Source organism: Rissa tridactyla, chromosome 14 (genome assembly GCF_028500815.1).
Source record: "Rissa tridactyla isolate bRisTri1 chromosome 14, bRisTri1.patW.cur.20221130, whole genome shotgun sequence".
Taxonomy (NCBI): Eukaryota; Metazoa; Chordata; class Aves; order Charadriiformes; family Laridae; genus Rissa; species Rissa tridactyla.
In genome coordinates, this window is record NC_071479.1 from 432,284 (window position 1) to 568,626 (window position 136,343).

Sequence of the window (136,343 nt, forward strand, 5' to 3'; positions counted from 1 at the left end):
CTCTGCTCCCCCCTGCCGTGCTTTGGCAGGGTTTCCCCGCAGGCGCTCAGCTGTGAGCACCCGTGTCCTCCCCTAACCCCCGCCTCCCCCTGGCAGAGTGGGGGCTCTCTGAGCCGGGGAAGGGGGGGTCAGATCCGGGGTGGGGGCCTGGGCAGTGTTTCTGACAATCCTGTGGGCTGCAGGACCTGCTTCCCAATCCCTGCATCCCCATCCCGGCTCCCTCCAGCTCCCACCCACCACCCCCCCATGCCGCTGGCTCCAAAATTCCTGTTCTCCCTCCCTCCTTCCCTCCCTCCCAGAAGCTGAGCGCTGGAGGAGCAGGTCTGCAGCTGCAGTGGCTGGGCGTCCCCTGGCTGGGGTCCCTGCTCTGTCCCCACCACCTGTGGCCCCCTGCACCCTGAGTCCCTCCCTGGTGTGGGGACGGTGCCCTGGGGGTCTGGGGGAAGGACCCTGGGACAAAAGGGGTGTCCCCAGCACCCGAGGGTCTCCCCCCATGATGCCACCCCACGGAGGGGTGTTTGTGAGTCTCTGGCTGCTGCTGGCCCCCAGTCTCGCCGAGCTGCCCCCCGGCACAGGGGGGGCCACCTTAGCCTTTGTCTTCGATGTCACCGGCTCCATGTATGACGACCTGGTGCAGGTGATGGACGGGGCCTCGCGCATCCTGGAGCGGACGCTCAGCAGGAGCACGAAGCCCATCAGCAACTACGTGCTGGTCCCCTTCCACGACCCAGGTAAGGCTGGGACAGGGTGAGGGCATGCATCCCATGGGGAGATGGGGCTGCGGGGACCTGGGGTGTGGTTCTGGCTGGGTTTGGGGCTGAAACATGCACTTTCCAAGTGCTGCACTGTCCCTCTTCCCTATTTTTAATGACTACTGCAATGGGGATGGTACTGTGGGATGAGCCGCAGCTCAAGGGCACAGTGCTGGGCAGGGGCTCCCATCTCCAAGCTGCCCTGCGGGCACAGGGCAAGCCGTTTCTCACCGGATTAATCACAGTGATGCTGGCACCCACTTGTGGGTGGCTTTCCTATTTCCAGTCTATTCAAATTTCCCAGGTATAGTCGTGGGGGGGCATTTCTGTGCAAGTCCACAGCTCATTTTCAGGTTGGCTCAATAAAAGCACCACTCCCTGAGAGGTTTCGGTAGCGTACTGCAGCACCAGAATCATTTCTTTCTGTCCAAGTCTTTGCCTTGGGATTTTTGTGCACACCCATAAATAGCAGCTGCTCTCCAAAAGAGCCCCTAGCCCCTACAAGGAGAGTGGGACCGAGCCTTTATTTTCAGCAGAAAGACTGACTTTGAATGAAAATCACTGGAGCCAGACAGGGAAGAAGGCAGAGGCAGTAAAAGGGTTTCTGCATCGGTTTGCAGCTCATTCTGGCTGAGAGCTTTCCTAGGGTGGGCTGTAGCCCTGGGCATGGGGTCAGTGTGCCCAAAGCCACGTCTCCCCTGGTGAAAAGCCAGGGTAGATGCTTAACCCTGAGTCTCACAGATCCCATAAGGGTGTTTAAGCCAGGGCGGGTGGCTGGGAGCACTGGCAACGTGGCACTGCAGGAGGCCGGTGCCGTTGGTCGGGGAGGCTGAGGTGCCGGTGTCCTTGCAGAGGTGGGACCTGCCACCCTCACCGCAGACCCCCGGCTCTTCCAGCGGCGCCTGCAGGAGCTCCATGTCCAGGTAGGCGTCCTCAGCCCTGCGTGCTGCCCCACGTGTGGCTTGGTGCATGGCCCTTGGTGGGAAGCCTGGCCCTGCGTTCCTGCATGGCGGTGGGTCCCAGGAGCAATCCCTGCTCCCTGGTGTCCCCTGGGAATGAGGTGGGGGCTTGGAGCTGAGCTGGGCTTGCTGGGGGCTGACTGCTCTGGAGTGGGAGTGGAGAAGGTGGGCAATGCTGCACTGAGCCCCGAGCTCCTGCGGTGGGGCAGAGAGTTCTCAGTTCACAGTTCTTGTCCCAAAGTGGGAATGCTTTCCCTGGGAGAGTTTGCACAAACTCTCCATGGAACCAAAAAAAATCTCTTCTTCTGGAAGTGGTGCTTGAAAATTGTTTGAGTTTTTAAATTTTTTTAAACAATTTCAGCTGCGTTCTGCCAGCTGAAATCCTCTCTGGAAGTTTAATCATGCTTTATGCATCCCCGCTCCTGCCCTGCCTCCCGTGCATTGCTAAAATCCCTGTGGTGTTTCCCTTTGGATGCAGCTGTGTTTTGGTGGGAGGTGTAAAGCTGCGGCTGCAAATTGTTTCACAGCCCTTCGGGGTGCAAATCCCTGTGGAAGCGGGAGCTGGTCCTCGCTGTGCCTCTGCGCTTGCCTGTGGTGGATGCTTCTGCTGCTGTGTGGGGGGTGACGGGCTGGGGTGGGCACGAATGTGCCCAGTGAAGGTGTGGTGGGAAGCCAGGGGCTTCTGTGATTCTGGGTCCCCAAATGGGTTGTTTAATCCTCGTTAGCAGTGAGATGGGGACGGGTCCTTGTGATCCTGCCTGTCCCTGCGGTGCCATCGCGCTGCTCTGTCTGTGCTTGGGCTGATTCCAGCAATGGAGGTGCCATTCCTCCCCACGAGCAGACCCTGGGTGGGATCCTGCCGGGAGACCAGCAGGGAAGGGCTGAGCACCGGGTGGCTCGGTGCCTGTGCCACATCCCTCCCTGTGCGCCGCAGGGTGGAGGGGACTGCCCAGAGATGAGTGTCGGAGCCATCAGGCTGGCCGTGGAGGTCTCACGCCCTGGCTCCTTTGTCTACGTCTTCTCGGATGCTCGGGCCAAGGACTATGAGCAGCAGGAGGAGCTGCTGCGGCTGCTGCAGCACAAGCAGACCCAGGTGAGCCACAGCAATAAACCCCCTGTTAGTGGGGTGAATTTTGCATCCCCCAGGCTGGCTTGATGTACTGGGGACACTTCGATGCTGGCTGTGCCCCCTCCCTGGGATGGACAGACCCCCGTGGCTGTGGGTGATGCTATGGGCAGCATTGCTGTGGCAGGTGGTGTTTGTGCTGACGGGGGACTGCGGGGACAGGAGCCACCCCGGGTACCGTGTGTACGAGCGCATCGCTGCCACCAGCTCCGGGCAGATCTTCCACCTGGACAAGCAGCAGGTGACAGAGGTCAGTGGGAAGACCTTCGGGAGCAGGGACAGGGTCATGGAAGTGTGTGTGGTCCAGCCCAGCTTGGCTGCTCTTACATTTTCCTAGGGTTAATCCTTGTGCCCAGGGCACCCCCAGATTGCTCCAGGAGCCCTGCTTCAGCCTGAAACCAAAGGGAGGGCTGGAGAAGGCTCTTTGCTCTTGAGCTTGCTGCTGGGCTGCGTGTGTGACCCTTGGGATGAGCTGGCTCGCCTGTCCTCGCAGAGGGGAGGCGTCTGCCTGGGGCTGAGGATGAAGCTGGGGGGCTCCTGTTGCTCTCAGCATCCCGGCAATCGGGCGCATGGCCTGGCCGCAGGGAGCGGAGCCCATCTGCCTGCCCCTGTCCTTGAAGATCTTGACCGGCATGAAATTGCGGAGATCTGAGGAAGATCAAAGTGCTTTTCTGCTCAGTACCGGGCAGCAGACCCCCAGAACACCCCCTGCCCAGCCTCCAGCAGCTGTGTATTTGAATGGTTTCTATTCCTATGAGTGAGCTGGGGGGTAATAATGTGCCCGCTCCGAGCGGCTGAGCAGGAGCCACCTGGCAATAACAATTACACCAAATTACTCAACTGCTTTTGGCAAGGGGGACTCAGCCAGGGCCACCACCTCCTGCCCATCCATCCCAGTGCCACCCTCGTGCTGGCACCCGCTGGTCCCTCGCCTGGGCACTGTTTGGCAGCCGTGTCTGAGATTTTGGCCTGGTGCGATACAGGTCCCAGAATGGCCATACCTGACAGCAAGGGGGGATCCGGGTTAATCCTCCCCCATGTGTCCCCCAGGTGCTGAAGTGGGTGGAAGAGGCCATCCAGGCCTCCAAAGTCCACTTGCTGTCCATGGACCATGAGGATGGTGGGGAGCACACGTGGCCTGTTCCCTTCGACCCTAGCCTGAAGGAGGTCACCATCTCCTTGAGTGGTCCTGCCCCGGGGATCGAGGTCCGGGATCCAGCAGGTAGGAGCCCAGGGGAGGGGAGCATGTGGGGGGTGATGCTTTGCCTCCTGGAGAGCCCTCAGGTCAGGGCTGCAGGCGTGGGGATCGCCAAACCCTGCACTGAAAACTTAAAACAGAAAAGCAGTGAGCTGCAAAGCTCCCATTAAGTACAAAGTGTCTCTGCTCCCCTGCCGGGTTGGCTTTGCCTCTGGTTTTAGGAGGGTTTTCTCTGCTGCCCTGGCTGTGAGAGCTGTGTGAGGCTCTGCACCGTGGTGAGCCCTGGGATGGCTGCTGGGACCAGGGGATGGACCCGGGCTGCCCATCCCAGAGGGTCATTCACTGTTGCAGGAAAGGTCCTCGAGAAAGGCCAAGGTCTGAAGGAACTGCTCAGCATCCCCAACTCGGCCATGGTGCTGGGCATGGAGCCCCACGAGCCAGGGATGTGGTCGGTCACGGTAGGCTGGTGGTGGACCCTGCACAGCCCCTACCCATCCCCTGATTGATATTTAGCTTTGCCAGGCGTGGGCTTTCCCCCATCCACCTCCAGCCAGGCAGAGGATGCCTGAGTGGGCTGGAAGGGGCCAACTGCTGCCTCCTCCCTTCCCCATCGCCTCTCCCTTCCCCTGCCCTTGGCATGTGCCTCTTGCTCTGCTTCTAGACCCAGAGCAGCGGCCGGCACTCACTGAGGATCACGGGCATCAGCAACATTAATTTTCAAGCCAGCTTTTCCACCCAGCTGGACTCCGATGTTGACCAGCCCTGGGAGCAGCCGGTGCAGGGTGAGGCTGGTGCTCCCTGGGGGCATGGATGCTGTGTTGGGGCTTGTTGCAGCCAGGAACATGGCTGGATTGTTTTTTTTCCCTTCCCTCCCTCCAGGTCTGCCCATCTCCGTGGTGGTGAACTGCACCAGTCTCCAGCCACCTGGGCACTTGCAGGAGATCGAGCTCTTCAACACCTCTGGCCATGCCCTGCTCTCGCTGCCCATGCGGCCCCTCTCCAACACCTCCTCCGGGCAGCTCTGGGTGGGCTCACTGCTCCGTGTCCCCCCAGGTGACTTTCTGCTGAAAGTGAAGGGCGAAGACGCCCAGGGCCACCCCCTGCACCGCCTCTCCGGGGTCACCTACACCAGCGTGCTCCCCGGTGAGTGGTCCCCATGCTCCCCAAAGGTGCCAGAGGCTCCAGCACTGCCTCTGCTTTGGTTTCTGCTTGGATATTTTTTTACCCTGCTTCCCAGTGCAGCCCTTGGTGAGCTCCCCAGGAGTGTTTACACGCGTGCGTGTCCCCACCTGCTTCCAGGTCTACCCAAAGTGAACATCTCCAGTAAGATCCAGGCTTACAGCCACGAGCCACTGCTGATCTCCTGCTCTGCACAGAGTGAGGTCGCTTTCCATCTGCATCTCAGCCGCGGGAGGAGGAAGCTCGGGGAAGAGCAGCGTTTCAGGTGAGCCTCTGGTTTGGCCCAGTGGGCTCCATGGTGGACCCATGATGGATGTGGACAGTAACATCAGCTGTGCCCCCCTGGTGGGGGGATGCTGTGTTCTAGCTGGGAGCCTGCAAGTCCGGAGCATCCCAAGGAAGCAGGGGGAAATCCCGAGGGATGTGCCCGAGTGATGCTGTGGGAGATGGGGTTGCATCCATTTGCCTGGCTTGGATGGAAAAGAGTCCTAGGGATTTGGAGCAGGGTGGTGGCATGGCAGCCCCAGCTCCAGAGCTCTGGGGTGGGGGTGACCCTGTAATCTCCCTTTTTGTAGGAGTTGGGGGAATGTCAGCTGGTTGATCCCTGTGGTGTCCAAGAGTGACGAAGGGTTCTATGAGTGCACGGCCACGAGCAAGGTCGGGGTGACGCGGGCTCGTGCCTACGTCTCTGTCTCAGGTGGGGATCGCTCCTGCCAAGCCTCGGTCCCTGTGGGTCTCCAGGGCTGCAGCTGGGCATGGGCTTGTTTCACCGCGGCGTGTCGTGTTTGCAGAGCCACCACCACGTCTCAAAGCCCTGGGCAACATCACAGCTTCACCGGGCCAAGATGTGGTCATGTCCTGCCCGGTTCTGAGCAACGTGCCCTACAACCTGACATGGAGCTGGGACGGGAAGGTGGCACAGCCGGGGGACGGCCGGGCCAGGCTGCTGCAGAACCACTCGCTGGAGATCAGCCGTGTGCAGCCGGAGGACGGGGGCTTGTATGAGTGCGTGGCACGCAGTGCCCATGGCACTGCCACCGCCTCCCTCTGGCTCTTCATCCAGGGTAGGCTCTGCCCTGCACGGGACCCTGGCCCGGGTGATGCCTTGCCCCGGGGGTGGATGGCGGATGGCACCTGGGAGCTGAGCTTTTCTCCAACCCTTTGCCATGCAGAGGCGCCGTGGGTGAAGGTCGACGCCAGCCCCCAGCGTTTCAGCAGGGGCCAGGAGCTGGGGCTGAACTGCGTGGCTGGGGGCTACCCCCCGCCCCGCACCACCTGGAGGCGCTGGGGCTGGGCGCTGGAGCAGGACGAGAGGTAACCCCTGGGGACCGCGGTGCCTTCGTCCTCCCTGTCCCACCGGAGATGGTGCTCCCCTCGCAGGGATGCACAGGCTGAGGGAGAGGGGCTTGGGGTTGCCCATAGCTCTGGAAAGAGGAAGGCACTGCAATATCCCCAGCCCGTGCACTGAGACGTTTGGCATAGTGCTAGCCTTCATTTCATATATTTATTCTTAAGCCATCCTGCCTTATCCAGGTCACCGTGCCCACTGAGGGGGACTTGAGATGCTTTGCACGCCTGGTGTGCACTCAAGCCTCAAATTACTCCTTGTGCTTCCCCTTAATTTCTTCTGCTTTTTGGCTTCCACCTCCCTGTCTGTGTCAGGCTGTGAGTGCTGGAGTGGACTCTGGGGAAGGTTTGTTTGTTTTTTGTTTTTTTTTTTTTTTTTACTTTGGAGGTGAAAAAGCCCAATTCTCAATGATTTTCCCTGGTTCATAGCAATGTCCTTCCCTGCAGCAGCTGATGGAACTGACGTTAAGTGCTAACCCACATCTATCCAATGCCCAGCGCTTACCACATGTGCAGGGTGGTTTTAAGCCCACTCACTTATTTCAATTCACTTTTCATCAGCTTATTTTTACAGGACTCGTTTTTCCCTCTCTCCCCATTTGCCGCAGGGTTTTCACAGATGCTCAGGGTACCCTGCACATCACGGCTGCCGTCCCGGAGGATGCGGGGAATTACAGCTGCTACGCCATCAGTGCGCTGGGCTGGGATGAACAAGTCATCACCCTGGAGTTCACCGGTACCTGCTCCCTGACGGCCAGCAGCGTCCCAGGAAGGGCCCGGGCTTGGAGCCACCGCGGGAGGGATTTATTGTCCCCCCTTGCTGTCCCTTGTCGGCCAGCTGGGACCTTGCGGCATGCGAGCTATGGGATGGGGCTGTCTGTGATGGAGGGTGTTGGGGGGCAGCTCCCAGGGCTCCAGGGTCCCCTCGGGATAAATGGCACTGCACCCAGCACTGCAGGGAGTCGCTGAAGCCGTGTCTCTCCCCGCGGCGCAGAGCCTCCTGCCATCCTGGCGGTGACACCCAGCCTGAAGGCACTGGTGGGAGAAGACGTGACCCTGGAGTGCTGGGTTTCGGGGGTGCCCCCACCACATGTTGTGTGGTACAAAGGTGAGCCTGGGACAGACCTGGGGAGCAAACCCCCTCCGTGTACCGGGCGCCTCCGCTGCCCTGCAGGGACATCACACGCGGAGTCCCCTGGACCGACGGCAGGAGGGAGCCCCGGGGCTGCTCGAGGCGCTGATGCGGGGGGTCTTGGGGCAGGCGAGCAGGCGGTGGCGGTGCTCCCACGTGGCACCCAGCGTGCCGTCCTGCGGCTGCAGGCGGTGCGGGAGGAGGATGCAGGGCAGTACGTCTGTGAGGCTCTCGGCGAGGCTGGCGTTGCCTTCAACAACACCGTGCTGGATGTAGGGTGTAAGTCTCTGCCTCTCCTTTTCGATGCCACTGAGCACTCAAGCCTATCTCCACTACGCTCCCTCCCAGCTCAGCTCCCACTCACTGCTTTCCAAGGCTCCTCTCTCGCTCCCAGCTCTCAGATTTCCCAACGTGGGGGTGTCAGTGCTCAGTACAAGCTGAAGCCTGGTGGGATTTCCAAGGGTCAGGAGGAGAGAAGAGGCTCAAGAATTGGCAGAAGGCTGGTGTAGATGCTCTTGCATGAGACACAATGGCTTGGGGCAAGACTGGGCGTGCAAAGTGTAATTAGTGGGATGCGGTGGAGGCTGGTTTCTGTCTGTCTGGAAATCCAGATACCCCAACTGATGGTCAGGGCTTCCCACCAGAGGCAGAAGGGATGGAAGAGCCTGGGGAGGAGGCGGAGAGGAGGTTCTGAGTTGGGGGCAGTGAGGCTTGAAGCAGTTAAAAGTGGAGAAGTGCAAGAGGTTTTGCTGAGCCAGGGGGGTGCTGAGTGTAACTGGAAGGGATGGGAACTGCAATGGCTATAACAGCTTTGGAAGAGCACCAACCGCTTTAAGTCAATCTCACGACTCTTCAGGGTTACCTGGCTTGTGGGTTTTGCAGCCCCATCTCTTTGGGCTGTGCAGAGCATGGAGCCTGCTATGGGGAAGGGGGTGTTGGACCTGCCTGATCCCTGGCTCCGCTGCTCTCTCCTCCAGCTGCCCCTCACTTTCCCGAGCCCTTGGGGGACATGGCGGTGGAGGTCGGGGACAGCGTGAGCCTGCTGTGCCGCGTTGAGGGCTCTCCCCTGCCACAGGTCACCTGGTCCCGGCAGGACGGGAAGCCTGTGACGGGCTGGCATGGGCCACCCGGTGTTTCCAGACAGCTGGAGGCTGCTGAGCTCCTCATCGACAGTAAGAGCGCTGAGCGTGTGTTGGCATGGCGGAGAGCACGCACGGGCATCCCCCCCGGGAGCATGCTTACAGTGTCACCCTTGGGTGCTCTCCCCCTGCCCCGCTGCAGGCTGGTGTCCCAGCAGTGGGGTTACCCGCTGTGCCCACTCTTTTTGCGGTAGTAAAGCATTGACATAGTGGGTTTATTTGCACTTTTTACTTGTGTGAGCTTAGCTGTGCTGTAACAGCCTGCAAGTCTCCAGCCCTGCAGGGTCTGTCCCCCATCAGAGGCGGTGGTGGGGCTGGGGAGGGCAGTGTCACCCTGTCCCGGAGCTTGCTCAGGGCTTTCCAGCCCCACCAAGCTCAGGTTTCTCCCTGCTGTGCTCCAGGCGCCTCGCTGGATGACCAAGCCATCTACATCTGCGAAGCCCAGAACGAGTTTGGGAAAATCCGAGCGGAGGTCAAGCTCGTGGTCACCGGACACGGTTTGCTTTTACGTGCTTTTGTTGGTGTATTGATCCTGGCTGCTGCCAGCACCGGCTGTGAGAGCGCAGCAGCCACGTCGCCTCCCAAGCCGGCTGCAGTGAACGCTCAGCAAAACCCATCCCAGCGCAGGGTTTGGATAATGCCCTTCCAAGCCAAGCTTTCTCTGGCTTAATGCACTGACACAGGCTTGAGCCCAAACTGTAGATGAATATCCCCAAATTATTGGGGGAGCTGAATGTCAGAGCTGGCCGGTGCCGGGCCAATATCTGGACCTTGGAAGAAAGGCGATCCAGATCTGTTCTCCTGAGCATTCCTGGCCAGTTAATCTCCAATTAATATTGTTTCCCTTTCCCTTCTTTCAAGCAGCCCCAGAAATAGCTCTCGCATCCCCTGTGGTCCGTGCGCTCCCAGGCCAGCCTGTGTCGCTGCCCTGCGTGATCCTGGCCGGGAGGCCGTTCCCAGCCCGCCGATGGCTGAAGGATGGGCAGCCGGTGAGGCTTCTGTGCCCCCCGCCACCCCGGGATGGTGGGGGGTGGGGTGGGTGGGCAGCTGCGAGTATGGCCCTGCAGCAGGGGCTTTGCTGCAGGACCAGTTATTCAACCTCCTGGGGCTGAAGCTGCTGGTGGAAGATGCCAGGGAAGCATTTGGGTTGGGAGGGTAACGTGGATTTATCACTGCATCAAGGCATTCCCGCTGATTTCTAGATAAGGCCCAAAGACAGGGTCATACGGTGATGTTTGACCCCTCTGTCTGTCCTGCTTTCTGCTCTCTCCCTGCGCCCAGGTTGCCCCAAGTGGCCGCTACTCCGTGCTGGCTGATGGGAGCCTGCACATGGACCAGGCGTCGCAGGGGGATGCAGGGAGGTACACCTGTGAGGTGACCAATGCCCTCGGCTCACACAGGCAGGACGTGTCCCTGGTGATCCACGGTGAGTGGCAGGGTGCCGGGCGTCCCCGCTCTGCAATGAACAGGGAGCGGGTGCCCTCTACACTTCTTCAGCAGCAAAGCACCGCACTCTTTGCTGGACATCCCTGGCCACGCAGGATGAGGTGCTCCTCTTCCTTCCCAGTTCCACCCAGCATTGAGTTTGGCCCTGTCCTTGTCACCACCACCGAGGGAGAGGCTGTCAGTCTGCAGTGCAATGCCACCGGTGTGCCCCCCCCTACTGTCACCTGGGCAAAGGTAGGTGACGAGGGCAGACAGCCAGGCTCTGGGTCACCCTCCAGTGTGGGGTAACGTGTTTGGAGGGGATGTAGGTCTCCAGTATGGCTGTGGCTGCCCAGGGAGGTGGCACCAAGTGCCCTGGTAAGCTGGAACTGGGAGGTAGCCCTCTCTGATGGATCTAGAGTCCTCTTCTTGCCCTTGGGATGCTCAGCTCATGGGAGAGGCACTGCTGTCTTCCTTCCTCCCTTCCCATTCCTCTGCAGGGCACAGAGCCCATCTCGCTGAGCCCACGCTACCACCTTGACCCCAATGGGACCCTCCTGATCTCTTCATCCTCCCCTGGGGATGCTGGAACCTACTTCTGCACAGCTACCAACGCAGCAGGCTTCTCCAGCCGGGAGATGCAGCTCTTCGTCAGCAGTGAGTGCCCGGGACTGGCACCAGCTCCAGAGGGTGACTGGTTGGGAGAGCATGACCTCAGAACTCTCCTAGCTCCCCTGGGCCACCTAGCCAGGTTCCAGGGTTTGTGGGATGGGAAGAGCAGCAATGAGGGCTGTGGAACACTTGAAATATTCCTGCCTCATCCATGCTCCCTCTCCACCCAGCGAAGCCCAGGATCAGCGTGAACGGATCGCAAGCAGCAGACCTCATAACCATCCTGGCTGTGCTTGGGCAGGAGACCACTCTGCCCTGCGAGGCTCAAGGCTATCCCCCTCCCCTGGTGGTGTGGACCCAGGACTCCCAGCCACTGCCTCTTGCCACTGCGAGGTAAGGAGAGTTGTGGGTGGCAGAGCCATGATCTCTTGGGATTGTGTCCCCTCAGGGGGATGTCGGGTCCATGAAGGGACTCGGCTGCTTGGTAGGGACATGTGGAGGGCATCCCTGGCATTGAGTGGCCAATGCTCAGTGCTCTGTCAGGAGCTGAGGCAGCCAATTGGTATGGCATTAGCTCTGCTCCCCAAGGAGAGCAGAGAAAGAACCACCAGGCTTTTTTTCCATCATACAAACATCTGCTGTGATGGAGCAGCTGCTCCCGACCCTTTGTGTGCCTGCCCTGGACGCAGGGCTGAGGTTGGGAAGAGAAGGCGGCTCCAGCACAGCTCCTCAGCCCCGCTCACCCATCCGCCTTCATGCACATTCCTGCCTTGTGCTGTCACCGTGCCTGGGGATGGCGGATCCCTGCGGGAGGTGTTGGACTGAGGCTTGATGCTGCTCCGCACCCAGGTGGCTGCAGGGCACCAAGGAGGAGTTTTGAGGTCTGGAGGAGGAGGTGAGCAGTGTGGAGAGGAGGAGAGGCGGCTGGGGAGGCTGGGGGTGCTGCAGCCTCTGCTGCCTCACAACCCGCATGTCAGCAAGATTTCATGGGCTTTAGGCATTGAAATGCTCCTGGTGGCTTTGTCTGTACTGGGGTGTGGGTTTAAAGGCCAGTTCTGTTCCAGTAGGTGACTTCTGGAGGGCCAAATTAACTTGTTGATGGTGTTGAGGCTGATGGCAGGCATGGGACAGTCATCTAATGCAACTCGATGAGAGAAGATAACCTGGAGAGTGGTTGGATATGTGTTTATTGAGTGTCTTGGTCTTCCCCCTTGGAAGCAGGACATTCTTTCTCAGTATGTTAGCACTGTGCTGGAAGTGGCTACATAGAATTGTGGGCCCTGATCTTGAGGTTAATCACTTCTTTCCCTGCATCTGAGGATTGCTATGGCCTGGGGAAGCAGGAAGGTGTCTTGGTTTTGCTTTTCTTGAGGGACTGTGTTGCCTTGTCATTCTTGTCTGGTTTCCTGTGGCTGCTCCTGGTTGACTTGTGCTGCTCCCCACATCTCACATGCTTGTCCTCACGTGCCCGGGTGATTTATGGGAGCACACAAGGAGGAATCTGCAGCCGTGGGCTGAGATGATGTTATGTCTGCGGAGCACAGACAGTGCTGGGAGCAAGAGCCCGGCCAGCTGCAGGGGCTGTGCTCCATGGGGAGCCCTGTCCCCTTTTGTCCCCCCGGGTGGGTGGCTCACACTGCTGCCTCGTGCTGAGCTCATGCAGGAGCTGGTCAAAGGGGGTTTGCATCCGTGGACAGTTCTGCCACCCTCCTTGGGCAGGAGGTGGCCCTGAGGACCTTCTCTTGGCTGTCTCAAGGTGGTGGTGATCTCTCAGCCTTTAGCTGAGATGGATGATGGGTGGTAGGTGATGGATTCCTCCCACCCAGCTTTTATGTTCCCTCTGCCCCAAGCTACAGTGTCCTCCCTTCGGGGTCCCTCCGGCTGGCCAAGCCCCAGGTGACGGATACCGGTCTCTACACCTGCACGGCCACAAATGCCGCGGGGAACGCCTCGCTCAGCTACAGCCTGCATGTCCAAGGTTCACGTCTGCGATTTAAAATGCTCCTCCTGTGGGTCTTAATGTACCACTGGGGTCCTGCACCCTCCAAGCCCTTGGCTGCTCCCACATCCCTGTGCCAGGTCCAAGGGTGGTCCCAGCCTGAGGTCTCCTTTCCCCTCAGTTCCCCCCCAGCTGCTGATCGGCGATGGGGAAAGCCCCATGACGGCCGTCGCCAACGACTCCCTGAGGATTCACTGTCGTGCCATGGGCATCCCCACACCCCGGATCCAGTGAGTACTGCAGGGTGGTGGGTCCTGAGCTCCCTCGGGCGCTGTGTAACTCCCTCGGGGTGCTCTGCAGCCCAGCACGTAAAGCTGTGGCAGAGATTGGGATGGGACCTCAGGATGGGTGATGGGGACCTCTGGCTTGGGGTCTCCCTTAGTATGGGAGGCATCCATTCCTGCTCCTTGCCCCTGGCATCCTGCTCTGCCCAATGATCTGGGCACTGCCAGCCCCTTTCCAGGTGAGAAGGGGACAGTCCTTGCTGCCAGCACCCCACTGTTCACTCCTTTGGTGGGCAGAAACGGGGGGTGGGTGATGTCAGGACAGACCAAGGACTTGCCACCTGTCTCCTTCCTCGCAGGTGGCTGAAGGATGGGCATCCGCTGGGCGAGCAGGATGGTGCGGTGGTGTCCGAGGATGGTAGGACTCTGCTGATTGCCCGCGTGGGGCTTGGTCACGAAGGACTCTACGTCTGCCAGGGCAGTAACTGGGCAGGGGTGGCCCAAGCAGAGGTGCAGGTTTTGGTGCAAGGTGAGCACAGCACCTGGGATGAGATCCGCTATTCATCCTGCATGTCAGGGAGAATGTGGCTGACCAAAGGAGTGGGTGCTCTTGGCCATGTTTTTTGGGAGGTGTAGGGTCACTGGCTTGGTCTGTTGTGATCTTGCCTCTTGCTAATAAGGCTGAGAGCTGACGGCCACTGATATTGCGGTAAACCATAGCATCCATCTTTGATGGCTGCCTCCCAGTGGAGGGTCTACCCCCAGCCCCATTTCCCCTCTGGCCAGAACACCCCTTGGTCAGCATCGCAGGATGCGGCGCTGAAGGTGCTGGGTGAGAAACCAGGCAGGGAGCCTGGGAAGGATGAATATCTCATTGGGGCAGAGAATAAATTTGCGGGCTGACTCGGGGAGCAGCAGTGGCACCATGTGGCGATGTGGTCCCCTCCCAGAGCGGGGAGTGAGCCCTGGCCCCCAGCCACTGCTCTCCCAGGGCTCGGTGGGTGCCAAGAGTCCCTGGTGAGCCCGGCTGTGCCCCACGGCACCGCATGGTGTGGCTGCCGCTGGCTCGGGCTGCGCAGAGCCGATGACCGTGCGTGCTGGGTTGCAGTACCGCCAAACATTGAACCCAGCGCAGTGGAGCTGGACATCCTGGAGAACGGCACAGCATCCCTGCAGTGCCTGGCCTCAGGGCTGCCTGCTCCCGGTGAGTCGATCCTCTCCCTCAGCTCTTGCTTGTGTGTCCTTGGGACTTTCCCTGAGTCCCCTTGGTGATTGGGGCAGCAGCATCACTCCTCACAGCTCGACTCCCTGCTTCCCTCCAGACATCACCTGGTACAAGGGGCGTGAGCAGCTGTTGGCTGGACCGGGACGGACACTGTCCAGGGATGGGATGCACCTGGAGATCCATCGTGCCCAGCTCTCTGATGCTGGCAGCTACCGCTGCGTGGCCTCCAACGTGGCTGGTGTCACCGAGTTCTGGTACAGCCTGCAGGTGACTGGTGAGTCCATGGTGAGCAGGGGAAGGACTTGTGGCTACCTGAGAGCCGGGTGCTTCCCTCCCGGCATCTTGTGTGTGCATGGGACCAACGGGGCTGTCCCAGCCCTTGGGACACATCCCTGGAAGATGGCTTTAGCAGAGCCCCTGTCGTCTGCCCCGTTTGAAATTCCAGCCATGCAATCCCCTGTGTTCATCCCAAATAACTTCCTAGAAAACCATGGCCCCATGCATGGGTATTGCCTGGCCCACACCGTGGTGTCTCCTGCCTGCCCTGTCCCTTTTGCACCCTGCTGCTCCCAGTGACATTTCTTTGCGTCCCCAGTGCCCCCGCGGATCACAGCCGGCCCCAGCCCCCTCACAGTGGTGGTGAACGAGCCCGTGACACTGGAGTGCGATGCTATGGGGACCCCAGCTCCGGTGCTGCTGTGGCTGAAGGACGGCAACCTGGTGCCCAGTATGGTGGCAGGTGGCCCCGAGGTGAGACAAGTCCTGATGAAGGGGGGGCTCACTGGGGACATCCCTCCAGGATGATGCTCCTTTTTCCTTATTCTGGCTTTTAAAAAAACAATTGCTGGAGCTGAGCAGGTGCAATGTTGCCCAGACCTGCCCCATGTTTGGTCCATGGGAGCATGGACCTGCTCAGCTCCGTGCTGAGCTTTCCTGCCACGAGGGGCATGGGTGGGCAGAGGGTTCATGGGATGTGACAAGGACAGGCTCAAGGCAGGCTTGTGCTCCCCACCCCTGTTCCTGCGTCCTGGCTTGCAGCCCAGCTGCCTGCAAGTTTCTCTGGTTTCGTGCTCATCTGGGCTCTTTCTGCTTCTTGGGGAAGCACAGATCCTCTCCGACGGGCGCGTGCTGTCCCTGCCCACTGCTCGCCTCCAGGACTCGGGGACATACACGTGTGTAGCCAGCAGTGCCGTGGGGGAGGACAGACGTGAGGCCACCCTCGAGGTGTGGTGTAAGTACGCCTGTGCATCCCCAGCCCCTTCCGCAGAGCGGCTGTGGGGTTGGATGCGATGCTTGGGACTATGGGGCTGCTCTCTTGTCCCCTTGCAAGTGCGTGGGGTCGTGGGGGACCAGCCCTGGGGAGGGAGGGTACCAGAGGGGTGGCTCAGGGAAGGTGTTACCCTGTCGATCTGTTTTCCAGTGCCACTCGCTGCCATGGGCGAGGAGGAGAATGTCTCTGTCATCATCAACAAGTCGGTGACGCTGGAGTGCACAGCCCCTGGGGTGTCCCCTCAGGGGTCTCGATGGCTGAAGGATGGGATCTTGCTCACACCAAAGCCAGGCATGCAGCTGTCTGTGGAGGGGACTGTGCTCCAGGTGATGTTTCAGAGCATTGCAGAGGATGGGAGGGGAAACGGGGCTGTGAAGAACTCCTGTCTCCACCTGCCCACTCCTGGGAGGTGTCCCAGCTCCCACCTCTCATCCTGACCCTGTCCCCGTGGCTTCTGTCAGCACAAAATCCCCCCACTAAGTGGCTGCGTGCGTCCAGCATCTTAGTGCCTCTGCTTGCTCCGGCAGATCAGGCAAGCCACTGTGCAGGATGCGGGCAGGTACACGTGCCAGGGACCTGGCCGCCCGGAGAGACACTACAACCTCAACGTGTGGGGTAAGGGCCGCGGTGGCTGAAATAGCCCCTTGGAGCAAATATATCTATATCTGTCTATCAAGATAGATATATAGTGTGTGTGTATACACACGTACATATATACTATATTTTATACCACTTGTTTATATGTACCCGGGGTTGTTGACTGGCTTGGAAAACATTAAGCCCAAAGTATTAAAGCTCTACAGGGGAGCTGGAGGTGGTAGGGAATCCCCACCAGAATGGGTGTCAGAGGGGAAAAAGCCAAGGTTTTCATGAGTCTTGGGGCGAGATCTCGGTGACAATGCAGAAAAGGTGTCTTCCCAAAATGTGGGCAGGAGAGCAAAGGGATTTCCTTGCTATTGCCAGGGCTTCTCTGTCCTTTCTCTGCACTTAGTCAGCATGGCAGTTGCTGCAGGCACTGTCCCCCTGGCTCTGCCCCTGCCCAAGGCACACAGGAGGATGCCAGGGGGGTTCCTGGGCTGCTGCCAGGATGGGCACCGGCTGCTTTCGCTCACTTGATTCGAGCACCCTTGCATCCTCCCGGCCCGTTCAGCACGTCCGCAGCGCCGGGGGCTGAGCCAGGGCCTGGCTTTTCTCGGGAATGCTCTGGGCCAGTTGGTGGAGGTCCTGCAGGCAGGTAGCCAGGGAGTGGAGAAAATCCAGTTCTCCTGATCTGGGCTTGTTCCTGCAATCCCTTCCCAGGGAAACGTTTGCACGTCTGGTGTCCTGGCTCGGGTGGATTGTTTGGGTTCTGCTGTTTTTGTTTTTCAGGGGTTTCTGGGTGTTGGGTTTTTTCTTCTACAAATTGATATCCCTCATGGGAAGGAGTTACCATTTTCCAGCCAGCTGTATTTATGAGCAACTGGGAACAGCATCCGATAATGGAAAGAGTTAGGTAACTTTCCCAGTGAGCAGTGCTACCTAATAAGGCTGTGTCTGGCCAACCTGGGCTTGGCCTGCCTGTGTGGCTGGCGTGGGATGCTTGGTCATCCTCTGCTGTAGGCCACGTGCAATTAAAAGCATCACTCGCTTAATAGCTGGAGAGTCAAGATTATTGTTTCCACATGCGACAGGGGAGGCTTGCCGGTTCCCTTTGTGTGAAGCCCAGTGGGTGGTGTGTAGCCAGCAGGATCGAGTTCTGGTGGGGAACTGCCCCTCTTCTTTAGTCCGATGCCATCAGCGAGCTGCTCCTCTCCTCTCGTCCCCTGCAGTGCCACCATCCTTCTCCTCGGCAGAGCCTGCCGCTGTGTCTGTGCTGGAGGGGCAGTCCGTCAGGCTGGCCTGCGAGTGCCACGGGATCCCCTTCCCCACCCTGAGCTGGCAGAAGGACGGTAGGTTCCTGCTCCCCAGCCTCATCCTTCCCCACACATCTTTTGACCTACCAGGCAGTTGTTGGTCTCCTCAGAACAAGGAGTGCTTTATGCTGGGCAGTATCCAGCTTCTGGGTGGGAGCTGGTCCTGATGGGAATCTAAGAGAGGCTGTTGTCTCCTTCCCTGGCAGGTGAGCCCCTCTCTGCCCAACCTGGGAGTCCAAAGCTGGTGTCCGCGGGAGGGAGGATGCTCTACATCGAGAAGGTATGGCTGGTGGACAAGGGGACGTACACTTGCGAGTGTAGGAATGCTGCCGGCAGCAGCAGCAAGGAGCATCGCCTGGAGGTGCATGGTGAGCCAGTGGGGTCCAGAGACACAGAGGACCTGTTGGGGTGGCTGAAGGTGCCATGGTATCTCTCAACACACGGTCCGTCTGGCCCGAAAAGTTCACAGCCATTGCCCACTGCCTTGGGTGTTTGGGAAAGGATGCTGCTAGCTGGGTTGGCTTTGCCCCTCCAGGTTTCCAGCTGATTGCAGCTGGTTTTCACTCCAGTAGCCCAATTGCACTAGTTGCACCCCATCACATTTGCTTCGTCCTCCTGCTGCTGCCTCCATCCAGACCGATGGTGTTCGTATATCCACTTGCACATGGCCAAGGGAGTTGCGAGTGTTGCCTCCACCCTGTGTCCCTCTGCCTGCAGCACTGCCGAGGATCCAGGGCAGCAGCAAAGCCCTGAGGAAGGTTTCTGTCATCAAGGCTGGTGAGACAGTTTTGGAGTGCGAGGCCATGGGGACGCCACTGCCCACGGTGACGTGGGTGAAGGACGGGCAGCCTGTGATTGGTGGGGACGGGATCCTGCTTATGGAGCAGGGGAGGCAGCTGCGCATCCCCAAGGTGGAGGTGGCCCATGCAGGACGCTACACTTGCCTGGTGGCAAATGCGGTGGGGCAGGACCGGAGAGAGTTTGACATTACGGTGCATGGTAGGGGTGCGGGACAGGGCTGGCAGCTGGGGGGTATGGGTGCAGGCAGGCTTGGGAGGGTGGTGATGTTGCACAGCACGAGTGCGGAGAACAAGACAACCCAAAGGTCTTGGACAACCCAGTACATAGAATGTCTTAGGTCAGAAGGGGGATGTTCCAAGCAGAGCTGTAGAACTGGCTTCATCAGGCTGGAGTTTCTTTACATGGTCATCAGAGCAGACCATCTCATGCTTCATAAAGTCATCGACTTTCCAAGGGCTTGGGGAAACCTCATGGGTCAAGGTACCAAGTGCTTGAGCCGGAAAAGGCCTAAGGTGGCTCAGGGTGTGTGGCCAGCTTGGTGTCACACCCGTAAGCGTGTGCTTGGTTGTGCAGGTAGGTGGCACATACTTGCTGTAAGTCACCTGTCCTGTAACACCTTTGAAGTTGACAACTTCAGATGATGCTCACAGTCCTTCTGCGTTTGTGTCCTCAAACTGTACAAGCAGGGTGGGAACAAGCCAGGATTACTCAGTTTGCCTTACTCTGCTGTCTTTATGACTGCTTTGCAAATGGATGTCCATCCTCTTCTGCATCTCCAGTTCCTCCTGCGTTCGTTCAAGGATCAGGATTGACAACAAACGTCAGCGTGTCTTTGCATGGAGCTCTGACGCTGACCTGCGAGGCCACTGGTGTTCCTCTGCCTACAGTCACCTGGTCCCGGGACGGCTCTCCCGTCACCCCTAGCAAGCACATGCTTGTGCTTTCAGGTCAGGGATGAAGCATGGATGCTGTGAGAGATGAGAGCCTCAGGAACACATTTTGCCCCTACAGTGATGGGTGTAAATGTGGTGGAGCTCCAGCCCGGCAGGAGTACTGCTGAGATGGGCTGGTGCCTGGATCAGGGCCCTGAGACCTCTCTGCTCCGTCCTTCCAGGGGGCTGGATGCTGAGGCTCAGCCATGCACAAGCCCAGGATGGTGGCCACTATTCCTGCCTGGCCAGCAATGTAGCTGGGGAGGCCAGGAGGCATTTCTACGTGGAAGTCCTAGGTAAGGAGGGGTCCTCTGTCTGCTGCAGGATTCTTGATGGGATTTCAGAACTTCACCCTTGGTGGCACAGTCATGAGTTAAGACTGGGCATGATGGGAGCTGCAGTGCTGGAGTCCTTCATGCCTTAGTATGTGAGCTTGAAGGCTCGGTGAAGGTGGTCAGCTGCTGAGGTCCCTGGTGGCTTGTGTTCCTAGTTCCTCCCCGCATTGAGAATGCAGATGATGAAGAGACCACCAAAGTGCCTGAGGGTCACCCTGTTACCTGGTCCTGCTTGGCTGCAGGTGAGCATCATGTGGGGAGTGGAGGTGGTGTGAGGAGGTGGGAGATGGGGCTCAGGGACCCGAGTCTCCCTCTGGGGCGTGGAGCAAATGGACGGCGCCAGTCAATGACATGAAAATAGCTGAAATCGACTTAAGAGGTTTTTTGGGATAGTTCCTGGCTTTGCAGTTGGGCTGTCCGGGAAGTGCTGGACCCATGCGGGGAGCTTGTTCCATGATGTAACTTCCAATCTTTTCCAAATGGAGCTAAAATTCCTCTAATCTGGTTTCCCCTTTAGTGATGGGAATAATCAATCACCTCCTACTCAGGACAGTTTCCTTTCTTCTTGCTGGCTCATTCAGCAGCGTCTAAAAACTTGATCCAGATTGTGATAATTTTGCATTTGGGCTGATGTCCCTGCTTCCCAGAAAAGCTGCAGCGCAGCGACCCCGGTCAGGCTGTGCTCACACATGGAAAAACTTTGCATGAAGGCCAAAACTTGCTTTCCACCCCGCACAGGCAAGCCCCAACCAACGATCACCTGGCTGAAAGACAGCCACCCTCTGCCTAATGGAAACACCTTCTCCATCTCCCCTGATGGCTCTGTGTTCCACATCCCCCAAGTGTCCCTGTCTGATGCTGGCCGCTACTCCTGCGTGGCCTCTAGCTCTGTGGCAAATCAAAGCAAGCACTACCTGCTGGATGTTTCAGGTACGAGGTGCCTTTGGATGGAGGCAGAATCTCGGGTATGAGCAGGTAACGTGGGCTTAGAGGGCTTTTTAATTGCCTGCCCCGGGGAGGTGGTGACGATCCCTTAAACCTCCAGCTAGCAGCATGGGATGGTGTCCTGGACCTGCTAGAATGTCCTCATGAGACCTCCTTGAAGGAACATAAAGGGCCTACCTAGTGCAAGATCCATCTCTGACAATGGCTTGTGGGAAGGGAGAGAATGTCTTCTGTGGCCTCTCTCTGCCCTATTTTGGAGGGCAGAGGCTGAAGTTGGGCTTGTGCTGTATGCACTGAGCATTTCACATGCTGCGGTCAAGTCCAACTCCCTGAACTTGGGTTATGCTCTCTGGTGGGGGGATGAAGCATTGGGAATCCTAAGTGGGTGCTAATGCTGATCTGCCATGCAAACACGTCTCTGCAGCCAGTCCCACATTTGCTGGAGATGCCGATGCAGAAGAAGTCACAGTGATCATCAACAACCCTGTCTCCCTGGTCTGCGAGGCTCTGGCATACCCATCTCCCAACATCACCTGGCTAAAGGATGAGGTTCCCCTCAAAGTGTCTAGAAACATCCAGCTGCTCCCTGGTACTGTGGTGGTGTCCACAGGCTCTGCATGACTGCCGTGTGGCCCCTTGCTCCATGCCTGGGGGAGGGGGAGTGGGGCCCTTTCTGGGTCTGGCTGTGGTCCAGGGCAGTGGGATGGTGAGAATTCATTGTCCTGTGGGACCTGGAGGCTCAGGCCATCAGGTGGATGCTGGTCTTACATGTGCTACATCATCTGGTAATAGCTAGAGCCTCCTTGGCAGCATCAGTGAGACAGCACTGGTTTTTATAAGCCTGGAAACTGTGCTCTAAAAGAGTACTAGACCCTCTCAAGTCAGGTTTGCAGGTGATCAGCAGGTCCCTTAAGATGTCTTCTTGTGCTGCATGGGGATAGACAGCTATGGTTGTGAGTGGCAACTCTCTAAGGCAGCCCCCCACTTTGCCCAGGTGGCCATGGGCTGCAGATCCTGAATGCCCAGGAAGAGGACGCGGGCACGTACAGCTGCATTGTGGCCAACGAAGATGGGGAGGCCATGAAGAACTACTCCGTGAAGGTCCTGGGTGCGGGAGCTCTCCATGTCCTTCCTAATTCCCCACCACTGTAATGGGGCCGGTGCCCTTTCCTTCCCTTCCTGTGCCTTCACCCTGGGGAGCTGCACCTCTTGCAGCTGGTGCTCAGTCACAAATGTATCAGCATGTGGCCCCAAAAAGCCTCTTGTCTACCCTGGGGAGGGCAAAGGGGTCTATCTGAGGGTGTCAGCAGCACCCCAAGGTCCTGCCTGTCACGGATCAGGGCAGAGCAAGAGTTTGGGGACTCTTCTCTTATCCCAGATGTGTTGTCTCTCCCCACTAGTTCCTCCTTGGATTGCCAGAGATGAGCCTTTGGGGGAATTTGCCATGAAAGAGGTAAAAGCCACGGTCAACAGCACAGTGATGCTGGAGTGCGAGACCTGGGCTGTGCCGGAGCCGACCATCTGGTGGTACAAGGACAAGCAGGTGAGGTCCTAACCGCTACCAGGGAGGAGCTGCTGGTTTTGGGGACTCTCCCAGGTGGATGGAGTTGGAAGATACCATTTCTATGGCTGCCTGGGATCTGTCCCACTCCTGTGTGTGTAATCCTCCTGTTTCTTCCCTGCCTTGGGGATGGGGTTCTTGTTCAGCTCCTGGAAAGTGCCAGCCACCTCCAGATCCTCAGCGAGGGGCAGGTCCTTCAGATCAAACCAGCCAGTGTCTCTGATTCGGGGCACTACACCTGCGTGGCCACCAATGCTGTGGGTGAAGATGACAGGGACTTCATTGTGCACATCCAAGGTGAGCCCGGGGTGTCTGGCCAGTGCCTGGAGCATTGGGTGTCTCAGTAAGGGGAGAGGTCCTTAGTGGGGTCCCTTGTGGGAGCAGAGCAGGGTGAGCAGGAAGAGGGTTTGTATCTGCTGGAAAACAAACATCTCCTTGGCCCCGGTCAGGCCTGGGCAGATGCTCTGGTTGCACCTGGGGGTGCAAGTCCCCATTCCTCGCAGCTGACCACAGCCTGTCCCCGCAGTGCCACCCCTCTTCCAGCAGCAGATGAGCCCCAATGAAGCTCTTGAGATCTTCTACCGGGAGGAAGACCAGGATGGGGAGGTGACAGAGCACCGTCAGGCCATCCTTGACCAGCCCACTGTGCTCTACTGCGACACCAACGCCCTCCCACCCCCCCAGCTCACCTGGTACAAGGACGGGGAGCCCCTCTCCCCCAGCCCAGGGGTGCTGGTGCTGCTAGGTAATGGGGATGGGCACTCGGTGTGGGGTTCAGGGGGCTTCCTGCAGCAGCTTTATGGGTTGAGAGCATCTGTAGCATGGAGGAGGTTGGATCCTGTCCCCATGCTCCTGTCAGCATGCACAGCACCCGTGGGACCTGCAGGGCCACTGGGGCTGCATAGGGGTCTATGCACAGCGAGGTTGGAGGGGACACTCTGACCCCCCCGGAACCGTCCCTCTGCCCCGTGCTGCAGGGGGCCGGGTGCTGCAGCTGCCGGCGGTGCGGGAGGAGGACGCGGGCAGGTACACCTGCGAGGCAGCCAACGCGGCTGGACAGGACCGCCTGCACTACCAGCTGGAGGTGCTGAGTGAGTACAGGGCTGGGGCAGGGAGTGGATGGAGGCACGTGGCAGCCCCATAACCTCCTGCTTCCAGCTGCCCCGGCCATCTGCGGTGGCACAGAAGACCTGGCTGAGGAGGTGATAGCCACCATCAATGGCACCATCCATTTCAAGTGTGAAGCCAGCGGGCACCCGGTGCCCACGGTGTCCTGGCTCTGGAACAATATCCCCGTTGTGGTCAGCCCACAGCACCAGTTCCTGGAGGGTGGCATGGTCCTGCAGGTTGGTGTCACCCTGGGCAGGGTGGCTGTGCCACGGGGGTGACACGGGAGACACCAGGTGGAGGGCACAGGGCACTCTTCCCTCCCCAGGGAGGAGGTTGCCCTGGTCTTGCCAGGTGTCGAGGTCCCCGTGGGAGGCCCAGCAGCTCCCCGGCTCAGCACAGCCCTCAGCAGGGCTCTGTCACCCTTTGCAGGTGGCCGCAGTGGAGGCGGGTGACGCTGGCAGCTACACGTGCATAGCCGAGAACCCGGTCGGGTCAGCTGAGAAGCACTTTGCCCTCATCGTGCAGGGTAAGGCATTCCTAGCAACCCTTTCCTGGGTTGCTGATTTACTGTGTTCATCCTCCTCTACCAACTGGAGTCTCCTGTGGCTCCTGAACTGCATGGATGCCTCTGTCCCTCACGTGCTTGTCACACTTACCCTTTGCAAGGAGGTCGCGGTGCCAGCATGCTCCAAGCAGGCGAGATGCTCGGTGCTCGATTCCACCTGGGGAGATCTTGGCCTCCACGGTGATGGTTCCCCTCTGGCACTCTCTTTTGGCATGTGTTGGAGCAGAAGCACCCCAGATTGTGGGCACAAACCCCGAAAGTATTGATGGCATTGTCAATGGCAGTGTCTCACTGGCGTGTGACGTCCAATCCCACCCCGCTGCAGAGATCAACTGGTACAAGGATGGCCAAGTCCTGCAGCTCAGTGAGGAGGTGACCATCACCCCAGGTATGTTGGGATGAGCAAGGATGACAGCCTGTCCCCCACGGCTTGGCACAGCCATCAGCTCTTGATGGTGGGCTCCAACTCCCCTAACCTGCCCTTCTGGATGCCACTTGAGGGACCTGAGCTCAGACTTTCAGCTGTAACCACACGCTAACAACTTACTGCTGCGTGATCCCTTCTGGAAAGGACCAAGGTTGTATCCTGCAAACTCTGCGCTGCTGCTCCGCAGGAGCTCAGCACCCTTCTCTGCTGTGCATAGCAAGCCCTTGAACCTCAAAGAGGGACTTTGATGGCCAGACACCTCTCCATGGAGCTTGGCTGGCTGCTGAGGGATGGGTCAGCATGCCAGCACGGTGGCCCTGACTCAGCCCTGGCTCCAGCCTGCCCTGACTCCCTGCTCTCCACTTCTTACAGACTCACGGGTGCTGCAGCTCCCTCACCTGCAGATTTCCAGCTCAGGCACATACACGTGTGTAGCGCTGAATGCGGCCGGCCAGGACGAGAAGCGCTTCATCCTCACCGTCCATGGTGAGCGGCAAGGACTCAACCGGGAGCTCTGTCCCCCAAGCGCACACTGAGGAGCTGATGCCAAACCCTGGTCCATGTGTTCCTGCTCATGCACCCCATCCCTGCTCCGCCTCCCCAGGGCCCCCGGGAATCCAGGACTCACAGCGGGAGACGTTGGATGCTGATATGGGGAGCCCCCTCGTCCTGACCTGCCAAGTCACTGGAGTGACAATGCCCACTGTCACCTGGCTGAAGGATGGGAGCCCGCTGGGTATGTGCTCGGGGGAGGCTGTGACAGGCTGCCATCCCGAGCATCACTGCTGTCCTGCCTCAGTTTCTGCCTCTGTGAGAGAACTGCAGGGCCCCACAGGGCAGGAGGCAGAGCACGAAGGGGCTGGCACTTTCCCTGTGTGGTTTTGAAGAGCCCTCAAATTCATTCCTGAGGCTGAAACAATGGGATGTGGGCATGGGATGTGATGGAGAGATGAGGGGGTGAGCTCTCTGGGTACTAGCCCTTGGGTTACCCCCTGGGGCAGTGGCTTGTCCCCAGACCAGTGGCTCTTTACTCCTGCAGAGCTCCAACAATGCACAGTGCAAACACCCTGCTCTGCAGAGCCCCGACCTCCGCTTTAACCCAAGTCCCCCAGCCTGGGTCCTGGGGGTGGGAAGGTGGGAGTGTGACAACGTGCCTGAGGAGGACTCAGTGGAGGACGCTGCTGCAGCCCCCTTCGCCCTGTCTCCTCGCAGAGAGCAGCCCGGAGCGGGGCCTGGTGGCTGTCGGGGACCAGCTCCATCTCAGCCCCCTGCAGCCCTTCCACCAGGGCTGGTACACCTGCCTGGCGCGGGGCCCGGGCACCACCACACGCAAGGACTTCATGGTGCTGGTGCGAGGTAGGGCTTCTCCAGGGTGGTGGTGGGGTCCCTGTGGGCCCTTCCTCAGAGAGGAGCCGTCCTCCCCCTCCTCTTCCTTAGTCTCCTTCTCTTCTTGAGACAGTGGCACCCCGGATCGCCAGCGCGGGGGTCCCTAGCGAGCACAGCGTGCTGGAGGGCAGAGGGGTGAGGCTGGAGTGCCAGGTGGAGGGGCAGCCCCCCCCTCAGATCTCCTGGCTGAAGGACGGGCAGCCACTGGGGCTGCAGCCCCCTTCGCGTGCCCGGTGAGTCTGGGGTGGGGGGGACAACCCCACGGGCTTGCAATGGCACAGCCCCGTCTGTGCCTCAGTTTCCCCATGTGCAAAAGAGCAGTGCAAGGCAGACTGAGCTCCGTCTCCCTGCTTGGGCTGGTTTGAGCATGTCCCAGCTGTTGAGAAGAATCATCCCAGTGTCCTGGATGGTGCTGACGCCTGGCGTGGTCACTGTCACCCTGGCACGGTCCCAGCTCCTGTGCTGGCCTTTCAGCACGCCCCAAAATCTGCAGCCTGGGTTGCAACCGAGTGCAGAGTGTCTCTGCCCCGTGGGCACGCTAGGGTGGGCACAGAGGTCACTGCCCCGTCCTCCCCACGCAGGATGTCTCCAGACGGCAGCTCCCTGCTCCTGGAGGGGCTCCAAGCTGCCGACTCGGGGGCATACACCTGCCTGGCCCGGAACAGCGCAGGCGAAGATGCACGGCTGTACACGCTGAGCGTGCTGGGTGAGTGGGGTCGGGGCCTGCGGGGCAGCACCAGGGCCACCCGCCCCCAGCAGCCCCGTCAGCCCCTCTGTCCCCTCGCAGTGCCCCCCGCCATCGAGAGAGGCACCAGTGACTTGGAGGTGGTCCGTGGTGTCCTGTCTGCAGCGGTGACACTGGAGTGCCGGGCACGGGGGTCCCCTCCCCTGCATGTGAGCTGGTTGAAGAATGGGCTGTCCCTGCGCCTGTCCCCCCGTGTCACCCTGCTCTCGGCCGGGCACGTTCTCCGGTAAGAAGTGATTCCGGAGTGATGCTTGGCCACAGGCTCTGGGGCTGGTACCCGCGTTTGTGTGCCAGGATGGCCACAGCTGCACCCCGAGGTGGCTACGTGTCAACGTGGAGACCCCGGGGGGCAGTGGAGGACCTGGAGCTGATGTCTTCTCCCCGTCCCCGTGCCCCGCTCCATGGGGTAGGATCTCCCAGGCACAGGTCTCCGACGGTGGGCTCTACACCTGCATCGCCTCCAGCCAGGCAGGGGTGGCTGATCACAGCTTCGTCCTGCAGATATGGGGTACGGGGCAGCTGGGGGGTTGGGAAGAGCAGAGCAGGGGGCACCTGGGCACCAATTTTGCTGGCAGAGCACATGTTGTGATTTGCAGCCCTGTTTCCAAGCAGGGTCCTGAGCCTTCCCTTGGCCACTGAGGTGGGCTGGGAGAGGATGGAGCGAGGCAGGACCAGCCTGAAAGCGGTCCCAGAGCACTCTGCGGGAGGCTGACCTGCCTCTGGGTGCTCACAGGACACCAGGGAACTGCCAAACCCATCCCCAGTTTACTCCCATGGCCCCCCTAAAGGGAATCCCTCCCTCCCCAGTGCCCCCTGTCCTGAAGAGCCCCGAGAGCAGCAAGGAGCAGATGGTGGCTGAGGGCTCTGATGTCACCTTCACCTGCGAAGCCACTGGGTCCCCAGCACCAGCAGTGACCTGGCTGAAGGATGGCAAGCCCCTGGCACGGCAGAGCAACCATGTCTCCGGTGGCCCACGGCTGAGCCTGGTGGCCGTGGGGCCGGCTGACACGGGGGTGTACTCCTGCCTGGTGGCCAACGAGGTGGGGGAGGTCAGCAAAACCTTCCGTCTCCTGGTGATGGGTGCGTGTCTTTCCTCGGGGATTTGGGAAGAGCAGTTTGGCCAGTTTTTTGGGACCAATGAGGGGATGAGCCCACCCACCTTGCCATATGCCTTGCAGAGCCACCCTGCGTTGAGGCTGCATCCCAGCCCACTGAGATGTCCATCACTGTGGGCACCCCGCTAGAGCTGACTTGTGTGGTGACAGGCGTCCCCGTGCCCACTGTCACCTGGGAGAAGGACGGACGGCTGCTGGCAGGGCCCTGGCTCGTGTTGGGGAACGAGAGCACCCTCCACATTGAGAGCACTAAGGTAGGGGTTCCTCTTTCTTCTCCCCGCCTGTGTTTTCTTTCCATGCCACAACTTTTCATCCCTTGGCTTTGCATAGGTGGCCGACGCTGGCTTGTACACCTGCCTGGCCACTAGCCCTGCCGGGGAGGACAGCAGGAGTTTCCATGTCAGCATCCAAGGTAGCGTGGCCCCAGCGGTGCAGTGAGAAGGGTGCTAGTAGGGGGTGCTGGGGGGTTGGTCAGAGCTGTGGGGGACCAGAGAGTCGGAGCATCCCCTGCACCCATCCTTGGGATCGCTGGGGGCTGGACAGGAAGAGCAGTGGGGGATGTTAAGCCTCCATTGGGCAGAGCGGGGTGGGGGGGCTATGCATGACTTATGGGGACAGGTATGGGGGGTGCCCAACACACATGGCACCCCCTGACCCCTCTGGCATGCCTCCCGCAGCACCTCTCAGCATTGTGAGCATTGGAGAGACCTACAGCATCACTGCTGTGGCAGGGGGACAGCTCATCCTGGAGTGCCCTGAGGATGCCGTGCCACCCCCCCACATCGAGTGGCGCCGGGAGCGTTCCCCGCTGCAGGTACGTGTGATGGGACCTTAGACTGGGCACGGGCAGGGGCTGGGATGCACCTTTTCCAGCCCTGTCGTGCCTTGTGGTGGGGGCAATGTGGGGATAGCTGCTGAGGGGGGCTCCCCTGGGGTGTCAGGAGGATGCCCGCAGGCAGGTCCTGGCCGGGGGGCGCTTCCTGCAGATCCGGGCCCTGGGGGCGGCTGACGGCGGGGAATACAGCTGTAGGGCCACCAATGCACTGGGGGACACCAGCCTGCGCGTCCAGGTGGAGGTTCACGGTGAGTGGTGATGCCCTGCCACAGGGCTTTGCTGGCAGCAAGCGCCAGCTCCGTCTCTGTTAGTTCGGGGATGTGTGATATTACGGGGTGTCCTAAGGCTGGGGTAATGGGAAGCGGGGGTTGGATAATGCCCAGCCTCCGGTGCTGGTCTGGGCTGACATTCTCCATCCTCTGGGCCCCGTCTCTGACTTTCTCCGGTGCTGGCTGGGTGCTGCCGCAGTGGCCCCAGAGATCCAGCCAGGCCCCAAGGAGGCGAGGGCACTGCTGAACGGCTCGGTGGTACTGCCGTGCCAGGCGGAGGGGTGGCCGGTGCCGCAGGTGACATGGTGGAAGGATGGCCGGATCCTGCCCCTTCGCGGGAGCAACAGGTACAAGGCTCTGTGGGTTGGTGCCACCAAGAGATGGCTCTCGGATACCCACATCAATAGGCATTTTGGCGTGCCTGGAGCAGAGCTGGCACTGTCCCCTTGTGAAGGGCTGTGCTCTGTCCCCATAGCAGCTCAGTGGACATGTGCCACATCTGTCTGCAACGTCAAATGTCACCTTCCCAGACACACGTCCCCATATGTTGCAGCCCACAGGGCTCCCTCACTCTCCCTCCCCAGGTTGCAGCTCCTGCCAGGCGGCTCCCTGCAAATTGAACCCATTCAGGTCCAGGATTCGGGCTATTACTTCTGCATGGCATCTAGCCCCGCCGGCTCCGACCGGCGAGAACTGGACCTCCACATCCTGGGTAAGCAGAAGAGCCATATGGATCTCTCCTGGGCTCATCCCCTTCCAACCCACCGCTGCTGGGCTGCTCTCATGAGTGCAATGATGTGCTGCTGTGCTGTGCTCATCACCTCCATGCCCTTCCGCAGTCCCTCCTGCCATCGCCCCCGGGCCCTCCAACCTCACCCTGCTGGCTCAGCAGCCAGCCACGCTGGGCTGCGATGCCTGGGGATCCCCCGCGCCCCACATCAGGTGGGAGAAGGACAGCCACCCCCTGAATCCACACCTCCCACCTGGCACCTACAGGTACCCACAGCACCAGCCACCTCACCCACTTGAAGGGTCCTGCCATAGGGTGGGATTTGGCCCCTCTCGCTGCTCCCTGCGGGGCAGGGGCTGACCCCGATGTGTGCTCGGCCCGCACAGCTTGCAGTCCTCAGGGTCGCTGCTCATCGCCAGCCCCAGTCCCCGGGACGAGGGGTGGTACGAGTGCATCGCCACCAACGCCGCTGGAGAGGCACGCAAGGGCTTCCTCGTGTCCATCCATGGTGAGGCCCTGGGGGCTGTGGGTCTTGCCGAGAGTGGCTTTGCGGGGGTCTGTCACCACCTCAGGTGTGATGCGGGTGTGCTCTAGCCCCCCGTGGGGTTGGGTCCCCACTAGAGGACTGGATGTGGGGGTGGGCAAGGGGGGAAATAGCGATACTGTGCCCCTGTGCAGGGGGATGGGATCCCCTTCGGTGTTCCCGTGCAGCCCTGCTCACCTCCCTCCCTCCCCTCTCCAGTGCCCCCCACCATTGCCGATGACCTTATGGATGTGGCTGTCACCCGTCTGTCCCCCGCGGTCCTCACCTGCTATACCTCTGGCACACCCCCACCCACGGTGTCGTGGAGCAAAGAGGGGGCCCAGCTGGGCAGCCGAGCAGGGGGCTACCGCATCCTGCCCACAGGTATGGGCACGGGGCAGCCCAGCCCCTGCAGGGCGGTGAGTCCCTGCCAGCTCTCCCACTGCCTCCCCTCTGCCCGCTCTCTTCCCAGGGGCCCTGGAGATCAGGCAGGCGCTGCCTGCACACGCTGGCCGCTACACCTGCACGGCAAGGAATGCTGCTGGCACAGCCCGAAAACACGTCCGGCTTGTGGTGCACGGTATGCATGGCTCCTGGGGGTCCTGCTTCCTCTGCCCTGGCCCACTCTGGGGGAGCCCCAGGGGGCAACACTTCCCTGCCACTCGCAGAGCCCCCCGCCTTGAAGCCCCTGCCTGGCATGGTGATGGTGATGGTCAACACCAGCACGGTGCTGTCCTGTGAGGCGACTGGTGTCCCCTGGCCGGAGGTCACCTGGCAGAAGGATGGTGTTGGCATTGCTGGAGGTGAGTGGGGAGGCCACCGGAGGCTGGCAGAGCCTGCGCTGCTCGCCAGCCTTTGCCTGGGGGGAGATTTGTGTGCCCAGGGCTTGTCGGCATCCAGTCACTGGAGCCGTTGCCCAGGCACTCCCCAGAAAGGGGCACCCATGCAGGAGAAGCAGTCCCTGCGCACCATCCATCCGCACTCCAGCATGGCTGCACTGCCCCATCCTGCCCTTCATTCCTGCCATCCCCGCAGGACCCAGGCTGAAGGTGCTTCCCAATGGGCAGCTGCATCTCCTCCGAGCCTCCCCGGGGGATGCGGGCACCTACCTGTGCGTGGCTCGCAACCCCTCGGGCACTGCTGTGGGGAGGACCAGGCTGATCGTGCAAGGTAAGGCAGGATAGGGGCTCAGCACTAGCCCCATCCTCTGCTCAGTTCCTTCCCCAGCACCTCCCAGTAAAGCGTTGCTGTCAAGGTGTGAGCAAGTCCCTGCCCTCCTGTCCCATCCAGTGCCCCCCATCATCATGGCTGGCCCGGTGGAGCTGGCTGTCCTGGAGGGGCTGGAGGTGCTGCTGCCCTGTGCCGCCAACGGTGTCCCTGAGCCTCGTGTGTCATGGAGCCGGGAGGGAGCCCTGGTGCGGGGCAGCGGGGGGAAGGCCACCGTCCTGCCCTCTGGGGAGCTGCTGCTCCGGGGTGTCCAGGTGAGCACCATCCCCTCCTGCAGCCAAGCTAGCTGTAAGGTTCGGGAGCTGAGAAACAAACGTCTTTTGCTGTGGAAAAGAATGCTTATGTTGTTCCGCACCCTGATGCACCCCGGCTGCTTTCAAAAATATTTGGCTGAGGGAGAGCCCTGTGCAGTCCGTTGCAACAGGCTGGCGGGTCGGGGCAGTGGGGGTTTGTTAAGATGGGCTGGAAAAAGTGGTTGTGGCCAAGCCTTGGCTTTTTGGGTGCATGACAGCCAGCAGAGCCATAACCCAGTGAGCCAAGGCTGCAGCTGGACCCCAGACCCAAGCTAATCCCCTCTCATCCCCCCCTTTCCCTGTGTAGGAAGGGGATGCTGGGATCTATTCTTGCACTGCGGTCAACTCTGCGGGGAGAGCCGTCCGCCAGCTCTCCCTCACCATCCACACCCTGCCCACCTTCACCCGCCTGCCCGGAGACATCACCCTCAGCTGGGGTGAGAGGCTGGAGCTGGTGTGTGCTGCCACGGGCAGCCCCCAGCCCCGCATCTCCTGGATGGCGAATGGGCAGCTCGTCACTGGTGCGTGGCCGGGGGACCACGGGCAGGGGGGACAGAGGATGCTGAGCTTGGCGGGAGGATGTGATCTTGGCTCCATCCCATCCCCATTTCCCACCTTTCGGGGTCCCTGGGGTGCTGGCACGGCTGGCTGTGTGGATTTATAACCAGCTGGTCCCTGTCCACGCTTTTTGCGGGGTTTGCACCCCACAGACGGTGTGTTGGAGCAGGGTGGCCATAGCACCCTGCAGCGGGAGGCAGCAACCCATGCCAACAGCGGGACCTACGTCTGCTATGCCGAGAACAGCGCCGGTGTCATCAGGGCCACCGCCTTCGTCTCTGTCAGAGGTAAGTGCCAGCAGGGAAACCGGGGTGCCCAGCCAGCCCTCCGCCTCTGCCACCCCTCTCCCCTCCCCAGAGGCACCCATCATATGGGGGGACCCCAGCACCTACCAGGTGGAGCACCTCGGGGGTGATGCCCTCCTCGACTGCGACACCCAGGGCCACCCCGCGCCCCTTGTCCGCTGGAGCAAGGACGGGGTGCCGGTGCCAGTCGGCGGGCGCCTGCGCCAGCTGCGGAACGGCTCCCTGGCCATCCGCACCGTGGGGGTGAGTGGGGCCTGGGGGTGTGCCAGCGCGTTTCAGGGGGCCTTCACAGCAAAACTGAGCCCTGTGCTAATGCTTTTGATCCTGATAGAGCACTGATGCGGGGCACTACCGGTGCGTGGCAGAGAATGATGCAGGCACGGCGGCAAAGGTTGTCACCCTGGCCCTGCAGAGTGAGTGTTGCTCCCGTTTTGGACCTGCCTCTTGAGGGACTGTGAATCATGTCACCCCTCAACCTCCCCAGATTACCTCTGACGCCTGAGGAACAGCCCTAGCACCACCAGGATGCTGTGACACTGACTGCATCCCTCTCCCCACCCAGGTGCCCCCACGGTGATGGTGACACCGCGAGCGGTGGCGGTACATGCGGGGCAGCCGGTGCTGCTGCACTGCACCGTATCGGGGGAGCCCACCCCCTCCGTGGAGTGGCGGCGGGACGGGCAGCCGCTGCCCGAGGGTCCCCACACCCGCGTCCTGCCCAATGCCACGCTGCTCCTGCCTGCCGTCAGCCGCCGTGACGCCGGCACCTACTCCTGCCTCGCTCGCAACACCCTGGGGTCTGCCGTCGCCCACACCTCCCTTTCTGTCCAAGGTGGGTGCTGCCCTGGGGCTTGGGGGGCTTCTGGCTGGCTCGGGGAGGCAGGGGCTGCCCTAGTGCTGTTATACCCTGGGGTAAGATCTATGCGGTAGCTTGGAGGGATATTGCCTTTCTTTGCTTACTCTAAACCCCCTGGATTCATACCCTGGTTTGCCCTTTCTTGTCTCTTCTGCTGCTCATCTGAAGGCCAGCAGAGCCGTTACCGCAGCAGCCGCTGCATGCCAGCCCGTGACCCCGGTCGCCTCTCCCCAGCCTTCCTGCATTTGCTGCCCGTGATTGAATTCCCGTTTCCCAGGGCCTCCGCTAAATGCACAGGCACATCCTCTCCCGCTGCCCCTCGGGAAGCTGAGGGCCGTGCTGGCCGGCAGCGCGGAGGAAGTGCCGGGTGCCCTGTGTGCCCTTTGCGCGGCTGCTGGCGTTCTGCTGCCAGGCATGCTAGAGGAGAAGCAAATAAAAGCGTGGGGCTGAGGCCAGGACCGTGGTGATTGATACAGAGCAGGGTTTGGGGGATGTTGGTGGACATCAGTGTGTGAAAGGCATGGGGCCATGCTTGCAGCATCCCCTGTTAACATGTCACTGAGATGCCCAGATCCATGGGGTCTTTGGAGACTGTGCTTGCAGCCACATAGGGATGCTCCCCGCCTTGCTCTGGCCACCTTCACCTCCAGAAAATCAGATTTTCTTGAGGCACAAATTATTGAGGGGAGACGGGAAGCTGCTCTGCTTTCTCATGGGAGAGCAGTCCTAACGCCGCTGCCCCCATCCCTTTTGCCCAGGGGAGCCGCACCGGGTGCGGGGTAGCCTGGTTGGTGTCATTAATGCCCACGAGCTTGGTGTCACCACCCTCAATGCCAACGTGCTGGACGACCCACACTCCGGCACCACCGTGGTCCACAGCAGCATCAGCCGCATCCCACCCACTGTTGGTAGGTGGCCGCCCCCACCCTCACCCTCAGGAGGATTTTGTCAGGTGAAAATCTTAGGGGAAAGATCTTTATTCCCCCACCCCAAAAGCAGCACCCCCTGTCTGTGCTGTGCCCCATGGCAGAGGGGGACGGGGGTGGTTGGGGAGGGCTGGGTGCCCCCTTAGGATGGTGCTGGCTCCATGGTGACACCCTTTCTCCCCCACCCTCAGGGCCACTGATGCGGGTGCTGGTCACCATCATCTCCCCCATTTACTGGTCCTTGGCACACACTGGCAGGGGGGCCTGGAGCGGGTTCCTGCTCACCCGAGGCACCTTCCGGCAGGAGTCGCAGCTGGAGTTTGCCACAGGTGAGGGATGCCGTGGCCCCTGGCATGTGGGGTGCTGCGCAGCCTGGTCCTGCCCGGCTCAGTCTCCATCTCCCCCGTGCACCATCCCCGGGGACTCAGCCCATCACTGGGATGAGCTTCACAGCCAGAGAAGCAGCTGCGTTTGGGGGTGCCATGGGGTGCTGCTGACTGCTCTCCCCCCGACAGGGGAGCTGCTGCGGGTCACCCACCTCGCCCGGGGCGCGGATGCTGCTGGCTCTCTGCTCCTGGACAGTGTGATCAGCGGCTCCGTGCCGGAGAGCATCGCCGAGGCTGCAGTGCTGCTGCAGGTGCTGGTGCTGCCAGTCCTCCCTGTGGGGCCACAATTCTCATGCTGGGAGCCCATGGGGGGGTCCATGGCCTGACCCCCCGCTCCCTGCTTCTCCCCAGGACTTCACCGAGCGCTATGTGAAGACGGGTGCGGGGCAGTTCTCGGGGGGCTCAGTGCAGAGTTTTCTGCGGGATGGGCGCATCACCCGTGCCCGCTGCAATCACACCATCGTCTACGACCCCGCCATGGGCTCGCAGCCCCCCCCGGTGCAGCACATCCGGGCCAGCACTGTCAAAGCCTCCTACGACCCGGCCTCAGAGGAGCTCTGCTTCCAGCTCCGTGCCTCACTTGATGCGGGTAACGAGGGCATTCCCGGGGGTGGGGAGGGAGACACTGGGATCCCTTGTCAGTCCTGAGTGGCTGTGAGGGTGCAAGGGCCACGTCCCTGTGGTGACATGTCCCTTTTCATCCTCTCTGCGTGTTTCCCAGGGGCCAATGGAGACCAGTGCCCACCGGGATTCATCCTGAGCCCCGGGCAGCTGTACTGCATTGGTATGGACCCTTCCCAGGGGGGGCATGAGGATGGTGAAGGGCATCTGCTGCGTGGTGCCACTGCCCTGTCCCCCCCTGCAACCTTGTGCCTTCTCTGCTCACCAGATATTGATGAATGCGCCGAGGGGCCCCATGCCTGTCGCTACAACCAGCTCTGCCAGAACACCCCAGGGACCTACCGCTGCGCCTGCCCTCCTGGCTACCACTCGCTGGGTGTTGGCTGGCCATGCTTGGGTACGAGCTGGGGTCTTGGGGGATGTGTCTTTGAGCACAGGGCCACAGTCACTCCCCTGCCCTACTCCAGCCTCAGTTTCCCTATCCAGCTGCAACTCCTCATCTCTTTCCTCCACCAGACATAAATGAGTGCCTGCAGTTTCCTCCACCATGTGCCTTTGAGTGCCGCAACCTGCGGGGCTCCTACGAGTGCCTGTGCCCCCCCGGCAGGACCCTGCTGCCAGGCGGAGAGTGTGGCACAGCAGGGGCAGATTTAGGGGCCACAACAGGCAGCACCCCCCGGGCTCCCCCGCTGCGCTGGCTGGGGCCGAGCAACCCACAAGGACGGTCCTTCTACAGTCAGCTTGCCCTCCGCCGTGTGGCGAAGGCTGTGGGGCTGGGTGACCGCAGCCCCCCCTGCCCCACGGGCTTCATCAAGAGGAATGGCACCTGCACTGGTGAGTGGGTATCAGGGTATCAGGTTTGGCAGGGAGTTAGGGGGACACTTTGTGCCGAAAAGGCAGCTTCTGCTCCTGGTGCTGCCCTGTCTCCCGTTTTATTTGCTGGGTCGGGGTGTCCCTGGGCTTGGCTGCGCTGGGGAAGTGAGAGCCAGCCTGCCCCAGGGCACCAGAGGGGACTGGCGCTTCCCCGCTCACCTTCACCCCTCTCACCCCGCAGACCTCGACGAGTGCCAGATGCTGAACCAGTGCCAGCACAAGTGCAGAAACAGCCCAGGCACCTACCGCTGCCTCTGCCCCCCCGGCTACCGGCTCCTGCCCAACGGGAAGACCTGTCACGGTCAGTGTGGGCATGCCTGTGTCCCTCGGGGTCTGATCCCAGTCCCCATGGTGCCCTACATGTCACCTCTTTGGGGCTGCAAGTCTTTCTCTTTCCAGGGGAGGCTTGTTCCCAGGCTCAGCACCCTGCCAAGCCTGGGTGTTTTCGTCCCGCTGCCCCGGTGTCTGAGACCCCCGGGCAGGGGTGGGAAGTGGTAATTTGAATCCCCATCTCAGCCTGGGGCACAGGGGCGCCCCGGCACCCTCAGACCTGTGCCCTTTCTGCCCACAGACAAGGACGAGTGCGCGGAGGGCACGATCCAGTGTGGCTTGAGCCAGATGTGCTTCAACACCCTTGGAAGTGCCCAGTGTCTGGATGTGCCGTGCCCAGCCGGGTACCGGAGAGGCTCCAGCCCGGGGTGAGCTATGCTGTGGGGTGCTCATCCCCCACTGCTCCTGCCACTATGGACCCAGTTGTCCTGGTCACTCCTGCCACCCCGCCACATCCCGTGTCCCCCCGACTCTCCTGCAGGCTGTGTGTCGGTCACTGCACCCCAGACTGTGGCTCGGCCGGTCCCCCCACGCTGCAGTATGAGCTGCTCACCCTGCCCCTTGGCATTGCCGCCGGCCGCGACGTGGTGCACCTCGCCCCAGGCACTGCCCTCCGCCATCGCCCTGTCTTCACGCTGCTGGAGCAGGAGCCCGGCAGCCCCTTTGCCCTCCGCAGTGAGCGGGGCCGTGGCATCGTCTCCACCGTGCGCCTGCTGCGAGACCCCGGTACCCACCGCCTCAAGGTGCAGGCGCTGACCCCGGGCCAGCAGCGGGCACCCAGCACCTTCCTCCTCCTCATCTCCGTCTCGCCCTACCCCTACTGACACCACCGAGGGACAGGAGGGGACACGGTGTCACTTCTGTCCCTTGCCACCGTTCCCGTGCAGGCATGTGGCTCAGGGAGAGCTGAGCTTGCACCTTTCCTCTCCGCCCCCCTCCGACATCCCTTTGCTTTCCCCTGCCCCCAGCAGCTTCTGCCCCCATTGCTGTCACCCAGGGCCAGTCCCTGACTCAGCAGAGTGCTTGTCGGGGGACAAGATGTCCCACCACTGTCTTGCAATCGGGTTTTGTTGCAACCCTACAACTCCCACCTGCGGCCCCGGAGCAAACACTGCTCTAGACGGCCTTGACGGCGATCAGCCCCTCCCATGGCAGGGGGGGATGAGTTGGGTGACAGGGGCCAGCAATGGGTGCAGGGTGGGGTGCCCCGGGCTGGGGAGAGTACAAGGCACCCTGTCATTAACCATGTATTAAATGGAAATAGCCATGTGCTCAATTTTCTTTTTTTTTTTAACCCACTTGGTTTCTGTGCACGTTTATTTATTTTTGGTTTTGTTCCAAATAAAGGTGTCTCATGGATAAATATCAGCCACACCTGAAGAAAGCCGCTTCCTTTGGTGTGCAGGAGGGGGCCCCACTTCCCGGGGCTTTGGGCACCTCCCTGCGCGGCCTTGGACCGCAGAAGAGAGATTGTCTGGATGTGGCAATGCTGGAGGGCCAGTGTCCAGCATGTGAAGGTCCCATTCTGCCCCAGCTCAGCCCCCTCGCTCAGCAAGAGCAGGATGCGGCCTCTCTGCATGCCGTGCAGGTGGAGGCTGCTCCTAAAAAGCCATTTTCGTCCTGCTCCACAATGCTGGCTGGAGGGACAGGGGTCCTGGCCCCAAGGACCTGAGCCCACAGGTCCCCAGGTTTGGGCCATTGGGTCTGATGGTGGCTGTGCACCCAGGTGAGGATGTCACAATCAGATCCTGTCACTTGAGCTCGCTCTTCCTGTGCCTGTGTCGGGGCACTGAAATGCCCCCGAAAGGCCCTGTCCTTTGGGTGAGGGGTTTCCTGTCCCCCAAGGCCAGGTCTGCTACTGCTCTGGGGTCCCCTGGACACGTGCATGGGGGAAAGGTGGTTTTGCCCCATGCACAGCCCCCTGCCCCATCTCCTCCTTGCCCTTGGGCCCCTGATGCTTCTTCCGATGAGTTTCAAGTAAATTCAACCTTCCCCTGCCATCCTGTGCCCGGGAGGAAAGCTGGGCAGTCACAGAGCAGCCGGGCTCCGGCTCCCCTCTGCCCCCCGTTTTCCCACTCCTTGGGGCAGGTGGCTCTGTGGGGTCACCCTGGGGAGGGGGTCACCCCCTCGGTGCTCTGTGGAGACTGATGAGGAGGTCAGGAGTGGGGGGACAGGGCTGGCAGCACCTAGAGCAGCCATGCTGGGACTGGGCATGATCTCCATCCCGGCTCGGGGTGTGGGCTGTCCCCGCTTTCTGCCCCCTCACCCCGCGGCAGGCCGAGGGCAGGGCCCCGCCTGGGGACGGTGCCCGCGGAGGGGACAGCCCTACGGAGGGGACAGGCCTGCGGCAGCTCCGCCTGCCCACACCCGGCTGTAAGGGAGGAGGAAGAAGAGGAGGGTGCTCCAGGCACTGAACCGAAGCGCCGAGGGCAGCCAGGCCCCGGGGAGTGGGTGAGTGCGGACACAGCATAGGGGTGGGGGCAAGGGGAAAGGGGGCTCTTTGCCTTGGGGACCTGGCCCATGTCCCCTCTCCACCCACCCACAGGTCTCACGTACCCTTGGGTGCTGGAGAAGGGCTCGCTGGTCCCTGCAGGAGCAGGGCAAGGGGGGGTCCGAGCAGGCTGCAGTCAAGCCCCACCTAGCTCGGTTTTGGAAGGGGCAGGGGGTTGCAATGAGTCCCATCTCGCTGACAGGGATCCTAGGCTTGGCCACCCCCGGGGAGGGGAGCTGGGACCTCAGCCGGCACCACCTTGCACCCTCCCTGCTCTGCTCTGAGGATGCTGGGGGGGCAGGATGGGACGCCCACCAGGTGGAGGAATGATGCTGAGGCAAACCCCAGCACCAGCGAGCGCATCCCTGCACGCCTCAGCTGTAGGAACCCCTGGGGAGCCCCTGCCCGCGCTGCCTGCCCCATCCCAACCCGCAGGCAGCACTCACCGGAGCAGAGGCTGCTCTTCCAGCCCGGCTGGCCAAGGCAATTTCTCTCCTTACCAAAGTTTCAGGCTTTTTATTCCCCTCCCCTTTTTTATATATATATATATATTATTGTTTTTTCTTAGTTTTAAAAACAAAAGCACAGAGTTCCTGCGGAACAGAGCAGCCAGAGTCGAACTCTGCCCCAAGTCACGCGGAAATTGCTACAGAATAATAATCAGGGTTGAGAAAGTCCCGCTGCGTTCCCCTTCCCTGAGCTTTGTTTGCTCTGATTTATTACTACCCAACGCCAAAACTTCAGGCTCTCACTTCCTGGGCAGGCGGGCTTGGCACGAGCCTTATTTCCGTAGCTGGGAACACTGGTGGCCCTGCAATGTTCCCTGGATGTAGGACGTCTCCCTAGGGCAAGGTGCCCCAGGTCCCTTGGGCATCACCTGGGCGGTGTAACATGTCCGGGCAGGCAAAAATTGGAGGTGCTTCCTCTAACCCCCTGCTGGGCCACTTGTGAAACGAGCGTGCCCAGTCTCAGAGGTGCTTTGTCAGGCTGGCAGCCACCATGGCAATGCTGGTAGCCACAGCAGGGATGGGCTGTGGGGGTAAAGGAGGGCATTTGCCCAGCAAGGAGCTGCGGGTGCAGTGTCATGCTTTGGCTGGGCCCTTTCGGGAAGTGCGAGTGCCTTCCTGTAAATGCCCTGGTGAGGAAGGGAATGTCTGGGCCTCCCCGGGCAGGGGCCCAGCTCGGCACACCCACAGCGCCCCAAGGACAGGGAAATGCCGGTTGCACAAGCCCAACGGGCGCTGGCAGGCTCAGGGAGCCAAATTGCAGTTACAGCGCTGCCAGAGACCTGGGCTGGCTCCAAGCCGTGTCCCGTGGGACACTGGCCCCACACTGCACTGGCAGGAGCGGGGTGCTGGGGTACACCCCAGTGTAACTGCATCCCGCTGCAGAAGGTGCTGGGTGGGCCAGCCTTGGGGAGCTGGGCACAGCACCCTCCCCGTCTTGCACAAGCAGGAGCAGGATTTTGCTGACTTGGTAGCAGCAGCAGCAGCATGAAAGCTGCTCAGGACGGGATTTGGCCGGCTCTGCCGCCCGCCTTCCCCGGCCAAGGGTCAGCTGGCATCACCTCTTCCTGGGGCCCTGGGATTCACAGGCCAGCCGGGGACCATGGGGACAGCCCCGAGTCCCTTTCCGCAGCGGGACCCCCCGTCCCTCCCCCTGAGCTCCGGGCTGCTGCCTCCTTCACCATCTCCTGTCGCTGGCTGGAGTCCTCCATCTCCTCAGCCCAAGGGTGAGGGGCACTAAATCTCCACATAGGTGTTTCAGGCTGATAAGAAACATGCGACAGCATAATTAGGACAAAAGCCCATTAAACGTTAATTAGCTGTGGGTCCAGGCTGTGGGGAATGCTGCCGAGCGCCCCAGCCCTGCAGCTATCACACACCCACGGTGCCAGTGGGTGCTCGCTGCTGAGCCAGTGGGCAGCTGTGCCCGTCTGCCACCACAGCTCCTCCGTGCCGGCGCTGGCACAGGGCCCCAACGTGCCGGGTCATGCCTGAGCAAGGCGTCGGGCTGCATCTCTGCAGCGGCCGGGTGCCTGTGTCTGAGCCCCATCTCCCCGGCGTTGCAGAGTGCTTGCAGAGCGTGGGATAGGCTGTGCTGGGGTTGCCAGAGCAAGAGCCGCGTGGAGCAAAGGTAAGGGCAAAGCAGTCTCCATGGCTGCCCCGGTCTCCTCCATCACCCGGCTGCCGCTGGGTGCCCCAGCCGGCAGCATGCCCTCACTGGCTGGGAGCCACAGCCTGGATGTGGCCACAACGCCATGGCTTTTTCTTCTATCCCCAGCTCTCCCCTCCTCCTCCTCCTAGCCTAGGAGGGCTGTTGGTCCAGCTGATCTCTCCTGATGCCATGATGAATCCCTTCCCGCGCTCCCCGCTGCCCCCAGCCTGGCACGGCAGAGGAGGGCTCTCAGCCAGACCTGGGTGCGATGTGCTGCCCCTGACCCTGGTCCCATGGGACCACCAGCACCCGATGGCAGCAGCTTTTGTTGTCCGTGAGCAAAAGCAGTCCTGGGGGGGTCCGTGTTTTAATCAGAGAGCTTGTCCCAGCACCGGCAGCTCCATCTACCCACGCGTTCCCCCACCTACCCAAGCCGCTGCCAGCCCCGGGTGTTTAGTTTGCTGCGGGCTTTGCTTTAGCTGCCTGGTTGTTTGTCCCCTGGATAATGTTTGTTTTGCCCAGAATATCCCATCGTGGGAGAGCCCTCGCCCCTCGCTGCCCTCAGCACCCTGCGGGACCACGATGGCCCCGTGGCCAGTTCAGGGACACCAGGGAGGGTGTCATGGCTGGTGGCTGCAGCATCCCTGTGCTGAGATGGAGCAGGCTGATGTTTGGGGCAGGGGTTGGGGCTATCATGAACCCTTTTTTTCTTTGCTTTGCTAGGGCCATGGCTCAGCCCAAGGGCACAGTGGTCCTTGCTTACAGCGGGGGCCTCGACACCTCCTGCATCCTGGTGTGGCTGAAGGAGCAGGGCTACCATGTCGTCGCTTACCTGGTGAGCCCCACGTGCACCCCATCCCCGGGGGCTGGGGGTGGAGGGGGTGCTGTGCTATGGGTCTGGGGACGTGGGGCAGGTGACAAGGGGCCTGGCCTGTACGTGGCCATGGTGGTGACCCCGCTCTCGCTGGTTAACCATCGCCCAGCCCGGGTGCTGCTTTGTCAGCCCTCTGCGGCACAGCCTGTCCCTGCCAGCAAATGACCCTCCGCTAATGAGGGCAGCACATTGGGCAGAGCTATGGGGCTTGGCAGGGGGAAGTATGTCCCCAAGATATGCCATCTTGGGGGGGGGGAACCCCCTCCTGTCCATCCCGGGTGGCCTCAAGCCCAGCTAGCATGGGCCGTGCCCTGCCTTGCACGATGCCCCATGCCGAGGTCTTGTGCTGGGTTTTGTGGTCACTATTCAAACCCATTTTGTTTTTTTTTTTTCCATCCTTCCAGGCCAACATCGGGCAGAAAGAAGATTTTGAGGCAGCACAAAAGAAAGCGCTGGCTCTGGGGGCCAAGAAGGTAACAGTGTCCCTCCCTCACGGTGTCCAGGGGGCTCTGAGCTCCCCCCGCTGTGGGGCTGAGCCCTGGGGTCTCGCACACCCCATGGCTGCGGCCACCACAGGTGTGACAAAGTGCCAGTGAGGAATCCCTTTTCCAGAGGTTTTGAACTAAAGCTTTTTAGCAGCACTAGGAAATGGGAGGCAAAGAGACCCTTTGCTACACCATCCCCAAAGATGCAGAGGACTGGAATTCCCCCCAGCCACGCTCCCATCGCAGGTCTCCTTCCATCCCGGCAGGTTTACATCGAGGACATCAGCAGGGAGTTCGTGGAGGAGTTCATCTGGCTGGCAGTGCAGGCCAACGCTCTCTACGAGGACCGGTACCTGCTGGGCACGGCACTGGCACGGCCCTGCATCGCCCGCAAGCTGGTGGAGATTGCCCAGAGGGAGGGAGCCCAGTACGTCGCCCACGGGGCCACTGGCAAGGTGAGGGAGGAGGGGGGCACCAGGGGGATATTGGCACAGGGTGCTTTGGGGGGGCGACTCAGTCTGTCCATTGGCCAGGCTGTGGGTGCCGGGGGGGTGCACAGGGTGTTTTGTGGGTGCCCCGGTGGGGCTGTGCGAAGCCCGGCTGTTGTTTCGACACTTCCTTCTTGCTTCTGGGATTTCTGTGCCCAATTTCGGTTCCCTCTGGCTGCCGGGAAGGCTCGAGTCACCGCCGAACCCCCACTTTTGTTACCAGCTTTCTAAAAGCTGCCGCAGACAGGCGCTGCCCTGGCCAGGACCCGGCTGGGGCTGCGCCAGCACCACCCGGGGCGTTTCGGGGCACCCCGGGGAGGGTGTCACCGCCCCGGTCCCTGTCCCCATCCCCGGCTGTCGCCGCCGGCCGCAGGGAGGGCACTTTGCCGCTAGAGGCAGCCAGAGACCATGGAAAGGATGCCCGGGGCCAGCCGCTGCCCAGAGAGGGGGAATCCTCGGCTGGGAGCGTGGGACCTGCCTGATGTGACCGTGGGTCACCCCCTGCCACTTCCAGCCCCTGGCTGCACGCTGCCCAGCCCGGTGCGGGGACACCCAGGGCAGGGTGACACTGTCATCAGTGGTCCTTGGGTGCTGTGCATGCACCTGGGACCTGCCGGGTGCCTCCTCGTCCCCATCCCACAAGGACCTGAAGCATAGATTGCGCCTTCGTTGAGGCAGGGGCAAAGGCGAGGTGCCCACCTGGAGGGGTCTGAGTGCAAGGGGATGGGTTTGGGGGTCCCTAACTATGGCGGAGGACCCTGCCAGAAGGGGGGTGTTGGATGTAGCCAGGGGACAGCCAAGGGGCATGCTGGCACCGGGGAGACGGGCAGAGGGGCAGCTGTGGGGCTGGGAGGTTTCATGGCTGAAATAACTCTTGCTCCTGCTGCCATGGGTTCCCCCCGTCCATCTCCCCCGGTCTCTCCTGAAAGCCCATGCTCAAGGGTGCCCTGGCGCAATGCACCCCCAATGCGATGATGTACCCTCTGCTCCTGGGTACCACCAGCATCCCTCCCGCTCGCGGGGGCACCCTCGGCTGCTCCCCAGGCCATTAAGCCACGGGCGCAGGCAGGGTCGGACCGCGGGTAACTCGACCCGGCTGCGCCCGTCCCCGGTCCCCGGCTGCGACGTCTTAAATGCGGGCCATCTGCGGTGTCTCCGCTGCCGGAGCAGATGGACTTGTTTTGGGCCTGTAAGGGAAATGAGTGCTTTGGTGGATGTTCTCGCCTGCGTGTAATAGTCCTCAGGGATTTCCGAGCCCAGCTGTAAATGTATCCTCCAGGCCGGGGCCAAGAGCAGGGGAGGGGGGGGTCCTTACGCCCCTTGGTGCTGGTGGAAAATAGGCTTTGGTGAGTGCTATTCCCTGGGAAGTGCTAATAACTCCCAGGCTCACACCTCACCCCCTCCTGACTACCTGGCCTCATTAGTAGTATCTCATCAGCACGGGCCAATTAAGATAAAGGGAGGTTCAACTATTTAATTATGAGCTCCTGAATCCTCCTGGACACTGTGGTCTTCCTCCCCCCTCACCCTCTCCCTCCATGTATCCTCTGATGCCTGCAGGGGGAAAAAATACCCAAATCTGGGTTTCCACTAGTTCCGCTTTCAGGAGCGCCAGCCCAGGGGAGAGCACGGCTCTTGGGTGACTTTGGGGTGAGCCAGGCTCCCTCGGAGTCAGCTGGATGAGCCGCATTGGGGCTTTGATCTCTTGGTGTCCAATTCTCTCAGAAGCACCAGGAAAGGTGGGTTTGGGTTCAAAATAGCCACGGAGAGGGACCAGGAGTGACCCCATGGAACAGATCTGGCTCAGGTCCTGGCATCCATTACCCCCTCCCACTGCGCTGGGGCAACGGAGGAGATAAATGGTTCCTTAGCCTCAGGCCTTGCTTTTCCAGTGAAAATAGCCAGCAATCCCATTGCAGTGTCATTTCTGGGAGAATAGGTACGATCCCCCTCTTGCACAGAGAGCCTGGGTCTACAAGTCCCTCATAGTGTCATCCGGACATCCCTCCTGGCTCTCGTGGGGATTTGCAAATGCCCCGTGCAGCTGAGGGTCTCCCGAGCCACGGGCTGGGAGGCTTTTCCCACGAAGCGACTTGTCCCGTGTGTTGGTCAGAGCTGAGATGGCGAGACGTGACCCCTCTAGCTCCCGGCTGAGGGATTTTGATCCCGTCCTTGCACAGGGACAGCAGCCACAGGCAGGGAAACAGCACATCCTCACCTGCCCCGGTGCGGGGGAGCCCTCAGCATCTCCTGTCTGTGTTTCAGGGCAACGACCAGGTTCGGTTCGAACTCACCTGCTACGCCCTGTGTCCTAATATCAAGGTAAGGCACCCAAAATTCTCCCCTGAGTCCCCACCGCCAGGCTCCTGGCTCCCTCCCCAGCTGGTGGGGAATTTTGTTTTAACACTGACGCGAACGGCCGTGCTTTGCTTTAACAAGCTGCCAGCTGCACGAAGCGACGTTTTGGCATTTGAGGGGGCTGTAATGATCTTTAATTGACCTATTTTACCCCAAACACCACGAGGCCGTGGAGAAAACTGTACCAAGGCAGCTGCTGGATAATCGATGCTGCATCCAGCGCCTTGTTTAGGATCAGGGGTTTGGGTTACTCCACCCTCCGCAGGGAGATTAAATTTCGGCTGGGGGACCAACACCCCATGGGTCACAGATCCCTAGGGATGCCAGGAGCCCTCTCCTGCTGGGAGCCCAGGGGGATGCTGAGGGGAAAAGGGGGCCCGGGGGCTGCAAGGGGGCCGGGGGCTTCTCCTCTCATGCTCCTGCCCTCCTGCCAGATTGTCGCACCATGGAGGCTGCCCGAGTTCTACCAGCGCTTCCCTGGGCGCCGCGAGCTGATGGACTACGCCAAGGTAGGGATGCTCAGGGTGGGCATGGGATGCTGAGAGCGGTGGCGGGATGCTGGGGACGGTCACGGGATGCCCACCGTGGCTTGGTGGGCAACAGCAGCACGCCCTGCACAGCCCCCCTGCAGCACCACGCTGGAAACTTCTGGTCAGCTTTTCTGCCCTCCCCCGCGCCCCCCCTTTTTTTTCCTCCTTCCTTTCTAAAAGCCCCATAATTACCTGGCTATTAATGGTAACCTGCTTTCCAAGGAAACGGGTCCCAGCTCCCTGACTTGCGTTAACAGACAAAGCAAATACGTTTGCCTTTGTTGTCCCTTCCTTTTTGAAGTACAAGTTGCAATAAAACATATTAGAACTTTTGCATCAGGTTTTTATGTGCCCACCAGGGTACCTTTATTTTTTAGCGACTTCATGGAAATGCTTGACAACTCGGCTCAATCAATCAAAAGGGAAAAGGCAGCTCTGTGCATAAACCAGAAAATTGCTTCAGTTTTTAAATAGCTGCCATCGAGGCTGCCTGGGTAATCTCTGGGAAGGCGAGGTGCAGAGCCGGAGGGATGCGGCGCGGGGCGAGGAGCCCTCTGAGCCCATTAGGGCCGCTGAGAGCGGCGTGTTGAGGATTGTGTTTGCCATCTGCCATTGTATTATGAAGGGGCGAGTTTACGAGAGCTTTCCATATGTTGCCAAACAAATTGTCAAATAGGGGAGTTATTAAGAGCGCTGCGGTTTTATTATATGGAAAATGGAACATGTGTTTTGGGTTTGGGGGTTTTGTTTGGGGTTGTGTTTGGTTTTTTTTTTTGTTTGGAAGGGGGGGAAAAGGGAAATGAAATGGGTTGGGGCCCCGTTCAAAGAGAAAAGGTTGGGGTCGAGGGTTTGTAGTGCCTCTCGGTCTCTGGTTATGTTCGGCATTTAAAAAAAACAAGAGGGGGGAGGTGTCCCTTCTTTTTCATGCTTGGGAGAGGGAGATGCGTGGCCAGGTCTTTTCAGCACCTGGATGCACTCGCTTCTGCACTTGGGGGGTTATAACGCGACGATCATAGAATCCTAGAATGGTTCAGGTTAGAAGGGACCTTAAAGATCATCCAGTAAATGTCTGGGGGTCAGTCGCTGCCGGGGAAAGCAGGGACCCATGCCACCGTGGCACAGCTCTTGCCATAGATTTGCGGCCCCGGGGGCTGGAGCCTGCCTTGCTCCGGCAGCCGCTTCATCCCTGCAACCAGCAGAGGCTGGAAGACCTTAAAAAGCAAGGTGGAGCTCTCCTGGATGCTGCTCCAGGACGAGCCATCGCAGTGGGCAGAGCCAGGTGGGATGGAGCTCGTTGTGGCTGTGCCCTGAAAACGAGATCCCTCCTCAGTCACGGCATGTTTCACCCCAGCCAAGGCTGCCTGGGCTCAGTGGACGTTGGTCCATGGGTCTGGGCTTGGAGGATCCCCTTCGAAGCAATAACATGGAAAATCGGTGTGGGGCAAGGATGGGCTGGGGAGCACGAGCTTCCCCGTCTGCCAGGAGGAGGCAGAGGGCAGAGAGCTGCCTGGAAAAGGAAATCAAGTGGGGGTCGTGGATGGCCATCGGTGGGTAGTTGGGTCTGGAAGATGCGTTTGTACATCCCAGGCGAGACGGGTGTGACCGATGGCATGGGGAGACCCAGCCCCGTGTGGCTGAGTGTGGCCCCTCAGTGTAAACAGCCCTCAGTGTTAATTGCTTGGCTTTAATTAAATAAGGTGAAATGTCCTCTGCCAACATTCACAAGGTCGCTGGGATGAGGACGAGGGGGCAGGTGCTGATGGGAGCTTGGTCTGACCCCGAGCGGGGCTGAGGTCTGTCCCCAGCCCTCGGTCTCCCCCAGCAACAATTGGGGGAGCTCTGGGGGGTTGGGAGGCACCTGCAGCTCCATCCTTCTAAGGGACGGAACAGGGAGAGGCGGCACCTCGTTCTTTCCTGGAAAAGCCAGGCGATTCCCAGCCCTTGCCACCAGCAGGCAGTGTTTTGCCCTCCCAGCAGGCCCAAGCCTGTGTTTTGAAGCCCACGTGAAGCATTGACGAGCCCTGCCTGCTCTCCCCCATGGGCAAGGTCTGCAGGCAGGAGAGAAGGAGGCGAAGGCTGCCCAGCACCCACCTCCAAAGCCTGGGACAGGGGTCCCAGTGGGTACCACACTGGAATTATGGTGTGGGATCAGCAAACCAGGACCCATGAGCTTAGGGCAACATCCCCCCCAGAGTGGGGCTGAGTTAGTCCCTCTGCAGCCGTAGGAGGTATCTCAGGACCTTGCTTCCATCTCAGGTGATGGGTTGAGGACTGTGATTTAACAACCACAAGCATTTTCTTTCCCTCTTCCTGGCAAACAAGGAGCCTCTGCTCAGCCCCTGCTCCTCTGTTGCTGGCCGAGCCCTTGACTGAAATGGCACTGTCTGGCGATGTATGGGCCATATGGATACGCCAAGGCATGGTGGGAACCCAGAGCTGCCACCTCCATCCTCGGCCATCACCGTGTCCATCCCACAGCCGGGACATCGTGGCTCAGCGTGCCAGCAGGGTGGGCGACGTCCCCGCTGGCTCCGGTTGTTAGCTCGCCACCGTCGCCTCTCCCGCTAATTCCCCCACGTATTCACCTCGTCTTCACAGGCAATTTCCCCCATTGAAATGTCAGCGGATAATTGAGCGCGCCGGTGACCTTGTTAGGGAGCTGGGCTTCACGCTGTGCGCAGCGCCAGGGAGGCAGCCGGAGCGGGGCCATGCGTCCCCAGGCATGGTGTGGTCAGGGTGTCTGTGCTCAGGAGAGTGACCACCACCTGTGTGCCATGCGTCTGCATCGCCACGTGTTTGCACGAGGATGTGGGGACACGTGTGCTCTCCCCTTACGGTAAAACATCCATCCTGTTTAGGTTGGAGCACATCCTGTGATTCTGGGGACTCCTTTCCCCATGTCACCTCCCCTTGATGAGGAGCTCAGCCAGGGGAATGCACTGCCCTGCACCTAGAAAAAGCACACAGGGTCCATGCCGACACCACCTTGGGTTCATGGCGGGCTCTGAGGCTTTGTCTCTGCTCATGGTGGGGCTGGGGTGGCCGTTCTCCTCCCAGTCGCACCGTGTCTTTGATGTCCCCATCGAGGTGGCCCTCGTGGTGAAAGCTGATATTGCCCAGGGTCAGGGACACACATGTTCGCCTCGCTCCGTGCTGCCTTACTGGTGGCCTTTGTGTGGTCAGGGCTGATCCCGGCAGGAGCTGGTGCTGGTGTGGGCTGGCTGTCCCTGCGGGCTGGCTCAGCCCCACTCCCCTTCTCTCGCCAGAAACACGGGATCCCGGTGCCTGTGACGCCCCAGACGCCCTGGAGCATGGATGAAAACCTCATGCACATCAGGTGAGAGGCTGGGTGGGCAGGGAGGTCCCGTGGGTTGATGATCCAGAGCCTGGGGCCCTGATCCTCCCGTCCTGCGTGGCCAGGACAGCCCTTCACACCTCCAGAGTCCCTGGCTGCCCCACCATGTGCTGTCCACGGGTGGTCCCAAAACCTCCAGCATCCCTTTCTTCACAGTTGTCCATGTCCCGCGTGGCAGCACCCATCCCCCGGGCTCTCCCAAGCCAAGGTGCTCTTTGCAGGGGTTCCTGCTGAAAGCCCCTGGAGATCCATAACACATATTTACCCCCATCTTCATGGCATGGTGGGAGTGGGGGGGGGGTCATCCTGGTGGGTTTTGGGGTTGCAAGTTGCAGGTGCTGCAGCGACTTTTTCACTCCTTCCCTGCCTGCCGCAGCTACGAAGCCGGGATCCTGGAGAACCCCAAGGTAATCGATCACGGCCGCCTGGCCAGCATGGCAACCACAGGGCTGAGGGCGTCTCGTGTGTTTGCAGCCTAATTGGAAATTTCACGGCGGGCCGTTTGTGGCGGGGAGGCCCTGCCACCCGCCTCTCCCGGCACGTTAATTGCCGCCGGCGTGAATAGGGGAAGGGACCGTTTCAGGGTGACACCGGAGGGGACAATGTCACGGGGCAGCAATAAAGGAGCAATTAGACAGATGAGGCGCTGGTGGGAGAGCAGGGCTGGTGGCGGGTGACGGAGTTCCAGGCTGGCCCCTGCAGCTTGGGTCCCCTGCCCGTGCCTGCCAGTCACCCACCCCTCTTCCCTTTCCCATGCCCACTGTCCGGGGGGAAATGGGGGGAAACCTCCCCTTGCATGGGGTGGTGCTTGGAGACCCTAAGGGCACCCATGGGACCATGGACCAAGAGTCCAGTGGTGGTGGGTGCTGCTGCTGGTGAGTGTGGCATGTCTCTCCGGAGGCGTGGGTCCAGCCCCGGCTACCTCCCAGTAGTGCTCGTGGTCCGGCTGCCTGCTGGCCCCTGCCTGCGCTCTTCATGCTCCAGCGGGTTGAGCATCTACTTAAACTATCCATCAGCGCTAATTAGACAATCCGGGGAGAGGAGGGGGAGGCAGGCGGAGAGGGAGAGGAGCCGGCTGGAGCTTGGCGCCCGCAGCCGGCTCGCTCCCTTGGGCTGGCGCGTGCCTCCGGCGGGGCATGAGGAAGAGGAAGGTGGAGAGGGGACCCTGCTCCTCTTCGGTGCCCTCCACAAGAGCGTCTGCGGGTCGGGCTTTGCAAAGCCAGGCCCTCGGAGGGTCTCCTCCTCCGGGAAAGCGGTTGGCACAGGGATGGGTTGTCATGCCTCCGGCCAGAGGTGGCAAGGGACAGACGCTCACCCTTCCCAGTGCACCCCTCCACACCCACCCCTCCGCACCCACCTCCCCTCGGGGATGATCCCCGGCCCAAAGCTCTGCCAAGCCAGCTTCCTTCGCAAAGCCAGCTCGGAAAATGGGGACAGTTTAGCAGGGAACAGGGACCAGTGCCCTGACCCCATCCCCGAGCATCCTCGGCTCAGGCGCCTCTCCCTCCGCCAGCGCCGGGAGGTGGTTTCCCGGAGCGCGGTGTCACTGCTGTCCCCTTCCCCAGCCCGGGAAGCAGCGCCGGACACCGGGGCGGCCGCGGCAGGATCCGGGGTGCCAGGCACAGCGGGCTCCCCTCCCCAAACCCCCGGGACCTGCCAAACGCAGGGATTTGAAAGCAGATGGTTGAGCTATTTTCTGCCTCTGTGAGGCCCGATTGAAGGGCAATGAGGCAGCTAATGTGGAGAAAGATAGAAATTTACTTGCTTTAACTTCATATGGCACTCTGAAAGAGTTCATTCAGTCCCGGGCACAACAATATCAGCCGGATGAATAAACCATTTGCGGCATCGATAGCTCTGCATCATGGTTTACTTCATGGACCATTTGCTTCCAATTTCTTCTCTTTTTGCCCCGTTTTTCTTGCTGCTTTCTTCCCCCCTCCTGCTCTCCCTTTCCACACACTCTTCCTTTTTTTTTTCCCCCCCTTTTTTTTTTTTCCCCTCTCTCCCCTTTAAAGATGACATTGCAGGACTAGCCCCCCTGCGGGGAAGGATAAATAGGAGGCATTGATACACTGCAACAAACTATTTGTCATTTGAACTGTGCTTTTAGGAGAGAGAATAAAAAGAGGACAGACTCACACCGTAATGATGGAATGCAAGCCAAATGTCACTTTTATTTCTATTTAGTTATTTTATTTAATAGGGGTTTTCATAGTTGGCTTGGAAAATTGGAAACTACCTGACTTTGACTTCCAATGTTTAGTAAAGAGTTTTTAATACTTTCCGGTATTTCTTCCCCTCCCACCCCCCAATCTTTCCTTTTGAACTCAAAGTTTTTCATCATCTCTCACAGGTTTGTCTAGTTAATAAGTGTGATCAGGGCTAGGAAAGGCCAGACGATGTAAAATTGAAATCCGCAGCCCGTGTAATTTGTGCGTGTGCGCGCACGGGGGAGGTGTGCCTGCCAGTGCCTCTTGTTTAAAACAAGGGAAAGGGGCAAAAATGAGATAAAATAGGAGCCTGATGGTGATTTCGCTGGAGCGTGCGCTAGGGTAGCTGTGTCTGTATTCCTGGGACTTGGCTGCGATTGCTGCCAGGGTGTGCCCCCCGGGGTTTGGGGTGAGGCAAAGAGGGTCCCCCTGCTGCGGCTGGGGTGGCAGGGATGCTCGCAGCTGCGCGGGCTGCCCTCAGGTGCTGGCAGTGATTGGGCTTTGCTATTTATTTAAAAAAAAAAAAAAAAAAAAGGAAATTTTCACTAAAAGGCATATTGCCCATCTTTAAAAATTTTAGATGAAAACTTTTTTTGTGGAGAAATTAATTTTCCCTTAAAAAAGCTTAAATCTTTTTTTAAAGCAATCACTTTTTTTTCCCATAACTTGCTTTCTAGTTTGTCCTTTTTTTCCTCGCTGGAGAGGAGGAGGGAGGAAAAGCGAGCAGAAGAGCTGTGCTTTAAGAAGGAGAGGAGCCACAGGGGAAGCGGGTCCAGGCTGCTGTGAATGTGCTGCAGGCAGAGCCCTGGGTGCAGGATGCCCAGAGCTCCAGCTCTCACCAGCTGGGCCTTGTGGGGAAATACCAGTCTACCGCTGCGTAAAACACTGTCAGGAGAGGCTCAGTTTGGAGAAACTCCACCTGAGATGCTTGAACAGGGGTTTTAGGTGGCTGTGACTCCTCAGCTGGAGGTTCCTTTTCAAAGTTCCCTCTGATGGCCAGGGATAGCGTTGGTCCAGCCCCGCTCTGCAGCTCGCCCTGCCTTTCCACCACCCTGTGCCTCAGTTTCCCTCCCTTCCGCCTCCTGGAGCTGCGGCTCGGTGGGGGGTCCGTTTAGAGACAGGAGTTTGCAAACACTGGTCCGCAAGTGTTTTGGCGTCAGCGTGTGCGGTTGCATCGTGCATGAGTGCTGAGGGGGAACACGAAATTTCAAAGCATTTGCTCTCTGGGATGGAAAGCTTTTTTTTTTTTTATTATATTTCCACCCTCCCTCTTCTGGTATGCACTTCAATTGCAGCAATTCGTCGCCGGCACCCGAGCCTCCGGTGGCCTGGCTCTGATGGAGATAAGATGCCTCTTTCCTATAAATCTAGAAAAAAAAAATACACATAAAGGTTGATGTGCTCTGAAATGGGTTTTTGCTTTGTTCCTCTATTTTCCCCCGTGTGTATTAACCCCGGGGACACCATGAAAGAGCCGGTGTGCCTGGAGCACCTGCTGGGGTCAGGCCTCCTCATTAGCTTTTTTCGGTCAGCACCGAATAAGCCCGGCCGCGGCGCAGGGACGTGCGGCCGCTCGCTGCCACCATCCTGCTTTTCCCTGCCTGACTTGCTTCTCCGCAGCCATCCCGCCTCCAGCTGTGGGGGCGTCGGAGGAAAAGATGAGCTCAAGTTGAGGGGAAAAATTGGCTGATTCCTCCAACCCCTTTGTTCCCGGGGCCTGGGGAAGCGCCGGTGCTGCGCCGTACTGGCCCTGTGCTTTGGGATGCGGGATGCACATCGGGGATGAGGGATGTGGGATGCACATTGGGGGGGGATGAGGGATGCACATTGGGGATGGATGAAGGATGCACACCAGGGTCGGGGCTGTTGGTGGGGTTGGCAATGCCAACACCACTGACTTTCCCTCTTCTCTCCCTCTTCCCACAGAATCAGGCCCCCCCTGGGCTCTACACGAAGACCCGCGATCCGGCCACCTCTCCCGACACCCCCGACGTGCTGGAGATCGAGTTTGAGCGGGGTAAGCGACTCCTCACAGCCATCCCCTCACGTCTCTGCCCCTCGAAGCTGAACCCTGCTCAGCCAGGACCAGGGGCCACCGGTAGCCAGGAGCATCCCTGGGGTGGTCACAGGTGTGGTGACTCCCTCCTTGTGGAGTCGGGGCTCAGGATGGTGCTTGCAGTATGTTGTGGCTCTTTGAGGTGTGCAAAGGGTCTGGGTGTGTCTTGGGGGGGCTCGCTGGGTCCCCCCTGAGAGCAGAGCGGGGTCCAAGCCCCAGACATTGAGGTGCAGCAGGCATGGGGTCCTTCTCCTGCAGGGTGGCATGCAGGTGGCCCTGGGGACACACAGGTGGCCCTGGCCAGTGTCACAGCTGGGGAGATGCTCCAGGGGGATTTGGCCAGCAGTGCTATCAGCGTGGCACAAAGGAGACAGGGATACCCCATTCCATCCCAGGGGACGCACGGCAGGGCCCAGCCCCGCAGCTGTCACCCAGAGCGGGGACATGGGGCAGCGTCTCCCACCTCCACCAGCCACGGGCATCCCTGTGCCACCATCCATCCTGGCAGCAGCAGCGAGCCCAGCCCAGGCTGGGGGGAGACCCCCTCCCCGCTGCCAGCATCCCTGCTCCATTATCATGATTCCCCTGCAAGGAGCCAGCCCCCACCCCCACCCCGGCAGCCCATTCAGCCCCTAGTTAATTTATTTGAAGTTTTAATCTAATTATTAACTATTTTAAAGGCTAAGCAGCTTTCGCCAACAACGGCCCCGACAACGTCGGCTCTCCGCCGAGCGGACCCTGGCCAATACCCCGGCGGAGGATGCGAATAGAAAGAGCCGGGACGAGGGGAGGGCACGGGGGGGGCCCCGCGCTGAGAAGCAGCTTAAGGTTCATTATTGCCGCGAGTTACATTTAATAGCAATTTACAACTGAGTTTATAAACCCCTGGAAAATAGGGGGTTTAGGGGAGGTGGTGGGGGGGAGCTGACAGCCCCCATCACTAGACAGGGCTCTTGCGGGCGCCTCCGTAATAAAGACTAGAAAGGGAGGCATTGAGGCTGATTGGCAACTGATAGTGCGTTAAATGGTAATGAGGAGGGCAGATGGAGGGGGGATTAGCCTCCAACTCCGCACTGCTTTTCTTTGTGGGCCCCGCAGCCCCCTTGTCAGCTTCCTAATACATTTATTGCTCATTTCACACCGCTAAAGAAAAATGCCTCTTTCTATTCAGCATCCCCCCCCCTCCTCCTCCTCCTGCTCCTGCCCAGCGCCCTTCCAAAAAAAAAAAAATTAAGGGAAAAAAGAAAAAAAGAAAAAAGGTGCAATAATTAATTCATGGTGGGGAGCACCCCGCCGCGGGGTGCGTGTGCGTGCGTGTGCGAGCAGCCGTGCCGTGGGGTAAGGGTGTCCCCCCAGACCCCCCCCAGGCTGGTGGAGGCGGGGGGGGACATGGACACATTTGTCAGCACCCCCCCGGCAGGGGCTGGTGGGACAGAAGGTGCTGCGCCGTAAGACAATTGCGGAGCGTGAAATTCAATTAGTTAAGGGCCTGGTTGCAATTTCACAGGCCCTAAAAAAGAGAGAAGGAGAGGAGAGGGGAAAAGCCGGGGGGGGAGACACGATGGGACGTTTTTATGGCCTTTTTTATTTATTTATTTCACTTGTCTCCTGGGGTGGGTCCCCCTCCCCTCGCCTCCTCCCGGCACCAGCTTGGATATGCCTTTTTAAGAAGTTATTTAGAGTTCATATCTGTCACATCTATTTAACGCCCACGGGGTGATGTTCCGGGGGGATCCTGACATCGGCTGATCCTGCCCGTCCTCCCTCTCCGCCTCCGCAGGTGTCCCTGTGAAGGTCACCAACGCCGGGGACGGAGCCACTCGTTGCTCGGCCCTGGAGCTCTTCATGTACCTGAACGACATTGCGTGAGTGCCACGTTGTCCCCTGTCACCGCTGCCACCCCCCCGCCAGTGGGGACGAGGGCAGGGTCCCCAGGGAGGGCTGGAAGCGGGATGCTCGGGGTGGAAGCCCCGGGATGGTGGTCAGCAGCGTGAGGATGGGGTGGTCCCAGTTGTTCCATACGTGCCAGCAAGCGGAGCTGGGCACGGAGTCCATGAGCACAGTATTCAGGGTTTATGCTCCCCGCACACAAGGAGGGCTAAAAAGCCTTATTTACACCCTCCATGTTTACCACCTGCCCCAGCCGCACGGTTGGGTGGGGGCTGCCCTGCCCGCAGCGGGGGCCTCAGCCCCCGGGCACCTCCTGTCCCCGGGGCACCCTTTGCCCTGCTCCCAGCTCAGCCCCGGACCCCCAGCTCCCACATCCCAGGGGGCATCGCCTTGCCCTGCTTGCCCGAGGGGGCTCAGTGTCCCTTTTGGGTGGAGAGTTGGCTTTTTTGGAGCTTGGGGACATGCTTGCTGGGTTCACCACCCTGTGTCCCCTCTGCCTCCGCGGCAGCAGCTCCTTTGGGGTTTTCTGCCCTGTGCCACCCCGTGCACAGTTTCTGCTGTTGCTGGGGCAGAGCCATCCCCAGGGTCTTGCCCGAAAATACAGCAGCACCCACGGGGACACCCACTCCTGTGCCAAGTGCCACCCAGTCCCTGGCCATCCTCCTTTGTGCCTCCACCTTTATTCCCCCCAGTGCTGAATGGGAATGAATTTTCCATGTAGTTCGCTTTTTAAATGTTCATTAAGTGGTTTTAAAATGACTTCGGCCATCAGGAATACAGCTGCGGTGTGTCCTGTCTCCTTCCACAGTTCATTTTGTGGTGGCCCAAGTGCCACAGCTGCCTGTGGAGCTGCCGGCCCCAATGGCGAGCGAGGATGGGGGGCGAGCGAGGATGGGGAGAGGCTGGTGGCACAGCAAAAAGGAGAAAAGGAGAGAAAATCCATCTCCTTGTCGCCTGTCTTATCTGGGGGTCACTACTGATGGTCACCAGTGCTGCTTAGGGGCTGGCCACGCTGTCATTTGGGGTTTGTCCCCCATTGCCCACCCCTCTGACCCACCTCTCACGGCCGCCCATGTCCTGCTGTGGGGCTGAGGCTGCTGCAACCTCCCTTCTCCTCCGCAGGGGCAAGCACGGCGTCGGGCGCATTGACATTGTGGAGAACCGCTTCGTGGGGATGAAGTCCAGAGGTGAGCGGCCACCTGCTAGCAGTGTCATCCCTGCCCTAAAACCAGCAAAAATAAGGGAAAACCCTGGCTGGGGGGCATGGTGGATGCTCAGCATCACTGGGGTGCTCTGGCTCAGGTCACACCAGCAGCCCTCAGCTGCTCCCTTCCCATCAGCTTCTGACCAAGGTTTCCCTGTGACAGGGAATTCTCACTTCTAACGAAGGCAGCTGCCTGCTTGCTGCCAGAGCCACTGGTCACTCCAGCCCTGGGGTCCCAGTGCCACCAGTGACCCCAGTCTTGACTGAGACTTGTCCCCAGTGGGAAAAATGCCAAGCTGTGGGGTCATGAGGGAGGATGCTCCGGCAGGTTCCAGGGGGTGCACAGCTCTATAACGCAGCTACAAAGTGCAGGAGGCCGATGCAAGTCACTGAGGATTTTTTTAAAGCTAATTCTTTGATTTATCTACATGTTTTTGAGGCTGTGACTCTAGGTATTGATCATCCATTAGGATCAGCTTCATAAGAAATCTCCGGAGGCAGTGATCTGCCCCGTGCAGAACTAAGTAATGAGAGGACTCATCACCACGTCCCATCTCCTTGTGCCCGCTCTTTTGTTTTAAATCCCATTAATACCTAATTAGAGACTCCCTTTCTTAAAACTTGCCCTTCGTGCACAGCATCAGCAAATATTTTGATAAGACTCAGCCCATGGTCTCCCTCCCCACCGTGGGGCACCGGCCCCTTTGCAAGAGCGTCAGCCACAAAAGATGAAAAACCAAAACCCCAAATCATTTGATCTGAGTTTGAATAATCAAATTAAAACGTAAAGAAGGAAGAAAAAACCCCCAAACCACAGGCACCAGCCCGCGCATTTGCATGCAGGATGCTGAGTAATTTGTCAAAATCTATTTTATTTTTTTAAGAGCCACTGACACGCTCTAGTGACCCTTCCAGCATTTAATAATTTCTCTAAACCCCATTTAACTGTCATGTCTGTCTCCGGCGTGACATTGCCAAGCGATCGCTGCCGTGTTTGTGCGCCGGCAGACGCGGGAGGACCGGGCTTTCTGGGGCCGGGGGGGGGGGATGCGCGCACCTCGGGGGGAACAAGACCTTGGTGGCAGGTTTTCCACCCTTGCTTTGAGTGGGATCCTGCCCCCAGTTTTGCTCCTTGGGATTTAGGAGCAATCCCTTAACAGAATTAATAGAAACCTCCCAGAAATTTGTGCCAAGAGATGAGAGATGGAGAGCCGGGATGGGAGGGGGCCGGAGCAGGAGGGTGCTGCTGGTACCTGCCCCCCACAAGGGTTTCGGGGTGCAGGGCAGCTCGGGGTGGCCCCACCACTGCACTGCCAGGAGCATTTTGGACCCCAGATGGGGTTAGGGTGAATGGGGCAGGAGACGGGACCCAGGCTCGCAGGCGGGAGATGATCCCTTAAATCCCAGTGGTGTGTGGTGGCCCCGATAGCTGGGGGCTCTGCAGGTTCCTGGGGGAAGCACAGGGACCCCCTCTCCCCAGGGACAACACTCTGCAGGGGAAACTGAGGCACAGGCAGTCAGCAGCACAGCCAGAGCCCTCCAGAGCCATGGAGGTGGCATCTCCCACGGTGGCAGCGAAGGTCCCGCCAGGTGCCTCCTCTCCCTCACCTCCCAGACCCGGGGAGCTGGGGGAGAGGAAAACTCATTTGCATTGATTTTTACTAAGCTCCTAATTGAACTTCGTTAAGGCCTAATGGGCGAGGGGCAAGCTGAGCATGCCCATGACAGCCTTTTTAAGCCCTATTAACTTGATTTTGCCATATTTGTTTTAGTGGGAGGAGGGTGGGTAATTATGGGGTGCCAGGGAGCGGCGCTGCAGCCGGCCGGGGGGGCCACGGCTTGGCCGGGGGCTCTTGGCTGTGAGCAGGAGCCAGGCCCTGCCTCTCCCGCCTTCTCACATCCTCATTATCGAATTATCTTTTTAACTCCGAAGGGGGGCTAATTAAGTGAAGTAAATGAAATCAGTGGGGAGGAAGCGGGAAGGAGGGGACGGCCGCTGCCAAAAGAGCCGAGCGCTGCCTTTGGCTGGGGCTTTTCCTCCTTCCTTTTCCCTTTTACTCCCCTCGATGCTCTGAGCAGATGGAAGAGGAAACTGGAAAAGCCCTTCCCTGTGATGAATCCATACCAGGTTCATCGGTCTCAGCCCTGGATCAGCGGTAGGAATTTGGGCAGCATCTTCCCATGGGCAGCATTGCCCTCCCCTTCCCCTCAGGAAGCCACCACGTCCTGTCCCATCCCGCAGATGCCGTCAGGAGTGACAGCCTGCACTCAGCGCAGCAAAATTGCTTGGATGGAGGTGAACTGACAGCCAAGGTTACAAATTAGAAAATTTTAAGCAGCGGCAGCTGTCTCCTTGGCTGCCCCCTCCATGTTCTCCCCCTGCTCCGGTCCCCCCCCTTCCCCAGCAGTAATTACGGGGTGATTGAAGCTTCGCCAGGCTGCAGTGCTGACACCTCTGTCTTTTTCCTGTAAACACGGGGAGATGAAAATAGACACTTGGAGATGCTGTGAGTGTCACTTTGAAGGTGTCTCTTGTCTCCTTGGTGGCGAGGCTGGGAGCGTGGCTGTCAGCTCCCCTCCCCGCCACCCTGGCTGTCACACTCCGGTCCCCGGTCCTCTAGCATCAGCTTGAACGGGACAGGCAGGGGTGCAGGCAAATGGGCAAGAGGTGGGGGTCAAGACATGAACTCAAACCTTCAGTCAGCCCAAATTGGCTTTAACACCTCCTAAGGGGAAGGAGAAGTATTATTAATTGTTTTAGCTTCATGGTTGGGGCAGGTGGGGGCATACAGCAGCCCTCTGTGTCCCTGTGCCACTGTCATGCCCGTGGGGATGGCTGGGTTTTGGTGTTAATTCAGCAGCCCCGTGGGGATGGGTGCTCGGTGAGCACCCCGTGACTTGCCCTTGGGGACCAGGCTGCAACACCGCTGGGGTGGCCTGGGAGAAGGGGGTGGCTCTCCTTTGGGATGGAGACCCATCCCCTGCCTGTAGGATGCCGAGATCATGGACCCTGATAGAGATGAGGTTTGATGGAAGTGGCTTGGGCTGCTGTGGTGGGTAAGAGCTCCTGCTGTGTCTGTGGGACTGTGGTCACCCCGGGACAGGTCGTGCTTGAGCCTGTGCCACTCTCCAGGGCCCTGAGTAGGCAGACCTCAGTGCTGGTTTCAGCTCCCATGACAGCCCTGTGGGCTCCCTTACCCCTCTTGGGGCTGGAGGTGGCTGGGGACACATCCCCTTTGGCAGGGACAGTTTCCTATGGGCTTTCTTTGCGTGCCAGCAACACCCAGCGTGCGGGTGTCCTTTGCCATTCCCATGGCCGTGCCATAGCATGGATGCCCAGTGTTGGGAGGGGACCGTAGCCGTTGGCGGGCAGGGGACAGGGACGTGCTGGTGGAGCCGCCCTGGCCATGGGCAGGTCACAGCCGTGCCCATCGCGTGTTCGCTGACGGAGTAGCTCAGCAGGTCCCCCACCGTCTTTCCACTCGCATCCCACCCGGAGCGGAGCACCGCATGGCCGCCCGCGTATTTAAACACCGAATAAACACGTTATGCGGCAAAATAAGTCCCGAGCGGCTGGAACAAAGGGAGCAGCTCACCCGCAGCGTTAGCTCCCGTCGCCGAAATAATTAAGCATCCCTCCATCCCCAGGCCTCGTGTAATGGTGGGGGCAGGCAGGAAGGGACCGGGGGGGCCTCCCAGCCCCAAATGAGGTTGCCCTCCCAGCCCCCAGGTAGCCTCATTGCTTCGCAGCAGACGCGCGGGGCTCTTTCTTGCCAGCCGAGGGGAGAGGAGGGTATTTCAGGCCCTCCGCTCCCCGTGCCTGTGCCCCGCGTCGTTCCTTTAATTACAGGTTTTCAGCCGCAGACCGTTGGGTACGGATCGGTGGGGGGATCGGTTCCCAAACCCTGTCATTTAGCCTCGTCAGAGTGCCTCTTCAAAGAGGGGAATCTAGAAATTTTCTCCGCAAGGTGCGGAGTGGACTGTCTCGGCCCCAGCATGAATATAATGACAGATGCATTTTACAGCAAGCTGGGACTGAATGCGCTCGACCACAGCTCCTTCTGTCAGCCAAGTCATTATTTTTTGTCATTTGCTGACAGTTTTGGTCTCATTCGTTTCTCTCTCTTTTTCTGCTTTTCCCCCTGCCTGGAAAAATGGCTAGGTATCTATGAGACCCCAGCAGGAACGATCCTATACCATGCGCATTTAGATATCGAGGCCTTCACCATGGACCGGGAAGTACGGAAAATCAAGCAGGGGCTTGCCTTGAAATTCTCCGAGCTGGTGTACAATGGTACGTACAGTCCTTCGGGCTGGCCCTGCTGCCACAGCATCCTCCCAGCCTTCCTCCTCCTCCTCCTCATTGCTACCGGAGACTGCAGGTCCCTCTGGTCCATGCGCTCAGGGTTGTAAAATTCAGGTGTGTGTTTCGAGCTGCTAAGGAGGGAAAAGGTGGGTTTGTTTATGCCAAGGGCTGAGCTCTGACCCACACCCTGCCTATCTTCGTGCCAAGGGGGCTCCACGCCTGCCTTCGGGAGGGGATGCCGCCTTCCACGAGGGCTTGCTGGTGGGAGATGCTCCCGGCATCCCTCCCAGCCCTGCGCCGCCGCTTCGTCCCATCCGACACACTGGGACGTCTCACAGGCTGTGATTCACCATCCCGTTGTCCCCCCCACACTGCCTTTCCCCGTCTCTGCCCTCCGACCCCTCCATCTCTCCGTCTCCCCTCGCCCCACAGGGCTTGAGCACACCGGGATGTGGGACACACCAGTTCCCAGCACGGCCGTCCCCACCGTGGGGTTTGAAGCTGGAGACCTCTCCCCGTGCCCTGGCAGGGGGAAGCGCAGGGGTGCGTGGTGCGGGGGGGCTCTCAGGGTGCCGTGTCCCTGGCGGGAGGGGACGGGAGGGTCCTGGCTGTGCTATGCGGTGTGCAGCCCACACAGGGGCACTGCGGGTTGGGGCTTGGCCAGGGGCTGCCGGAGGGGCTTCCACACCGCTGGGGTGGGCTGGGAGCCATAAGGGGCACCACACGCATAGTTAGGGACAGCCGTAAAGCCCTTTTCCCTTCCTCCTGTGGCTCACTGGGCAGCTCCAGCTGGGGTCTGCTCAGCCGTCCACATGGGCTGAGTTTGAGGGGTCTCAGCTCTGTCCCCAGGTGTTGCGGGGAACAGCCTGCTGTGGGCCATGATGCTGCTGTGCCTGGGGGGCCGGGAATGGCACCCCCGGGAGGGGACATCAGCACTGCCCCGGGGTCTGCTCCGTGGATCAACTCTGACTTGGTCACCGGTGCTAAGTTGAAGGAAGCAGAATTAGCCCAAAATGCCATAGGCAGGCTCAAAACCCTGCTGCCCACAGCCAGGTGCTGCTGCACGGCTCTGAGCACAGCGGTGTGTCCCCGTGCCCCGGCTCTTCCTCTGTCCCCTGCCCTGTTCAGAGCTGGCATCCTTGGAGACCCCACACCAGGGAGATTTCCTGCCCTCCGGAAAAACACCACTTCTATTTTTCATATGTTCTGATTTCTCAGCCTCCTAGTTCCTCCTCCCATCACTTTTCAGGTGTTTCTCTCTAACCACAAGGGCTGGGATGATTCCCATGGGATCTTCTATGGGAAGATGCCCTAGAAACAACCTGATTCTGTGAGCTTGGGTTTTGGGCAGCAGCAGATCCAGCGGGACTGGGTCAGGCTGTCTTCTCTCCTGCAATTCCTGATGCCTGTGCTCATCCTTGGCACCTTCCTCTCCAAGGATGTTCCCTCCTGCGCCTTCCTTGGCATTACCCTTTGCTGCTTAAGCCCTATTTTAGGGCCCTGGCAGGGCAAGGGCTTCAGGGGCTGCAGAATTCTCGGTTACCTTCCCCTCGAGCCTTACTTCACTCTCTGATGCTGCTCCTGCCTCTGGCTATGTTTATTAGACTTTGTCCTGGGCTGCCTTTATTTTGAATTTTTCTTTTTTTTTTTTTTTTTTTTAGTTTAAGCATAAACCTGTTTGTTTGTTTCTAACCACTCGCTTGTTGTGAAGCCACCAGGTTAAAGAGTCACTTGGGAAATCATGATTTTGCTTCTCCCTCCCCACCTCTGCCAGGTGGAGACTGCTGTTTCCCTGGCTCCAGATGCTGAATCCCTGGGGATTTTCAGCATGCTCCTAGATTTTCCTAGGCAAGGAATAACCCCAATGGGGTGCAAACAGCACCCGTGAGTCCCCATGCTGGAGGCCAGGCTTTCAAGCTCACCTTCTTTTAACACCTCATTATTGCAACTAGTCCCTGATTTTAGGAGAATTAGTGTTTATCTTCCCCCCGTCCCCATTGATCCCATTGTGGAGGGTGGCTTTGAAGCCAGTTCAGTCCCGGCAGGTATGGCCAGGTGCGGAAATGCCATTGTCCCCCTGCCCGCGCCGTGATTAGGGCAGGATCCTGGTTTCAAGGCGGGAAGGTCATTAAGGGGGATCACTTCCAGTGGGGAATGTGTCTGCGGTGGGGGGCGAGAGAAGGGGGAGATGTTTCCTCACACCTGGAGCTGTCAGAGTCGGGATTTAAGTAGCTGGTTATTATTTTAACATGTCTCAGGTTTATTTTTACGGGGCTGCAACAGCCCTACATCTGTCCCAATGTTTGAAGAGTTGTACCTGGAGGGTCGTTACCAAAAAAGAGGGGTGTGTTTGCCTGGAGCCGGGGTCCCTGTCGGTGTAGCAGTGCTGATTGTGGGGAAGGGGTCCCCGAGTCCCCCAGCTGTGCCATGGTGGGGTGGCCGAGGCGGGGGTCTGGCTCAGGGAGGTGGTTTTGGTGGTGAGGGGTTGCCGGGCTTTGACGCCATCCCTCAGGGAAGGGCTGTGCAGACCCCGGGGACAAGGCTGCAGGATACAGCCCCGAGCAGGACTGGTGAGGCCAAACAACAAAAGAAATTGTTTCCTTAATGGCTTCGGTCCCAGAGCCCAGCTGGGAAGGGAAAGGTGAGAGGGCACCGATGTTCCAGCGGAGCAGGAGGGCGATGGGAGAGATAAAACCTGGGGATGACCGGAGGGCGGTGAATGGGCTCTTTCTCTCTCTGCCTCTATCTCCTTCTCCATCTCCCAGGCTTTATTCCAGGTCTCCGAGGGCTCCCCGGCTAATTACCCCGCTTAGGGACAGGACGGGGCATGGGGGCAGCAGGCAGGGCCACGGCCCCTCCGTGCATCCGCGGTGGCTTCGGTGGACGGCAACTCCTTCCCCCCCCAGTTCTGTGTCCATCTGTCTGTCTCCACCTGACCCTCCCAAGATGGTATTTTTTGAGTGGCGGTTTCATAGTAACTTAACAAAGCTTTTAATTTCCACGTTCACCCCCACCCTGCGGAGCTGGAAGGAGAATGGCCCCACTGCCTCTTCTCCAACGTCCAGTTCCAGCCTCCTCTCCTGGCTGGGACCCCGAGGGCCACGAAGGGGAAGGGACACACCTGGGGTCTCCATCACTGAGAGCTGAACCCGGGTGTCCTGGCATCTCTCCCAGTCCCGTGAACACATCCCTTCCCCTGTAAAAGATTAGGGTCTGCCTTGCGGGACTTAGCCTGGGGGTCCACCCTGTATGGGCACCCTGGGCTGTCCCGGGGCACCCTGGCCTCCCCCGTGCCCCCACTGACCCTGCCTTCTGCCTGCAGGCTTCTGGCACAGCCCCGAGTGCGAGTTCCTGCGGCAGTGCATCAGGCGCTCGCAGGAGGCGGTGGTGGGCACCGTGCGCCTCTCCGTCTTCAAGGGCCAGGTCTACATCCTGGGCAGGGAGTCCCCGCGGTCGCTGTACAACGAGGAGCTGGTGAGGTGAGTGTGGCTTGGGGGGTTCAGCGTGGGCAGGGGGGGTGGCAGCAAGCATCCCATCCCACTCCATCCCATCCCATCCCATCCCATCCCGCTTCATCCCACCCCCTATCCCACTCCATCCCATCTCTGGTGACATCAGGGACAGCGTCCCCCCAGCCGAGCGCCCGGCCGAAGCACGAACCCTGTTTCAAGTCGATATTATTTTTTACCTCCGGCTTTTCCTTTTTCTTCATGTTGTTTTCTCTCTCTCTCGCTTGCTCCCCCCCATCCCTCCCTCAACCCCTTTCAATCTCTCTAAACACTTTATAAGCCATAAATACACCCGAATGAGTTTAGATCAGTCGGAGTAAATGTCAAATTATCTTCTCTCTTTCTCTTCTCTGGCTTTTTTCCCCCCCTTTCCTCCCCCTCAAAATCAACAGCTCCTAATAATCTGTCCCAACCCTTCATTATGCTTCGCACTCTCACTTGGAGAGATTAAATGAATAAAGTATTAAAAACAAAAAAAAGAAAAAAAAAAGAGGGAAGAAAAAAAAGGAGGATGGAGGGGGGTGGGACGGAGGAAAAAGAGAGAGGGAGAGAAAAGCAGGGGCACTTATTCTCCCTGCGTCTCCAACCATTTTCCTTTTCTTTTTGATTTCTACATCGCTGGTTTGAAAGCCTTTGAGTGACGGCGTCACAGGAACCCGAGAGAAAGCTGTGAGAGGCAGAGCTGTGTGGAAATGCCTCTGCACAGTAGGTAGAAAGTAACGTAATTATAGAGCAGGTCAGAACCACTCGAATGAGCAAAAATAAAAGCACAGAGGTTTTTCTGTAGCCCGTCAGGGGAGGTAAAATCATTGTAAACTCTTTCTTTTTTTTTTTTTTCTTCTTTATGTCCCCCCCTTCCTCCTTTAAGGTTTGCAGTTTCTGGGAAATGAGCCGTGTGTTTTGGGGATGTAGGAAACCATCAGAGTTGGGATGTGGTGGGTGGCTGACACCTTTGGGGAGCGGGATGCGCTTGGCGTCGTACCGAGGCACCGGCCACCGTGGCCATAAACCCCATTATGCCGGGGGCATCCTCCAGCACCACCGCCCGTCCCGGGGCAATGTCCCCTTCCCAGGGCAATGTCCCCTGCCTGGGACCTGGGGCAATGTCCCGGCCTGGCATGGGACAGCCATACCCAGGGGACGGCTCCGGGACAGGGCGAGCATTCCTGCTGGATGCAAGAGCGCAGGGAGGAGGGTGGTGATGCACACGCGGGACCACGGAGGGAAATCTGGGGCCGTGTCTCTAGCAGGGCCTGGGGAGCCTGGGGATGGCCATCGGGGTGGCCCTCCTGCTCTGGAGGCCATGTGCCCCTTCCTGGGGGTGGCAGGGACCCTGCCCCAAGCCCCCCACACCCTCCCGCAGCTGATGAGGGGTGGCAGCGGGCACCGCCCTGGGGGAGCAGCTGGCTCTGGGGTCACCCGTGTCCTCCCCCTTCCCAAAAGGCATCCACAGGCGCCCCCGGTGCCCCCCATCCCAGTGACGGTGCCTTTCTCTCCGCAGCATGAATGTGCAAGGGGACTACGAGCCCGCCGATGCCACCGGCTTCATCAACATCAACTCGCTGAGGTCTGCGGGGTCGAGGCGGGGTGGGAAAGCCCCCAGCACCCCCGGGGTTCCTTCCCTTCCCAGCTCCGGCTCTCGGGGTGCACCGAGCCCCCACCGGCCTCTGGGGTGCCACCAGCCCCTCCAGCACCAGCCCTGCCTAATTACAGCCTTCCCCAGCACAGCCGGCCTCGTCATTTTACTTATTTCTCAGACCCCACCATAATACCCACCCCCCCAACTCCAGGGCTGTAAAACACGCCACATTTACATAATGGGCTCTTAATTTTTCCATTGCCTGTTAACTGCTTTGTTCTCCCTGATCCGCCATGTCCCCCCACCCCTCTACGATAAATTAATTACATTATCTCATGGAAAAAAAAAAAAATAATTAAACTGTAGAGGCCTTAACAAACGCCTGCTCTTCACGCCCCCTCATTCTGCTTAAATTAATTGAAAGGAAATGTGTGTTATTACTGTTAATTTACAATTAATTTTTTTTTTTTAATCTGGTTTCCAGGCTGAAGGAATATCATCGTCTCCAGAGCAAGGTCACCATAAAGCAGGATGAATAGCAATCAATCGCACGCTGGCCTCCCGCTCCCCTTTCTAATTTCTCTAAGAACTAGCACTAATTGTGGTGGTAATTTGTAATTGTAACTCGTCTCCCCGAGTCACTACGGAGGTGATGGCTTTGTTACGGGCAGCAAGTGAAATGCAATCATTAAAAAAAAAAAAAGGTGGTCGGCCGGGGGAGAAGTGTGGAAAGAAATAAAAACCCAGCCACGCGCTGGGTCCGCTCATTGAGAGCCGGGCTTTATTCCTGCCTTGTTTGTTTGCTCTTCTGGCCCAGCGCTTCCCCGAGCCGGGCTTTGTGAAACTTGTAATGGATTAAGTGCCTCTGAAGGACGAGGAGGGGGGTTGTCGGTACCTTCTTGTGAAGGTGGGGAGCGGGGGACATTGCCCCGCATGCTGCCGGTCCGGAGGGGTGAGCCGGGCGGCGGGGATGGGTTAAGAGGATTTGAGCCTTCCTCTTTTGTCGTCGTTTTAGTGCATTTTAAGAGCAGACTTGGGGCTTGTTGAAAAGGAAAAAAACAGGGAAAATATCTTCCAACAGTGCTGCGGGAGGAGAGGAGCTGGGCTGGGCAGCAGGTTTCTCTCCCATCGTGCCTGCGTGGGATGTGGGTCCCTCCATCCCCGGGGCTTGGGACGCAGGTCAGCTCAGCGAGGGAGACCTGCTCGGAAATGTGTGGTGGAAGCGGGAGGAAAGAAAGAAAACACTTTCTAACCCATGGAAATGCCTAGGATGCACTGCAGCTCTGCACTGCCGAGGATGGGGAAGGACCTGGTTTGGGATGTCCCCGTGGTGGGTGTCCCCAGGCCGGGAGCCGAGACAGTCACCGCGGCTGGGAGCGATGCGCCCTCCATGCTGCATCCTGCAGTGCCTGGCATGGCCGTGGGGCACTGGGCAGCCCCATCCCGGTGGCTGGGATGTGCCGCTTCCCAACACATTTGGGGAGCAAAAGCAGAGCTGCCACCAAAAAGAACACGTTTGCAGCCCCCGGGGGGGACAGCCGGGCCCGGTGGCCATTTGGGGACGTCCAGGCATGCCCTGCCTGCCCCACTGCGGAGCCGGGGAGTGTGACAAGCTCTGACATCACAGCTGGGAAAATAACATGTTATTTTCCCAGCTTGGATGTGACTTTCCCTGCTATTACTGGCAGCAACCATCTTGGGAGGAGAAAGCAGCAGAGGGTTGTCAGGTGAGGGGGGAGAAATGGTTTTCTGGGCTGGTGGAGCCTGTCCGACCCCCGTGGGGTGCAGGGAGGGGGGATGCTGCGCGGGGCCGCCCCCTTCCCTACACCCCATTGCTTTCAGCAGCAAGTCCGCGCTGAAAGTGCAGCTTCATGTGGGGTCCCACGTGAGCAGCATCCCTTGAAACCTCACCAGGAGCCATCTCCTGGGGGGATCATCTAAAAACCAAGATGGGAACAGAGCTGCTGCCCTCCTGCATGCCGGGGAGGGATGCTGCCCCGGCCGTGGGACAACGGGCAGCCCTGTAAGCTGTGAGCGTTACCTTCCCTGCCTGTCCTTGCAGCGACGGGGCTTGGCCATGGCAGAGAGGTCCACTGGCAAAGTGGAGTTCGGAAGAGCTTGGTGCAATGAGGAGCTGACGTCTGTTTTGGGGAGGGGGGGAAAAAAAACGCAGAAAAAAGTGTCACAGCAGAAGTTTCTTGTTCCCCAATGCACGAGAAATGCCAGATGTGCTTGGGAAGGGCTCATCGGACAGGCTGGGCCACTTCTCCCCAGGGTGCTTAAATCATCAGCTGGAAAAAGCCATTTAATGCTGAGGCCTTGCATCTCCTCCAGCACTCGTCCCGCGGCGCTTCGGAGCCCAGACCCGAGGGTGCCCCGTTGCCCATGTCTTGCCGCACCCGCTGGGATGTGCGGTGAGGTTTCTGGCTGAGGGCAGGGGATGCTGCGTACCGCGACAGCTCCAGCTCCGTGAGCTGCTCTCGGGGGCGGTGGTGGACGGCGGCTGCGGACACGGCTGCTGTCAGCCGGGGAGGAGCAGTGTGTGTCGGCTTCCAGCTCCTGCTTCCAACTGGGCTGAAAGTACATCGTGCTGCTAAAGCAGAGCTCAGTGTATTCAAAAAGCCAAGTCAAACCCAATACAAGTCTTGCAGAAGGAAAATAAAACCTCTTGAGAATCCTGGGGTCGCAGGATAGAGAAGACCCAGCAAGTGCCTGCCCTTTCCCCTCGGTGCAGCTACTGGGGGCTGCAGCAATAGGATGCTCTGAGCCAAACACCACGTATTTAATTACTTTACTACTTTAATTACTGTCAGCCCTTCCAGTTCCCGTGATTTGGTGGCTTCTCATTGCCCTCCTTGCAGTTTCCCAGCACCCTGCCCCCCCCGGTGCATCTCAGGGAGGTATTTCAGGGGCTGGGGCCGCCAGCCTCGCGTCGCAGCAGGAGGGAGAAGCAGTGGGCGAGCAGAGTGTTGTGAGCAGCTCCTGAACCACCTGGTAACTCCCTGGCAGAGGTACTTTGGGGATAACTTTTGGGCTTTCAAGGTGGCAGGCTTGTTTCTACAACACCCACCTGGCTGTAAAGGCAGTGAGCGTGGGCTGGGGGCTCCCTGTCCTTGGAAAGAGCCGGGAGGGACCCCGGGAAGGGACCTGGGTCACTGCTGGGCTTCAAAGCTCTTCTGCGCATCCCCCTGCAGCGTCACCCATTGCTTGAGCTCCAGCCTACTCCAAGGCAGCCCCTCATTGCCCTGGGGCTGGGGGTCCCTGGGGATGCCTTTGGGAAGCTGCACCCCCTCTTTGTGCCATGGGGCTGCTAGGCCGCCCTCCCAGGCTCCGGGGAAGGGCTTGTCCGGGGTCACTGCAATCGATATCTCATCTGCAGGCTCTCCTAGCGGAAGTGATGGTATATTGGAACATGGTAATGGGTCTTGTCTAGTGGAAAAGGCTAATCTTCCCCAGCTGTACAGGATCTCCGCAGGTGTCCTCCGGCTCTCCCCACTGCCACGAGCCCTGCAGCCAGCCAAGGAGCAGACACGCTGCTTTAAAGCTGCAGCAGTCTAATTTATTGCTAGTCCCAGCGAGAGAGAGCTGCCTCCAGCCCATCCCCGTGGGGTGCAGAGCCATGGCCGGAGCTTCCCAGCGAAGGACCGGCACCCAGGGTGGCACCACACAGCACGGGCGGCCGCGGCAGCTCACTTCTGCTGGCTCAAAGCAGCGGAGGTGACATGTCCTCCAGCCCCGCTCACCTGGGGATGGCATTTCCCCAGGGAGAGGAGGAGGAGGATGAGGATGTGGGGACAATGCCAGGAGGGATTGGACCCCTCAGAGTGCCACCTGCAAGCGTAGGTGGGAGGCAAAAGTGTGCCGCAGGGAAAAGCAGGGGGGAAAACGCCTTGATGTTAATTTGGCTTTTTTGGCAATGCGCTCGCTGCCTGGCAGGGCTCACTGCACGGCGCTTGGCCCCTTTTGCCTGTCCCCAGGGATTTCTAGCAGGAACAGGTCTCCCCTTCCCCTGCCCTGCTGGCCATCATGCCCAGGTGGGCTTTGTACGTGCCCGGGGGGGTCCCGGTTTCTAAAAGCTGACCAACCGACGCCGACTACCGCAGCCTGCTGCATCACTATGGCAAAATCAATTTTCCCGTTTCTCTGGAGGTAGAGGTAATTACTGGGTTTAAGGTTTAATATGCATGTGGATTTTAGCGCAAGCGTTGCCAAGAACAACTCAGAACAATGCACAGGTTTGGGCAACACGTCCTGGGGGCTTGGATGTGGCCATGGAGTGAGGAGCCCCAAGATGTGGTCTGCAAAGTGGGGGGCCCAGGGGCTCGGGGGGGCCCATCGGAGGCCAAGCTACCATCAGGTCCCACAAAGGTTGTGTCAAAATCCTGCTGTTCAGGGTAGGGATTTTTTCCGGCAGAAGACAGTAAGAATAGATGGGTGTTAAGAGAAAATTCCCAGAGGGACAGAGCAGCTGTGGGGCTGCTGGGTTTTTGCTTAAACATCATTTTATTGGGTGGAGAAAGGAATCACTGGGTCCATGCAAGGAAAAGGGGTGATGGAAAACCGGGGAGGTCTTGTGTGGCTGTGCCTGTGGGACTGTCCCCACCGTGTCCCCTCCTAGGGCTCCTGTGGGGTGTGTGGGAGGGGACCCTGGCCCACTTCTCCCAAAGGAGAGGGAGAAAAATCCTCTTGTGCTATCCAGTATCGTGTAATTTTGGGCAAGCTGTGGTCCCTGGGTGCTGGTAATGGTCCAGCAGTGCCAAGGATGGGGTTCCCCCCATCAGGGACACTGCTACTGGTGGCACACTCACGGGAAAAACACAGGAACCCCCCGCGATGAGTGCTTGGTCCCCCTTTTCCTTTGGATACGTGGCTCTGAGCAGGTTTGTGGGAGCACATGGGTCACAGGCCTGCAGCACAGCACGGCTATTAACTGCTTCCATCTTTCCGAGGGAAAGCCATCCCCCCGGTGATGTTGGGAGTCGCTGGCCGCCAGCTTCCCAGGCAAGGGGGAGATGGTCGCCTTTGTAAACCCCTTAACAAGGTGGCTTTGTCTCCCCGTTTAACAAGAAGCTCCCTTGCTCCTTCCCTGGGAGTTTCCCAGCGCCAGATCCCTGAAAGCCAGCTTTATGCTCTGGCCGGGGACGCGCTGCCGTGGGGCCGGCGGGGATCAGAGGGACACAGGGGCCCTTCTGCACACCCCTGACAAAAGGCTGCCCCGGGGGGACAGAGCGTCAAAGCTCGGCCGGCTCGGGGGGGGACAAGGGACCCACAGAGGAGGCTGCGGCACGAGCCCACTGTCCATCTGGTCACTCGATCGCGGTGGGCAGCGACCCAGCGATGCTCGGGGAGGGCCAGGGGGGTCCTTCTGGTCCATCCCCCTGGAGAGGGGGCAGGGAGAGTTGCTGGGAAGGGACAGGTAGGTTTTGTTGGATGCAGGTAACCAGATCCACGGCCGTTGGTGCCTTCCTGCCCTCTCCTCTGGCTTTGGCGGGGGGTGAGAGATGGGAGGTGGGAGCGAGGAGACCAGGGCTCCAAAGCGAGACCTCCCTTCAGAGGGGACGCTTCCCCTTGGCTGGATAGAAATGGGCTTAGAGAAAGCCTTGGGGTATCTCTGCAGCACTCCCGGCTGGACCAGGGCATGCGCCGAGGCAGGAGGGACCACTCGGGAGTGATGCTTGGCTACAAGGGGCACCCTGGTCATGGCAGAGACATTGTCCATCCCCGTGTCAGTGTCTGAGCTGCCCTCTCCCACCTCCTTACCCTTCCCCGGGGGCTCTGCCGGCCTCCTCTTGGTTTGGGAGCTCTTGCCCTTCCCTCGTCCCATCAGCAAGTGCCCCGTCTCGCCTCCCCCCTCCAGCCATCTGCCTCTGAGCCCCCCACCCAGATTTACTGTCACGCGTTAAAACCGTGGCTCAGCGCCAGGGTCAGCATGTCACGGTGGCCCCTCATCGATTTGTTTTACCTCCCCTTGGTGAAAGCACTTTGGCCCCCGCTCCCTCAGCAGCGTAAGGGGCTTCCCGAGGCCCCCAGCTCTCCCCTTGCCCATCCTGGACCCCGTGGGCACAGGCCGGTGGGCGGCCAGCTGAGCCACTGGTCTCCTGACCCCCCCGGGGCACCTAATGTGTCTCCCTGGTTTATCTGGATCAATATTTCTACGAGAGTGAGGAAAACCCCTCTCAGCAGGGAAGAGAGAGGACAGGGGGTCCCGCTTGTTTGCACAGCCCCACGGCTGGTTTAGTGCTTGGCTGGGCTGGGCCTCTGCTGGGGGATGGGAGGGCAGGGAGACCCCAAACCGGGGGTGCCAGCTCAGATGGGGGGCATTTGGGGTCTCCTCCTTTCAGCAAATGTTTGTGGGTCTTGAGCTCTGTGCCGGGGAGTGACAGCCAGGATGCCTTGGGTCCAAAACCCGAGGATCTGGGGTGGCTTCAGCCCTCGAGCCCCCCACGCAGCAGGCGGGGGGGTGCCGTGGGCGGTGGGGCGGCAGTGAGGGGTGGTGCAAGGTGCTCACCGGGCTCTGGATGAACGGCGGAGGAACCGAGCGATGCTGACAGCCACGAGCAGACAGGAGAGAGCTCGGTGGGGTCTGCTTCTGGCTGCCCGGCCTTCAGGGCTGGGCCAGGGACCTTTGAACTGTTTTATTTGGGGGTGTTTTTACAGGATCCTGAAAGTGAAGGTAAAAGATGCATGTCGGTTTTATAAGCCCAAGCTTATTAAACTGTTGCCGGAGACACGACCAGGACAGCAGCCTCCAGCCATTCCCTGTGTGCTCTGGGGGATGCCCGAGGCGTGGGGGCTCTTGGTCTTATGGCTTGGCTAAGGGAATCGGGGCAGAGAAAATGGGGATGACCCTTGAACACCACGCAGGCTGCAACTGCCCCTGCTGAAGGCGCCATGCCTCCAAAACCCCTCCAGTCCCCAGCCCCGTCCCATGGCATGGCCACCGTCGTGCCTACGGGTTCCCACGCTGGTGACCAGCAGCCGAGGGCAGATGCACGGCAGCGCGGGCGGCCCGAGGAGAAAGCGGGGGCTCTTGGCAACTCTGCCTTTTGCTTTCAGCCTCACCCTCTCGCTATTTATCGGTGACTTTTGTCCTTGGCCAGCTTAGCGGCTGAAAGGGGCTGTATTATATCACACGTAGGCAGCTCCTGGGGGGAGAGGGCCGCGCTTTCTGCTGGAACAAAGCGCGGGTTGGCTAATTCCCCTCTCCTCCCGCAGCACCCGGGTCCCATCTGGTTGACAGAGTTTGCGCCAGTGTCTCCTGCTATTAAGCCCCCACTTGCCTGCTTGAATCGCTCGAGCTCCCCCCCGCCCCTGTACCCTCGGCCCCTTTTTCTTGCTTTATTTTTCATTTTCCCCAAAGCCGGGCAGAACTTGCTCCGTGGAGTGATGTCAGATGTGTGCAAAGCAGACCAATAAAACCTAATGCATCCCCCTCTTTGTCTGCCGGCCTCTCCAGCGCCTCACATTTTCCACTCAGAAAGCCACTTAAAACACATCAGCAACAATCCCTCACAAAACAGCCACTTGTTGGCTAATTGTGCTGAGGACCTGCGCACGCCGCATTGCGCTTTCCTGCCGGAGAGGGTCCAACGCTGCCAGGACCTGGGGCTCCCTGCCAAGGCAGAGGGTGACGGGGACCCTCAGCATCCACCAGGATCGGTCCTGGGGTCTCAGCTGCTTCCCAGGGGTTGGTGGGGCAGGGATGCAGGATGGGGATGTTTCAGTTCCCTGTGGCCTTGGGTAGGTCTGGAGAGGGTGGTGGCAGAGCTGGGAGCGGGCTTAGCTCAGGACCCTCCTTTGCAGAGGGATGGACAAGCAGATGGAGCCAGCAGAGATGCCTGGAGCTCTCTGTCCTACCTGCTAACTCCTGCCTGGGCAGGAAAGCAGGCAGGCACGCTGCCGGTGGGATGGGAGCTCAGGGGAGGAGACAAGGAGGATGCAGGGACCCCACCAGGCTGGTAACTTTTTGCTCGGTACCTGTGATCCCGGGGTGATGGATTTGGGTGCTGAAGGCTGAGAAGACTCAGCTGCCCCATGCCTTGCAGCTCGGAAGGATGCTGGTGGGTTTTGCCGGAGGGGATGGAGGCCCAGACACACGTTGGTGGGCAGATAGGGTCAAAGTGAGAGATGCTCCATGCGGGAAAGGAGGCAGAAGGGCTTGAACCTTTGCCTGACAGAAGCACCCAAAAATCCCTCCCCGAGGAGGGCCCATCCTGGTTGTGGGGTGGGGGGAGAAGCCATCAGCAGGTGGTTAACCTCTCCCTTTGCATCCCAGGGGCGAGAGCATCCCACTGCCCATCCCTCTGCCACAGAGAGTGCCCCAGCACGCCCGGCCTCTTCCCCCCAGCAGACAAACAAGTGCTTGGAGTAGCTCCATTTATTTTCCCGCAGGAAAACTCTGGCAGCTTTTCCTGCTGACACCCGCCGTGTCCCGGGGAGCAGGAGCCGAGCTGCATGTAGTCAGAGCCTGGTCTTGAGGGGGAAACTGTCACGCCATTTCGCTTAAGGCTGTCTAATCCTATGCTGGCTCGGGGCTAATTTGAGGCTGACGAGGAGGTTCAGTGCCAGTGCCGGCAGACAGAGGTAGCGGGGCCTCCTGGCGAGTGCTGTGCCGGGCGGGCAGCCCAGAGCCCTCCCGGCGGGCGCTGTGCCGCAGAGCACACCTGCCCGCGCTCACCTGCCCGCTGAAATGTCACACGGGCAGAGTGGCGCCGGGAACCAGCAAGAGCAGGGTCTGGCTTTTTGTTTTCCCTGCCAGGAGCCCTGTTTTTGCCTGCTCCGGCTGGGTTTGGTGACTGGGCTGAGTCTCTGCCGCGCTGCCCTGGCCAGCAGCAGCCAAGCGATGCGGAGGGAGCTGCAGGCAGCTACCTCCTCTTCCCAGCGCCTTGCTTTGCTGCCGGACCCGCAGCGGGTCGGTGGGGGACCCGGGGGCAGGTCGGACCCCACGCCAGCCACACACCTGGGCAGCGAGTGGGTGCCAGGGGAAGAAGGAGTTAAGCCGAGCCAGCACCGGCAGAAATCAGAGGACTGCAGGTTTGTTGCCGGACTGGACTGTCCCATCTGTCACCAGCACAAAGACGAGCCCTGTCTCAGGCTGGGCTGTCAGCGAAGAGCCCACCACTACATTAGGACTCCATTAAGGGGAGACTGGCGGTGGGAAATGGCAGCTGTCAGGGCACTATCATTTCTCCTGTAATTCCTCCCGCTCGCTTCTCAACTGCACTTAAATAGCAGGTCTACCCACTGGGCCAATTTTGCATTTTCTTCTTCCCGCTGCTCCTCTTCGTTCTTTAAAGCCGCAGCTCCCTGGGCCCCTTCCCTGCAGCTTGCAGCCACCTTCCCCTTGCGGCACCTCCACGGGGAAAGGGCTCACAGGCACTGCCAGCATCCCCACTGCCAGGGCGGCTACGGAGCTGCGACAATGCCAGCCTGGTCTGCACTGGTGGGCTCAGCGATGGGACTTGCTGACTCCTGACCTTGGCACAGGGAGAAGGGGAGGTGGCTCACAACCTCCAGGGATGGGTTTTCCCTGGACAGGCAGCGTCCTTCCCATCTCCTGCCATCTGTGACTCTCTCGAAGCTGGTGAACGTTTGCTGGTCCACACTGCTCTTGCCCCAAAGCCCGGCTGCCCTCTCTGTGAAGGGGGCCAGCGTGGGCAGGACAGTGGAGCTGGGGACCATGTTTGGGGACCATGGGCCATGCCGGAGCAGGGTTTCTTCCTACGGCCACCAAATCTGCCTAATCTTTCAGTGTTTGGCAGAACCTCCCGGGTTGCACTCCCTGGTACAGTCATGAACACCTTGGGGTGGGATGATCCCCTGGCGTCATGCGGTCTTTGGATCCATCTCAGCACGGCATGTGTGACCTAGGGATAAACCCACGGACAACCAGGTTTCCTGATGGGACAACATCACCTGGACGCCCTCAGGACCTGCAGAGAGCATCTGCTCCAGGAGAAGCCTTGGAGAAACATCTCAGCATGGTGGAGACCCCTCACACGAGCCACGTCTTCATTGGGGGGCTCCACGCTCACACCTCTCCCAGGAGCCCCCAGGGCTGCCCACACCCTGCCCTGCCCTCACCGTGTCCCCTGCCGGACCCAGCGCTGCTGGTGCGCCCCGCAGAGCCTCCTCTTCTGCGGGGGGATCAAAACAAACACTTCTGCGGAGAAGTGCATTGTGGTGGTGGTGCTCGAAATAAATAACTAATTTCTCCCTACATGATCTGAAGGAGCACGAGGGGCGTGAATAGCAGGGCCCGGTGTCGGGCTGACTGGACTCCCCGGTGCGGTAATTCAGAGGATGACAAACATAAGCCAAAGAAAAATGTTGAAAAATGGGCACTTCCCGCAGCCCTGAGCAAAGGAGCTATTGCAGGGTTTGGAAATAACGAAGGCAAAAAGAGGGAGAGGGGGGAATTTTCTCATTGAGACCAAGTGAAGTGCCAAACAAGCTGCTATTATGGTGGCTTTGAGAGGCACAGGGAGGGGGCGATGGGGAGGAGAGCGGGGGGAAGGAGAGGAGGGAGGTGGGGGAGAAGAGAGGGAGAGAGGGCTGGAGGGAGAAGGGTGGGGGACGAGGGGGACATGAGGAGCCAAAGGTGCGAGGTGACACGGGGGAGATGGAGAGACGACCAAGTTTTGTGATGGTAGCAGGGCCACCGCCTGCCAGCGCCCCGGCCCTCAACCCGGGTCCCCCGCATCTCCCCATCCGTCCCCCATCCTGGTCCCCGGCCACCTTCCACTCCCTGCACCCACCACCACCAAAAGGGAAAAAAAACAAAAAAAAAAGAGATGGAAAGAAGGAAAACAAAATATCTACAGTTGTCGAGACAAGGGGAGAAAAATAGAGGCAAACATCCATAATTTTCTCTGTGGGGCTTTGCAGTAATTGAGCCATTTGGATAAAAATAAAGGCAGCAGGCCCTTTAGGTACCAGGAGCTTTTGCAATCCAAGAAGCCTGAATTATGCGCCTTGTATCACTTGAAACCCCCCACCCCAACACCCCCCTCCGCCTCCCCCGTGCGACACCAAACCACTTTCCCTTTTCTTCTTCTTCTCTCTGTTTTTTTTTTCCTCCTCCTTTTTTAAGTACCCTGTCAAATGGCGTCCAACGAGAGGAGAATTTCAGCTGTCACAACTAATTTCAGCGCGCGCGTGTGTGTGTGAAGGTGTGTGTGTCTTGGATGGGGGGAGGCGGGTGATGGAGGCATAGAATCACTCCTTTCTTTTTTTTTTCCTCAAAAGGAAAATTTACATCAGAAATTTGTTTCTGGAAGTGTTTAAGGCCCGTAATTTCCTTCTTTACAATTGGTGTCTTCTTCTCACTGGGCTTCCTCCTGGTGATGGCCGGGGCTCGCTGTCACCCTCCTGGCAGCCTGATCCCTTGACCGTGGTGTTGCCCAGCACTGAGGAGGTTCCTCCGTCTCTTGCCAGGGGTTGAGACCACCCAAATTCGTCTCTCACAGCCCCAGGCTGGGTCTGGCAGCAGAGGCCACAGCTCCTCTCTGCTGGCATCCCAGCGCCGGGGGCTTTTGGCTTCAGGTTTGGTCACCTTTTTTTGCAGCCACTTTGAGGTTGGCGTTAGCTGGAGGGTCACAGGGTGAATCCTCCCACCTGGGACCTGCCTGGGGAAGAGGGCAGCTGGTGCAGAGCCTGTTGAGTCTCCCCAGCCAGGGCTAGGAAGGGGAAAAATCCCCGAATCCAGCAAATTATCCAGGTGGTTTGCAAGAGAGGAAGAAGCAAAGCCCTGGGCATGGCTGGAGAAGTGACCTCCACCATGGCCAGAAGACGGTGGGGTGCGTGTGGGGATACAGATCATCTTAAAGCCCTTCCCCATGGGCTGGGTTCCTTTCTCCTAAAATAAATGGGCGTTTTGCTTAAGAACATGATCACGACTTCTGGAAGGAGGAAAGGCTGGCGATCGGCAAGCTCACTGGTGTGATGTAGGTGACCATCAGAGCACTGTGCGTCCCAGTGAAGAAGCGTGTTCCCTGCTCTTGGAAAGCCACCAGATAATTTCATCAGCCTCAGCAATTCCTGCCTACTCATGTAGGCGCAAATGAGATGCATAAAACTGGAAAGAGCAAGAAACAGCCGAGAAGGAAAGCGGCACAACCCGGGCCGCAGGTTGAATCTTGAATTGAATACTGGGTGCCTTTGGGAGATGGGGTCTGGGATCGTGGGACTGGGACTGTCTCAGGCTTGGGGGGCAAACCCAGCCATGCTGGGCTGGCGGTGGGCTGTAGTTTGGGAGAGATCATCTCTCTCTCCTGCAGCTGCACCTGGGGGGGGTTAGGACAAGTCCCCCCATGCTGCCAGGCTGGGTGGGACAATTGCTGGACCTGGGATCCCACCACTCACCCCCTCCTTTTTGCTCCGGGGACCCAAATGGCAGCTGGTATGCCCAATGTCCCTTGTGTCCCCCCCAGTGACGTAAACTGTGCCACCATCCCACGGCAAGACGTTGCTCTCTTATCCTGGAGGACACCATGAACACTCCACTCCATAGCCAGCGTGCACCCCCACCCAAGGGAGTCTGTGCCCAGGCAGCAGGTTGGGTGGCAGCTCTCGTGGGACACCCCCAAAAGGCACCACCATTGCCCTGGTGTCCCGGATGGTGAGGGCTGGGCAGGGGCCGCGCAGCAGCGCCCTGCTCGAGGAATGAGCTTTGCATGTTCTTTGCATTACTCCTTGACTAACTGGTCCTTGCATCACCCTGGAGCATCCTGCTGCTCCGCGGCGGTGGGAGGGCTGGGACAGAGGGCTGGGTCAGAGCTGGGGGCTCCAGCCCAGAGGACACAGGGGTGCCCAGGCTCCTCCTGGAGCTCCAGTTCCCGGCGGAGCGGGGCAGAGCTCTCCGGAGCACGCTGGCACCCTGCATCCGGGAATCATAGGATCATGGAATAGTTTGGGCTGGAAGGGATCTTAAAGCCCACCCAGTCCCCCCCCTGCCCTGGGCAGGGACACCTCCCACCAGCCCAGGTTGCTCCAAGCCCCGTCCAGCCTGGCCTTGAACCCCTCCAGGGATGGGGCAGCCACAGCTTCTCTGGGCACCCTGGGCCAGGGGCTCACCACCCCCACAGCTTCATGTAATGTGTCACCACCACCATGGCAGTGCCTGGCCCATGGCGGCATGGTCAGAAGCTTGGTCCTCAAACACACGCATGAAAATAGGTGGGAAACGGGTGCCGTGGAATGATGTGTTTCCACAGAGGGTGTTGCATGGTGGTTGCTGGTGGGACGCCTCTGCCGCCACCACCGCAGCAGGGATGGAGGGGATAGCACGAGCTGGCAGGGCTTGGCACAGGCAGGGACAGGATGGCAGGAGATGGCACAGCCTGGGCAAGGTGGCAGGTGCTGGCAGGGGATGGCATAGGCAGGGACAGGATGGCATAGGCAGGGACAGGGTGGCAGGGTCTGGCAGGAGATGGCACAGGCAGGGGCTGGCAGGGGCAGGGGGTGGCAGGGGTGGCACAGGCAGGGACAGAGTGGCGGGGGCGGCAGGGGCTGGCAGGGGGCGGCAGGGGCACGGACGGGGTGGCACGGACGGGGTGGCAGGGGACGATGGCACGGGCAGGGGGTGGCACGGGCAGGGGGTGGCAGGGGCAGGGACAGGGTGCCGGGGCAGCCCGGCGGTGCCGCTGGACCATGTCCCCGTCCCGCCTGTCCCTCGCGCGCCGGGGGGTCCCGTGGGGCGGGGCGAGCCCCAGCCCCGCCCCTCCCTCCCTCCGGCACGTGAGCGGCCGTGACGTGCGGCGCGAGCCCCCTCCCAACCGCTCCCTCCCCGGCCCCGCCCCACCGCGGCGCCCCCGCCCCTCCCGGGCCCACTTCCGGCGGAAGCGGGGGGCTCTTTCCCTTTCCGGGTGCGGGTCCCCGGGCGGAGCGGCGGGACGGCGCGGCGGCGGGCGGGCGCGGGGCGCGTGTCATGGCGGAGCTGGCGCAGGGGCAGAGCGCAGCGCCCGTGGGGATCAAGTCCGAAGGGTTCGTGGACGCTCTGCACCGGGTCCGGCAGGTAGGCGCCGGCTGGCGGGCCGGGGGCGGGAGGAGGCCGCGGGGTGCCGCTAGGCCGCGGGGCTGAGGCGGGGCGCGGAGCCGCCCTAAGGGGGCAGGGCCGCGGCCTCGCTGCCCCTCTTCCGGAGGACGGAGCTGGCGGCCCCTCTCGGGAGCTCCGGGGCTGTCCCCTGCGGGCGGCGGCGGGGAGAGGGGCAGGCCGGGGGGCGGCGGCGGCCGGGCTCCCTGACAGGCCCCTACAGCGCCAGTCGCGGCCGGGGCTTGTGACACGGCAAAAACTGCTGCTCTTTGGGGAGGGAGGCGATCTGCAGCTTGCAGGAGCTCTCGTTGTGAAGCTGTCCTCCTGCACTTTGCAATGGGTGGGTGTGAGCTTAACGTTAATTCGGTTTTTAAATGAGGCCTTAATTGTGCGTTAGGCTAATCAGTAGAAGCCCTGGCAGAGGGGGAGCTTTGCATTCCCTCCTGAGAGGGGGGAGTGAAGTGCTCCCCAAAGGAATCTCTGAGCTTACGCAGCGCTGAAATAGAAACTTTCACTGGAAGCGCCCAGACCTGCAGAAATCAACACCCTCGTTTTCAGTACAGAATATTATAAATATTTGTGTGCTTCTTGGTTTGTGGAAAGTGGTTCCAGAAACAAGAAGCCGATTCTCACAGCGTAGATTTTGTGACTGTTCATCACATCTCTTTTTCTGTGTCTGTCACAGGTGTTTGTTCCATCTCTGAACAGGTTGCATTTGTATTTAGTAACTGCACCTTAACAAGGTGTAATACAGCTAAATACGAGGACCACAGCCCAGCTGGCACTTAAAGATCTTGACTTTATTCTTTCCAATGTTACAGGCCAGGTGGGAGAAATCTCCTCCTGTTGCCCAGAGTTGTTTTTCTCATTTCACTGGGAAACTTGTGAAGAAACTAAGCTGGACCCTAAGACCTTTCAAGGAATCGCTCTGTTGGAACTTAAGTCGCTTACTGTTGCTCGCAGCTCACTGGTGAATCAGAATGGCAGCAAGTCCATGTTCTGTGCAGTCTCAGCGACCTGTACAGAGGCGCTCACTGTTCTAGATGAACACTTTGCACCTTCCCACAGGAGATCACAAGCTGTTCTTCGGTCGTTGATTTCTTTCTCAGCATAAGTATTTCAGTAGGCCGGTTATGTGTTAGCTGCCTCTTGGATGAGGCCATGCATTGCTTTTTTCAGTGTCTGAGAAAGCGTTGTGGCCTTGATGGTGTGTGATGTCTGAAAGCTTTGCTGTTAGCCCAGGTGATGCAGTTAAATTGAGAGGTCTTGCAGCTGTGTTTGTCTTGACCTGATCTTCTGTTAGCAAAGGCCTCTCATTGAATATCTGGTAATATTATTGCCTGCTAGCAGTTGAATAATCTTTGAATAACCTGTTTATGTAGAAGAAAATAATTATTTGCTTGTCAGTTGCAGCCTGTTTAAACTATTTTGTGAGAATGTACCACTCATCTGATCAGTAACAGGTTAAATGTGAAAGTGAGATTTTTTGGATGGTATTAGACTAAAACATAGCACTAACTGAAAACTGATTTGAATTGCTGCTGTGTGGGTGCCATCATCATATTTGTAGGGTGAACCTGTGAGGCTCCCTAACCCACACATGAAGGAGATGGAATATTAAATAATCCTGCATCCTAGCTATACTGACTCTGATTTTGCTGTTCTTATGTTCATTATACTTGAAAGAATATGTTGGGTGTCCACGAGCCTATGACTGGAGTTAGTCTGAACTGGAAGATTTCAAAATCTTCCAAGCTGCAAACTTCAGGTCAGGCGTTGCAGCGTAGCAACCTTCCTGCTATTTTCACTCTGGAAACAAGCGTGTTGGGAAATGTGCACTCTGCATGTGTTCGTGGCAGCACAGTGGCCTACATTTTTGTGCAGTGAGTTGTATGCTGCCTGTTGAATGTGACTTTTTTGCATTAGTGTTTGTGGGACGAAAAGAATTGTTGGCAAGTGCGAAAATATGCCTCACCCCCCACCCAAAGTACTTGATTTAATCTAGTTCTGTAGAGGCTTTGTGAGGGATTAGGTGGTCTATTCCCGCACAGAATGTCGGGACCAAATCGTCACTTATTGGCAAATGTGAATGAAGATGGTCTTCATTGCTCAGTGGATCGATATTTGCCTCACCACCCAAGCAATCTGTGATGGAACCTCCTGGCTGAGAGTCAGGTGGGAGGTAAAGGCTGTTACACCTAACACTTCTCTGGAGGTGATGGCAGAGCTTTCACCAAGTGTGCTTAACGCTGTATTTGCCTGAACCATGCTGATCTGGTACGTAGATGTCAGTTTATACTTCTGGCCAATGGTGTAGCCTTTTCTGAATATTACTTTTGCTTTAAGGAGGGGAGGGAGCAGAGGAAACAAATTCAGTTGTAGTTCTTGCTTCGTGGGTTTTTATGGCATCCCTGGCTTGATGTTTGAACTCTTTCAAAGTTTAATCTTACACTTAAGACTAGTAATCAAATTTACTAAATTCAGTTCTCGTGAGAACCGTAAAACTAAAATCAGAGTGTGGAATACAGTGCTTAGTTATTAATAACCAAATAATTCAGGATGGGAAAGACTTTCCTCATCAATGACAGTAACTGCATTCTTCAAAGTCACTGGGGTGTGAGCTGACATAAGAATAAGGAATCTGGAATGCCTTTGAAGGAAATGAGTTGTACCTTGCTTTCAGTGCGTGTGCTGGACTTGCTTGGATTTTTTATGGACTCTTAAATATTTGAGATAGATGAAAAATTTCTTTTTCAACTGAATGCTGGGGCTTTGAGATGGTCTGTCCTGCGTCTACTGCACCACTCCTCAAGTGAGTTTATGGCTCATAGGTGGTGACTGATCTGTCTAGCTGCTCCTAGGCAGGGTGGCATTTGAGTGGGGGGTGGAGAGAAAGAGAGGATGTTTGCTCCCCTTTTGAGTAATGGTATGAGAAAATAAGCAGAGCTGCCTGTACTTTGGACAAAAATGGATTTCTGTTGGACTGTCCTTGAGTATTTTTCTTATTGACAAAACAGTGTCTGTCTTGGTTCTTACCCTCTGCTGTTCTCCTTGGCAGTCTCATTTTCAACAGAACACGTGCGCTTGCAGCACTTACTGATTCCTTCTTCATACGTGTGCTATTCTTCTTGTAACCTGCTGTACATACTCTCTGAATCTGAATTTCTGGGAATGCTATGAAGAGGCTGTGGCTGCGTAAGCCCGTAGCGTGCCATCTTGAGTACCCTGACAGTGGATGAATATCCTAAGAGTCAACAGGCTGTATGTTTAAAATCCCTTTCTATTATCAGGTTCTAACTTCTAATTTCAGGGGATATGGAGGATGTCTTAAGACTTATGTTTCTCTGTCTCCTTGCAGAGTACTTTTTCAGATCATCCTCAAATAGATTTAGGGCTTTGCAGTTACTCTGGTGTTTAGGAAAATCACCAGTGACATGAAACTTAAATGGTTGTTGATGGTTTCACTGTTTCCTATAGAGCTTTGGAGAAATAGCTGTCATGCAAACTTGAGTATTCTGCTTGATGACTGGGAAGAGTAGCAGAAGCACTAGAATTGTCTTGAGAGGGTCAGATAACAGTGCCTTATTGTTTTATATCCTGCTAATACCTAGAATTGGTGATTTTATTGGTTGCTGTTCTTTTGCAGGACAGCATGGAGAGATTCTTCCCAGAATCTAGGCTCTTGCTCTCAAAAGCTGAATTCTACAGATATTGGTGTTTGAGTCCTACTGTGCCCAGCAAAGAAGCTTTATATTTAAAAGTGTTTTGGTATTACACTGTTTTTAAAGGGTGTTAAAGGTATAGGAGGACAGAAGTGCAAGGTATAGGAAAACATGTATCCCTCACACAACTTTATGGGTTATTTCATTGATTTTTCTTGGCTTTACCGTTGCAGTTTGTAGCTTAGGTTTGGGCTGTGTCCTTTAAAGTGTTCGTTGGAGAGCTTTATTTCGGGGAAAGCAGATGCAGAAACAGTTCTGTGGTAGTGATGCTCTTTTCCTGTGTATTTCAGAGCTTATTAAAATAGATGTATTGGGTTTAGAAAAAGGAAAAAAAAAAAAGGAAAAAATGAATACTGACATAGAGTGGGACAAAAGCACTGACTAGCAGTACATTACTCAAGGTCATTTAGTCAGATAAGAACTAGGTCTGCTTACTTTTGCTGTGTTCTAACTTTTGTGTTTATCTCTCTGCTGAGCCTATAGTGGAAACTGAGGTTCCTGTTTTAAGTTGAACATAAGAAGTTAAAATGTGTTTTAACTGCTACATCTACTTTAAAAGCTGAGCTCTTAATTTTGCAGGGTATTTTTTCCTGCTGTAATGAGGTGGTGTGTTGTCTGCATGTAATCCGGTGGCAGCTGGGAGGCTTTAGAGATAAGGGTGCAAGTTTAAATAGAGGAGGGGAGGGGGGGGAAAAAAAAGGAAAATTTTCCAAAAGCTGATAATGTAAAAATTGTTTTGACTTTCTTATTTTGCCCTTTCCTTGGAGGATTCTGTGCCAGGGCGATACTTGTGTGCTAAGCACGAGTAGGGGTTTGCAGAGCTCTCCTGCCCTGGGAGTGGACAGCCTTAGTGCTGGTGATCTGTTCGTGCACACCTTTGTGCTTCCTGATAGCTTCCTTTTGTAGGCCACTTCTGCTATCCACAGACTACTTTTTTCTTTTCCTTGAGTGTGTGGTGTCAGCTCCAAACTATCAGCTAGCAGTTTCTGCAACTTAGAGATTTTTTTCAAGTAAATAACTACTAAGAGCAGGAGGGTTCACGAAGGGCATGTTAAAATCAAATGTTCCAAAATGTGCCAGAGTATTTTATACCTGACCCTGTTCCTTTTGGCATACGTTTGTAAGTTATTATGTGAAAGCTGTTAATAGATTGTTATAAATTTTTAAATTTATTTTTCAGCATTCAAGTAGACCGAAAACATCTGTGCTCTTTGTACCTTCATTAAAATCCTCTGCATCCCAAACATGAGGGACATGGGCAAAGGGCTGGAACCGTGGATGTAGTACAGCTTTCAACAAAAAAGCAAGATATCACCTGGCACTCCCTAGTATGGAGTGGCTGAGGGGTAGTCGATGCTAATGCTTTCAGAATCAGCTTTCTATGGGCTTATTAGTTTTCAGGGGTGGTGATATACAAGGTGCTTGTCATCAAAGCTTTGCTACATGATCACTGTGGTGGTCCCACAGGAAGACTTTTTATTCTCCAGTTCCTGACATTTCTAACACAACAAAGTTGTTGACTTACTAAAAGAGGACAGGAGGGAATGGACTATAAGAAAATGGTCAAAACTTGGAGCCTTTTTCATGCAAGGCATTGAAGAGAATGTTTTCAATTCTCTTTCTAAAAGCAGTGCCCTCAATCTTTCAAAATTATTTCAAATAGCTTTTTTTTCAGTACCCTGTGGTTCTGAATCTTGGGCAGTTGTTTATTCCACTGCAGCAGCCAGTAGTGTCAACAGAGTTACTTTAGGTGTCTTTCTGTTGCAGTAAAACTCAAATTTGAGAAACATGTTTAGTTCTGTCACTTGCCCTTGTCTTCATTTAAAACAGATCTCTGTAAAATACACTTTCATCTGTTCCTGTTGCTTATTCTCTGGTGAAATCCCAGTTATAATAGAGTGAGATCAGACTCTTAGTAGAGATCCTATTCAATGGTTTTCTTTTTGCTGGAAAAGGAAGCAAATGCTGTAGAATACTCTGTGCTTTGTATTTTTTCTGTAACTGCTTTGTTCTGCACTTACTTTTTATAGCAAAGTACTTTGGGGGGGGTGTGCTGTGAGATTGCAGTTTGCCTGTCCCTGAAGGGGGTATTAACTGGGGTGCAGCACCAAATTAAGGCACCTGTATGTTTCTAGAGTAGGTTTACATCAGTTAGCTGGGAGAACAGGCAAAAGAGCTTGCTTCTGTCACTGTCTCTCTCTACAGATGTTTCCCAAATGTCATTAAAGACAAGCTTAACTTTTCACTTTTATTAAGTGCTGCTTATGTCTCTCTCTCTCACCTAGTTTATTTGCTTAACCTGGTCCCCTTACTGTGATACCTGACTGTCTCCTCTTTCCTGTAAATATCCTCCTTGCATCCTGGCGTGGCAAGGAACGGCTGTTATCCCCTGTAAGGGGTGGAAGCAGAGGCACAAGCAGCATTGGTCGTGTTCATGCAGTACTGACCACTGCAGGAAATGCAAACTAATTCTGGGCTAACAGTTTGCCCACTGGCTTATTCTTCATACAGTAAAGACAGGGTGATCCAGTCTCTTTGAGGAGGAGTTCCCAAACCTGTCCTTGTGCTGTGTATTTTCATGTTCTTCTCCCTCCACTCCCCCCACCAATGTTTGGGTGTGTGTTTCTATGTATCTGGATATGCACAGACGCAGGAGGAAGCATGTGTCCTCCTACACGGTTACGGTGGTGGCAACCTCTCCGGGACAAAGTTGGTGAGCTAGTTTGAACTCTTCTCTTTGCAAGATTTAGCTTGTCAGCTTGTTTGAGTGAACAAACCTGAATATAATGTTCCAGGGAGTAAATACTTATAATCAGGAAGAGGAACTGGGTGAATGCATTCATAATTAAACAAATATTAAAAGCAAGCAGAAAATTGTTTACTTTACAAATGAAGCACTGATGTCTTTGTTATAAAGTCACCTATATAGTAAATAGCTGAGAGAAGACTGGGCTCGGGTAAATGCCTTATTGGAAGAAAGAGTGTTTGGCTGTGGTGGCTGAAACTTCAGGTATGCTAATCATGCTTTTATCCCCTGGTTTTATAGATTGCTGCTAAAATTGGAGATATTCCTCACTTGAATAACTCTACAACACTTGTGGACCCATCAGTCTACGGTTATGGAGTGCAGAAACGACCCCTGGATGATGGAGGTAAGCTGGCCATGATTAGTTAATCTAGTGGATGCAGCTCTTGAAATCTGTCTGTGGAGGCAGTTGTCTGCTTTAAGGAGAGAAATGAATGCATCTTTCTGTGTACAGAGAGTTCATACAAGATTCCTTGTGTTGTTTAGTCTTATCTAGAGATAGCACAGGGCTCCTAGGCATTAGTATTATTAATGTGAAGCAATTCTTTCTTAGTTCATGAACTTTGGGAATTAGCAAAGAAATTCTGTAATTTAAATCTTCTATGCTAGTTGAGGTGGGAGAGAGGAAGGAGGATGTGCTTATTGGAACTGAGCTGGAGCCCATTTATAGAGTACCAGATATACATAGTAAAGCTGTTCTTCCCTGATGATCCTTATTTTCTGAGAGCAGGCACTGTATAGGGACAGTATTACATGTGCTCCTTTCCATGTGTGGCAGTGGTTACAGCACAGTAGTTGCTGTCAAGAGTTCTGATTGCTTTGTACATGAATTTTAAGGAGAAAAGGTGTTGATGCAAGCTGGAAGGAAACTTCCCATATTAGACTTAGCCTTTTTCATAATTATTCTTTGAGAATTCTTAAATCTCTCACGCGTTTAACATTGGCCACAACCAAAGAATAATTTACTGGTAACTGTAATGAGTTAATATTGTATGGAGTGCTACAATTTTAAAATAAGTTATTAGTTTCTTATCTTTGGCAGGAACAACAAAAATGTTAGAACAGGTGTTTTCTTTTTTACAAATCTAGTGATATGCACTGTTAAAAGAAGCGTTTAAACTGTATTATCTGCTGCTGTATAGATACAAAGAGCTCACCTTTTCCTGTGGTAGGTTATTAAAAAAAAAAAAAAAATAAATGTGGTTATGTCTCCTTTTCCCATTTCCTCTAGTATTTTTACTGATGCAGGTAGCCCTGCAGGTGATTCTGTCCCCCACAGGTATGTTCAGGAGTACTGAGGAAATAAGCAAAATTGCTGCCTAGCACTTCATTTTGAAAATAATTTTTTCTGTCTGATACAAAGGCTGAAAATACTGCATGTCTGCTTCTCATTCTGAAAAAACGTGCTGGAGCACAGGGAGAAGTTTCTTTCATGTGGAGCCTCTGGCTTGCTAACATTACTGTTTTCTGAACACATGCCACAGCCTGCTTTCTTCTCTGGTGTTGGCTCTATTTGAGCAAGAGGTTGCTGCTTCTTTGGCGTTTTAGGAAAGAATGGGTTTATCTGGGTGAGCTCCTGTGCCTTGTATCTCAGACTGGAGCATCGCTATGTCTATGAGGAGCCAGAGGCCTGGTATTACTGGGATGTGTTGGTTTCTGTATGGGAAGGTGTTCGGCTGCCGCACAGGCTGGTCGGCATTGAAGAATGCTGAACAACTTTGAGCTGTGTCTGAATAGCCTAGATAAGTGGCTATATGTGAAAAATAATAAATGTAGCCTTCTAGGAACAAGTCATTCGTAACCTTAGTCCTGACTCTTTCTTTCATTGATTCATCAGACTGAACTAAGAAATCTGACCTCTTGACAAAATGTTTTTTATGAACTTTTAACATGTGAAATAGTTGTAGTGCCTAATGACAGTGCAAGTTAGACTTTGTACTTAAACTTTTACTGGTGAGCCCTATTAGTTGCTGAGCCTTGTTTGTGTTGACACAAAGCGTGTCAATACAGTTGCAGTCTAGGCTATAACGTGCAGTACTGCTGGTTTCTTGTGTTGTGATAGATAACTCCATGGATCAGGTATCGTTCCAGAGTGGCTGAGCTCCTGACTCCTTTATTAGCAGTAATCTGATGATTTACATCTGCTGATGTAAAGACCTGCGGGTGCTTGCTCACCTTGTAGTTCAGCACTGGGCCTTGTCTGTAACTGTTTTTAAAGCGTCTCCAGTGCTGTATTTGCCGTTGGGTTGTTCATATACGTCTGTAGGTTTTATAACTTTGTCCAATTCCCTTCCCAAAAATCTTATCTGTGAGATCTTAGAGGAGAAGAGAAATGATGGAAGTAATATTTTAAAGGGCTGGAATTTCGCAAAGAAACTAATTGTCAGGGTAGTAGCAAGGGTTGTATAGCTTCTTTCAGCTTTGGTCGTCTTGGGTTTTATTTCTAATGGCATTAGTAGGTCCTGTACCGAAATACAATCGTGTGATAAGTTCCCCACCTAACCACGTAATCCTCCTGTGCTGCTCTTTAACTGCATACCCAGAACTGCAGCCTGGCAAAGGAACTCCTGAAGCTGCGAGTGCTTCTTGCTCTGTGTGTGTTTGTGGTGTGATCCATACCTTACTCTTAGGCTGCCTGCTCTTGCTGCCATGACATTAAAAGTCTATCATGCAGCTTTAGCTTTAAGCATCTGGAAGATGGCAGTTCCTTTTAATAGGATGCTTAAATTAGGAAAGCGCTTTCTATTTGGATGATCTTCTGGTTCTCTGTTAGCTGCGAACAAGGGGTGTTGGGTTTGCATGCCCACACTCTTCTCCATTTTCTGCTTGCCTGCGAACCACAGTTTGGAGACATTGTGGTCAAGAAGCAATTATTTATATTGTTATGCATACTCTAGAAATTTTATAGTACGGGGGTTTGTATACACTCTGCTGCTCTGGATAGCTTAGAAACAAATCTGGTGGTAAATCTTTTGATTGTTTACCTCTGTATGCTGCCTGTTCACGGCTGGATGCAGGTCTCACTGCTTCTTTATCCCCATGTACCTGTTAGAAAATTACTTCTGTTCCTAATGCTCCTGGAAAAAAATTGGGTCCAGAGGAGGTATTTAAGGTGACAAGAAAAATGTCTTGTCTTTCAGGAAAATCTAATTCTGCCTGTCCATTTTTGTAAACAGCTGCTGGTGTGGCTGATTGATGTCAGTTTAGGAAGTGGTCTTAAGACAGGGTGACAGTGCACTGGTCAAAACAAATTCAGCTGCTTTTAGAGCATTTCCAGGAAAAATAGATTTGTCATACTATTGGAAACCAGAATGTGCAAGTGCCTTTTGCACTTCCCTTAACATAACCTTCATCTGAAACGAAGAGCTGCTGGGATTGGCCCTGGTGACCTGGCCGTTGGTATTAGATGGAGCTTGAGACTGATTATTTCTCTTTTCCCTGGCATCTTTATTTCCCCTTTCTGGAAACAACTTTAGAGTAATCTTGCAAATAGCATAGCGCAGGGAGGAGATCAGGTTTATTTGTACTGCTTGCGGGGAAGTTGTGGTCAGCATTTATATGGCCACTTGCAGCAGTTAATTTTTCTCAGCGAAGGTGAGAACTAGAGATGGGGTTGGTCTGAGCTGAGGAGAGACCTGGTGACATCTTTCCGAGGATAAATCCCAGCCCTCCTGTTAATGGCCAGCGGGTGTTCCTGGCCTCTGTTCTAATTAATGGGTCCCTCTGATTACCAGCACAATTTAATAAGTTTGTTCAATGCTAAATAATCCTTAAAGAAACAGTCTCCTTTTGTTCAAAGGAAGTAGGGATCTAGTCTGCTGGAAAGAGACTGATTGCCAGAACATTAGCCTTTGTTTGCCCTGTTTTGGGCTGCTTTGAAGAAGTTTCCAGTGATACGCATAGGGTGAAGCAGCTGAAGGCTGGGGTATCCTTTGAGACTGGGGAAACAAAGATGAGAGACCGTGGAGAAGCCTCACACCCTCCTCTCTCCACCCCCCTGCCTTCCCCCTGCTTCTGTGGTGCATCCAGATATGAAGATGGCCTGTTTTGGTGTAATAAAACTTGAACGGTAGTAGAGCCGAGGGGCTTAAACACAACATGATCCTGTTGTATAGAATACTTTATTCTTTTGCTCCAACATGTTTTCAATGAAAATAGCGATGAGGAGAAGGAAATCTTATCCCCTCTTACTGCTGGTGAAAGTTAGTGGTGATGCTCCTTGACACATCTGTAGCAGCAGTAGGACCAGGGCAAAAGTCCAGATCTCTCAGCAAAAAGTTTAGTGTAATACACGAAATGCCCTCGTTCTTCAAAATTGCAACTTTATATATTGCCGTCTTTTAAAATAAGGCAGTTTAAGGGAGGGGAAAAAAGCCTATAAAGATTTACAGTGAAGGCAGACATGACAATTGGTTTTGACCATTTAATTAAGGAAAAACCTAGCAATATTTAATGATGAAGAATTAGGGTAACTAATGTCTTCCTTGTAGCTTTCTAAAATTTATGATGATCCCATTTTGGGTCAACAGTATGAAATACAACTGTGTTCCACTTCTCTCCAGGAGCTCTGATTTTATTCTAGCCGTGAAGATATTCTTGACGAGATTGTATATTCCCATCATGCACATTAATTTAGTGGGAGGCACTGCTCTGTTTTATGGGGTGGAAACAAAATCCACATTTGTTTTGAGTGTCTGTTAGGTAGAATTCAGTTAAGGTGAAGCCTAAAGCAGAGTAAAGAGTTATCAACCAGCAGGTGCCATTAATAGGAAATTGTGCTGATTTTATTCAGTATTTTTCCTTATTTGCAGTAAAATGACTGCAGTTACAGTTAAATTGTACTCAATAGATGTAAAAGGGGGACATATGCATGTGGCTTGTCGGAGTTCAGCCCCCTCCCAGGCGTGAAGAGGGAGATGGTGGAACAACAGAACATCAGCTTTCAGTATTGCAGCGAGCGTGGTCTGCCCCAGCCCTGCCTCTCTATTAGTCCCCATCTTTCAGAGCAAAATGGGCATGTTGGAAATGGAACGGACCTTTAGGCTGTTGGAACTGGGAGCCGCGTCATTTCGTACCCACCCCCCGCCAAAACAGAGAGAAATCATAACTGACTTGAAGGAAATCACTCCCAGTTCTCTCCATCTGCCTTCTGTCTCAGCTCTTGGAGAAGTTATCTGTGAAATGTGGAAGGAACAATCTTGCGCATAAGTTATTGCAGCTTAATTTTTTTTAACTAATTTGTACAATATATATACACTACGGCCGATATCTGCGTGGGGTGGTGAATGGCTTACTATGTTTGTATAGTACTTGGAGTGGGTTGGAGACATTATGTTGCGTATGTCTAAAGCATTATTTCCCTGACTGATTTAACTTCTTGTGCTCATACAGTTCTCCCCGAAGAAGTTGTCTTTTTCAAGCGTAGGATTGTGTTACAAAATGAAGGCTCTTCTGTTCCTTGCGTGAACTTCGGGAGTTGATTATAGGATGTGTATCTGTCTCATAATTTGTGGGCAGCAGCTGCCGTGGAAGAGGCTGCTAAGAGAGCCGTTACGGTGAATTGAAATGTGAAGTGGATATTTAAATATAGCCTTGTAGTGTTAAAACCACTTTTTCTGGCATCTTGGGATAATGAGTGGCCTGGTCCGTGGCAAGGGCAATCCCGTGCTACATCAATAGGCACCAGACCCATTGCATATAGTAAAAAAATTCAGAGCGCAGTTTGGGGCAAGATGGTGAGACTCTGAATTTGTTTTGTCATATTTGCTCAGCTCTGCGGTAGTAGCTTATCAGCTGGAAAGCAAATATTCCCCATTACATCACCCACCTTTTTCAGCTGCAGTATTGATAGTTATCAAATTAGAGCTTTTTATATTCAGAGTGAGAATATGCAAAGACAAATCTAACAGAGTCAATAACGCAGCAGTTGCCTTATCACTGAGCTGGGGAGAGTAATAAAATACATATGCTGTCGATATTTTGGTCCTGAAATATTATGAAGATATTGACATGCAGCAGAAATACAGTATTGACTCTCTATGTCTATTTTATTTGAGTAAAGTGTTTGGTCACAAACTTTATGCGTTTTTCTACTGGATTTAGAGAGTGTGGGATGCATCCGCTTTCTAAACCTGCCAGCTGATTGCCAATTTATTTCAGGTCAAAGAATGTGCAGGTTGCTGCAAGGTAGTTTGAAACTGCATCTTTATTATCACAGCTCACATGTTGGCCGGTTTCATTTGTTTTGCTACTTGTGCCCTCCAGGCATGCAATATAATCTTTCAACTTGGTTGTTAGGACCAAATGGTCAGGTTTTTAGCTGGTTTGCTGCAGGCAAAGTCCAGTAGGAAGCCCAGCAGGGCATGTGTTCCCACTTTGCATGAGTTGGTCTAATAATATTTTCCCCATTAACGTTTCGAAGAAAGATCTAATCTGTGGGGGTTGAGGGGGGAGAAATGTGAGGGTTGTCAGCTGGGGAGATAACTGCTAATCATAAATGGACCCTAGGTAACATCACAGATATGCCTGGAATGTGTGTATTCAGTAAAACGTGGTGGTTTGGGGTTTTTTTTGTCTTAAATACTGTTTGGGTGCCACAAGGTTACTTAACAGACCTATTCCTTTAACAGGTCTCCGTGTAAGTGGGCTCCATGGAGCACAGATAAGAGACACAGAGAGAAGTATGTGCAAGCGCTCTGTAATGCTTTTTGCCTAGACTGAATCTCTTGAGTCTGCTTGGCTTTTTTTTTTAATACATACCAGTCTGCTTGAAATGTCTCTTCTCCCCGCGCCTTTTCCCTTTTTTTACTACTTTGGGTTTAATTTGGGAAGGAGGGGAGGTTAGTTGCAGGGATTTGGATTTCGGCAGGCAGGATTTTCTCCCATGACTCTCAGCATGGGGAGACGCAGATCAATTCCCTATCCTGTGTTCAGCTGGACACTGTGTTATGGTGTGTGTTGATCAAGAAATCCCCTCCTGTTTTATACCACATAACACATTCATTTCAGCCACTGAACCTAAATTACTGTTTTGCTTTTCTTTCTTTTTTGATGAAATGGTAAGAACTCTTTTTCTATAGGGATGAAGTTAGTTTATCCGTGCTAATGCTTTGATTTTTTTCCTTTTTTTTCTCTCTCTGCCACAGTAGGTAACCAGTTAGGGGCCCTGGTACATCAAAGGTAAGCAGTGGGTTATGTTTTATTATTTATTGATCAATTCTAATTGTTTATTGATCCACCATCTGTAGTAGTGTTAGGAAGTCAGAGGTTGAGAATGTGGAGAAACTGTCAGCTTAGGTTTTCTCCAGGCTGGGGTTTCTGCTAACCCTTTAAGGCTGTTTGTTGTGTTGAAAAAAGAAGAGTTGATGTGAAACTTGGATTTGGTTCCTGTAAATCGGCAGGATTGAGAAGAATAAATTCTTTCTCCTCTCCCTTCCCCTGCCCTGGAGGCAGAAAGAAAGAGTAAAAAAAGCTCTGGCATTTTGACAAAAGTTGAAAGTATTACATGGGCAGGTGGATTTTTTTTTTTACTATTATTATTTAGCTTTGTTGGTGTCATATGACCTGAGATGATTCCTTTGTCAAAGATTTTTTTGGAAGACTGAAGCAAGTATGAGTTGTCACGCAGCATCTCTTAGCATCTAATACCAAAGTAAAATTCTCAGGTTTTCTCGAATCCTAATCTTAAGGAGTGTCTGTCTGGTTTTGAGTAGGAAGGGGAGGACGTTTGTAAAGCTGGATTCACCTTCGGGCTAATAGTAATGTGTTTCCATCATAAGCAGCTGTTTGCTGGGGGCCTCAGCAGAAAGGACAAGTGATATATATAAAGACTGTAGAACCTTCAGTTTTTAATGGTTGGTTTAAAGCTAATGTCCTGCTGGGGCAGCACAGAGAACGATGGTCACTGTTGTCTGCTCCGCTGCTACCTGTCACCTCTCTTCTGCCAGGAGTGATGTTCATGTAAGGAATTGATTAGGCTGAAAAGCCTGAATTGGTTTTTTTTCTGGGTCTGGTGGTTGGTTTTCTTCTAGGTTAGCTTCTTTGTCCAGCTGCGACTGTTCCTTCAACACAGTGTGGTTAACAAATGACACAGGATAAGATGTTTTGGCAACAGGCTGGGTTTATTCCAGGTTAAAACAACTGCAATTCTAAACCTGCTTGTTCTGTTGTGGGTATGGATGGCGCTGTTTGGGTTTGCATCTCTGCTGGTGAGCCTCAGGACAGCAGAGAGTAATTTATCTGCAGGTTAGCTGGTGAAGTCTAATTTGTATTTTATACCTTCCCGAACTGATCTAAAGCAAAAAAGGGAAGACTTTAATATACCTCACCACAAAAACCTGCATTGGATTTATTATGCAGGTGTTTCATTGCTTTTGAGATTGCTGAACAAATTGTATATAATGCATATCTAAATATATTGAGTTTGCAAATTCCATATTCATTGTGTCATATTTTCTGTGAGACAGAAATGGCTAAGCAAAAATCCATCGAAGGTAATTCCTTTGTACTTGACGATGGTCAGGTCTTAGGAAATTGCTTTGGGTGCTGTGTTTTGAGGCAGAGACGCATTGAAAAAGTCCAAAGAGCAGTAGATATGGAAGTCTTGAGATAATACGACTTCAAAGGATAATTGAAGACAGCTTTTATAAATTCCAAGGAAAAGAATGATAAGGACAGGCAAGCAAAAAAAAAAAAAAAATCTGTGAATTTCAGGGGGGGCATTCATATCAGGGTTGGCTTTGGTTAGTGTCTCTTGGCAAGAGCATATCCAAAAGTAGTAGGCAGAGACTGTGTCTTGGAAGGTCTAGGCTAAATATTAAAGAAACTCTGCCATTATTACATTAAATCTCTCTGGAGCAAGAATGCAAAAAGAGGTTCTTCTGTCAGCTCCATTGAAGACAGTGGAGAGTCGACTGGAAATGTATCCAGCATAGGAGAAATTAAGTGACCACGAGAGGTCCCTTCCAAAACAAATGATCTTGACTGGGATGTAGTGTTTGCTTGTGTTTGCAAAAGCCTTATGCTGTGCCTGGTTTCCGTGGCAGGGATATAGTAGTCTTCTAAATTGTTCTTTGTAATGACTACTTGATTTTTTTCTATTTTTTTTTTTTAGGGCTGTAATAACAGAAGAATTCAAAGTGCCTGATAAAATGGTTGGATTTAGTAAGTACCTTGGATGCTTTTGATATGTTTTTTGATGTGTTTTCTGTGCAGGGATGCTGTTTATTCTGATATGCTTGCAAGATTTTGTGCTTACTAGCTTTGGATAAGCCGTGTCTAATGCTGTCTTCATGGGGACCAGATGATCTGTGTTTAAAATCCAGGTGCAAACTGCATGGGAAAGCTTGGTGTCCCAGCAATAAGAACAAGACTGTGTGGTACAAGTTACCGAGAGTTTTAGTGATTCTCTCCTTTAAATTACCACTAACGCATAGTGTATAACAAGTCAAAAGTGATTTTTATTTCCCCTCACTGAAACATCCTACTTCCTTTGAGTATGCAAAACTGAGAGCTGAGGGAGGAAAACAATATTTAAATGCTAACATAAGAGTTGACTCAAGGCAAGTTAAACAGAATTGTAAATCTCTCATACATTTGCTGCAGGGAAACACAACAAGCATGTATTGCTCAGATGAGAATTTTTCCTAGATTTGCATCCCTGATACTGTTCTCTTTCAAGCTCAATCCTAATTTCTTTCTTCCTCTTGATGATCACTACTCTTCCTTTCAATGGCACCTCCTGCTGATGTGTTACTACAGTGGCTGCATAGACTCTTCCACTGCTATATCGCTGTGTATCTCTTCCAATTTGATATATGGAGAGTAAAAAGGAAAATAACAGGCCGTGATAACTATCCTTAGTGTGTGAAGTTTTGTCCTGACTCTAAAGACACTATAAAACTGTAACTTGACTTCCTGCAAAGGAGCACTCACTCTTCTCCTGCCAGACCCCTTCATTTATTGGTCCTAGGACCATGCATGTGGGGGGACGTCGGAGGGATGCTGTAGCTCTGAGAGAGGAGCTTGCATGCTCTGTTGGTGCGTCCTCTGTGTGTTAAATCTACTCCTGGTTCAGGGGCAGACAGATGCAGAAAGGTGGCAAACGCACAGCCAAGAGATGCTTCTGTGGGAGCATCTTGAGCCAGGCATACCTGTTTGACTTGACAGTTTTGCTCTTTTTTGGAGTCGGGGAAGGATATAAATGGTGATTGGCACTTAGTCCCTCCCCAGTATGTCTTGTTGTGAAACAGCTATGTGCCAACTCCAAGAGTTAAGAGATGGATATTTGTTTTCACTTAAGGTTTGATAGAGCATTTCAGTATGTAGCAGTCTTGTCTGAGTGCAGACTAGCCAAATAGCATGTCCTTTGAAAAGAGGTAGTAAAATATGAATTTTAAAGAAAAAAGAGCAAACGTCCTTGCCTTTTTTAGTACAAATAACTGGTTTATTGGTTCAGGCTGAATAAGATACTCTCTTCTAGCAGTATACTCAAACTAGTGCCTTATTTGTTTCATACTGTGTATTTCCATTCCAGTACGAGACAGGCTTTTTTGTTTTGTGTGGGATTTTTTTTCCTAAGCAGGTAGAAATAACTTTCAGCAGTATCTTAATGTTTTTCTCTTATAAATTTGATCGTGCTGTGGATGCCTCTTCTGCAATCCTGGAGTCAAACTGTTCCTTTATAGATAGCTGCAGCGGAGTAAAAGGGGGAAAGTGTTCTGCAGTTACTCAGGAAAATGGTATGTTCTGACGTTTGTTGAACTCATTTCAGTAATCGGCAGGGGAGGTGAACAGATCTCACGGATTCAGGCAGAGTCTGGCTGCAAAATTCAAATTGCTCCAGGTAAGAGCATCTTTGTATGGCCAATGAACAGGTTTTAATGTTGAAGAGTGTTGCGTCCATTGCCTCAGGCGCCTTGCCATACTCATGGTGTTATCACCGTTAACAACTTCTATACTAGCCTAACATGCATGGCAGAACTGTTGTAGGACTGAGACCTCCTGACTGCCATAGAAAACAGGTTTGTCAGGTGGTTTGGGAAATGAAACAATTAAGGAACTGTCTTTAACAGATGGGTGTACAGTGCAAATGGACAAATCGTGTTGTACTTAGACCTGAAATTGTAGCTGTTGAATTTTCTTCTGGTGATACCACTTTGCTCAGCGCATGCAGTTTGTCTCTGATTAATCTGGTCAGCTCCAACTCCTGGACGAAGACATTTCAGGAGGGTGGCAGCAGCTCTTTGTACAGCTCGCCTTGCATTGAAAAAATGGGAGTACCTGTTTGCTTTGTGGTAGTGCCTGTTTGCTTTGGGGAAGACTATACTACAGTGCTGCAAAGGAAACTGTTGATGAATGTAATCTAAGTTCTTATCCCTCCCTTTAACTGGTGGGGAAGGTTTTAAAAGAATGCACACATCCAGCAAATTATTTAAAATATGTTGACCCTGGATGTCTTTGAATTCATTAACATGCTCTGTGTGCAGGAGGGGGGTGTTTCCATTAGTGCTTGACAGTTACTGAAACAACTGCTGTTTTTTTAATTCCACGCGTTAAAAGTTTCCTTCTTGTTGCCTTTGTAGACAGCGGTGGGATGCCCGAGAGGCCCTGTGTACTTACCGGGACACCAGAGAGCATTGAGTGAGTTCTGATTTGATTTCTCTCCTTTCTCCTTCTCTCTCTTCTCCCTAATGCTGTGCTCTGTCAGTGGTGCTACTTGGTTAGCCACACCAACAAACGTTGGCCTAGAGAAACTTGAGGGTCTCTGGAGCATAGAACCTCTTGGTCTGATGCTTTAAACTGTGCACCTCAAAGGCTTTTTTCCAGTTGCAGTTTGAACCCTCTGCAGAAATTTCCATGGAACTCCCCTCCGCAGGGCAAAGTCGCTCTTAGGGCACCTAGGATGCAGTTTTCTAACTGCAACTTTCAGGATACTGAGCTAAGCTGTTGAAGGGCACTTCTCTTTTCCCCTTTGCTTTCCTACTCCCATTGAGATGACCATCCTTCCAGCTGAAGAAGGGCTGCATGAGGCCTCCAAAGCCTATCGGTGCCACTCCAGAGTAGTCTGGAGGTGTTGGTGTTGTTGCAGAGCAGCATGAGGCCCATGGGTGTGCTTGCCTCTGCATCGCTGCCAACAAGAAGCAAAGGACTGAACCAAAGTCTTGAATTCTGATCCCTGCATGGTAGAGACATGTGGCCAGCCAGCAGGGGTTTCTACTCTTTAGGCATATAGAAACTTTAGGGACAGTGTTTCCTCCCTCCCCCTTCCCAGGAGCTGAGTTTGAGACTCTCACAAACCAGTTGAGGACCTCCTGCTGGAACTGGATCCAGGATCCTCAGGCTTACAGGAACACACTTAACATATGGAGCTGCTCTTTCTCTCCCCAGCCTTTGGGTAGGTGGGTTTTTTAAAATCCATCTGAAAATCTTTGAGTTGCATTTGATAGTAAAAATACATGGGCACAAAAACTGTCTCTCTAAAGAGAAGACTCTCATCATTCTTCCATTCCTAAGAGATCTAAGGGTACTTAAATCTCCTTATTCTACCATAATACTGCAAGCAGTGAGCCAGAATAAATATAATTGGCAAGCTGACATTATAGGGCAGGCAATGTATTCTTGCTGATATTGAAGTGCTTTTCCCCCTTTAGCAAATGATATTTCAGAACAAGAGCAAAATATTAAAAAGCTGGGATGCCTGATGAGATGCAGTCGGGGGAAAATGGGAGAGAGGTATAGTTAAGACTTCATGGTTCTGAAATAAGCGGTTAAGTGTAGTCATGTCCAAGGCTGTCTTTTAAATAAAATATACATTTTTAAAAAAAGAACAGTGAAAATACTCAGTTTCTGAAGCGGAGCAAGTTGTTAAGGATATGGAATTAGGCAAAATTTAATTTATTTTTGTGATAAAATTCTTGTTAAGTTTGTTGTTTGAACTGTTTTTCAGGCTACTTGTAGAAAAAGAAAATTAATTAAGGAAACTGATCTAGATGTCAGACTTTTGTAGTATCTGTGTTGTCACTAGAAGAACTTTATGCAAAATATGAAGATAGATAAATAGAACCTCCTAAGACTCTTCCAGAATATTAGAAGTGGTCTTCCAGAAATTCCACTTTTTGCCTTGCATTATGAGGAAAGTAAAGAGAAAGCAGTGCTCTGATCTGTGTGCAGCCTCAGCTCACCTGCCCATGAGCTGTCTTGGGCGATTGTCTGTTTGTGAGGGATGACTTTGTACTGTTTCTTCAAATCTCCAGAGAGAAGACAGTCCTCCTAGGGTGCCTGATATGGCTTGGGATGAAGTGGAAAGAGGGGAAGACACTGCTTTAGACTGAATAGGGAACCGGTGCCTGCCTTCTACCTACTTTGAGAAGGGTTATTGGAGAAGGGCAGGAAAGAGATGCGTTGGGACTAGGAGCCTTCAAGGCGAAGGGAACCCTTATCGGCTACCTCTGACATGCTAAAGATTTTAGAGAAGGTATCTTTAATCTCCCAAATGCTTCTTTGTGTCTGTCTCTTCTCACCAGGAGTAGAAGAACCCAGTCTTTCACTGGTTGCTGCTGCAGTATCCTTGCCTCGCTTCGCGGTGTAGCTTCAGCACCTACTGCTTGGGGCAGAGGCTGTGTTAGAACAGTGTTCTGGTGCTGCTGGTAAGAGCAGGCAGAGAAGAGCAAGGCAGTTGCCTGTGACGGATCGGAGAGTGGTTAACCAACGTGCTGTGTTAATATCGGAGCATTGTGTGTTTTTTGTCTTGACCAAGAAGAACAGAGCTTGAGTTTTTCCAAATATTGTATATATTTATTTTTTAAAAGTTCAGAAAAAGTTTAGAATGTAGAGCATCTTCGTTCAGAACAAGCACCCCAAAAGCTATAGCTCAACTGTTATCCTTAACTTCCAAAGAGCATGCTGCTGCTCTTCCTTCTCTCTTCCCCTTTCAAAAATCAGACTGCTTGTAAGTAATCATGATAGGGGAAAATATACATCAGAGTTAAAAAAAAAAAAGGCAATCATTGTGCTAACTGTGGTTTCCTTCATCTTTTCACTTCTTCTCCTCTCCCCGATCGCTTCCCATTTTGATGGTTCCTGGTCTCTTGGTCACATGGAACAATGTTGTCTAATGGTTGTTTCCCTCGATTCTTTTCCAAAGACAAGCAAAACGGCTACTGGGGCAGATTGTAGATCGCTGTCGGAACGGACCTGGTTTTCACAACGATGTTGATGGCAACAGTACGATTCAGGAGATTTTGATCCCGGCATCCAAAGTGGGTCTAGTCATCGGCAAAGGAGGTGAAACAATAAAACAGTTGCAGGTGCGCAAGATGCATTTCCTTTAGGGCTCTCTTCCCTACTGCAGCTTCTCTAGATCAACAAGAGCGTGCTGAAATGGAGAGCCTTAAATGCTCTAACCTTCTACAGCAGGGACTACTATTCTGCCTTCGGAGAGCTGGACTCAAATCCAATCCTGGGTTAAAAAAGAAATCGGTTTGGCCCTAGCTACGCATGTAGTGGAGTTGTGCCAGAACTGTGAAAGAAACTCATGTGCTTTAGATAACATTTGGTGCGTGCTGTTTAGGAGGGGATCCTTGTAGCCAAGAAAAGGCTATCTTTAGTCTGCTGCTGCAATAGTTTTTAATGCCAGCCAGGCTGTTGTAGAGTGCTGTGTTTCTCTTTTGTTGCTGATCTGTGGTAAAGCTGGCGTGTGTCTTCCTTTTTTTCTCATCCCACCGCTTTCTAATTAAGTGTTGTGTTATGTATAAATCTATGTTCATAGACATTCTTTATTCCTCTATCTGGTACAAGTTTTTTAAAGAATAGAGGGTTTCAGAAAAGCATCTAGGTCAAAAATGTAGTTTTTGGGTGCCCTGAATAAGCCTCTGTCATCCACTAGTTTTAAGGCTGGTCAGTTAACTTAATTATGTAGACAGTTTAAGTTAATATGCAGACAGCTACAGATTTTGTAAAGGGCTGGAAAACCAGTTGTTGAGGTAGGGGGGTTCTCCCTTCGCAAGGGGTTCAGCTATTTTAGAACTTCAGGAGCAGCACACTTTCTGGCAGTCCTTTGCACTCCAGGACTGTAACTGAATTTGTGCTATAAGTACCCAAGATGAGCTAAAGTAGCGTTCTGTAAAGCTGCTGATTTGACCTAATGTTTAGTAACCAAAATAGCCCCTTGTTTTAGGGACTGTGCTTAGCAAAGTGCTCTGTGCTTTTTCTTCAGGAGCGAACAGGTGTGAAAATGATTATGATCCAAGATGGTCCGCTGCCTACTGGAGCAGATAAACCTCTCCGTATTACTGGAGATGCATTTAAAGTACAGGTATGTAACTGAAGTAAGCAGTTGCCCTAGAGAACTGAGGAGAAATTTAAATTTTAACATATTTATGCTCATCTAGTGGAAGTCAGATCCAACTCAGTGTAATGATCCCTTCTGGTTTTGTTTGTTCTGTAAGGTTGAAGTTTGAGTAGAGCAAGTTAAAACACCAGACGAGCAGTTTTGGCTTTTTTACAGCGTAACCTAGGAACTCTCATTCCACATAGATATTAGATATGGGTAGGAGAAGAGCTGAGGAGGAGGGTTTGGAGAAAGTAGCTTTGAAATGCTTTCCAGTCTGTGAAGCAAAACACCATAGCTGTATGCTACTTGAGCAAATGGGTTCTTAGTGACTCACTTAACCACACATTTGAGTGAGTTTTTGTGGAAGGTTCGTTAACTCAGACAGCCAATTGACGTAGGTAATTAAAAAAAATAATCTCTTTGACAACTCCTGAAACCAAGGGGTTTGCTTAATATTGGTACCTCAGTCTCCTTGTGTCAGGGTTCTACAGATGTGTTCATACCTGCGGTTCAAAGCAAAAACCCATGATCAGCTGGAGACTGGAAGATTACAGCATGATGGGAATGCTTGAATTAAAGAATTAAAGTTTAGCTGTGGCATGTTCCACTTCTTAGCAAGGTATGAAAAGCACTTGCTGAGAACTTAAATCTAGCTTAGCATTCCTGTCTCTAATAAAAATAGTTCTGTTTCATAGGATCTCCCTAATCATAAATTGCTGCGAGTTGATGTTGCTCAGGGATAGCATGTTTGGGTTGTGTTTTTTAAACCTCTTGTTACAAATGGACTTTTAGATTTAAATGTGGTTTTTTTTCAAAATTCTTACTTATTGTGGAGGTATAGATATGCAAAAAGGAGTTTAATGGCAGTCTTGCTACTTTTAACCAGATCATGCTTTAAGTGATGCTACTTCCCAGGTGGTTTCTTCTGCCTTGCAAGATTTGCTGTTGTCATATCTTCCGTGCCGTAGATCATGCCAAACAGTTGTGGAGACTGCTTAGGCAGGAAGATCTTTGAGGCACTTAGAGAAGCTGAGCACGCTTAGAAAGCATTTAAGAAACCCAGTGAATCCTTGGGTTTGGTGGGATTCTCTGGATGCTGCAACAGTGTTTAACTCTGTCAGATCCCTATGAAATCTCTCTGTTGCCCTTATATCTGTCTTGGCACCTCTGAAATGTCGCGAGTTGTTCCCTTATGTAAAAAATACCATGGGAGCATGGAAAATAGGTAAAAATGTGAAGGGAGTCAGATTCACCAGTGTCCCTCAAACTTGGAAATAGAACCAAAATGTCAAAAGCTCAACTGGTAATAGATAGAAACAAAGGCTTTGGGTTTGACATGTAGGCTTTTTTTAATGGTGACTATTGTTGGCTTATTTCCAAGGTACACTTTTACTAGCTGGGCTACATGCAAGCTTGTGAATGGCCTTGAGGGCTGCAAGTAGGTAGGAAGAATATTCATTTGTCTCAGAAAATGTCTTGCTGGATTGCTGCAGACTTGGGCTTACCTTCTGTGAGTGTCAGTAAGCTCACTACTGTCTACCTGCCTCCTTGGGACGTGCTCTCTAGCTCTTAGTGGATGTGCTCTCTGCTATGCTACCACAGCTTCTACCTTACTGTATTGGTTTCAGTTCTATCCAGTAGGAAAGGGCCTTCCCTGCCTTTAATTTAGAAACAAAACAAAAATTGAAAAAATCAAAGATTTTAAAAGCTAAAGGGCCTTTTTGAAAGACTGAAGGAAGCAATCGCACACAAGAAACTGCCACCTTGCACACTTGGCAGGTTTTGTCAGACGTGGAAGATGCCATCAAGAACAGATCTCCATTGACTGTGGTAAAAGAAATTCTAAATCAGAATGCTGTTTCTGTTAAGCAGATGGAGATCGCTTTGCCTGAAGCCTGACCCTTAGCCACTGCTGAGGCCCCACCACCAAGATGGCAAGCAGAATAATTTTAAGCTAACTGTAACTTCTTTCCCCATGTAGCAAGCGAGGGAAATGGTACTGGAGATCATCCGAGAGAAAGATCAGGCAGACTTCCGAGGCGTACGCAATGATTTCAGTTCTAGAATGGGAGGAGGCAGCATAGAGGTATGTTTTCTTCACGAGTACTCTGCTAACCTCCCTGTGGGATGGGTAGTGGGTGGAAGTCATCAAACTGCACATGTAACCTGTAAGCTTATTTTTTAAATGCATTGTATTCTGTTGCCAGAAGAGTGAGTCTGGCGGCAAAGAGGAGGAGTTCTCATGGACTCCCAGATGGCACTTTTCTAATTGTCTTTTTAAGCTGCATTCTTGTAGTGCAGAGTTCATTTAGTGGGGAAGGAATTTGCGGCCACATGTTTGTTTTTCTTAAGGGATATGGTTCTCTAGCCTGGAGCTGCCTAATGTGGCTTGTCCTCATAGTTAAGAGCATCTCCTTGTAAAATCAGAGTAATTCAGTCTGATTCTCTGAGCTTTCATACTGCTTTGCCTTTCCCATCAGGTCTCTGTGCCCAGGTTTGCTGTTGGAATTGTGATAGGAAGAAATGGAGAAATGATCAAAAAGATTCAGAATGATGCTGGAGTTAGGATTCAATTTAAACCAGGTTTGTGAGAGGATGGAGAGCCGTTACTTTTTGACCAGTGTTCCAGTTTGGGATTGCTAAAAGGAATCTGATCTGAGGTTACAGCAACTAGGCTTTCCTAATTTAAAGGTGCATTGTCTCTTTCTGAAACCTGTTTAAATATGATGAACAGCTTCTTCATGCACCTTCTCTTTTTCAGAGAGTACAGCTCATTTGCAAACATTAGATGTCACAACAGTCATGTCTTGAGTGGTAATTATATGGATAAACAAAATAATAACAAAAAACTTTTGTATGTGTTAAAGAGTTCTCTTTCAGCACATTAAAGCCTTTGGGATCAGGAGTTGATTAATTTTAAGTAACTTTCTCTGGGTCCTTGGCTGTCTGATCACCTATCAAAGCTGCCTTTGTCCTCTTAAAATTATATCAGTCTCTTTCATGGCTTTTTGACATTTGAAGATGTTGCTTTTCGGATGTTGTTCCCTCTGCAGTGTGGGTTGAGTTTTGTCTTCTTTCAGTCCATGGAAAAGGGGGTGAAGGTGGAGGGAAGAGGTAGCTCTTGGGGTAGTTACATTATGTGAAAATGCTGCTAGCGATGATGATGCTAGAAGGAAGCTTTTGTTGGTGGGTGGATGTTTTCTCCTTTTAATTTAGTCTTTGCCACCTCTCTTCACAGATGATGGGATTAGTTCTGAAAGAGTTGCACAGGTCATGGGGCTTCCTGATAGGTGTCAGCACGCAGCACACATCATCAGTGAGCTCATTCTCACAGCACAGGTGGGTTTTGGAGGCTCTTGGAAGAAAAGTGCTTATAAGGCAATGTAGTCTGCATGCTGTGGGCATGGATGCCACCATCTGAACAACAGCAGTGTTAAATTTTCCCTCTGGTAGGCCACACATACTGCTGCCCAGGACAGAACTGCTAGGTTTAGGTTTTGTTTATTTGTATTTTTAATGTGATATGGGCTCACTGAGCCTATGGGAAGGTCTTCTGTTTTTGGGCAGTATCATGAGGCCTCATTGTAGCTCCACATTTACCCCACGTATTTAGTTGTACAGTGAGACAGTGACTGGAGGCTCTGCTTAGAAGGGCTGAGTAACGTTCAGGCAGCAGAGCATTAACAGTGCTCAGTGATGCCTCTTCTTCAGACCACCGTCCCCTGGTCTAGTGGCTGTGGGAGGCAGAGGAAGGCAGCGAATGCTCCCCTCACTGTGCTCCCAGAGAGACACCAACATATTGCATTGCCCAACAGCAAGAAGTACAAAGATGGGTAAAGCAGTAGAGCAGACTCAAGAAGGAGATTGTGTATTCCCTTTGTATTATGAGAAGTAAAGGTGTTAGACCATTCGAGACCAGATACCTGAGCATAATTTCCCATCAAGGGGTAGGTCTTAATACCTCTTCTTGCCCTGAGATCTGGTTTCAGTACTGGATCTCATAATTTTTTTAATAATCCACTTGAATTTTGAGGTCTGTCTCTGACTGCCCATGGCCTTTGCTTTTGGAGAAATCAGCTGTCCAAAATAGTTATGTCCTTTAACTGTCTTTGAACTTAGAAGCTTCCTTTGGAAGTTTTGGAAAATGTGCATTTCAGCTGAGTAGTTCCAGTATTCTTTAAAGAAAGGGTTTGGAAGCAACTTCTGTGTGTGTCAGTGCCAAGATCTATTGGTTGCTCTAAGAAAAGCCCCTATCGCAAACTAAAAGTCCTTTAGTAGTTGATGCTTGTTTATAGGTTTATTTCAGCAGATACAAAGGCATGCATTTAAAAAATATAAATATCTTCCTGAGTCAGCAAGACAACTATAACCTATGTTACTTGGCATTTCTTTGAAGTGCTTCAAAATCTCAAATATGAAACTGAAGTCCAAGAATATCTTAATTCAGTGCCATTGATTATAATGCAATTTAACTTACCTTGCTTTATATTGTTTTTAATGTGCATTGGGGCCAGAAAAAAAAAACACTGATACAAATTTTTTGCCTTCCAAGGAACGAGATGGCTTTGGAAATCTGGCTGTCGCCCGAGGAAGAGGTCGTGGCCGTGGAGACTGGAGCGTTGGAACACCTGGGGGGATGCAGGAAATAACCTACACAGTGCCAGCCGATAAGTGTGGTCTCGTTATAGGCAAAGGTGAGTCTGGTGCCACTAAATACTAGAGCTTGCAATCTTTTTCTCTTGGGATGGTTGCGTTCTTGCTGCCTGACAGTGAAGCTTTGGAGTTTTCTGTAATTGCAGGTATTTAGTGGCCGGTGAATGCAGCATAGGAATAAGCTATAAGAGCATGTGGCTGTTTTCTTTGTGGTGCTCTCACTCATAATTGTACTCTCCAGGCCCTTGTTCACAATATGTAAGAGAGACTCTTCATGCAGAGCTGTCAAGTAAGCTTGTTATAACAAGCAGCTGGCTGAGAAAAGGCAGGTTCATTTGTGGATTCTTTTTATATAGAATTCGTTTAAAGGACAGTTTATCAGGGACAAGCAGAACCGTCATTTCATCATGCTGGATTTCTGTGAGTGCCATGTGATAAAATGGAAGGTCTCTGAATGTGGTAATAACAGTAGCTGCTTCCAGCCACATATCTGAAGTGTCTGATGAATAAAGTGAAGTAGCAGGATTTGTCTGTGTCTGAGCCTGTCGCAGAGCAGGCTGGTACACCTCGTCTCACTCACATGAGTGTGTTTGCTGCCATGGAGGCCCCTTGGCTGCCTTAGCCGTTGAATCTCTCCATGCTAGGGAGATGGGCAAGCAGTCATCTGGCCTTCCTCTTAAAAACCAGTACACCCCCAAGACAGTTGGAGCATCAGCAGCAATCTCAATTTGTCATAGAGCATGAGCTACGCATTGGGTAATGGCAGTACTTAAATTAGAGCCAGGAATGGAAGAGTTCTATTGCTTTGAATTGTTGCGGAGCTTCTGAGTTAGTACACTGACCTGTCAAAGGAGTTGTATTTAATTTTTCTATCTGCTTATTTCAGAAAGAATGACATATGCCTTAACTAGTATTTAAGTAATCACAGTTGGCTTTTAGCCTCAGCAGAGCCGAGGTGGATAGAATAGGAACAGATTAGCTACAGCATTAAAGGAGCCAGAGACCTGAGGGCATTGTGCCATGTTTCAGTGACATTTAGTTTCCTGCCGACCTGTTGGACAGGAGTGAGCTTGCAATGAAATGTGTTGTGGCCTCTTTCCCCTTCTGCGCAACCCTGCTGCATCTCACTTGTTCCTTTCCGTGTGTCTGGCCCCTGTGGCAACCTGAACTGCTGCCTTATTGCATGACAAGGGACACAGATATGGGACACAGGCATGTCAGTGGTGTATCTGCAATTATTTTGAGATGTTTGTCTTTGCTGTAAACCTGTTCACAAACCTGAAAACTTTTTTCAATGTGAAAACACACCTGCTCTCCCCATTATGCAGAAATTGCAGGGCAGTTGTGCTTGATCTCACTGAACAGTCCAGTTGGGCAAAAGGTCAAGTAAAGCAAATTTTAAGCCCACAAGTGAGAGTTATATGTATGGAAAAATCAAATTATAATGAAACTTTATTGCTGTATCCAGTAGTCATCCTTAATAAAGGATCAGAAAAGGTCACTTATTGTTCAGGAGTGCACTGAAGTGGAGCATTTGTGACTCTGAGCACTGTGTGCTGAAGAGATAAATGCAGGTAGCGGAGTTGGATGTCCTAGCATTCAAGTGCAAGGCCTGGCACAGGCTCACTGTGGGGGTGGAGGGTAGCTTTTTACCTTTGTTTCCACAACAGCAAAACAGGGATTCTTACTCGGCCAGATCAGAAGCTTTCTGGAGTGATTAATTACTAGTTGTATGGTGATTTGAGTGCTTGTAGCTTTGTAATACCACCTTGTAATCGGTGTTCTTACAGTGCCTGTGCTCTTAGTCTGTTGCAGCCTTCATTTTTTGTCAAGTGAGTGATGGCTGTAGCATTGCCTTTTGGGGCCTGGACCAGGGTGGATGTACCACACTCACCATATGTTCGTGCGAGACACCTGATTCTCTGATTTCCTCTCCCCCTGCCTGTGGGGCAGTGTAGGGGAGAGGGAGGATGTTAGTGGGTTTTTTTTGTAACAGTGACCAATTGTAAAACCTTTGCTCCCCCCTTTTAGTTTCTGAGTAGTTTTCAGGGTTGGGGTTTTTTTTGCTTGCTCTTGAGCCTTCCCCACCCCCACCCCCGTGATATAGGGCTTGTCAGCTAGCCTTGTCTGTAAAATCTGGTCGAGTCCTCTAGGCATGTGTAACTCGGTCTCCGTGGTTAGTACCCAAGCAATGGGTATCTTGGCTTCCAGGTGTATGTAGTGTATGTGATGTGGCCAGGTAACTGCTGCTGTGCTTCTAGCTCCATGTAACCACTCAAGAAAGGGGAAAAGAGGGAGCTGGGAAGTTTCTCAGCTCAATTTCTGCAGCATATTTCATAGAGCATCCTGGAGCCTTTTCTCCTGGGCACCACTTCTCAGCTTGGGAGTGTGAGCCTTTATGAGCTGATAAGAAGTGCTCGGCTCCCTGCAAATCATGTGTGTAGTTTTTTCTTCTAGAGGGTGGGTAGGTGCAGCTTTTCTTTTCTGAAAGACTCGAGGAAGGGTGGAGATGAGCGCCATACACATGTCAAGCGCTTCCTCTGTTTGGTGGTGCTTGGAAACAAACCGCAGCATCTCTGGGCCCCCGCTGGATTTCCATGATAAATACAGCAATATTGACAGATAAGGTGGCTGGCCTGGCTCTTGTCAGCTCTGCCTTTTAGCAGGTTTGATTAATTGCTTTACGATTTCACGTCCAGCTGGGGGGCCACTCTTGGATCTTGGATCACTTCTGCCCCCCATCAGGTTGAAGAATGGAGCGGGCTGCTGAATGCGTCTATAGACAGCCACCATGTGCTGAGCGGGTCTCCTCATTATGGGGGAAGATGAACTCCTTCCGGCACCGTGCAGCATCATTTGACTGCGTCACTTCATTTGCATGCTCCGGAGGCTGAATTGGGATCGCTTGGATGGGAGGGAGCGCTTTGGCATGTACCAGACTGGAGGGTAAGGAAGGAGAAGGGCACCAAGTCCTGGTACAGGAGTAGGAGCTTGCAGCCCCTGGCCAAACCTGGAGAGCCAACTAACTTGATCCTGCAGTATGGTCTAGGAGAGGGCTGATGTGGAGACAGTCCCAGCAACTAGCAGATTGGTGCTGAATGCTAAATGGAGAAATTATTTCAAATGTATATTCTCCTTGCTTGCGCTTTGAGAAAGCTTTGATTTTTTTTTTTTAATCGCTTTTCGGAAGGAGAAACCTAGTCTGCTGTTCAAGTAGCACCTGTGGTTATGCCTCTGTCACCCGGTAAAGAAGTTCTTCCACCCCTTCATGATCCAAGGGTCCTGTGTTCTCATGAAGCTGATGAAATGGCTGTTGATTCAGATCTCACCTCAATATGTTAAAAGCAGAGCTTCAGATAAGTCTGCATCAGACAAAAGCATTAGATAAAAAAAAGCTTCTTGGTTTTGAAACTTCATCTTGCTGCTTTCCCATGCTTGACTGAAAATAAGTGGCTTGGCTTTTGGCTGCCCAGCACAATTGCTGTTGTCTGCCCAGGGATGTGACACGATTATCTTTTGTTAAATGCATCTTCAAAAATTCATTTAGAAAGAGTTAATTGCCCTTTGGCAACTCTTCCTCCTCCCTTTCCCAAGAAGGCTTTAAAATGTTAAAAAGGTCATGAGTCCATTACAATGAAATGAACAAGTGTCTGCAATGTCCACAGTTTGTTTTGAAGTTGTGCTGGATGTATAGGGATGGAAATGCAAGCAAAATTGAGGAGGTTATATTTTGGAAGACTCTTTTTAATTGAAACCAAACAAAAATATCCAGTTAGTTTCCTGCACTCTTTCCTGCTTGCTGTATGTCCTGTCGGCTGGTGATTCTTGGTTTGTGATTTAAAAGTTGTAAAACCCCTTCCTTCCCTGCACCCCCTAATTTCTCCAGTTGAGTGGAGCTAGTCTGTAAGTTGTGTGAGCTTCCAAAAGAATAATTGAACCATTGTAACATTGGCTGAGGCTTTTGTTAAGCAAATTTCATTAAGAGACTGGGACCTAGCAGGTCTTCAGGAAATCAGATCCACTTTGGCTCGCCCTGCTGCATCCTGCTTGAAGCATTCCTGTGCTCTAGCGTATCCAGATGGCAAACCAGCCAGCTATGTTCACTGCATGCACAACTAACTCTGAAATAGTGGAAAACTGCCTGGAATCCTGCACTGCTGCAGTTGTGTGGTGGGATGTGTACACTGCGGAGTGAATAGGAAGTGTTAAGCGGAGGTTTCTTTAAGGGAATAAGCTATTGCACAGCACGTGGTTGTGAGAAAGCTTAAGCTTAAGCTTTGTTTTTAAGTTACAAGGTATGTGGCTAGTGGAATGAAATGTCTAGTGATGGAGAGAAAAAAGCCTTATGGAAGAAAGAAAAAAGATGTTTCAATTGCAGGTGACTTCCTCTTCTTGAGGATTATGAACAGCTGTGAAAAAACACAAGAATTCAGTCAGTACAGTTTTTGCATCTGATTTGTCAAAGTGTATGTCGGTCATGCTGCATTTTGTTGGGAGCCCAGCAGTGTGCACACAGGGGGACTATGTATTCTTAAAACAGCACCATCCATGACCTGAAAGAACATTGCAGTAGCTCATGGTTTCAGGTCATGCTTATGAGGGAGTTTAAAGGAGCAACATGAGCTCAGGTACTGTGGTTTCTTGTGCTGCTGCCATCCTCAGCCCACCTCCCTTGAGGCACACAGATGGTAGTTGAATCTATATTCCATTACCAGAGCCTGATTTTGTTATGCTTTTATGGAAAAAGATTCTGAATGTTGTCTTATGTCTTTGGTTTTCTTTTCTTCAGGTGGTGAGAACATCAAGAGCATAAATCAGCAGTCAGGAGCCCATGTTGAGCTCCAGAGAAACCCGCCTCCGAACACAGACCCTGGTGTACGAATATTCACAATCAGAGGAGTTCCCCAGCAAATCGAACTCGCTAGACATCTCATAGATGAGAAAGTTGGTGTAAGTCCTGTCTCTGTTGATCTTGGTCTGTCCTTTCAGATGTGGTGGTTTCATTCTTGGGTATGTGTAGGCCTGGACTTACAGGATGGCATTACATTATTTAGCTTCAAAACCACTTGCCTGTTGGCAGCTGTCTTGTACTTTGATAACTCCAGCATCCAGTGAACCAATTTTTGCTGTGGTCCCAAAAGGGATCTGACTCTTTGCTGACGTAATCATGGGTAGTGTGCAGAGGGGGAAGAACAGCAATAATAAGGTATGAGAAGGCTGTCAAAGGAGATTATTTAAAGGGAAGACAATAGTGTCAGTACATAAGAATGACACAATCCTGGCATCATCACACTGACAGTAACACTCGTCTCCTTGCTTCAGTAAACCCAGGATGACTCTTATCTTCCACTTAATGCAGCGCTGTGGTATTGGGGCTTAATAATGTCAAGCTGGAGTACTACTGAAGGGGGAGACTTGGGTAAAACAAAGTATGGAAAATACTGAACTGGGGCATGGTAAAGCTGAAAAGCAACCTTTTACGCTGAATTGCCTGAGAGGAGAAGGCTTGATACCAACCTCAGGATCCAAGCTATTCAAAGGAAAGCTTCCAACTGTGCTGGAGCCCTGTTTAGCCCCTTTGTGGGCTGACCGGAGTTGCTTTTGAAGCTGAGCTGCTGGAGCATGCTGACAGTCCTGAGAACTTCATCCTTGGAGAAGTATTCACTTCTTTCAGGTGCTGGGGTTTAGTGGAATGTGTCCCAGGCTGTCTTCTGCCCTTTCTTACTGTTCATACTAGCTGCCTTCGCCCTGTGCTTAGATCTGGCATTAAATATTTGTGGATTCTGTGACAGGGTACCAGCATGGGTGGACCTGGAGGATTTGGTCAAAGTCCGTTCAGTCAAGCACCCGCTACGCCTCATCAAAAGTAAGCTTCTCCTTCTCATCACAGATGGGCTGTGGGGAACGGTTGGGAGCTATAAAAGCATTGGGAGGAGGGTTGAGGGCCCTGAAGGTGTAATGTTTAACTGGAGCCTTTTGAAGATTGAGCATTCAGAAGCAGGAAGCAAGTGAGATGAAACCTTTAAGCTTGACTGCAGGAAGGACTTTAACTATTAAACTATAAATAAGGTAGGTGTTGGCATCTCCAAAATTCCTGCCTCTAATGCAGTGAGAGCATGGGAAGAAGCTTGATCTGCATAGATCACAGGGAGTGCAGTTCAGTAGGATGTATCTTCATCTTGGCTTCATGAACAGACCAGTATCAAAACAGTCAGTAGTCACATCTACACAGCACTTCCTTTTGTTCCCGTGTTCACCTGTTTGCTCAGCAGTTGCTGACTATAAGTAACAATTTTGCTTATGTCGGTGACAGGTATATGACCTGTTAACTGTTTCATTGTCTACTTCAGCAAGCCTTTTTGTCCCCTGCAGTGGTCCTCAGGCGTTCATGACGCAAGGTTGGGGCAGTACCTACCAGACGTGGCAGCAGCCTGGACAGCAAGTCCCAAGTAAGTGTCCAGGGCCTGGGCTGGAGAAGGGCTGGTGTTCCCTTTGCAATTGCTGCTTTGTGCCTGCAAAACACAGCTTCACCCGTGAGACCACTTGTGTGAAAACAGCAAAATAATTTCCTGAGCAGAAGAGATGTGTGGAGGCATGCTATGGTGTTTCAGCTCAGAATAAGCTGATGTCCATTGAAAACTGTGATGCTTTTTTGTGTGCTTAAGTGCTTACTGCCTGTTTCTGCTCTCTTTGTGTAGAAACTTGGTCCTCACTGTCTGTTCCTATCTAACAAAAATGCTTCTGCCTGACTCTCTTCGGCACAGTCAAGCACTTGCCAGCTCCCCTTCCCACCAACAGGCACGCTGTGTCTGATGGTGAGCCCTCCCATCCCTTTGTTCTTGACCTTATCAGTTCTTGCTTATTTTCTTTTTTAAACGTTCCTTATGAACTCTTCTCACTCTTCAACTTCCAATCTAATGGAAAGACTAGGAAGAGATGCAGAAAATGAAAGAAAGGATAGACAGGGCTTCTATCTTGGTTCGTCCACGCTGCCCGCAGTAGTGTTCCCTTGTCTCCTTTTTGGAGTTGATGAGAACTGCTCATCCTCCACAGTGCTAAATGCTCATAATGAGGCCAGCAGGATAACCAGCTTTCAAGTAAGTAATAATAAAAAAATAATGTCCTTTAGTCATGAGTTCAAAAACTGAACCAGATCACCCCTACTGCTGCGCTTTCCAGTTCAGGCCACCAGCACTGAGTCAGGCTGGCTGTTATTCTGCAAGGTTTGAAGTGTTGTTTCTTCCTAAAACCCTGTTTGGTCAGGTTGGAATGGGGCATCCCCCTTTTCAGAATGACTGAAGCAGTAAAAGCTAGTGGTAATGCTGGTATAACTGCCTTATCCTGTGTCTTCAGCAGCCAGAGTAGTGGTTTGCCCTAAAGAGAGCAGATTCATAGTCTGCTTGGTAATCTCAAAGGTCATGTGATGGTCAGTAATGTCCGACACACGCTTTTCAACCACAATTTTTCAGGAAGTAAAAATTTTTTAATGGCCTGGTCTTGTGAAAACTAAACCTAAGCACCAAAAAGGGTGGGGAGGTGGGTGTAATTTTAAAGGGGCTTAATGACAGGTGCTTTTCAGTGCAAAGGCTGATCTAGTGATGAAGTAGATTATTAACTTCAGTATAAATTCCTGCTCTTTGAGATGCCTGAGGTAGAGGAAACGTTGGAGGAGCAATGCCTGCAATTGCACTTGTGATTCCCTGTTAACAGTAATCACGTTTTAGTGTTTATGGAATTGTGCATGGGTGAAATCTGGAAATTCTCAATGCTGCATTGTTAACTTAGTGCACTTCTAAAATGTGTGCTACAGTAGGACGTTAGGAACCCTGCATGGCAAGTGTGTGTTACACTTTGGAAAAATGCCTCTGGAAGAGTCCTGCTCCTCAGCAATTACAGTCTAAAAATCGTGAGTTTTCCTTTGAGCTCTAGGGACTTGTAGAATGTCAGTAGTTGTTCTGTTTTCAAGATGGCAAAATGCAATGGTGGGCTTGGAAGGACTTTTTTTTTTTTTTTTTTTTTGTCCAGGAGTGGAATGGTATGGTACTGAAGAAGGGTATTTTCCCACTAGCTTGTTTTATAGGAAAAACTTAATCCAGTCCTTTTCTGTGCACCCACAAGAGCGCAGTGCTTCCCTGAGCTTTGGGAAGCAGAGGAGTCAGTGCAGCAGGGAAAGCTCTACAAAAAATGTGATTTTTATCTTCCCGTAAAGCCTTTGAATAAATGCTTATGAAGTGTGCATTGCCATTTGCCTTGCAAGATGCCTTCAAAAACTCACCTTAGTAACATATCTTCTTTCTCACCTCCCTGAAACATCCTCTTAACCGGCCCACCAGCCACTGGGAGGGGAAAGAATCTCCCTTCCTGCAGCATATAGTCATCTCTCAAGCTCACACCTCCTGGCTTTGGAGCCTAGTATAAGAAGCACAGACCCTTTGAATCCCCTGATGACTGGTAGTGCAGTGTATTCCAGTGATTACTGCTTTGCAATGAGTTTGTCGGGTTTCTGGTGGCTTGCAAGACCAGTGAAGCCTCCTGCCTTGCCATTATCTTTCCCCTGTACGAGTTTAGTACCACAAGGCTGTGTTTTGGGGGCAGATACTTGATTTCTGCTGTTGAACCTGATGGAAAATGTTGGCTTTCTAGTTCCATGTCTACTTAGGATCCTTCGTGTTCCTGTTTGTAGGCAGACACACTGAAGTCAGTCTTGGTAAGGAGAGAGGACAGACAAGATAATGCTGTGCTTTAAGCAGCCGTCACTGCTTTCTCCTGCTGCAGATCACAGTGGCACCCAGTCAGGCCAGGTGTTCACCAAGGCGTGGGAGGATTATTATAGGAAACTAGGTAAATACCTGCTTTTGCACTTTAAGTTTTAATTTGAAAACAGTCTTGTGAAGGGTCCCTTCCCCAAGTGCTGCAGTCCGTTTGTTCGCAGCTCTGCTAGCCCTGTCAAAGGGCCGGCTGAGTCCTTCTCTGAGCAGGCTTCCTAGGGACAGGCTTGAGAGTGCCCTCCTTGAGGGAGGAGGGGCAGACCCCCACCCCCTACACATGTATTTAGATTTTAATTACTTCCCCCATCTTAAATAAATTAACTGGCTGGGGAAACATTTTGCTGTGAAATGCATTTAGCTGCGTGTCCTTTCAGCCTGCTGCGGACTGTAATTCTCCCAGAAGAAAAGGCATTGAAGGAGGTCCTTTGTTGGCATTAGCAGGTGGACAGTTGAGGCAGCCTTGACCTCTGCCAGAAAAGGTCCTGACTTGTAGCGTTGGTCAAGTCTTTTAACCCGCTTTTATGCCCCTGGACAGGACACTGCTGCCCTGTTCCCTCCACCCACTTCACACTTGCAGTGTATTATATTCCCCTTCCCCCCACTTCAAAGCCCCACTTTGGCCGGCGTCGTGGTACATGGAGCACAGGCGGTTGGATGGGCTGGGAAGGGCTCTCCTCCACGTGGATCTCCTCCTCGCCTGCCATCTCTGCCTGTAGTGGCTCACGCTCTCGCTGTGCCTGCCTCTCTGCAGTTTTCCAATTGCCGCTTTCTTTGTTTGCCGTGTGTCTCACTGAAGGCTCTTTGTGACTAAGGGAGGTGCCGGGCATCCCCCCTCTGCACCCAGCTGGCTGGACTCTCCCCTGCAACAGCACTTAGGTCTGCTGGATTAAAGGTGTCTTCGTGTTTCAAAGAGGGGGAGTCTGTGCTAGGTGAAGAATAAGGTTTTGGGGTCTGCAAGGTCTCTCTCCGTGCAGATGGGAGTCTGGAGACCACGCCGCAGAGCCACTCGTGGCCATTAGGAGGGTGTCGTGGATGCCCCTGGATGATGTGTGGGGTGTGGTGCTGAGGGCAGGTGGAGCTGTCTGGGCTTTGTGCAGGGCCCATGGCTCCCTTCCGAGGACTCTGAAGACTTCCTTGTGAAGCTCCCTCCTGAGGACTCTGCAGCCAGCAGCAGTTTGGCTGCCCCGGAGCTGTGTGCTGGGCAGATGGTACGCTGCAGGCTCATGTGTGGGCATGTTGTACGGGTAGACACCACTCACCGGGGCTCCTTCAGACATGCTCTGCTGGTGAGAGTGCGAGTGAAGGATGCAGACACCTGAAAACCAAGTGAGATGACTCAAAGGTTGGTCATTTCCTTGGCAGCTCCATGGCTGGTGGTCGAGGTGACAGGTGTCAGTTGTGTCAGGGGGTTGAAGGCTCCATCCCTGTGCTAGGTGGGAGTGGACTGAGAGCCAAGGGTGGTTGATGCGCAAACTGAGCAGCTCCCAGCCAATGTGCTTTGGCTTGAGCGGCTTCCAGCGGCGGGGAGACTTGGCTTAATGCCCTTTAGCGGGGCACACGTGAGAGGAAATCAGGAACTTGAGCTCTTCCTCAGCTTTCCCTGAACTGAAGACGCCCAACATTGTAGAAAGGTGGAAGCTGAAGCGTGAAGTCTGGGCAACTGAGGTAGATCCAGGGCCTGTCGAGTGGAAAGGTAGATGTCACTGGCTGGAAATTGTCACCTGTTCCGTATTGATGTGCCCCTTGTTGTCATCTTTGCACAGGCCAACAGAGCCAGCAGCAGAACAGCCATCCCGATTACAGCAAAGCATGGGAGGAGTATTTCAAAAAACAGAGTGAGTGAAACAGGGTTATTGGAGATGAATCAACTCTTATAAACAGAGTTAACTCTAATCCGATGACTTGCGTCTCCATCCCCTGCCATTATTAGCTTCCAGTCCTCTACAAAACCCCTTTGGTCCTCTCCTGTTGGTGATGGTGCATATAGTTCTCCCGCTGAAAGCTCTCAAGTCGTGCTGTTGTGCCTCGGGAGAGGTGCTTCCGTGGAACCACAGTAGACCTCGTGCCTGCGCTGGCAGTTGGCCTGCCTGCGGAAACATAGCACACAAGAAGAACGGATGCTAACAAAAAGCAGAAAGCCAACGCTGGGTTGTTGAGAGGGTAGGAGAGCTCTTGCACATGGGGATTAACGTGGGCCTGGCTTTCTCCACTGTGTTAAGAAGCGCATGATGCCGACTTCTGGATTTGCATTTGACACCGTGCTGCTGGAGCCTGTGGGCCGAGGATGAAGGGTGCTGGCTGTCAGACTGTCCCAGCAGCCGCAGGAATGGTCTCGTAACGCTTTCTGGCTGCTGTTGGCTTGTCACTTGCAAGCCAGCACAAAGCTTGTTGTGTCATATCCAAAGAGCAGATAGCCGGTGTTGCTCTTTCAGATGCCTGCAGCTGTTGGAAGGGGGCTGGCTCTTCTTTAAGCTTTACAAAAGGAGATCCTAAGCCTGGGCTTGGTCTTACTGAACTGCTCATCTCCCCCTTTTCCCTTCTTTTTCTCCAGGTCATGCTGCCAGTGCTGCTTCTCAGGCAAGTTCCCAGCCGGATTACACGATGGCTTGGGCAGAGTATTACAGACAGCAGGCTGCCTACTACGGGCAGACACTAGGGCAGGCTCAGGCCCACAGCCAGGTGTGTATTCACGTCTCATGAATCCCGCTGCATTCTCCCTTGGGGAACTGGGTACAATGGCCTTGCCGTGGTGTGAGGGCTCTGCTTTGGGTTCACATGGAGAAGCAAAGAGATATTTTGTGGCTGAGGAAGCGATCATAGAAGTGAGAAATTTCTCACTGCTCCCTGTCGTGGTGTTTCAATGCCAGAGTCTTACTTCCCTGTACAGGATGAGGGTTTTTTGCGGAGAGAACTGGGAGGTTATTTGTTTCTCCTGGCAGCCTTTCCTTATAACCCCCAGGCTGTTTTGTGGCTGTGGGGAATTGGAAGTAAAAGGAATGATGGAGCCAGGCTGGCGTGGCAGTCGCACGGTCCAGGACCGTGTGTGCAGACTTTGCCTTTTCTCCTGTAAGCTTTGTGCTAGGGCCGAAGCTCTGCGCTGGCCCAGGGAGGGAGCACCCTGTCCTGAAAGGGAGCGGGAAGCTGTTGAAAAATAATTTGGATTAACCAGCTGCCAAGTAAAATCTCACCTCAGCTGTCACTCAGACCTCCGGAGGGTTGTGTGGGATTTATCCTGATGGTACCCACAGGGCTTTCCCGAGCGCTGGGTTTGCAGAGCGAATGGCTTAGCATTTGGCAAAAAGTCCATGCAGAGCACACATCCACCTTTGTGCGATCAGACGCTTCTCCCCACTGAATCCTGTTTTTCCTCTGGCTCTTCGGAGCAGGAGCTGGTCTTGGATGCAGCTGCAGCCTCCCCGCTGCCGCTCTCCGGCACCACCGAGGTCGAGCCGGGCGCAGGAACCGGCGCTTGCCGCGGGCGCTGGCCAAGTGTGACCTAGAAGCGGCGATAAAAGGGAGTTCTCTTCATTCCTCTCTCAAAGTCTGGCCCTCCAGAGAAGAGAGATCTTGTTCGATAAGAGGCACGAACTCCTGGAAGGAGAGCGGAGGGACAGCAGGCGTTAGGGCAGAGAGCTCTCCGATAGCGGCTGGAAGCGTCGTTTGAGGGATAGATGCTGCTCGGCTGGAACGGGGGAGGAGGGCTGCACAGCGCTCAGAATTTGATGCCGCCGAGTAACTTTACCTTTTTTCCCCCCTCTCTCTCTAGGAGCAGTAGAACAAGGTCCTCGTGGCAATTTTTCTTTTTTTTTTTTTTTTTCCTCTTGGAATCATTGTGGAAGCAAACCTTTTTGTAACAGAGGTTTCTAGATTTGCAACATTTTGATGAAGACTTTTCTGTTTGTTTGTGAAACACTAGTTGTAGGATAATCTATACTGAACTTTTCTAAGAATCAGGAACAATTAGTAATGTTACTAAACTTATGGACATGCTGGTAATTTTGTTTCCAAATTTGTAAAAAAAAAAAAACAAACAAAAACAACAAAACAAAAACTCCGGGATTCTTTTTGGAGAGAAGCCAGAGAATTTGCAGGCACCAAAATGCACCCCAGAGCTGTGACATTTCAACATGTGGCGCTTTTTTGTGTGTTTTTTTCCTTTTAATTTTTCGATCTTTTCTGTTGCAACAGAAAGAGTGGCTTGGAAGTCTTAGGTGGTATGTAACAAATCCTAAAAAGAAAAAAAAATTTTAAACAGTATTTAAATATTCTTAAATATGTAAATTCATTAAATGTTTTACTTCTAATTTCTTGTATCTTGGCTGTCTTTGATTTTATTGCATTTTTTAAAAAACTGAACTATGATATGTATTGTAATTAATTATGTGAATTCTGTATTGAGACAGTTACTGTTTTGCTGTCAGGCAAGTTATGGGCGGGGGGGCGTTTTGTAGGGTTTGTATAATTTCTAGAGTCTAAAGGGGTAATATAAAAACGTGTTAATTTTTTTAGCGATACATTTTTTCATGTCTCCATTGCTAGTTGCATTTATGTATCTAAGACCTCCAAGCTTGTTTAAAAAAAAAAAACCAAAACAAAAAAAAGAAAAAAAACTTTCCTCTATGCTCTCAGAAATATAAATACTGTTATTTTTAATATTAAAATGAATCTGCTATTAGTACCTTTAACAAACACTGTGGAACATAAAACCATATAAAAGGTAGTAACTATTTTTTAATTCCAAGGTGTTTTTTGCTTTTTCATTTCTTTTAAATATTTTCTTATCTAATATTTGTCAAATTACCTAGAGAAATAAATGAATCTAGTATTAACCACAGTATGCGCTAAATAATTTTGATTTAATAAAAGGGATAATATGATTTCCAATGTTTACTGTAGTGTTTCTTGTACAGATAACAGTGTATTTTTAAAGGAAAAACGGAATTGAAGCTATTTTTTCTTGCATTTTTAATTGCCCTGCGGGACATTCCGTTTTGAAATGTACTGAAGTTACTGTTCTTGGGTTCTTTCCTTATTTTTCCTTATGCTTGAAATGTCTAACTATAAAGAAACGCAATTGGATAATGTCGAGCATGGTGTTTTAAAAAAAAAAAAGTGTTCTTTTTATTTGACTGACAGTTACATTTTACACTCTATATAATAAAATTTCCACAAGGTGTCTTGTGGGCGAAGTATTTCCCGTCTGGTTTACTCCGTTTTCGCTCCCTCCCTTCCCTTGCAGCGAGTCGTGTCCCCCCAGACCCCGCGTCCTCTTGCCTTCCTGCCCCCGCGGTGTTGCCGGAGGAGTCCGGGGTGATCGGTGAAAGCAGCTCGAGCCTTAATTCTAGCGGAACTCTATTGATGTCACGCCAAAGCGTCTCTTGGCCCTGAGGATTCCCACAATAAGGTGCTGTAACTGAAGCTGTTTGGGCCGGGAGGATCTGTTTGATTAAAGGGAAGCTTTCTGTAAGCCAGAAGGGCACACATCTACAGCTGTATAAATGTTTTATTGCTTGTCGAGGAGGTGGCAGCCCTTGGTTTTAACACTCGGAACTTGTTGCGCTTCCACAACTTTGTCTTTGTGGCTGAATCCATCCAGGAGTTTCCCCGCAAACGGGGGCAGCTGGAGCAGGGAGGGAGGGGGACGGGGCTCTGGCCGCTCTCATCTATTAGCTATGTTACGGGGCAGTAACTTGTAGTTGTAGCCAGGCCAAGTTTGGGGAAAGCTCTAGCCCCTTTCTTGTAAAAATGTGAGTTTTGTGCTCCTCCAACCTAAAATAGCCCCATCCACCGCCCCCCAGCCAGCTGTAGGGGTTACGGCCGGGGGGAGGGAGGGAGGAAAGAAGATCCCATCTGCAGAGCAGGGAGCGGGAGGCATGTTGAGAGCCGGAAGAAAAGGAGATGTAGCATCTCTAAATATACCTCCAGAGAATCAAGAGAGACAGTGAAAGATGGGATAGTAAAAGCCACTTGGAAAGAGGGGAGAGGGGGGAAAAAATGGCTGGAGGAGGGCATAAAGGCTGCTGATGGGAATTGGGAGCGGGCATTACCGAGAAGACTTCCTTCTAATTCATCTTCCAAGCTCTGTGCCAAAACAGCATTTGGCATGGTTCACAGGGAGCAATTGTGTGATAATGAACCCTAAGGTGTCCCTTAATTGAAGACTGAGTATTACAGATTGTGCCAATAGTCGTAAATGGCACAGGATTGTGGGAGGATGCATTTTCTTAAATGTATCTGTAAGTACAGATTAGTGAGTCTCCCCAGTGAAATACCCGTACTATAAATTATGGAAATATCTCTTTCTGATGCAACCTTTTATTGAGGGGGTGGGGCAGCAAAAGAAATAGTTTGCAAGCCTTTGAAATTTGGCCTGTCATTAAGATGGTGCCTGCAAAGCTGGGTTTTCATCAGCAGTCTGGTGTCCTGCAAGGCTAAAGTGCTTGAAAACATTCCCAAGTTCAGCAATTTGTTTTCCATTATTGCTGCCTGCCCGGGGCGGAGGGACCGCAGCCATTAAACTTCTTTCTGCTGTGAGTCCGCGATGGGCTGCGGAGGGGCAGGGTGGGAGGCGAGGAGACGCCTTGGCACCTCCATGTTCCTCCAGCCCCGCCGCTGTCCTGGTCCCCGGCTGTCCAGGGCTCCTGGTGGGATGGTCAGTCCCACCCCAGGGCACCCGCTGTCTCGTTCTGGGCTCTGCAGGCAGCTCCTCGCGCCTCCGTTGTACAGCCCAGAGGCCGCCGTGGGGCCTTCAAGCGAAGCCTGTGGTCTCCAAGAGAGGAACCGAGCCTCCTGCGCAGCGCTGGGCAACTTTAATCCCCAAATAAAGTAGATTAAGCACGGACTGCGTCAGGTTTTGATAAAAACAGGCAGGTTTGTCTGCCCCTTGGGCAGAAACTGGATGCTGCAGGGAGCAGGGCAAGTCCCCAAGGTGCCGCATAGGAGCCGGCACATGGGTCGCTTTTGGGGTCTGTGAATGGCAGTGGGGATGGCGCAGCCTTTTCCTCCTCGCGGGGGACCAGCGACCGGCATGGGCCGTGCCCCGGCTGTCAATCCCAGGGAACAGCGAGGAGCTCCCGGGAGGAGACCTTCAGTTTGGGGAACGCTCTCCCTCTGGAGTGCGGTGTTTGGGGATGGAGGACCCGGAATTAAAGGCCATCCCAGGGGGGTGCCCTGGCGGGATGTCCCCGGCTCCTGCTCTTTCTTGTCCTCTACAAATCACGTTCCTTCCTTCAAGCACGATTCCTTTCCCAAGGCCTCAGCTCAGGCACACGATGGCTTCGTCATCCCTGGCATGAATCCATCACGGTTCCATTCAGCAGCGCGTCTTTCATGGGGGGACGTGGGCGCCTCGGCCCTGTGTCCCGTGGGTCGCCCAGGCTGTGCCCACTGCCCTGCCCTTTGAGCACAGGGACTTATTTCTAAGCAGAAGTTCATTGTGGTCCTTCTGCAAACTATTTCGGAGCAGCAGCCGGAAAAATCACGTCACGACGGCATCGCGTCGGGTTGGCGATGACCCTGATGCTCTCCCGTGCGCTATATTGGGTGTGCCTGAGCAGGCAAGGGCTATTTTGAGAGCAGAGGGGAGACTTTAAGATTGTCTAAAATACGTTCTTTAATTTTGCATGATTTGAGAACGAACTACATTATGGACATTGCGAGTTAAACCAAAATGCTTATTGAAAGAGACAAGCAGGCATGGGACTTTCTTTTTTTTTTCCTTCCCCAAGTATTAAATATTTAATTGCATTAGAGCAACAGTATATTTACAGTAAGCTGGGTGGGTGACGGGTGGCGTGGCTGGAGGGAGAGCTCGTGGTCTTTAACATGAAGCTTTTTGACACAATGGGGATGCTCGTGAGGTCCCCCCTGCGCTGCTGCTGCTCCTGCAAACCCCCCCTTGGTCTGTCTCGCTCTTGGGGGGGGTTCAGGGGCTGTTGGTGCTTGCAGGGTTGTGGCGTGGGGGGAGGAATCGGGATCTCACGGCGACGGGTTGTTCCTGTGCAGATAAAGGTGTCGGTGTATCCTGTCAAGCAGCACATGGGTGTTTTATTCTTTATAAGGAACTGTTTAGCCTTCCTTTGGCTGGTTTGGAGGGTTTTTCCCTGGATTTGTGAGTGGCAGCGGTGCAGGGTGCCCGTCACAGACTGGGCGTTTCTGCTGGAAAAGACATAAAGGGAATTTTCCACAACTTTTTGTGCTGGGAATCGGCAGAAACCGGGCACTGGGGAACTGCTTACAGGAGGGACGCCGGACCTGGGTGAGGTGAGGATGAGTTGAAACAGCCACAGCTCCCCGGTCGGTTGGCGAGAGGGGACAGAGCCCCCGGGGCCGAGGACAGCGAGGGGGCGGTCACTGAGCCCCATCCTTGTCTCGACGTGACCTCGGCGGGAGGTGGAGGGGGATGGCGGGGAGGGACCATCCGCCCCTGGGACGAGGGGATCGGGATGCCCAGATCCCCCCTGTCACCTCCCTCCGGGTCTGGGGCACCTGGTTTGAGGCAGGTGACCCAAAGGAGCATCTCTGGAGTTGACGTGGGGGCAGGTACCAACAATCCCCCCAGATTATCTTCCTGCTCTGCCCCTTATCACTTGAGGAAATCCTATTTCAAGGCCACTATAAAGAAGCCTCTGATCTTCGCAGAGGCCGGCTCCCCTTTAATCCTGGCCGGGCCGGGGTGCAGGTGCCGCGGTCTGGGGGGATTAGACGGTCCCTTCCCTTTGTGCGAACCATCACTCACCGGTGGCCATGCCCCGGCGAGCCGCACCGACCGGCAGGGCTCCTTGTTTCGGCCATTCACCGGGGAATATTAAACCTCGTCGCCGCGGAGTCACTGCACGGGGAGGCCGAGGCTGCTGCTCTGTTTGTTTTGGAGAGAATAGGGCCGGCAAAGGGCAGGAGCCACGGGAGGGCTCGTCTCTCCCGCCTGTCCCCGCGGCCGGGGTCACCTGTCTGCAGAGCATCCCTGCTCCCAGCACCCATCCCTGACCTCCGCCTCCTCCTGGGCTCGTCCCTGCCCTTGTCCCTGGCCCTGGGGATGCTGCCCGGCCACAGTCCAAGGAGGCTGGGCTGGACACCTTGGACCCTGGTCCTGCCTGCCTTTAGCTGCCACCTCCCAATGCCGGCTCCTGCAGCCCCCGCATTGCAGCCAGACCGTGGGTACGGAACCGCTGGAGTGGCACGGAGAGCGTGGCGCCATCCCAACCCCCGTGGGGAGCAGAGAGAGGGGCAGGGGCCAGCGACAGGGCTCACATACACCCTCTCATACACCCTTCCAGCGTTTCCCAGCAACTCGATGAGGGCCCGCAGTGCCGGGGCTGCCTCGGCAGGCGCTGGCATCCAGCCGTCCCGTGCCACCAGCTCCGCTCACCGGGCTGCAGCACCGTGGAGGCGGCCGAGGAGTTACTGCCATGATTTGCCACAATCACGTTTCATTTCAAGACTGCCTGAGCCCCACCAAGCAGTCAGACACAGGTGGGAAGGTGATTTTTTTTATTTCCTCTTTTGTTTGTTTTTGTGCGACGTGACCCCCTCACCAAAATAATCCTGGAAATAACGACTTAAAAAAAAAAAGGAAGGAGGGGAAAAAAAACCCAAGAAAGCGAGTGAGAGTGGAGGGGAGAGCACTCAGCATCTCTGCTGGGCTCCGCAGCCTCCCACAGAGTGAAATGGAGGCAAATAATGCCCTAAAGCTCCTTTTCCGAGCAGAGCAATCAGCCCGCCTGGTTCGGAGGGGCTGCAGTGCTCAGCACCGGAGCACTCACCAGGAGGGTCACGGCTTCACCGCACCAAACCCCCCGTGCCCGGAGCTGCCGGGCATCTGCTGAGGGGCCAGCACCGCCTCAGGGCACCCTGAACCCTCCCCACTGCTCCAGTCCCTGCCGGAGGACGGCAGGGACAGACAGGCAGCGTGTGGTTGGGAAGGAGACGAGGGTCCGTTCAGCTCCATCCTGTGGATGTGGCACCTCGGGGACCGCCGCTCTCCTCCTTTGTGCCACTGGGGAGGTGGCAGCGCACCCGCTGTGCCACCCACCCGTGTGTGCCCTGTGTCGGCACAGGGATGGGGGACACTGGGTGCTGCCCCAGAGTAAGTGGTGCACCCATGGGACCCTCCCTCGGTGCCCCTGGCCACCTGTGGCCCCATCGACACATGATGAAGCACCCCAAGCGATGGGGCAGGGGTGAAGCACGGGCCCCAGAGGGATGGGTGGAGGTGCATGGCGGGGGGTTCACCCTACGTGGGGGGACATGGGGACCAGCATCCCCTCATCCCCCCGCACCTCCTGCTCTGTGGCAGTGGCGGTGGGAGCGTTCCGGGCGCAGGTAACATTTGGGCACATTCCCATAACCGAGTGCTGCCAACTGCTGCGGCAGCGGGGCCGGAGCCCCCTCTCCAGCACTGCTGTTTGCTTTGCAGCCTCCTTAGACCCTATTGAGGCTTTTCAGCTCCGGCCCCTTCAGGGGGTTTAAGTAGGTAAAACCTGAGGAAGAGGCTATTTTCCTCCCTCCCTTTTGAGCCCTGCCTTGTGCCCAAAAGGCCCCCTTGTTTCACGCGTGCCAGTCACCTGGCTGGGCCCCCAGCCCCTTTCTCTCCCAGCCTCCCCTTTCTTTCTCCTTTCTCTCTTTTGACTTTTCCAGGAGCCCTCGCTCTCCAAACGAGCTTCAGATTGGATCCAGATTGAGGTGCCTTTGTCTTTCAAGGGTTGTACTAAGCTAATTAAATGTGATCCCAACAAATAAACGCAGATCTCCCCATTACATTCAGGCCTGCCTTTCAGGCAGCACCGGGCGGCCCCTCGCCCCCGCCCGCTGCGCACAGGGTCCCCCTCATTGAGTCCTGGCCATTGAAAGCACTGCCAGGATTTCTTTTGTGCCGGGGGTCTCCGAGCCCTTTTTCCATCAGAAAAGACCCCCAAACAGCAGCTCGGCCTTTGTGAGTTTGCAAGCAAACGCCAAAGAAAAGCCCCCTGAATGCTTTAATAAATGACACATTTAGCAACTTCGGAGGCGCCTGGCTCCTGCGGCAGCCGCAGGGGTGCAATGATCCCTCCTGCCCCGGTTCCCCCAGCGCCCGCAGGGGTGCAGTGATCCCTCCTGCCCCACTCCTTCCCTCCGGCTGTCGGGGCATTTGCAGCCCGTGGAGGTGCGGGGGACGCGGCCGCAGCACCTGACCGCCTCGGCTCCCAGCCCGGCTCCCGCCGCTGCCCCCCTTCCCCCGGCGCTCGGCGGGGCGCACGGGGCAGGGGATGGGGTCGGCCGCTCCGCGCCGCGCCGGCCCCGCGCACCAGGGCTCCGGGCAGCGGGCAGGGCTTCGCGGGGCGGCCGGGGACGGGGGGCTTTTCAACTCGCACTCCTGGTGTCCCTTCGCCTTCTATTAGCGCTGGCAAATCCAAAAACGTCTTTAGTGAGACACCCCCACCACCCCGGATCAGGGGCTGCGCTGGACTTTTCTCAGCTCAACTAATATCTTTTTAATTACTTTGGGAGGGGGCAGAGCCCGGCTCTGCCCTAGAGCCTGGATTGCTCCAAACAGATGTTGGGGCAGAGGGAGGGGGATGCTCTTCCCTGCCAGGGGACTTTCTTCTAGAGTTCAAACGAGAGGGGACCTTTCAATCACCGCTAAAAATGTATTTCTCCCCATTGAACAATGGGCTCCTTTCTGCGCCCGGGGGGACTCGGCTGCGATCGCGTTTCTGCTGCCGGGGAGGAGAAACCTCCGGTTTTAGAGCAGGAAAACTCAGCTCCGAAAAGGGCTCTTCCCTGCACCGGTTATTTCGTAGCTCCGCATCCCGTCTGCCTTCACCCCCCCTTATAGAAAAAAAAAATAAATCGTAATAACGAAGAAATAATAATAATTTATCGGCTGTAGCCGTTCCCCCGCCGCGCACCGGAGCCGCCCGGAGATTCCTTGCGGTAACGCCGGGCAGTTCGCAGGGTGAGAGAAGCGAATCCCGGCTGCCAGCGGCCCGGGGCAGCGGCGGCTCCGGCCCCGGCGCGTCCCTCAGCGGCGGCCCCACAAGAGTTAAATTTTAAAGCAAATCAAATTCCCATTGGCCACTGTATATTATCTCAGCAGTCTTCATTTGATACCTCTTTAATACAGAAAGGAGCTTTTCAAACCCCTTTTCTCTCTTTTCTCCCCGCCACTCTTTAAGAGCAATAAATGTTCAACTGCAATAACTATAAATCAATCTCCGCTCTGTTCAAATCCTATTCATGCGAAGGGCTGGAAGAGGGGAGAGAGCTCCCCCCTCCCCCCCGCCCCCCAAAAAGCAGCTGCTGGGCTCTAATCTCCTTTCTTGCACTGTCATTCACCCTCATTTTTCCTCCATCACCCCATCCCTGCAATCTTTTCTTGTTTTGCTTTTCTTTTCTCTCTTTGCTGCATTATGATCCCATGTCTCCCCTCATCAGACCCCAACCTTGTCCAGATCCTGACCATCCCCTTGTAGGCTGTGAAAGAAAAGAAGAGTCCATGGATGTCAAATTGGTCTCAAAAAGACCATGAAAGATTGATTTGCTCCACTTTTCTTCTGCCTGACATTATTTCTGAGGGTCCTGAATGGGAAACCAGAAAGTCTGGGACTGGAATAAAGATGTTCTCTCTGTAAGGGGGAGACGGGGGGGAAAAATGCCCATTTACTCCTGGCCCATCAACCCTGCAAAACAGAGCAAAAGAAAAGAGGACTGTGGCTATTCAAAGTCAGACCAATATGTACACCTCCCAACAATATGCCAATATACTGAGGGCTTCTCTATTAACACCCATGAATATTAAAGTGCTCACTAAACGCTCAGAAGGAACTTTGGGAATATACACATGAAAATACAAGCAGCATTGTGCGGGGCTCAGAACAATGGGGCGGCGATAATGGCCCTTCTCTATTAACAGCCATGAATATTAAACTTGTTTCCTCTTAAATGTTAAAAAGGAGGGATAGCTGCGATATTAAAAAAGAGAAACGAGGAGGGGGGGGACACACACCAAAGCACCTTCCTAGGACGGGGAAGAAGCTTTGGGAAACAGCTGGGGATATTTAAAACCACTCAAAAAATGGAAGGATTTTTTTTTCCCCACCTTTTTCCAGCCACCCCCCCCGCCCCGAACCCCTCGCACCCCCGAGTCCCCGCAGCCGGGACCGCGGCTGCAGCGCAGCCCGTACGGGAGTCGCGGGCCTTTTAAGAGCATCTTTTTTTTTTTTTTTTTTTTGTCCCCGGGATAATTTGAGGGTTGATGTGTTTCCTGTGAAGGGGAAAAAAAGAAAAAAAAGAAAAAAAAGAAAAAAAGAAAAAAAGAAAAAAAGAAAAAAAGAAAAAAAGAAAAAAGAAAAAAGAAAAAAGAAAAAAAGAAAAAAGAAAAAAGAAAAAAAGAAAAAAAAGAAAAAAGAAAAAAAAGAAAAAAAAAGAAAAAAGAAAAAAGAAAAAAAGAAAAAAAAAGAAAAAAAAGAAAAAAGAAAAAAAAGAAAAAAAAGAAAAAAAAGAAAAAAAGAAAGAAAAGAAAAAAAAGAAAAAAAAGAAAAAAAAGAAAAAAAAGAAAAAAAAGAAAAAAGGCAATCCGAGGTGATCGTTTGCCTCGGCGGCCGGAGGAAGACGTGTGTTGTGAAAGCTTTCCACCTGATGCGTTAAATTTAGCAAAGCTGAAATATTCACATGCCGCGTCGGCTGCCGGGTCCTATAGCCAAAGTCCAGAAAAACAAAATAAACTTATTTTTACATACATTAAACCCAAACCCAAAGCCTGGCAGGTTATTCACCTCCCCTTTCTAGGGCAGCCCTGCCTCTCTCCGGGCAAACACCCTCAGTAACTGCGGGTTTGGGTTGATTCCTGACATTTGCGCCTTTTCTTGAGTGGATTAATGGGAATAATTGCACCTGGGTTGTAACATCACTTTCGCCAGGCAGCGCTGCCAAGGGGAAGAGCCGCCCGAGCGCCTCGCCCTATAAAATACACACCCGGGGCGGGGGGATCTGGCTGTGCCCGGATCCTTCTCCGGGCAGGGTTTGGACCCCGCGGGGCTGCCCCGGCGTTTAGAGCGCAGCGGCCGGCCTTTGAGTGCTTGAGGAATTTGGGGGCCCATCCTTCCCCCCCAGCCCATTTACAGCCCCTCGTCCCCATGAAAATCAAAAGAACAAGGCTAAGGAGAGGGCTCTAAGCTCCGACACAGCAGGATTGGGTTTAAATCCAGGAAAGGTTAACCCTTTGCTGAGCCGGCAAAGCTGCGGGCCCCGAGGGAGGGGAGCACTGAATTTGTGGGGGCCGCTCTAGTGGCACCCTCCGGGGGGACGGGGGGTAGCTCCAGGGGCTCGGCGGGTCGGGGGCGGCAGGGATCCACCGCGGCTGGATCGTTTTTGGGTGCGGAGATGGGGATGCTGCGGCGGCAGAGCCCCAGAGGTGCTGCAGGCTGCCCCCGGGGTGGGGGTTCGGCCCTGGGGGGACGCGGCAGGACACGGTGGCCATTGCGGGGAGGCGGGGGATCCACTCCGGCCTCTTCCACCCGCGAGTACAATTCCCGGCCTGTTCCCACCTTCCCCTGGGAAATGCGACGGGGATGCTTGTTTGGGGACCGGACCTGGGCCCAAACGGACACCAGCCCCGGGGGCGCGTTCCCCCCCGCTCTGTGCCTGGGGACCCTCCGCGGGATTTGGGGGGCAGCGCCGGTTCCTCCCGGCTCTTCTCAGGGCCGCCGGTACCGACCCGCCGGGCCGGGGATGCAGGAGGGGAGCGGGGAGCCGCGGCGGCTCGGAACCCACCGGGGGAGCCCCGGCCCGTTCCGCCGGGGCCGCGGGGGCCAAATGCCGCCGAGCAGCGGGGACTGGAGGCCTCGGGGCCGCCTATTTCGTTGTAGCGAACAGCGGCCGCAAAGCGCCGCGTTTCGTCCCCAAAACGAGCGCGGGGCCCGGGCGGGGCGCGGGACCGGGCCGTACCCTGCCCGAGGGTGCGCCCCGTCTGTGGGGCGCCGTCGTGGGCATTTCTGCCGGTTTCGTTGCTTTTTCGCCCTGGGCGGGGGCAGGTGCCCGGGTTTGCCTTTGCCTGGGCATGCGGGGGGCTGAGTCGGTGCTTGTGTATATACGTGTGTGTGTGTGTTGTGTGTGTGCTCGCCGTGTCCCTCCCTCCCTCCAGCCACCCCACCCCCGGGAGGGGAGGGAAGGAGGGGAGAGGCGGGGGGGGGGGGCTCCGACGGCTCGCCTCGCTCCGGCAGCCCCAGTCTCTCCGCCAACGTCAGGGAGGTCATTAATAACCAATTAGGAGGGTCAATGAAGCTCATATATAGCCGGGCGGGAGCCGCCGAGCCGCACGGAGCCCGGCCCGCCGCCCGCGCCCCGCCGAGCCCGGCCCGCCCGCCGCCTCGCCCCCATGATGGGCTCGGTGCTGCCCGCCGAAGCCCTGGTGCTCAAGCCTGGGCTGAAGCCCCCCGGGCTCTCGCTGGCCGAGGTGATCACCTCCGACATCCTGCACAGCTTCCTCTACGGCCGCTGGAGAAACGTCCTGGGCGAGCAGCTCTTCGAGGAGAAGAGCAGCCCCAAGACCGCCTTCACGGCCGAGGTCCTGGCTCAGTCCTTCTCCGGAGGTGAGTGGCGGCACCCAGGACGCCCCCGTATCCCCCTCCTTCCCCCCGGACCCCTCCATCAGCCCCAGGACGGGCCCCCGGTGCCCGGCGGCGGGATGCGGCTCCCGGCGCCCCGCTCTCCCCAGGCGTGTAATAGCAGTTGACTGGGGAAGAAGGGCTTTAAATTCATTTGGTTAACTTGGGCTTGACCTGAGAAAGTTCCCACTTAAACCGCGGGCCGGGGCGGGGGGGGGGGCCGGGGCCGAGGCCGCCCCGCATTCAGCCGCCCGGGACAATATCTTTTCTCTCGCCCCGGCATCGCCGGGGCGTCCCGGCTCCCTTTTCCCCCTCTCGGATTTCTGTTCCTCTCTTAATTTACCATGAAGGCTAATTCCATTTCCATTCACGATATGTCAACCATCTCATCTCCCCATTTTGTAAGAGGAATTCCTGGGCCCTTTTAAACAAGCCCTTGCGCCATTCAGGCACAATGTACCGCTACAGCATTCCTAAAGGACTAATGAATTTAGAATTAGCAATTTCTTTCTAGTTGAGTTTAATGAATGCAGATCACTTTAACAGCATGACAAATTGCTGGATGGGCCGAAATAGACACCATTTAACCCCCTTTCTCAGCCCCGCTCCCTCGCCCAGCTCGGGCTGCTTTTCCCAGGTACCTCCTCGAAGCCCTGGGGGGGACCTTGTACCGCTTTGTAGGAACCCGGTTGGGCGTTTAAAAGGCTCAGCCCCGGGGATTTGGGCTGGGGCCGGCCAGGGGTCCCCGCTGCCCTCCCACCCTTCCCCGGGCACCCCAGCCCTTCCCCGCCGCCAGCCCGGGGAGCGGGGGGGCGGGAGAGGGGCGGCAGGGGGGGTCGGCGCGGCGGCGGGTCCCTTTTCCGAGCCCTGTCCCGCCGCCCGCAGAGGTGCAGAAGCTGTCCAGCCTGGTGCTGCCCTCGGAAGTGATCATCGCCCAGAGCTCCATCCCCGGGGAAGGGCTCGGCATCTTCTCCAAGACCTGGATCAAGGCCGGCACCGAGATGGGACCCTTCACCGGCAGGGTCATCTCGCCGGAGCATGTGGACCTGTGCAAGAACAACAACCTCATGTGGGAGGTAACGATACCCCCCTTCCCCCATACGCCCAGCCCTGGCTGGCCCGGGGGGAGACAGGGACGGGGTGCCAGGGTCCGGGGGCTTTGTCCTGTGCTTGTGTGCCGTCAGGCACCCTCCCTGTGCCTCAGTTTCCCTGTTCATGCAAAGATCCAGCTTCCTCCAGGGCAGGTGGTTTAGGAGACCCTTAGGACAGGAGATGGACAAGGCTGCTTCATCCCTCGGGGTGCAGAAAGCTCTCAGAGGAGCCCTGAAATGCTGTTGCTCGTGTCCCATGCAGCAGGATCAAACCCTGCCCTTCCCCGTCGTGGTGAAACCCCCAGCTGGCCTGTGCTGTGCTCGGTGGGCAAAACCAGCTCTGCCCCGTGTCCCCCGCTTTGTCCCTGCCCCGGTGCCATTAACCCTGAGTGAAGCCACAGGATTTGGTGGGGATCTGAGCTGCCAGGACATTGTGCATTAACGCCCTGTTCACAGAGGGGGTTTTCCCCTTTGTTTTATTTTTTATATTCACTGAGTGTCAGACTTGCACTTTTTGATTATTATTAATTATTCCTTATTATAATAATAATTTTATGCCTAATAGAAACTTGCCTCACCTTTCCTGCCACCCTGCAAAGTATCTTCCCCGAGGGCCAGGTCTGGCAGGCACCTTCCTCCTGCACCCAGGGATGCCCCGGCTCCTGCGGGCAGCTGCAAGATGCTCAACAGCCCTCTGGGGCTGAGCTGCTGGTGGGGCTCTGCCGGGAGGGGAAATTGAGGCAGGGAGTTGGGTTATCTGGGTGGGCATGGGCTGGAGAGGCCAGCCGTCCTTCCTCCCGCCCCCCCAGCAAGAGTAAGGTGTCCTTCCTCGGCCCCGCGGTGGGTGTGTAGTCCAGCATCGTGAGCAGAAGGGGTTCCGGCAGCTCCCGTCTGCAGGCAGCGGCTCCTGGCAGGGTCTCAGCCCCGAGGCTGTGCTGGCTTTGAGCTTGTCCCTGGCCGGGGACTTCATCCCAGAGACAGGAGGTGGAGGGTCTCAGTCTATCGTGTGCAGCATCGCTACCAACTGCTCTCTCCCCCTCCCAGGTCTTCAACGAAGATGGCACGGTGCGGTACTTCATCGATGCCAGCCAGGAGGACCACCGCAGCTGGATGACCTACATCAAATGTGCACGGAATGAGCAGGAGCAGAACCTGGAAGTGGTTCAGATCGGGAACAGCATCTTCTACAAGGCCATTGAGGTAAGCGGGGCCGGGAGGCAGCTGGGCAGCTGCAGGAGGGGAGCAGGGTGCTGGGACCCCCCCACCCCACAGATCCCCCCCTTTGTTCTTTGGGCTGTTGCTGGGGTGTCTGTGTGAGCGCAGGGCGGCTTTGCTGTCCCCGGCACCCAGACCCACTGGGACAGGTAGGCACCGCAGGGAATGGCCATTGCACGGGCTTCAGAGAGCAGCGAAGGCTCCTTTTCCTCTCGGTCCCCCTTCGGTGGTCTCATGGGGTGACGTGTGCTGAGCAGAGGGAGAGCAAACACCACCCAAGCTTGTTTTGGGGTGCAAAGTGTGAAAAGAGCTGCAATCCTGGCCCAGCTGGGGCTTTAGGCAGGAGCAGGGTTTTGATGCTCTCTTGAAAAATGGGATTTTGTGCTGAACCTACTTCTCTGTAGCAGGGAAAAGCTTGGCGGGGTTTCTGTGAAACCCAGGCACTGAGTGCAGGCTGCGCCTGACCCTGCACAGGTTTCACCCAGGGGTCGCAAGCGGCTCTAGCTGTAAATGAAGCGGAGTGGAGGATGGGGGCTGCGGGAGGCAGGCGGTCAGGGAGCCGCAGGGCAGGCAGGGTGCGGTGCTGGAGCAGCCGTTCCTTGGGCTGTCCGCAGCGGGGCTGTGGGGAAGGGCTCCATCCCGCCCTGCTCATCCTTGCACTCCCATAGAAAGCGCTGGTGGGTGCTGGACCGGCGGGGGAGCAGGGACAGGTGCTGGGTCCCAGGAACATCCCAGGGCACAGGCTGAGGTGCTGCGGGGTGGAGGCTGGAGATACCTCCACCCCACAGCTCCCCGCGGGAGATGCTGGGATGGAGGTTGGTGTCCACTCTCTGGCAGCTACATGCACACAAGTCACGCAGTGCCACCCGTGTGACAGTGGGGACCAGCCCTGCTTGTGTACAGTGTCCCCATAACCCAACGCTGTTGCAGGTGGAGGAAGGTGGTATCTTGGGGACATGTAGCTTAGAGTCACAGGAGGGAACATCTCCCGTTCCACCCCAGGCCAGCGCTGCGGGACCATCCATCTCCAGTATCAGGTCCAGAGTCCTGGATGCTCAGGACCGTGGGCTCCTGTGGCTGCTCGCAGCTGGGAGAGGGTTTTAGCTGGGAAAAAGTGTGAGTGCCCACTGCTTTGGTGGGCAAGGGCAGCCCCCCAGGTCTGGCTGGGCTCCTGCGCTGCCTTATGGAGGAGCAGATGCTCAAGTGTTCCACAGCACCACGGCCCAACCCTGCATTGAGCCAGCATCAGGGCTGGGTTTGGGATTGCCGTAGAGGGATGGGAGAGGCAAGTGGGTGGGTAAGAAGAGAACAGGTATTTTCTGCTGCTGCGGGAGAGTCCCGTGTACCTCCTCGGGGCTCTGCTGCCTGTCCCCGTCCGGCACATGAGCCCCGAGCATGGTTGTGCTGCTCTCCCTGTTCTGGACACCCCTCCGTAGGCTTCGGCTGTACCCGGTTTTAAGACCTGATGTTCTTGTAGGCGGCTGCTCTGACAGCAGCTTAGTTGCTTTGTGTTACTGTTCTTAAATTATGCAAAGAAGTAAAATAATTCCAGGTAGCCGTGGTGTAATTAGGAATACACACCTTGTGTGTGCACAGACGATGGGGCAGGTGAGATGATATTTGGGGAGGTGCATGTAGAGGCCCTGTACAATCACGGTCAATCTGCAGGCTTGGTCCCAGCGCTGAAGCAGCGAGCGCCAGAGCAGGATGAGTTTAATTCCCTCGGCAGAAGCAGGAAAGTTGAAATGTTGAGGGCAATGAACCCCCAGTGATGGGGGGGTGAATGTGGGAATGTGGGGTGCCTGCTGTCACACTGCAGCTGTTCCCTGGTCACGGTGGTGCTCCTGCTCCCACTGCCGCTGGGTCGACATTGGGTGCCTCCGTTCCAGGAGGAGCAGAAGGGGCCGGAGCTTTCTGTGTGACAGTGTGAGAAAGGGAAGCAAGGAGTGTGTGAGGAGCTGGGTCACAACTGGGCACGACAGGTCGAGGATCTGCATCTTTCGTGGGCTCCCCATTCCAACCTGTGCCACATGCCTGCAAGGTACACGTGCATGCACACACACACATGCAGTCCGAAACCGATGGCTTGTTCAAACTCATTGTGGTTTGTGCACCCAACAAGGAAAGGAAAAGCAAGAGAGGATTTTCCTTTTGTGGTTCTCTCTCTGCTCATTAATCCCCCAGCACGGAGTCACAGGCACACGAATGCAGCATCTCGGACCCGCGCGAGCTCCCCCCTTGTTACCCACCGCCTTGTCGCCTTCCTTACCACAAATCCTGGACCGAGAGCTCAGCATCAGCCCGAGACCAGCTGGAGCAGCGCAATCTCAGGCAGGATACGCAAACACGGATCTGGCCATAGCGGTGCCCTCTCTCAGCAGCACACACGTCCATGCATGGGCATTGCCACCCTCCGTCCCCTGCGCAGCCTCCTGCCCTGCGCCCGCTGCATCCCCTCCCCGGTGGGTACCACGAGCTGCCTGGCCCCTGTCGCTCTGCACCCACCTCTGCTGCACTATCCATCACCCCAGTGCAATATTTCTTTGGATGCATTTCTCACCTACCCACCAAAAAAATCAGATTTATTTGCTGCTTTTTTTGCTATTTGCCTTTAACATTTTCATGTGTTTTGCCCGTTCCCGCCCTTACTTGCTAGTTTGTTTTTCCCCATCCTCCTCAGCAATTCCAAGTTGCTGCCACTGGAAAATAAAGTGAGGGCAGCGAGTTTTGGCCTTTGATCTGAAGGCCACGAGATTCCTGGGGGGCAATTTAAATTGCTTTGGGGTATATGCACATGAGCACTCACATGCTACTGGCACAGATGCTCCAGCAGAATAAAACATGCATGCACACACATATGCACACATGCAATGTGTTTTATCCTTTTGGCGATATTTTATTTTATTTGCTTGTATTAAAAATAACTCATTTTCTGTTAAGAGAAAATGACACTAAGAAACAGCATCAATTTGGGATGCAAAATGATATTGGCTTCCCCTGCCTCCCAAATTCCTACTCCGCAGCCCCAGTGAGGTCTTTATGCAGATGGACATTTAAACTTACGAAGTCAAATTCCCACTGCTTTCAGGTGCTTAAAATTAGGCACATTTTCAGCACTCAGGTGATCTAACTTACGATCTTTTTCATGTGGATGATGCTTTTCTTGGACTACTCTGTGTATTGAAAGCCAGCCTCTGAAAGTAGGGACTTTTGCATTTCTAAATTAGGTTTTTAACATTAGGGACCCGCAAAGGGATGATGTTATTAGCGTTGCCTGAACCGGTGTGAGAGCATCTGTCTTCCCAGCCACGGCTGCTTCACACAGGGAGGCTTGAACGGCGTTTCCTGGCTGCTGGCTCCGGCCGCCCCGCCAGAGCAGGAGCATAATGGGAACAACAGGGGCAGGAGAAGTGCCATCAGTTCAGGGAAAGAGGAGTTTGGTTGGTGCAAAAGCCCTTCCCTGCCCCTATAGATCTCCTTGGGCTGTTGCAGGTGCTGTGGCTTTGGTGTGGGATG

At 54.6% G+C, this 136,343-nt stretch overlaps 4 protein-coding genes across 12 annotated transcripts in view; all 4 read left to right on the top strand.

The window, feature by feature from the left end:
- Nucleotides 1–316: 316 nt before the first annotated feature.
- Nucleotides 317–37,501, top strand: HMCN2 (hemicentin 2). Of its 4 annotated transcripts, none has more exons than XM_054221093.1 (82): nt 317–731; nt 1,605–1,675; nt 2,646–2,804; nt 2,965–3,087; nt 3,888–4,059; nt 4,387–4,493; nt 4,697–4,817; nt 4,915–5,178; nt 5,335–5,479; nt 5,790–5,911; nt 6,006–6,278; nt 6,387–6,528; nt 7,170–7,297; nt 7,556–7,669; nt 7,823–7,972; nt 8,671–8,865; nt 9,234–9,329; nt 9,697–9,821; nt 10,114–10,258; nt 10,400–10,512; nt 10,758–10,914; nt 11,100–11,262; nt 12,720–12,847; nt 12,990–13,098; nt 13,452–13,621; nt 14,201–14,296; nt 14,415–14,591; nt 14,913–15,067; nt 15,425–15,548; nt 15,738–15,913; nt 16,115–16,202; nt 17,396–17,515; nt 17,686–17,847; nt 19,060–19,227; nt 19,395–19,508; nt 19,703–19,789; nt 20,286–20,477; nt 20,917–21,081; nt 21,487–21,600; nt 21,893–22,035; nt 22,200–22,350; nt 22,580–22,798; nt 23,031–23,144; nt 23,212–23,399; nt 23,593–23,689; nt 23,955–24,116; nt 24,528–24,641; nt 24,760–24,891; nt 25,368–25,511; nt 25,615–25,774; nt 26,123–26,247; nt 26,329–26,512; nt 26,697–26,794; nt 27,094–27,366; nt 27,465–27,655; nt 27,732–27,813; nt 28,079–28,215; nt 28,343–28,484; nt 28,705–28,852; nt 29,090–29,217; nt 29,345–29,501; nt 29,622–29,743; nt 29,978–30,142; nt 30,231–30,338; nt 30,427–30,561; nt 30,794–30,928; nt 31,049–31,239; nt 31,586–31,799; nt 31,989–32,123; nt 32,194–32,384; nt 32,473–32,554; nt 32,704–32,973; nt 33,756–33,905; nt 34,115–34,252; nt 34,439–34,560; nt 34,661–34,898; nt 35,031–35,093; nt 35,199–35,327; nt 35,447–35,764; nt 35,985–36,104; nt 36,375–36,501; nt 36,615–37,501. In XM_054221093.1, the coding sequence occupies exons 1-82, from the start codon at nt 494–496 to the stop codon at nt 36,955–36,957; spliced, it is 12,453 nt and encodes a 4,150-aa protein (XP_054077068.1). In that variant the 5' UTR covers nt 317–493; the 3' UTR covers nt 36,958–37,501. The 4 variants fall into 4 exon arrangements, with proteins under 4 accessions (XP_054077068.1, XP_054077070.1, XP_054077069.1 ...); XM_054221095.1 differs by having other exon boundaries at nt 31,586–31,715; XM_054221094.1 differs by having other exon boundaries at nt 12,726–12,847.
- A 1,004-nt stretch (nt 37,502–38,505) lies between these two features.
- Nucleotides 38,506–66,397, top strand: ASS1 (argininosuccinate synthase 1). 2 transcript variants are annotated; one of them, XM_054221066.1, is made up of 16 exons: nt 38,506–38,584; nt 40,696–40,760; nt 41,505–41,616; nt 42,060–42,128; nt 42,407–42,595; nt 44,894–44,950; nt 45,421–45,495; nt 48,783–48,853; nt 49,248–49,278; nt 53,011–53,101; nt 54,921–55,005; nt 56,153–56,217; nt 60,397–60,528; nt 63,863–64,019; nt 65,551–65,616; nt 66,113–66,397. In XM_054221066.1, exons 3-16 carry the CDS (start codon nt 41,509–41,511, stop codon nt 66,165–66,167), a joined length of 1,251 nt encoding a protein of 416 aa, XP_054077041.1. In that variant the 5' UTR covers nt 38,506–38,584; nt 40,696–40,760; nt 41,505–41,508; the 3' UTR covers nt 66,168–66,397. The 2 variants fall into 2 exon arrangements, with proteins under 2 accessions (XP_054077041.1, XP_054077042.1); XM_054221067.1 differs by lacking the exon at nt 40,696–40,760 and having other exon boundaries at nt 38,531–38,584.
- A 13,099-nt stretch (nt 66,398–79,496) lies between these two features.
- Nucleotides 79,497–120,137, top strand: FUBP3 (far upstream element binding protein 3). Of its 5 annotated transcripts, none has more exons than XM_054220601.1 (19): nt 79,497–79,642; nt 86,429–86,534; nt 92,818–92,868; nt 93,334–93,367; nt 95,301–95,350; nt 96,960–97,031; nt 97,771–97,828; nt 100,332–100,494; nt 101,403–101,501; nt 103,501–103,605; nt 104,000–104,102; nt 104,758–104,858; nt 106,072–106,213; nt 110,962–111,122; nt 111,965–112,038; nt 112,545–112,621; nt 116,704–116,775; nt 117,492–117,619; nt 118,707–120,136. In XM_054220601.1, exons 1-19 carry the CDS (start codon nt 79,556–79,558, stop codon nt 118,713–118,715), a joined length of 1,692 nt encoding a protein of 563 aa, XP_054076576.1. In that variant the 5' UTR covers nt 79,497–79,555; the 3' UTR covers nt 118,716–120,136. The 5 variants fall into 5 exon arrangements, with proteins under 5 accessions (XP_054076576.1, XP_054076577.1, XP_054076579.1 ...); XM_054220602.1 differs by having other exon boundaries at nt 93,337–93,367; XM_054220604.1 differs by lacking the exon at nt 96,960–97,031.
- A 10,155-nt stretch (nt 120,138–130,292) lies between these two features.
- The window catches only part of PRDM12 (PR/SET domain 12), an 8,163-nt gene continuing 2,112 nt past the window's right edge, over nt 130,293–136,343 (top strand). Inside the window, exons 1-3 of the mRNA XM_054220929.1 lie at nt 130,293–130,506; nt 131,407–131,597; nt 132,657–132,812. Coding sequence (XP_054076904.1) covers nt 130,293–130,506; nt 131,407–131,597; nt 132,657–132,812 — 561 coding nt within the window. The remainder of the gene's footprint in view (nt 130,507–131,406; nt 131,598–132,656; nt 132,813–136,343) is intronic.

Excerpts from the sequence above, each read along its gene's own strand:
- ASS1 (XM_054221066.1), top strand. The coding sequence starts at position 41,509 with ATGGCTCAGCCCAAGGGCACAGTGGTCCTTGCTTACAGCGGGGGCCTC. Across the intron at positions 48,854-49,247 it reads GAAAACCTCATGCACATCAG|CTACGAAGCCGGGATCCTGG; the intron begins GTGAGAGGCTGG and ends TGCCTGCCGCAG. Across the intron at positions 60,529-63,862 it reads CTCCGAGCTGGTGTACAATG|GCTTCTGGCACAGCCCCGAG; the intron begins GTACGTACAGTC and ends TTCTGCCTGCAG.
- HMCN2 (XM_054221093.1), top strand. The coding sequence starts at position 494 with ATGATGCCACCCCACGGAGGGGTGTTTGTGAGTCTCTGGCTGCTGCTG. Across the intron at positions 11,263-12,719 it reads CTGCCTCTTGCCACTGCGAG|CTACAGTGTCCTCCCTTCGG; the intron begins GTAAGGAGAGTT and ends CTCTGCCCCAAG. Across the intron at positions 23,690-23,954 it reads CTTTGCCCTCATCGTGCAGG|AAGCACCCCAGATTGTGGGC; the intron begins GTAAGGCATTCC and ends GTGTTGGAGCAG.
- FUBP3 (XM_054220601.1), top strand. The coding sequence starts at position 79,556 with ATGGCGGAGCTGGCGCAGGGGCAGAGCGCAGCGCCCGTGGGGATCAAG. Across the intron at positions 93,368-95,300 it reads GGGGCCCTGGTACATCAAAG|GGCTGTAATAACAGAAGAAT; the intron begins GTAAGCAGTGGG and ends TTTTTTTTTTAG. Across the intron at positions 104,859-106,071 it reads AGCTCATTCTCACAGCACAG|GAACGAGATGGCTTTGGAAA; the intron begins GTGGGTTTTGGA and ends TTGCCTTCCAAG.